At 33.8% G+C, this 144,179-nt stretch overlaps 6 protein-coding genes across 9 annotated transcripts; 5 read left to right on the top strand and 1 right to left on the bottom strand.

Annotated features, from left to right (window-relative positions):
* Positions 1 to 5,595: 5,595 nt before the first annotated feature.
* Positions 5,596 to 31,476, bottom strand: LOC133300048 (uncharacterized). Its single transcript, XM_061499535.1, has 17 exons — positions 31,191 to 31,476; positions 30,684 to 30,763; positions 30,117 to 30,587; positions 29,948 to 30,034; positions 29,738 to 29,863; positions 29,428 to 29,622; positions 29,260 to 29,349; positions 26,890 to 27,489; positions 23,321 to 23,359; positions 8,806 to 8,980; positions 7,945 to 8,024; positions 7,361 to 7,831; positions 7,192 to 7,278; positions 6,992 to 7,108; positions 6,678 to 6,872; positions 6,510 to 6,599; positions 5,596 to 6,249 (listed from the first exon to the last, which is right to left on the bottom strand). Exons 1-17 carry the CDS (start codon positions 31,474 to 31,476, stop codon positions 5,596 to 5,598), a joined length of 3,843 nt encoding a protein of 1,280 aa, XP_061355519.1.
* Positions 31,477 to 50,159: 18,683 nt separating this feature from the next.
* Positions 50,160 to 54,434, top strand: LOC133300049 (2-carboxy-1,4-naphthoquinone phytyltransferase, chloroplastic). Of its 3 annotated transcripts, XR_009750015.1 has the most exons (12): positions 50,160 to 50,374; positions 50,501 to 50,747; positions 51,302 to 51,405; positions 51,959 to 52,030; positions 52,141 to 52,279; positions 52,376 to 52,482; positions 52,562 to 52,661; positions 52,744 to 52,782; positions 52,874 to 52,984; positions 53,118 to 53,183; positions 53,269 to 53,604; positions 54,242 to 54,434. XR_009750015.1 is itself a non-coding variant. In XM_061499537.1 (11 exons), exons 1-11 carry the CDS (start codon positions 50,289 to 50,291, stop codon positions 53,401 to 53,403), a joined length of 1,185 nt encoding a protein of 394 aa, XP_061355521.1. In that variant the 5' UTR covers positions 50,160 to 50,288; the 3' UTR covers positions 53,404 to 54,060. The 3 variants fall into 3 exon arrangements, 2 of the variants coding, with proteins under 2 accessions (XP_061355521.1, XP_061355520.1); XM_061499537.1 differs by lacking the exon at positions 54,242 to 54,434 and having other exon boundaries at positions 52,874 to 52,963; positions 53,269 to 54,060; XM_061499536.1 differs by lacking the exon at positions 54,242 to 54,434 and having other exon boundaries at positions 53,269 to 54,059.
* Positions 54,435 to 55,177: 743 nt separating this feature from the next.
* LOC133300051 (uncharacterized) lies at positions 55,178 to 67,654 on the top strand. The gene is made up of 15 exons (XM_061499540.1): positions 55,178 to 55,385; positions 55,534 to 55,610; positions 56,011 to 56,172; positions 56,878 to 57,091; positions 57,562 to 57,648; positions 57,733 to 57,872; positions 58,544 to 58,624; positions 59,245 to 59,309; positions 63,185 to 63,193; positions 64,658 to 64,833; positions 65,261 to 65,391; positions 65,493 to 65,580; positions 66,047 to 66,260; positions 66,682 to 66,779; positions 67,232 to 67,654. Exons 1-15 carry the CDS (start codon positions 55,218 to 55,220, stop codon positions 67,652 to 67,654), a joined length of 2,133 nt encoding a protein of 710 aa, XP_061355524.1. The 5' UTR covers positions 55,178 to 55,217.
* Positions 67,655 to 74,908: 7,254 nt separating this feature from the next.
* On the top strand, positions 74,909 to 102,883 carry LOC133300052 (bifunctional riboflavin biosynthesis protein RIBA 1, chloroplastic-like). The gene is made up of 10 exons (XM_061499541.1): positions 74,909 to 75,050; positions 75,892 to 76,008; positions 76,090 to 76,270; positions 76,506 to 76,754; positions 97,351 to 97,747; positions 97,829 to 98,050; positions 98,653 to 98,975; positions 100,820 to 100,949; positions 101,922 to 102,218; positions 102,611 to 102,883. Exons 1-10 carry the CDS (start codon positions 74,909 to 74,911, stop codon positions 102,881 to 102,883), a joined length of 2,331 nt encoding a protein of 776 aa, XP_061355525.1.
* Positions 102,884 to 130,936: 28,053 nt separating this feature from the next.
* Positions 130,937 to 136,217, top strand: LOC133300050 (bifunctional riboflavin biosynthesis protein RIBA 1, chloroplastic-like). 2 transcript variants are annotated; one of them, XM_061499539.1, is made up of 7 exons: positions 130,937 to 130,983; positions 131,863 to 132,262; positions 132,340 to 132,561; positions 132,947 to 133,269; positions 133,888 to 134,017; positions 135,053 to 135,349; positions 135,554 to 136,217. In XM_061499539.1, the coding sequence occupies exons 1-7, from the start codon at positions 130,937 to 130,939 to the stop codon at positions 135,821 to 135,823; spliced, it is 1,689 nt and encodes a 562-aa protein (XP_061355523.1). In that variant the 3' UTR covers positions 135,824 to 136,217. The 2 variants fall into 2 exon arrangements, with proteins under 2 accessions (XP_061355523.1, XP_061355522.1); XM_061499538.1 differs by lacking the exon at positions 130,937 to 130,983 and having other exon boundaries at positions 131,326 to 132,262.
* A 5,203-nt stretch (positions 136,218 to 141,420) lies between these two features.
* On the top strand, positions 141,421 to 141,950 carry LOC133300059 (classical arabinogalactan protein 1-like). Its single transcript, XM_061499547.1, has one exon. The coding sequence runs from the start codon at positions 141,453 to 141,455 to the stop codon at positions 141,870 to 141,872; it is 420 nt and encodes a 139-aa protein (XP_061355531.1). The 5' UTR covers positions 141,421 to 141,452; the 3' UTR covers positions 141,873 to 141,950.
* The last annotated feature ends 2,229 nt before the right edge of the window (positions 141,951 to 144,179 follow it).

Raw genomic sequence — 144,179 nt, forward strand, 5'->3', positions numbered from 1 at the left:
CAGAGTCGCCAAAAGAGTTATTATGATGCAAAGCATCGACCCCTTGAATTTTCAGAAGGGGATCATGTATTTATCCGTTTGTCTCCGACTACGGGTGTTGGGCGTGCTCTAGGAGTGAAGAAGTTGAGTCTTAGGTTCATTGGGCCCTACCAGATTATGAAAAGGGTCGGACCTGTGGCTTATCAGCTTGCTTTACCTCCACATCTGTCAAATTTGCATAGTCTCTTTCACATCAGTCAACTTCGAAAATACGTGCCGGATGAATCCCACATTGTACAGCCGGACAATATCGAAGTAAGAAAAGACTTGAAGTTTGTTGTGGGACCATTTAAGGTTCTAGCACGTGATGAAAAAGTGTTGAGAAACAGGACTATTCCCATGATCAAGCTACAATGGGAAGGATTGACTCCTGAGGACGCCACTTGGGAGCGGGAGAATGAAATTCTCCAGCGATATCCTGAGTTTGATGTCAGGTATATGTATATTTGATATTTGATTTTGTGGGCAAAATCCTTAAAAGGTGGGGTGAATATAATGACCCTAACTGGTAAATCTTAGTTAGAGATTTAATTTAAGGATTTAAATGCCATAATTAGATTCAGTGAGCGATTTCGAGTATTTTGACTGTAATCATGACTATGTTATGAACAGTGCGTTCTGCCGGAGAATTTACAGTTTTGTGAATTAACCGGTAGAGCTTAAAATGAGCAAATTAATTTTAGGAACATAATTTGAAAATTCTGATGACGAATATGAGTTCAGAACGAAAAATTGTATAGTCTTGCACTTTCCGTGAATATCTCGTGAATAGTGTTTCTACCGGGTATTTTGTACTGCTGTTTAAGCAACCGGTAGAGTCCAGAAATAAATAATTGATGAAATAAGAATAAGAAAGTCCAATATATGCCAAGCAAGTCAATATAGGCCCAAGAAAATGATAAGTTTATAAGTGTTAAGTTTTAAAAGTAAATAAAGTACAATTAGTGATTCAGAGTGCATTTCGTCAAAAACGGTGCAGAAACCATACTGTGAATTATGAATATTGTTTTGTAATAGATAAAAATTAATGTAAATGATTTTAGAAAAATAAAAATATGTTCGTAGTTTTAAGTTAGTTCCGGGTCAATTTAAGTTAAAATACGCGATAGAAAAACATCTGTTAAAAAAGGCCACATGTGCTAGCCTTATAAGTGACTTAGTCTCATTATCCCAAATCAGTTTCTCTCTCCTCTCACCCTCTCAAAACCGAGCTGCACCATTGGAGAAGGGGGGTAGGGTTTTGAATTTCTTCTCCTTGATTCTCCATCATTTCTACTCCAAATTCAAAGACCCACCACATGAAATTGCTTGTAAAACACCCAATGAACCCATTCCAACCATCAATTTGAGGTTTTGTTGAGTGTGTGAAGAGTTATTCCTCCTCTCATTTTTGAGTTACTATTCATTGGAGGAGAAAAAGTGAGTTTTTGATGGAGCTTGGCTTGGAGATTGCTCTCTAGGCTTTGTACAAGTGTTTAGAGGTAAGAAACCTCTATTTCCATGATATAATTTTGATGATTTAAGTTATGAAATATATGAGCATGTTGTGAGTGGGGAATAATTGATGTTAGAATGTGAAATTTATGATAGATTATTGTTGTTTAGGAAGTTATAGTGTTGAGTAAGCATCCACATGTGATATAAAAATTTAAAAGCCCTATTGCATTTTCCTCCTAGGTTTCGGCCATCATGGAGTGAGTAGGAGTTATTGTGGAAAAATTATATTATGTATTGTGAAGGTATAGTGTGTTGGAAATGAGTGAAAATGGATGAGTTAGTAAGAATGCCTAAGTAAAAAGGACTTGGTGTCTAAACTCAAAATAGGAATTTAGTGGAAGCATTCCTAGGTGTTTGCAAGTTGTAATGAAGTAACGAAAATGTATTGTAAAAGAGAAGGATCTTTGGAAATTCCCCTTATAGGATTCGACCTATAGGGTATTTAGGGATATATTTTGTACATTTTATTTTAAATAAAATGTGTTGTAATAAATTGTATAAAAGTGATGAGTTTTGAAGAAAAGTAGCATGATTTATGTTGAAAATTCCTAAGGGAATGGTTGATTAAATTAAAGAACACCAACGGTTATAAAGAGGTCTAGACTTGTGTATTGGCATAGGATTGGCAAAAATGCAAAGAAAGGAAAATAAGCGATAAAATGTATGCTTATGAAATAATTATGGTATTGCATCATTTTATTGATGCATTGTAAATTATTCTCTAGGTGTGCCTAGGGATTGAGAAGGATCGGAAATCTCTTGAAGTGATAAAAGTAACTTGTTCCACAAGTAAGCGTATTGGTAAAGCTTCAAGAGGTAAGCTCTATGTTTAAGGAGTCTTTTCCTGCTTGAGTGCTCCACCATGGTTAGTGAACTATGGTTGGACTGTATGACTGTGATTTAGATGCTTTGTATAGATGCATTCATATAGAGTTATTTGATAACGTGATATGTTTTGCTCTGATATGACTTCTGTAATTTGATTTCTGTAACAATCTCTGGCCATTGATTGTATAGTACCCGGACGTCCGCTTTGGGGTCCTCCCTCGGGACTGATGGTGTACTCCTCTGATATGTCTGGTTCCGCTTTGGGGTCCTCCCTCGGGAACACGTGCGTTGATTTCCGCTTGGGGTCCTCCCTTGGGAATGACGGCGCACATCTCTGATATGATATGGATATATGCTCTGTTCTGTTATGATATCTGTTATATGTTGTATTCGTATACTTTGTATCTGGCTTTCATGCAGGAGTGAGCCAGGGGTATGGAGAATTCTCTATAAACCTGGAGCTTATTGAGATTTGTAATCTCACCCCTCTTTGGGGACACATTTTCAGGTGCCCAGATTTCCGGTGAGTCCTCACTAGGCAGGGACACGACACGTGGCTGAGGCAGTTGACAGACCGGATTTTGAGTGGCTGTAGGCTACTACCTTTTTGGAGTGTTTGATGTATTTTAGTATTTTCGCATTTGATGGATCATGATATTGATCCTTTATTTTGTATATGGCCTGTATATGTTTTGTACATGTCTGTCAGTTTGATGCATGTACATTTGAGTATTCAGGAACGTTATATGATGATGTAGTATTCAGATAGGTTTATGTTTTGATGGCATGCTGTTAGATTTAGTGGCACGGAGCCATGTTATGCATGCGCCCATGTATGGGTATTTGATTATATTTGGATATCTGGTATTTCTGAATTGATATGTTGTATAAACTGTTTATCAGGAAATGCTTCTGAGTGGGATTGGAAAATCCCCAGTTGTCCGATTTATAGAGGAAACTCTGCCCGATTTTCGTTTACGCCGAGTAAGAATTAAGTTAGAAAAAGAAAAAGTTAGCTCATATTTTCGTAAGTTAAGTCTTCCGTTGTTTCTGTTTATATCATGTGTATGTTAATTGAACCGGCTCGAGACGGGGATGTTACAGCTGTGATATTGTGAGAGATTATGGTTGTGAGCCCTTGGATACAAGGAGTGTATTGGAGAACAGTGCTTGACAGGTAAGCTTTGGGTCCTTGGGGTTAATCCCTCGTTTGTTTCGCCAACTTCGAGGGAGGGTGGTAGTTTGATAAGGTATGTTGAAAATGATTTGTTATATTGCATGTATATGTATTTATGTTTGAGTGCCACACAAGACGGTGTTTCCATGGGTGAGGCATAAGATGGTGTTTCCTTATGCATAGTATGAGACAATGTTTTCTCATATGGTATGTTGCAAGACGGTGTTTCTTTGTGTAATGCATACTTGTTATATTCTCTGGCCAGTAAGATTTATTATTTGCACACTACATTGTCATACATATTCTGATGCATGCATAGATTTTTTATGTGGTTATATCAGAAGTGAGCTTAGGGGCGGATGAGCCCTTTAAAGGTCCCTAGGTTACTGAGGTAATTATATTACCTCACCCCGCGTTATGGGGATTACCATTTCAGGTACATGAGCTGATAGTGCTAAGACATCGCGTGGCAAGAAGCCAAACGAGAGATATTACTTGACCTGATAGTCAAGAATTGCTTGTTATTTTAATATATACTTGACAGGGTTCTATTTTGGATATGTATATATATCGTGTTATTCTTTTGGAGAGCATAGGGAGTGTCTATGCCATGTCGATAGTTTGTATATGTTGTTAATGATGCATGCTCAGGTCTAATGTTACTAATTTAATTGCATCTCTTTTGTTTATTTGATGTAATTATATAAGTAACATCATGGACATTATTTTGACAGTATGATTATGAGATAGCCTAGGTCATGGATGACTTGACAATATGTTTTATCTATATTGTGGCATGCCTGGATTATATTAAACTGTCAATCAGATTGAGATTATCTCGGTGAAATATATTAGTGGTCCAAAATACAGACGAAATACTGTCCGTTTTATTTTGGCCATGGAAGTGAAAAAGTTTGCAATACATAAGAAAAAAGAGAAAATTTATTCAGTTAGCTTTCGCATTAATTAAGTTGAGTATATTATACTTACTATCATACGGATGTTAATTAACCTACTGCAGACCGAGCATTACATCTTTCCTTTTCAAATACCTGATTAGAGACAACAACAACAAAAAATGATTTAGTAAATTCACTAACTTATGCATTAAAGTGAGTTACTTTTTGTGCCAAAAAGTGCAATTGCAAATGTGAACTAATTCCTACGGGAAGAATTAACACATCTTACTTAACACCCAGTCCAAAATAAGGAAAATCTGATTAATCGTGTTAATTAACAAATTGTAGTAGTAAATTTTATACTTCCTCTTGAATAAAAATCTTAAAGTATATATATGAGTTTTTTTTAATTTATATGATTAACTAATGTAATTTTTTTTATTCTGTTGGAGTAACAAAAGTGTCTAGCCAAGCGCTAATAGGTCAATTTATGATCGAGTATTCTCTCTTGGTATCTATGAATTAGATACCCTGAGATAGCATATCACTGTACACAGCTATAACGGCGTTAGCCAAAGGGGTGATGTGTGTACCCAGTGACAACTTAATAGTTAAAGAGAAAGATCCTCATACTTATAAACTTTACCTTCTATTTATAAGATTTTACACGTGGATATATGAGTTCTGAGTCTTCTATTCATAAGCCCAATTGTTCTCTTGCGCAGTTGTCATATGATTTGCCTTTTGTTGGACTTTTACACATATAGACCTTATATTGGTCCATAACATTTTCATATTTATATTGGGACTCATACATAAAAAGATAAAATGTTGAAAATTCAAAGTGTGGGTGATGGAGTCGTGTTTATATTATTTGATAGAATAATTTAAATATATTTATTAAATATAAAAAATAAAATGAGGGACTAAATTAAAGAGAAAATTATTTGTTATTTTAAATGAAATAACTTTGTCTCATTTTACTTCAATTTTTTAAAAATATAAATATTTATTATACTAATCTTTAGACATTAAAAATATCAATATTAAAAGAAAAATAGTACTGCGAAAAACATTTGTAATTTCTTACATAGCGAGGTAAAAATTTTGCACTACTGAGAAATTTGTCCTGAGCAAATTTCGGTGTTTACTACACTATATAATGATCACTCTTTCTGGTAATTCAAGAGAAAATTTATGCTTGGGGACCACTGATGGCTTCAGCTTCTCCTTGCTCTTAGTGATGGCCAAGAACAGAACTCGATACAGAACAATCATTGCAAACATGATGGCAAGATCAACCCACTTAGAGTGACCCATTTCCACGTGCCATGCCTCAATGAGTACTTGTCTACCGCTGATGGTTTTGGTTCCTCCATCCTGTTCTATAGAAAATGTTAAACCTTCAAATTCATTCTTGAATGATCCTTGAAAGGCATACTTGAGGAAAGAAACATAGTATAAAGGGTATTTCCATAATGGTTTTGGAATATCGTTTGGCAGTCGATAGAATCCACCTGTTAAGATCATGAGTCCTGCAATTCCACCAGCAATGAACATGCCTATTACATAATTGGGAGAGACACTACCAACAACCAACATAAGGCTCTCAACCCACATCATGATGGCGAATAGCAAAGAAGTGAAGTACATAAAGTTTTCTAGTCCTTTGTGCAACCCACAAAGGTAGTAAGCTATTCCTCCAGGAATTAGAGAAATCATTAGCATGTAAGGAACAACAGAGAGTATGTTGCCTATGAGAAAAACTGTAATGCCATAGTGCCCATTCAATCTCTCTCGTTCAAATACCTGACACGAAGAAACAAAAATTCAAGTATGAATAATAAGTAATTAAGTTTCATATTGATTAAAAATGAACTACATAAAGAAAATGTAAGTGAAATAACCATAAACTAAGTGCATTTACAGTTTAGTCAAGATGGAGCGTTTAAGTACACTGTTTAGATTCCTCATGACATTCCCTTTTTTTGGGTTCACTAACACTCTGGCCCACTACAATGCAGTGAAACGTTATCCTAAAATATAACACAAAACGATTGAAATTTTACCTTCATTTCCTCCAACAGTGGAGAGAATCCACCAACAAGGTTCATGAAAGTCAGAACTGAAATAAAAAAAGTGAGCAGCGAACCTCTCCCCTGAAGCATGCATGAGGATATTGTATTATTCATCAACTTTGTTCATCGAAGCTAATCTTTATGCTTTATATATCTTACCTGAATAGATTCATTACTTGAGCCAATGTGATAGAAGATAGAGCCAATGCTTATAGCTATTACAATAAAGACAGATAAACGTAACCAGTAATTGCTTATGTCGCGAAACAATTGAAGGGAAGATCTTCTTATAAGAACAAGGCATTGAGTGAGGAATGCAGCGTGGATCCCCTTCTTCCCTATTGCGCCAGAATCCTATTTTCATGCAAAAAGTTAGTCTTTCATGTACATCATATATAAATCTTTGGGTTTTGGACATTCCTCTGTGATTTTGGAGTATTAGTGGGAGTAAGGAACGTAACGTGAAAACTTACACTTTCACTTATTTTTGCCACTTCCTTTTTAACTTTGTTTCCAATTTGAGACGATCCATAAGAATTTACAAGGATACCGATTGCTTCTTCCGTAGTTGCAAAGCCTTCTGTAGCGTCCTGTAGACAATAAGATTGCATTTTCATAGTTAGAAAATTGGCCCCCAAAAAAAACTAGCCAAAGTAGGAGAGAGTTTTCATACCTGTTCGAAATCTTTGTTTATGATCGTCAAGTAATGATCAGAGGGATTGTGGTGTGTCGGGCAAGGAAAACCTTTTGAAGAAAAAAACTGCACCAAATCAAAGTGTCAATGTGTGTTTTGTCAACTTCAAATCAATAAGTGCTTCTTTATAAGGATTTTATTTCCTAACCTGATTTGCATCAGGGGCTGGACCAAAATATACAGTTTCACCAGAAGAAAGAAGACAGAGGTCATGGAAAAGTTCAAAAACTTCACTACTAGGCTGATGGATGGATGTAACAATAGTCCTTAGAATGCCATCCCTTAGATTTAGACTTGCAATTCTTCTCATAACATAATATGAAGCTGCACTATCAAGTCCACTTGTTGGTTCATCAAGGAATAGAAGTCTCGGGCGTGTTAGGATCTCAATGCAAATGCTAAGTCTTCTCTTCTGTCCTCCACTGAGGCCTTTATCACCCCACCCTCCAACCTTGGTGTTAATGGCATCTTGCAGACCCATTTCTCTCAGTGTCATTTCTGCACGTTCCTTCTTCTCTGCTATGGACATGGAATCTGGAAATTGGAGCTGAGCTGAGTAGTACAAAGTTTCCCCAGCCGTTAAATTTGACAGCATAGCAGCATCTTGTGTTACATAGCCCTGATGTCACATGGTGGTTGCCAATTGTTAGTAAATCTAAAACAATTTCTTTTGTCTACCAAAAAATTGCTGCTTTTTAAAAGGAATTGTAGCTTTTGGGAATTTTCACTTACTGATGTTCCATAAGCCAGTACTTGTTTGTGGCCATTGATTAGAATATTCCCTGTACGTTTTATGTTTGAGCTCAATCTTCCTGCCACATTGTTTGAATCATGTGATAGTCATATTATATATTTATATAAATAGAAATTAATCATATCATCATAAAGAAATTTACCATTCCTAATTACACTATACTATCTTAGCATCAGGAAGAGTAATAGATACTGCAAGAAAAAAAAAACAAAAAATTTATGCTTCTACCACTTTCCTTATCGTCCCAATTTCTAATCTACTAATTGCTAGTGTAATTTCATATCTCCAAACATCTGTAAAATTTCTTATTTAAGTAGTAATTTGAAAACAATAATTTATAAAAGTATCCAAAACCTCACAAGCTTGTCTAAAATACTTCAACTTCCCTTTTAAAATCAATGATTGCAATAAAAAAAACAAGGGAAAACTTCAAAAAAAAATCTTATGAATTTTCTCAATTATCATTTATCTCCTCACAAATTTTTTGAATCATTTACATCCTTAATTAAAAAAAAAATTATTACTTACTACCCTGATTTAAATTTTTTTTATCATTTACCCTCTTCATTTAGGGGGGCAAATGATAAAAAAAAAACTTTAAGTAGGAGATAAATGATAAAAAAACTTTAAGTCGAGGGGTAAATAATTCAAAATTTTGGGGTGGGGAATAAATAATTATGAGAAAAGTTATAAGGTTTTTTTTTAAATTTTCTCAAAAAAAAATTAAAAAAAATGTTATCACGCAGCATAATAATATGTTGGTCACATACTATGAGACTCAAGCAAATGCCAATTGCACTACCGCAATCTAAATATATAAAGTGTCCGTTACTAATCACCTGCTAAAGCATCAAGAAAAGTGGATTTTCCACTGCCTGAAGGACCCATTATAGCCAGAAGCCTTCCTGGCAAGGCATAACCAGTAAGACCCTGAAGCATTGTTTTCCTTTTCTTTCCATTTGAAACAGTGACACATAAATCATCCCATGTCACTGTTATGCCCTCCTTCTCTCCCTGAATACTTTCGGTTGACTTGATGTCATCACCTCTAAATGAAACTTCTCGGTTATCTTCCAAAACAGTAGGTTGAGCACGTGGATATTGAAGGGTAGTCATGCTCAACTTTCAGTTGTGTACTTGTGTTTGAATAATATATGTGTTCTGTTTGTATACATATATAAGATCGTGGATCTGAAAAAGAGAGGACGAAGATAATGGAGAAGTTTGTTTTGGTGAAACTGTAAAGTCACATCATAAAATCTCTGCTCTCGTACGTCCTGCACAGTACACAGTACACACTACACATTGAACTAAGGTAGTGTTTGGTTCAGGAGAAATTTTATTTTACTAAGAAAATATAAATACTGGGGATCTGCGGGGAAAGTGAATTATACAGGAAAGTTTAAAAAAATGTTATTTGGTTGGACAAAATTTTACCAGGAAAATTGAGTTAAGTGTTTGGTTGAAGATAAAATATTGATGGAAAAATTTAATAAAATTACAAAAAAAACGCCAAAAGAAATAACCCTCTATTGTTTTAAAACCTATTGAATAAGTACTGAAATTACATTCAAGTAACCCAACGGCAATAGCACAACGTCTTTGTCTTTGTCTCCATTTCGGTCCATTATTACAGATCATATTGGTATATATTTAGGTTCAATTAAAGGAAGGGGCAATATTGTAGAGGTGTCAGAAGATAGCTTACTTAAGGCCTTCATGCCAGCAGGTAATGAGAATAAAGTAAATGGTCTTGAAGCATCTTCAGTTAAATCCATATCTAATCAGTCGAATGTGATAGGTAATCCCAAAGGTGATTCATTGATGGGTCTGCAAAGCCTTAACAAAAAGCTTGCTAGTTCCTCGGCAGATGAACAGGCTAAAGCGGAAGAAGAATTTAAAAAATCCATATATGGAGCTGCTGACGATGGTAGCAGTAGTGATGAAGAAGGAGGGTAAACTTGTCATGCTCTTCGTCCCATTTTTCAGTTACCCACTTTCTATGGGCAATACCACCTTCACAAGAGGCTTTCTAAATACTGTTCAAATCCGGATTTCTTTTGTTATTATTGATTGCTAGACAAACATCATTGATGGGCAACTGAGACCAAAATCTTCAACCAAACGTGGAGAAGGAACAATCCCGTTCTCACTTTGCCAGGAAAATATTGACTTATCCCCAACCAAACACTACCTAATTGAAATGTTAAAATATTTTAGGTACTAACAATTATTTAGTATATCCTTTTTAAATATGAAAACATAATATATTTATATTATCTTTATCTTTATAATTATTTTTTGTATATTCTTCTTACTTTTGGTTAAAATATATTATTATTCCAGTTGTATCAAAAATTCACTTGAAATGCTACGGTATTAGTCAACCATAGAATTAATGTGCAATATATATTGATATTAAAAAAAATAAAGTAAACACTCGGGCCCAGCATGTAACAGATTCCAACCTAAACAAGTGCAGAAAAATGGAACCATGTAGCTGTATACATACACACAGGTCATGTTTCGGGTAATTTATAACGTTTGATAATATAAGCTTATGACATTTTTAGTTATTTGGTGTGATCATCGTATAGTATAAGCTTATATAACAGAATCTTTTAATATATCAAAATAATGTATAACTTAATCAGGTTTAACGGAGTGGAATTATGTCTGATAAAGGTTGATGTATTAATATTGCTTACAAGTACAATTCTCAAACACTAATATATCATTTCAATATTAATATATTAAAATAATTTTTTTTAATATATTAATTTTTAAAATATTTTAGGATATTATCTTATACAATATCATACCAAACGCTGGATAGTATTAAAATTTAATCAGGTCTTATAGGCCTTATACTATCAGGTCTTATCCTATATTATATACCAAACATGCCCTTAGGGCCTGTTTGGTGTGATGTATGAGGCTTGATAGTATAAACTTATATTATACGTTATGATATTTTCAGTTGTTTGGTGTGACCATCGTGTAGTATAAGTTTATACAGCAGAACTTTTGAATACATCAAAATGATGTATAACTTAATGAGGCCTAAGGGGGGTGAGGTTAGGCCTGATAAGGGGTTGATGTATTGATATTACTTATAAGTACAATTCTCAAGAACTAATATATCATTTCAATATTAATATATTAAAATAATTTTTTTTATTATATTAAAATAATTTTTTAATATAGGATATTATCTTATACAATATCATACCAAACGCTGTATAATATTAAAATTTAATCAGGTCTTATACTATCAGATATTATACTATCAGACCTAGTCCTATACTATGCACCTATGTTGCACCGACACCGACACGGGATACGAGATTCGACACGACACGACACTTCGACACGTTATTTCAAAAAAATGTTAAATTTCGACACGCTATGACACATTTTGATATTATATAATATTTTTAATTTATGTAGTGTATATTATATTTAATATTCAATAATTTAACAAAAAAAATAAAGCTAAACTTCTAATACCCATCAATTTTGTAAAGAAACATAAGATATCCCAAATGTTTATATTAAACTCAATAAAATAGCAATCGTAAACTAATGAATCTAATAGTTGGAACTCAAAATGCAACGTAACGTAACCTTTGAACTTTATTTGAGTCTTTGCAACGAGTATTGGAGTGTCAGGAAGTGTCGAAGTATCGGTAAGTGTCGAGAAGTGTCGAACACGACACGTCAGAGATTTTGAAGTGCCGGTGCTTCATAGCTATGCACTAAACATGTCCTTATTCTCTTACACATATGAAGTACTAGCCCATGTTCCACCAACACCAACATACATAAGACATAGTCTAGCTAGCACATAAATTTTAAAAAATATTAGATTTTAATATATTAAAATATATTTTGATATTAAATAATATTTTAATATATATAATATAATTTATATTTATTACATATAGTAGTCTATAATAAGCCATTAAAGTAATCAGATATTCAAATTTCATAACATAAATATAAAGCAAAAATAATTTTTTATGTCAAATTTTATAATAGAAATTTTTTTATTTATAAATTAATTTTTTATGTTTAGTTAATAAAATAAATTTTAGATCTATATAAACGTTGACTTCATATCAAATGTGTGTCAAAATATATCGGCATCCAACATGTATGCAATATGCATTTTTCACAAAAATTAACGCACAGGTGGTTCTTAGGTACTAGGAAAGTAAATTTTGAGTATTATAGATATTTGAAAAATCATAATTTATGTTGGATAAGATTAATCTCTCATGTTACTCTCAGTTCGAAAAATGTGCCTTTTTTTTTCTAAAAATTGATGGAGACTTTATTTATCTCTTAACATGAGAGAATTTCTCTCATACTACATGAGAAGTAATCCTCTAAATATTTTATATTAAAAGTGTTTATTGTTTGCTTCGGTTATGTTATAAGAAAGAAACAAAATGGGATTCACAGGGTTGTCAATTAGAGGATTTGGGATTCACAGGGTCTAAATTCACTTGGCAAGGGCCAAAATGGGCTCACCTTGACAGAGTGTATAAAAGATTGGATAGGATTGTAACAAATATGCATTGGAGGCTCAAGTTTGATGATGCTAAAGTTACTCATCTTCCTCAGGTGAAATCTGATCATAACTCATTGCTGCTGAATCTGGATGCTAGGAAAGATACTAGAGGGAAAAAGCCCTTTAGGTATTTAGCAGCTTGGCATCAGCATCATACTTTTCCTGGTCTAATTAATGATAACTGGGATCAGGATTTTGATATCCCATATATGCTTCAAAGGCTAGTGCCTACACTCCAAAAGTGGAATAAGAGGGTGTTTGGTGATATTAATAGAAAAAAAAGAGAAGCTTCTGAAAGACCTGGACAACATTCAGCAGCAAAGTATTAGAAATGACAGTACCAGATTGAAGACTATGGAAGATAATTGTCATGAGAATCTGAAGAAGGTCCTGGAAGAAGAAGAGTTGTTGTGGTTTCAAAAGTCTAGGCAGCATTGGATTGTTGATGGTAATAGAAACACTAAATTCTATCACCTAAATACAATCATTAGGAGGAATGCCAATAGAATTGTGAGACATAAGGATGGGCCGAATCATTGGATTACTGATCTAGATGAGCTTAAAAATCATGCCTGCAATTTTTATCATGATCTGTATTCTGAGGAGATTCAAAATAGAAGCTGGCTTTCTTCTCCAAATCTTTGGCCTTCTTTATCTCTGGAGGAAAAGACCATGCTTAGTAAAACTCCATCAAAGGAGGAAGTTAAAAGAGCTTTGTTTAGTATGGGGTCCTATAAAGCACCAGGAGTAGATGGTTTTCCAGCTGCCTTTTTCCAAGTGAATTGGGAAAAAACTCAGAACCAGTTGTATCAGCATATTCTTAGCTTATGGGCAAATCCGGATCTAGTGGCAACCATTAATTCCACTTTACTTGTTCTTATTCCTAAAGAGAAAAATCCATCTCAGATGACTCAACTCCGACCCATTTCCTTGTGTCCAGTTATTTATAAAGTTTTGAGTAAGGTTGTGGTTCACATGGTGTTTGGTATTATGGATAAGATCATATCCCCTTTTCAGGATAGTTTTGTTCCAGGAAGACATATTCAGGATAATATAATCATAGTGCAGGAGCTGATTCATTCAATGCACTGGATGAAAGGTAGGAAGACCTTCATGGCCATTAAGGTGGACTCAGAAAAAGCTTATGACAGGTTAAGTTGGGAATTTATTAACAAAACTCTACATGAAGTGCAAATTCCGGAGAATTTAATTGGCATTATTATGGCTGCAATTTCTACTGCTAAATTCAATATCCTCTGGAATGGAGGGATGTCTGAGGAATTTCAGCCCTCAAGAGGTTTCCGGCAAGGTGACCCTCTCTCTCCTTATGTGTTTGTTATTGCAATGGAGAAACTTAGCCATATTATCAATACTGCAGTTCAAGGAAAGCTTTGGAAGCCAATTCATGCTGGAAAAGGAGGTCCTGATGTATCCCACTTGATGTTTGCTGATGACTTAATGCTTTTTGCTGAAGCTTCTGTAGATCAGATTAATATTATTCTCAAGTGTCTGAATCTGTTTGGTGATATTTTCGGTCAAAGAGTGAATCAACACAAGACTAGTATCTTCTTTTCCAGAAATACTCCAGATGATGTAGTAGCTGAAATCACGAATGTTTGTGGTTTTAAGAGAGTGCGTAACATAGGGAGACATTTGGGGGTGTGGATGAAGCATGGTAGAGCATCCAAGGAAGCCTATGCCAATATTGTTGAAAAAGTTCAAAATAAGTTGACTGGCTGGCATTCAAAGTGTCTTTCTCAAGCTGGAAGGATAACCCTGGCTCAGTCTGTTCTATCTACTATTCCTTTCTTTCAAATGCAATGTGATAGAATCCCAAATTCAATTTGTCATGAAGTTGAAAAGCTGTAGAGAGGTTTCATTTGGGGAGATACGGAGGAGAAAAAGAAGATGCATCTAGTGAGCTAGGAGGTTATGACAAAACCAAAAACAGAGGGCGGTTTGGGATTGAAGAAGTTACTTTACATGAATGATGCCTTTGTTGGGAAGCTGGCTTGGGATATCTTTGCTAATCCGGATAAATTCTGGGTTCATATTCTCAGGTCTAAATATAATGGTCAGAAAAGAGGGAATGCCTTATTTAGCTGCAGAAATGGTGATTCAAGACTTTGGAGGTATATCTGCTCTATCTGGAAAAAATTAGAGCATCATCTAATTTGGGAGATTGGTAATGGTAATGATATTTCCTTTTGGAAAGACAAGTGGATACATGAAGGAAAAAGGCTTATGGACTTGGCTGTAAATCCTATTCCTTGGGAGGAAAGTAACAAAAGAATAAAGGAGTATGTTGATGATCAAGGTAATTGGGACTTACAATTACTAGCTAGTTGGCTTCCTGCTGATGTTGTGTTACTAGTTAAAAGTATTTTACCCCCTAATGAAATTGATGGAGCTGATTACATGAGATGGAGCTTAAACAACTCAGATCAGATTTCAGTCAAGAGCATTTATCAAGCTCTTACAGGTATGATTTCTGACCTTACTGATAATTCAGGAATTTGGAAAAAGATTTGGAGTTGGGAAGGTCCTCAAGTGATTAGATTATTCTTATGGAAAATTCTTCATGATAAATTGCCAACAAAGGCTAGACTGAGTTCCTTTAATATAGGTAATCCTTTCTGCCCCATATGTTTGCATGAAACCGAGAACTCTATGCATTTGCTAAGGGATTGCTTGACTACTAAAAAGTTGTGGGAAGAGTTACTTCCTATTAATTTTGGTCATTCGTTTTTTACTGATGATATTCGTACTTGGACGGAAAAAAACTTAGCTTGCATGGACAGGTATACAAATAATACTCCTTGGTCCATTGTGTTTGGTAATACTGCTTGGATGGTTTGGAAATGGCGAAACGATGTAATATATGGCAATGTTGTTCCTTCCCACCTTTATAAGAGGAACTCGGTTCTTAAGGCTGCTGCAGAATCCCATATGGCGTTTAACTCTGTGTCTAATCATCACTTAGTGCAACACAAAGCTGAAATACTGGTTAGCTGGCATCCTCCCGAGGATAATTGGATAAAATTAAATACTGATGGTGCTGCTCGAAGGTCTCACGGTTTAGCTGCTTGTGGTGGAGTTGCTAGAGATAATATGGGTCACTGGCTCAAAGGTTTCTCATACAGAATAGGTAATTGTAATGCTCTCAATGCTGAGCTTCGGGGGATTCTCAAAGGTTTGGAGATGGCTTGGGAGGAAGGCTGAAAAAATCTAATTGTTGAGTCTGACTCTACAACTGCAATCACCATTCTGTTTGGAAAGGGTGTTGCAGCCCGTGAGCCCCATTTGGTGGCTCGAATACGGGCATGGTTTCATAAGAATTGGAGAGTTCGTCTTATCCACACATATAGAGAAGGAAATTATTGTGCTGATTGACTAGCAAACTATCCATTGGACTATCCTTCTGTCCCTGATATGTCTGTTTTCTTTTTCTCTTATTTTCAGATTCAGTCTATTTTTATGGCTGATTTAGCTTCTGTTTGTAGATCTCAAACAGTTTCTGTTTTGTAGTTTTTGCTGCTGGGTTGTTTTCCGCATCATCCCAAAAAAATAAAAGAAACAAAATTCTCACAATATCTTGAATTTTCCCCACTTCAAAATCTAAAGTAATATAATTTTGGGATTACAAAAGATAAAATCTGTTGTTGTGAGAGTAGAAACTTTTTTCCTTATTAAAATTTAAAATAAGTGATTCATATATGCAATTATTTGTTATATTTTTCTAATTTTTAGTAAGAGTAACAGTGAATGTCAGTTCTAGTAATGAAACTTATCGCTCACAAACAACTACCCTTCTGCACATATTCATTCCATACCCTAGGACCTAGGGATAACGTGCTACGTGCGCTATAAAACTGGACGGCTATAACTGTTACAAAGGACAAGTCCTTTGAAAGGGGCTTGCTACAGTACCATCACGTTATTTTCATGCGTACGGAATTAATGTGATATCAAACGTTTAATTTTTGTTAAATCTCTTTAAATGTTTATAGCCCATAAAATATAATAAGTAATAAATAAATATTTGACAACTTAGGGTACGAATGAAAATATTTGACAAGTCAGAGAGTTTGCATATGTGTACAATCGTTTGGTTATGATTCTTAATGAGTATTTCACTTATAATTTCATTGAGATATCAGGAATCTTAAAAAGAATATAAGGCTAGGATACATCGAGACATCGGGAGCTAGTCAAATTTAGAGAGCTGATTGTCATCTTTAGAAAGAATGGTAATTAAGAATTAACAACAAGAGATAGGTGAGAAATTGGGAAAAATCGAACTCTTGCTACATTTTTTTTGTTATTTATAAAACTCAATTGAAATCTTGTTTTTTTTGGTTTTAATTATTTTCTTTATTTTAGTAATTTCTTTTAATTGAACCTTTACACGATTTCACAATTATCTTCCACTCTAATTAAGTTGTTCAACTTAAGGGGCCGTTTGGTCGAGAAGAAATTTTTTGAATACTAGGGAAATAAAATTGATAGGAAAATGGTAAGAAAGTGAGATAAAGTGAAAAAGATAGGAAAATGTTAAAAAAAGTAGTTTGGTGGGAAAAAACTTTACTAGGAAAATTAAGTAACTTTTAGGAAATGTATGTTTGGTTGGAGGTAAGATATAGATGAGAAAACAATCTTAAATTACAAAAATAACTCTGATTTTAAATATTTTATTTTGGTGGCATGGTACCCCACAGCTGTTTTATTTCAGAGGGTATAATGGGTGTGAAAAATTTGAGTGAACAGTTGTTTACCCAGCTTTTAACAAAAACTCACCTCCCAAAACGCTTTCGAAACAGTAAAGAAAGCTGTCATTCCGTTCCAAAATTTAAAAACCAATGCAAATTAGATGATGGCTTTCTGAGTAAATCACCCTAAACCAAACAAGACATTTCAAGATTCCTTGTTACATTTGCATAGGAAAGTTGTAAAAAGCCGCGAGACAAACACCACCTAAAAGAAATAGTGAAAATAGTATTTGACCAAATAATGTTTTCCCCTGTATTTGCAGGAATCTTGTGTTCGGTTCTCAAGTGACTATATTTTTTCCAAGTCAAAAACAAGCATGCAAGTATACGAAGTCACGAGTAGTAAGGAGATTGAGTAGGGGATATCTTTCCCTCAGGGATAATTTGAAAACGAGTAATCTTTGAATTTTTAAATTACAAAAGCTGTATTTTTAATTTCTTGAATGGTTGATTGAATTGTTTTTAATTTTTCTTAATAGTGACAATAAAAAATGATATGTAACTGGTATTATAAACTTGCACTAAATACTGGTAAGACTAGAAATTTATGACATAACGTAAGAGATGATTAATTGTTTAAGTATACCCGTTAGAGTTTCTTTGTTTTTTGTCCGTTAGAAAATTTAATGGTCTTTTAAGTTTGATGTAACGGCCATGTGCTGCACTAAAGTTGTTTGACGAGTCTTAACGGTATCATAATGGGTCAGTTTTGAGTAGTATAATGAGTCATTAAGTTAGAGTTTATTTGGGTGTAATGTGTCTCTTAATGTTATGTTTTTCAGTTTTAGTTTATGGTTTATATTAAGTTTGAGTCAGTTTATGAAATTTGGATTCCCTCTTCAAACATTGTGAGTTATATTTCTGCATCTTAATTTTTCTCTATCACAGACGTGATTTCCCTCTTTCAACACTTTTATTACATAAGCCAATTAAACTTGTCACGGCAGCTTACCTAACCAGCTGAACCTGCTACAGCATATTCGTGCTTCCCAACACAATATATAGTTAAACTCAATGTTCCATATTCCTATATCTTCTCAATTCGAGCAGCCTTACAGAACAGAGGTTCTCAAGTTATGAGTTTAAAAGTATTCCTAGCCTTAATCCCATTGTCCATTAAGTTTTCTAGATTAGACAACGTTCCAATTATCAATCCTAATTAACTAATTAACAATGGCCAGATGTTAACTAGCATTAACATGCAATGCACAATGAATAAATTAAATGAGCTGCATATAGATCCAATTCACTCCATAACATTAAAGCAATCAGAGTTCTATCACGTCTTGGTCCGAAAATAGATTTAGCTCATGGCTAATTCGAAATACATGAGAAAGGTAAGGGAGGAGAAAAAACCCAAATTTTTCATTACACGATGTTTGGTAGAAGAAATTTTTTTTATGTCTGGGAATCAAATTATCAGAAATATGTTGAGAAAATAAATTTTTCGAAAATATGAAAAAAAAAAAAATAATATTTAATAGGACAAAATATTACTAGGAATGCTGAGAAAGTGAATTGCCCCAACTGCACTACGGGCACTAGTGGCACTATCACCGTGCCACTAGTGTGGGAAGAAGAAAGCAACAAAATAGATTTGGTGCTAGCCTCTCCACCACCGCCATAGAAGCGTGGGAAGAAGAATACATCAATATGGACTTGGTGTTAGTGGCGGTATCACCGCGCCAATAGTGCGGAGTTAAACAATACTGGGAATCAAAAAATAATACCTCTGCATGATATTCTTGAATGATATTTTGGCTTAAAAAATGTTTAGAAATTACAATTCTCAGAAAATCAGATTCTCAGTAAAAATTTTACAATCTTTGTATGGATAAATAAGATTATGATCAATATCAATTTTTTGATAATCCAAAAAAATTTCTTGTATTAAACGCCCCTTTATATAAACAAGCTTAACAGTGCATAAGCTTCGATATACAGATCTGATTAACTAAATGAAACAACTAATACTAGAAATTGCAAAATCATCAGCTTCAGAACATATTATCTTCTCCGAGATTTAAAGAATAACAGTACAAATTTGCAAATAGTGTCTTCAATTACAAATCCATATTCAAAAAAAAGTACAAGAGCAGAAAAGATGGAAAGAGGAGAAAGTAAAATCCTAATAACTACACAGCAACCCAGACACGTGAAATAGTGAAGAAATGACAAAAGTCTCATATGATGTGGCTTCCTCCTCTTTTATAAGATTTTAATTTCTCTGATCCAACCTTGACCACCCATGCCTCTTTAATTTCTCTGATCCAGTCTTTGAATAACAACTTGTTAAAGTGGTTGAGATGCCCTTTTGTCTGGTTCCACTTTTTGTTACTTTTTCTTTATCCAAATTACATCAAAAGATGCCAAATAAAATAACATCACAACAATACACAAAAAACAAAACTCGATAGTAAACGATCATTCCAAACATGATGGCAAGATCAATCCACTCAGGATGTGTTTGGTACAAGAAAAACTTTTTAGTGACCGGAAATTATGATTAATGAAAATACAGTAGAAATTGAGTTTATTTGAAATCTTACGAAAGAGGTGTTTGGTTCACCAAAATATTACCGGGAATATTGAATATTGGGTAAAAATTATTAAAAATTATTAAAAATTACCGATTCCATATTTGGTTTAGAACGAAATATGACTTGGAATATGAGGTTATTTTACAAAAATAACCCCAAACTATTTTTACTTTTGTAATTGATAGATTGGGTCTAGATTTTTATGTGTATTGGGGTATTTTTGTCTCAAAATTTATTGTTGTGCTTTCCCTTTACTTGTTATTCTGATTGGTATTCCGAATTACTATATTAATTTTGGTAAACTGAATAGTGACTTTTCTTTATAAATCAAATTACTGGTAATCCTTGGATATCCGAGAATCGTAATTTATTCCTTCTACCAAACGTGGTAATTACATTTACCAAAGAAGGATTACCGGTAATCCTCTTCAAAAACTTCAAACAAACCCCCCTTAGTGTATTCGTGTTAGTGCTCAAATGTGTTGACAACCGGGGTGAAGTGCAATAAGATGATAAACAAGTGCTCCGGGAATCAATGATATCAATAACAAGTATGGAATAGCTGATAAGGCTGTCCATGATATATGCAAGGACAACATATTATCCATTTAGGGGGCGTTTGGTTGAAGATAAATTTTAAGAATACTAGAGAAATGTAATTACTAGGTATCTATAGGGAAAGTTGAATAGATGAGAAAGTTAAAAAAAAGTAGTTTGGTTTGACAAAATTTTACCAGAGAAATATATGACAAAAAGTGTGTCAACAGTGCTTTACCCGGATTTTTTCAAAAAACCACCCTCAAATCGGGTTTCTAAACAGTGTAAATTACTATCTTTCTCAAAAAGCCAGGCATTTCACATAGATGAATTTTGGTCAAAACCCTGTTGAACCAAACATTGGTTTTCTAAAAATCAAACTTCATTTACTTAGGAAAATCTCAAAAACCCTTCAACTAAACGCCCCCTTAGTCTTTTACTTTCAAATACCTGATTAGAGACAAAAAAGAAGAGGATTTGGTAAATTCACTAACTTATGCATTAAAGTGAGTTACTTTTTGTGCCGAAAAGTGCAATTGTAAATGTGAACTAATTCCTACCGGAAGAATTAACACATCTTACTTAACACCCAGTCCAAAATAAGGGAAATTTGATAAATTGTGTTAAAGTATATATATGAGTTTTTTTTTTAATGTATATGATTAACTAATGTAATATTTTCATACTTATATTGGGACTCATACATAAAAAGAGAAAATGTTGAAAATTCAAAGTGTGGGCGATGGAATCGTGTTTACATTATTTGAAAGAATAATTTAAATATATTTAATAAATATTAAAAATAAAATGAGGGACTAAAATAAAGAGAAAACTATTTGTCATTTTAAATGACATAACTAACATAGCTTGATCCAATTCCAGGCCTAGTCTCAAGTTCAAATACTGAGTCTGGCCCAATCCATATCTCATAAGACAATAATAAGCCTCAATTATGTTGTATTCAATCTCAGCCACGTCAGATAAAAGCTTCATTCAACCAACCAATACAACAGATTAACGTAAGAAAGTTATTGCAGTTAATTTATTAGATAAGTTGGTTACTCTGATAGGCTTTTATTTAGATCAGTTTTGATCACTGAGCTTTAGATACATGTATATATTTTGGGTTTGCATTCTATCATTTAACATGACCACAAAAAGTTTCCTACACACACAATATTTTGTGGGACTCGCATGTTTTGAAGAAAAAAAACTATGGCACGCAAAACGAATCTCTATAACATAACACAATCATTTTTCCTACAACATAACTCTTATAAAACCCATATATTTTAGGTTTCCTTTGTTATCTGCTCATAACTTGTAATAATCATTTCTCAGTAATAGAATGAGGTATTTTTCTCTCGTTTTCTTCATGGTTATCTTGAGCTCCAATATGGTATCAAAGCTGAAATAGCTTTGATATCCGCATCTTCTCTTTTCTTTCACTTTGATCTTTGCTTCCAATGGCGAATCAAGAACAACTACCTCCTTTCCTCACCAATCCTTCACATCCTCTTTTTCTTCATCCAAGTGAAAATTATTCGTAGGTGCTTGTTTCTCCAATCTTGAATGGTCGTAACTACCATTCGTGGTCTCGAGGCATGTCAATGGCATTACTGTCAAAGAACAAAATAAGCTTCATTAATGGTAATGTAGTTGCTCCAGATGAAGATGATCCTACTTATCAAGCATGGGAACGATGTAATACAATGGTGTTAAGCTGGATACACCGATCAATTTCTCAAACCATTGCTCAATCCATACTGTGGATTGATAATGTTGCAGATGCATGGAGAGATCTACGTGATAGGTTCTCTCAGTCAGATATGTTCCGCATTTCAGATCTACAACTCTAAGCTACATCAAGGTGACAAGTCAGTTTCAGAGTACTTCACACAACTCAAGACCCTCTGTGATGAGTTAGACAATCTGATACCACTTCCTTCCCCTACTGTTCCTTGTGAATGTGGTGCGATAGTTCAGATGAGAACCTATCGTGAGCAAGATCACACAATTCGATTTCTCAAAGGCCTTAATGAGTAATGTGCAAGCTTTGGCAGTACTGAATGATCGAAGGAATGGATATGAAAATACACGTGGAGGATGCTCATTTAAAGGAAGAGGAGGATGTAGTTACGCTGGTAAAAGTACAGATAGATTGTGTATTCATTGCAAAATCATACGATTGAAACTTGTTACCAACTCCATGGTTTCCCGCCTGGATATAAAAGGAGTGTAGCAAATAATGTTTCTATGCAGCAAGAATCAGCTCCTCAAAATCAATCATTTCAAGATGTAAGTGTAATTCAAGATCAGTATCAACAGATCTTCAACCTGCTGCAGAAATCGAATAACACTGATGCAAGGTCTCCAGTGCACACTGCCAATGCAATTCTTGCTTCTAATTCCGTTACAACTAATACACAAATCACACAACCAGGTATCAATGATGTTGATTGGATCATCGATACAGGTGCAACAGATCACATCTCCTTTGTTGTTTCTTAATTTTCTTCTTTTCATCAAATTAAATCAACTTCAATAACTTTGCTTAATGGTTCCAGTGTTGTGACTTCAATATCTAGAGTTGTACATATCACTCCCCATCTTGTTCTCACAGATGTGTTATATGTCCTATAATTTCGTATTAACCTCATTTATGTTTCAAAACTCTTAAAATCCAATCCATACCTCATTATGTTTGACAAATCTTATTATCTTATTCAACAGAAAGTCTCCAATTACCTGAAGACGATTCGTTCTGCTGAGCAATGTGGCGAACTGTATGTGATCAGAAACCCAACAATAATGGTGATTCACTTGGTAATAAGACACTTTATGAGCTATTGTATAGTTGTCCTCCAACCTTATTACACCTCTGTATTTTTGGCTGTTTGTCTTATGCTACAACCCTCACATCAAACCGTACAAAATTTTCCCCAAGAGCTAGGAAAGCAGTATTCTTAGGCTACTGTGATGGAGTCAAATGCTACCTTTTATTTGACCTCTCATCTAGGGAAACCTTTCTATCTCGTAATGTCACTTTCCATAAATCTTATTTTCCTTTTGATTCCAAATATTTACCCCAAACACAAAAACATCTTGATAGCTATCCAATCTTACCTACATCAGAATCTTCACTCACTTCTGATTTTCATTTAATACCTACATTGCCTATTTACCCACTCCACCAACAACCCTGCAACTAGGGTTGGCAAAACGGGCCAACCCGGCCCAACCCCAAAAAAACGAGCCGAGTTAGGGTTGGCTAAAAAAAAAAAATGAGCCAGAAAACCTAACCCAACCCGACCCGAGTCGGGTTAGGGTTGGCTCGTTAGTTGCCTAAAAAATATGGCTCGTGGGTTGGCTTGAAACAATAGCTCGCGAGTTGGCTCTAAAATTGGCTCGTGGGTTGGCTCATTTTCAGCATATTTAAATGAACTCGTAGTATTAATGCACCAGCTATGTGACTTCCATCAACTTAAACAAAGGGTTACAAAATGAGAAATAAAAGTAAAATATTCTAGTTTCGAATTTTCTTCACAACAAATTTGCACCAACATCAAGAAACAATCAGAATCACTTGCTACCAAGTGGTAAGATATTTGAATCAAACAGAGCCAGCACTGCCTAACAATATAAAAATGGCAGGGGTGTGAGAAGATTAGGGACTTAGGTTTAAAGAAGGAAGAAAGACGGTGATAGCACGTGTGGGTCTTGTCCGTTTTTATATATTGTATTTTGTATTTTCTAAAAAAAAAAAACTCAACCCGCGAGCTGGCTCGTTTGACCTGCGGGTTGGCTCGCTTTTATTCGAGCTGGCTTGGGTTGGGTTGGCAGATCATTTTTGCCAACCCCACCCGACTCATTTTTGACGGGTAGGTTGGCTCGTTTTTGCCAACCCTACCTACAACCAACAATCCTCATCAAATAGTAACCCTACACCATCATCCTCTGAGACAACCACTGTCCCCAATGAACCTCCACCTAATCTCAAAAGATCAACACGCCTTCGTTCTTCTCCTATCAAAATTGTATGCCTTAACGTCACTACACACACCGAACCATGTACTTTTTCCCAAGCTGTCAAATTACAGCAATGGAGACATGCTATGAATAATGAACTTCTTGCACTAGCAAAGAATAATACTTGGACCATTGTGGATCTTCCCTCTGGCAAGACACTCATTGGATGCAAATGGGTGTATAAAGTCAAATATCGATCCAATGGTGAAGTTGAAAGTCACAAAGCTCGTCTTGTAGTTAAGGGCTTTACACATATGGAAGGTGTTGATTTTTTTGATATTTTCAGTCTAGTTGCTAAGATGATTTTTTTGATACGTGTGCTTCTAGTTGTTGCAGCTGCTAAAGGCTGGCTGCTTGAGCAATTAGATGTGGACAATGCTTTTCTTCATGGTGAACTATCTGAAGAGGTTTATATGACCATTCCTCATTGTCTGGAAGTGTCAAAGCCCAATCAGGCTTGCCATTTGAACAAGTCATTATATGACCTAAAACAAGCAGGTAGACAATGGTAAAGTAAACTCTCATCTGCACTAGTTTCCCTTGGTTATGTTTAAGGCTAAGCATATCACTCATTGTTTACTCGTCAGCAAGGATCGTCTTTCACAGTCCTTTTGATATATGTTCATGACATTGTTCTCTCTGGAATTTCTTCATCTGAAATTGGTAGGGTCAAGGCTTTCCTTCATGACAAATTTCGCATCAAGGACCTTGGTCCTCTTGTTATTTTTTGGGACATAAAGTGTCTCGATCATCATGTGGCATACATGTGAACCAACGCAAGTATGCACTTGAAATACGTGCTAACATGGGCATGCTAGTTGCTAAATTTTGTAATAGTCCAATGGAAGCTTTTTTTCTTTTGAGTTGTACCAATGGTACTCTACTTTAAGATGTCTCTATGTATCATCGTTTGGTTGGTCGTCTTTTGTATTTGACCACCACATGACCCGACTTGAGCTTCGCAGTACAGCAGCTTAGTCAATTTCTTTCATGTCCCCTTGATCTTCACCATCAAGTGCAGTTCGTGTTTTATGCTACATCAAGGGTTCACCAGCTTCAGGGTTATTCTTTTCTTCTCACTCTGGCCTCCATGTGCGCGCGTTCACTAGTTCTGATTGGGAATGTTGCCCAGATACACGCCGCTCCATCACTGGATTTTGTGTGTTTATTGGTTCATCACTTGTTGCATGGAAATCAAAGAAATAGTCCACTGTCTCTTGATCTTCTTTAGAAGTTGAATACAGAGCTATTGCCACTCTTACATGCGAGCTCCAATGGCTTCAGCATCTATTTAGTGATATTTTTCTCCCTTGGTCCAAGCCTGCCTCTGTCTTCTGTGATAATAAATCAGCCATTTACTTGGCTCACAACCCTGCTTTTCACGAACATTCTAAGCATATCGAGATCGATTGCATGTTACTTGTAAAAAGATCACATATGGTTTGTTACATATGCTCCCAGTCAAATCCTCCTCCCAACTAGCTGATACATTCACGAAACCACTTCCCTAAACTGCTTTTAAACTTACTCTTGCCAAGTTGGGCCTAGTTAATCTACATAGTCCTACTTGTGGGCGGGTATCACAGCTTGATCCAATTCCACGCCCAGTCTCAAGTTCAAATATTGAGTCTGGCCCAATCCATATCTCAGAAGACAACAATAAGCCTCAGTTGTATTCAATCTCAGCCACGTTAGACAAAAGCTTCATTCAACCAACCGATCACAACAGATTAACAGAAGAAAGTTATTGCAGTTAATTTGTTAGATAAGTTGGTTATTGTGATAGGCTTTCTGTTATATCAGGTTTGATCACTAAGCTTTGGATACATGTATATATATTTAGTTTCCTTTGTTATCTGCTCATAACTTGTAATAACCATTTCTTAGTAATAGAATGAGGTATTTTTCTCTCATTTTCTTCATGGTTATCTTGAGCTCCAATAATAAATTTAGAGTAAATACCCTTTTTAGTGCTCAGCAAATTTCACGAAGTCCGCTTTAGTCTCTAGCAAATAAAAATGTCCATCGTGGTCCCTAAAAAATTCAAAATGGACCCATTTTAGTCCTTTTGGGGACTAATATGGGTCTTTTTTGAATTTGTGAGGGACCTCGATTTCAACTAAATGGGTCTATTTTGAATTTTTTAGGGATCACGATGAGCCTTTTTTTTCTAGGGACTAAAGAGGGCATTATGAAATTTGCTGAGGACCAAAAAGGATATTTACTAATAACTTTATGTCATTTTACTTCAATTTTTTAAAAAATATAACTACTTATTATACTAATCTTTAGACACTAAAAATATTAATTTAAAAGAAAAATAGTACTGCGAAAAACATTTGTAATTTCTTACATAGCGAGGTAAAATTTTTGCACGACTGAGAAATTTGTCCTGAGCAAATTTCGGTGTTTACAACACTATGTAATGATCACTCTTTCTGGTAATTCAAGAGAAAATTTGTGCTTGGGGACCACTGATGGCTTCAGCTTCTCCTTGCTCTTAGTGATGGCCAAGAACAGAACTCGATACAGAACAATCATTGCAAACATGATGGCAAGATCAACCCACTTAGAGTGACCCATTTCGACGTGCCATGACTCAATGAGTACTTGTCTACCACTGATGGTTTTGGTGCCTCCATCTTGTTCTATAGAAAATGTTAAACCTTCAAATTCATTCTTGAATGATCCTTGAAAGGCATACTTGAGGAAAGAAACATAGTATAAAGGGTATTTCCATAATGGTTTTGGAATATCGTTTGGCAGTCGATAGAATCCACCTGTTAAGATCATGAGTCCTGCAATTCCACCAGCAATGAACATGCCTATTACATAATTGGGAGAGACACTACCAACAACCAACATAAGGCTCTCAACCCACATCATGATGGCGAATAGCAAAGAAGTGAAGTACATAAAGTTTTCTAGTCCTTTGTGCAACCCACAAAGGTAGTAAGCTATTCCTCCAGGAATTAGAGAAATCATTAGCATGTAAGGAACAACAGAGAGTATGTTGCCTATGAGAAAAGCTGTAATGCCATAGTGCCCATTCAATCTCTCTCGTTCAAATACCTGACACGAAGAAACAAAAATTCAACTATGAGTAATAAGTAATTAAGTTTCATATTGATTAAAAATGAACTACATAAAGAAAATGTAAGTGAAATAACCATAAACTATGTTACTGATAAGATTACCTGTATGTTAAAATGTTTTAAGCTGAGTATAATGTGCAAAGTTATGTTCATAAAATGAATATGTACTTTTAATCTATCTAATTTGTGTATGTTAGAAGTTAAATAGTTGCTGAATAAAGTAGTGTAATGAGTCATTTATAAGAGAGGGAATATTGGAAATTATTTATCTATCCTTAAAATTAAAATCAAAATCCTATCTCTCTTCCTCTCTCCTCCTCACTCACCAACACACTTCCATCACAAGGTATGGCGCCGGTGAGTTCAGCGCTGGAGATTTCACCGGATGAGGCTGGTGGCAACTTGGGAGCAGGTTTCAAATTCGGGGCACTAGTTATTTTGTGCAGTCTGCTTTGACCATTTTATGGAAATCTGACTCGATTATATAAAGTTTGATAAAAATTTTGTATTATAAAATGTTTAGGGTGACATCTTATAAATTTTTTTTATCATTTGAAGTAATATTATAAAGTTTTAACATGCATGTTAAAACTTTATGTTGATAGTTATTTTGATAATTAAATGATAAAATAACACAAAAATCATTATAGTATTTATTTTCTGTGTGGGGGATTGTATTGTTTTTCTCAAAATAAATAGTAGATGATGAATGGATTGAAACTATTAGTTTTTCCTTTTTTTTATTGACGAGATTTTCTAACTTATTTAGTGAATAATAAGTATAAATATAAAAATTATTCATCAAAATTAGTGAATAATTTTTAGAGGGAGAATATAGAAATTACATAAATAAATTTTTTTAGAAAAATTTAATTTAATTTATAAAGTATAATAATTATATTAATTTTAAAGAAAGGGTAAAATGGTAAAAATATATCATTAATCCTCCATTTTTCTCCCCTTATCATTTTTTAACTCCCAAATAAAGAAAAGAAATGTCTTTCATTTCCCTTCCTCTTAGATTCCCTTTCTTCCTTCCCCATCCAAACTCCCAAACAAAACCTGGAAATTAGGAGGAGGATATTTAAGAAAGAAGAAAACTTAAAAGACTTTGATGGAATAAACTAGTTTTAGTTGTACTCAATGATCTTCTTTTGTGTTTTATACAAGATGATGGATAACACACCTGATTATACCTGTGTCACCTCCCTAACAATTGGCTAGGATTATGCCAATATATTCATGATCTAAAAGGGTACAAGTGTTTCTCTAGAATTTTTCACAATATCTTAATCTAAATATTAATTATGATATGTGCAACTAATCTCTAGAATTCTTATGGAGTAATCTGGAGTAATTATTATAGATTTTGGGTTAAACAACTCCAAAAGATAATTTTAGGAGTTAGGCCAAATAACGATTAAGCACATAAAGTGAAATCAAGAATATTATTCAAAACTAGCATATTATTGATGTTGGGTCTCATACTTGCAGCAGAGATTGTTGAAAATTCAATTATTAATAATAAAAGTAATTAAGTTTCATATTGATTAAAAATCAACTACATAAAGAAAATGTAAGTGAAATAACCTAAGTGCATTTACAGTTTAGTTAAGATGGAGCGTTTAAGTACACTGTTTAGATTCATTATGACATTCCCTTTTTTTGGGTTCACTAACACTCTGGCCCACTACAATGCAGTGAAACGTTATCTTAAAATATAACACAAAAACGATTGAAATTTTACCTTCATTTCCTCCAGAAGTGGAGAGAATCCACCAATAAGGTTCATGAAACTCAGAACTGAAATAAAAAAAGTGAGCAGCGAACCTCTCCCCTGAAACATGCATGATGATATTGTATTATTCATCAACTTTGTTCATTGAAGCTAATCTTTATGCTTTATATATCTTACCTGAATAGATTCATTACTTGAGCCAATGTGATAGAAGATAGAGCCAATGCTTATAGCTATTACAATAAAGACAGATAAACGTAACCAGTAATTGCTTATGTCGCGAAACAATTGAAGGGAAGATCTTCTTATAAGAACAAGGCATTGAGTGAGGAATGCAGCGTGTATCCCCTTCTTCCCTATTGCACCAGAATCCTATTTTCATGCAAAAAGTTAGTCTTTCATGTACATCATAAATCTTTGGGTTTTGGAAATTCCTCTGTGATTTTGGAGTATTAGTGGGAGTAAGGACCGTAACGTGAAAACTTACACTTTCACTGATTTTTACCACTTCCATTTTAACTTTGTTTCTAATTTGAGATGATCCATAAGATTTTACAAGTATACTGATTGCTTCTTCTGTAGTTGCTCCCTTGCCAAAGCCTTCTTCAGCGTCCTGGAGACAATAAGATTGCAATTTTCTTAATTAGAAAACAGGCCCTCAAATAAAACTAGCCAAAATAGGAGAGAGTATGCATACCTGTTCGAAATCTTTGTTTATGATCCTCAAGTAATGATCAGAAGGATTGTGGTGTGTTGGGCAAGGAAAACCATTTAAAGCAAAAAACTGCACCAAATCAAAGTGTCAATGTGTATTTTGTAAACTTCAAATCAATATTTGCTTCTTTATAACGATTTTAGTTCCTAACCTGATTTGCATCTGAGGCTGGACCAAAATATACAGTTTCACCAGAAGACAGAAGACAGAGGTCATGGAAAAGTTCAAAAACTTCACTACTAGGCTGATGGATGGATGTAACAATAGTCCTTAGAATTCCATCCCTTAGATTTAGACTTGCAATTCTTCTCATAACATAATATGAAGCTGCACTATCAAGTCCACTTGTTGGTTCATCAAGGAATAGAAGTCTCGGGCGTGTTAGGATCTCAATGCAAATGCTAAGTCTCCTCTTTTGTCCTCCACTGAGGCCTTTAGCACCCCACCCTCCAACCTTTGTGTTAATGGCATCTTGCAGACCCATTTCTCTCAGTGTCATTTCTGCTCGTTCCTTCTTCTCTGCTATGGACATGGAATCTGGAAATTGGAGCTGAGCTGAGTAGTACAAAGTTTCCCCAGCCGTTAAATTTGACAGCATAGCATCATCTTGTGTTACATAACCCTGATGTCACATGATGGTTGCCTAATTGTTAATAAATCTAAAACAATTACTTTTGTCTACCAAAAAATTGCTGCTTTTTTGGGAATTTTCACTTACTGATGTTCCATAAGCCAGTGCTTGTTTGTGGCCATTGATTAGAATATTCCCTGTACGTTTTAAGTTTGAGCTCAATCTTCCTGCCACATTGTTTGAATCACGTGATAGTCATTATATTTATATAATATAGAAATCATATCATTTTAAAGAAATTTACCTCTCCTAATTATACTGTACTATTTTAGCATCAAGAAGAGGTAATAGATACTGACCCAGAAAACAAGAAACATATGCTTCAAACACTTTCCTTAGCGTCCAACTTATAAACTACAAATCGCTAGTGTAATTTCATATCACCAAACATCTGTAAAATTCCTTATTTAACTTCACACGTACGCTTGTCTAAAATACTTCAACTTCCCTTTTAAAAGCAATGGTTACAATAAAAAAAAAGGTTGTCACACAGCATAAGAATGAGTTGGTGACATACTACGAGACTCAAGCATATGCAAATTGAATTACCGCAATTAAAATATATAAATTGGAGTAGAATCGGTTACTATTCACCTGCTAAAGCATCAAGAAATGTGGATTTTCCACAACCTGAAGGGCCCATTATAGCTAGAAGCCTTCCGGGTTGGGCTTGACCAGTAAGACCCTGAAGAATTGGTTTCCTTTTCTTTCCATTTGAAACAGTGACCCACAAATCTTCCCATGTTACTGTTATGCCTTCCTTCTCTCCCTGAATACTTCCACTACTTTCGGTTGACTTGATGGCATCACCTCTAAATGAAACTTCTCCGTTATCTTCCAAAACAATAGGTTGAATACGTGGGTAAAGAAGGGTACTCATGTTCAATTTTCAGTTGTGTTTGAATAATATGTGTTCTGTATGTCTACATATATAAGATCATGGAACTGAACTGTCAAGTCACATCTTTAAAATCTCTGCTCTCGTACGTCCTACTCACTCATTTATGTGTAATGTTATGGGCTTACACAACTATAGAATTAATGTGCATAATATATATCAATATTAAAGAAAAATATAGTAAACCCTCGGCCAGCAGTCCAACCATCATTATTAATGGGCCACGTTAGGTCAACCACATTAAGTGAATTCGATATCATGTTACAACTCAAAGTCTTGGGTACATGGATTTATTTATTTATATCTACTTCACTTAGTCTATTACCAACCAATATAAGACTTATCACACTTGAATATTACAACAATCTCCCCCTCAATTGTGAAGCTCATCATTGATATGCTCCCCCTCAACTGAGTACTCAGGCTTAAAGTACTCAACCCGCCTCCTAGCTAAATACCTGGCTAGCCGAGCCCAACCTGACTCTGATACCACTGTCAGGCGGATCCCGGGGGAGCCCGTAGCGTTGGACAACCATCAATGAGCTAAGGTTACATCAATCGTGGCAAGTGGATCTGACACTATGTCTCAACCCAAAATCTTAAGGCATTGGGTTCATAGATCCCCACTTATATCCAATTTACTTAGCCGATTACCAACCAATTTGTGACTCATCACATTTGAATAACCCAACTTATGTAACAAATTCCAACTTAATAAAAAAGTGTAGAAAATAGGGACCATGTTTGTTGTATACATTTATTCTCTTTGTTGACGAACTCGGCAAGTGCACCGGTCGTACAAGTAATAAAGTGATAAAGTAGAGTTGTCGATCCCACGAGGACTGATGACCAAGCAATAATCTATTTATTTAATTAAAGTTGGATCGATCATTAAAGGTTTTCTTGAGAATATTGTGATTAAAGTAAAAACAGAATTTATAAACTTATTTTTGGTTTTTAATATTTTAGAAATTTAATTCAGAATTAATTAAAGCTAAAAGAAATTGATTTAAGTTTTCAATAAAAAGGCGTAGTTAGGATTCAACTTCCCCAATGGTTTCTTAACGTGTTTGTCTATTCTCACGATTACATGCAAGATTGAATTATTAACAATTCTTTCTATGATTGATCCCAATCCCTTGGTAATCCAATCCTTTACTCTAATCCAAAGCCTAATCCCTTAGTACTTTCTCATAGAATAAGCATTAACGCAAGAACTCAAGTTATAAAATTCACAAGTCTATCCCTAGATCATGCAAATTCCAGCAATCAACCAATCGGAATCACATATCAACATCCCTATTGTCATATGTGACTCGTATGTTTATCTATGAGTGATCAAGTCATAAATAAAACTAATCATATATATCCGATTGATTGCATAATTCAGAAACAAGAATGTAATTCATAAGAATAAACAAACATCAACTAAGAATCCATTGGTTCTGTATCTTCCTAACTACTAAAAGTAATTTAGCCTAACATACTCATAAAGACAGAATTAAAATCTACTGTAAAAGAAACTGAGTTCATGGTAAACTTGTCTAAAAGTGATGATCAATGGTGCAGAGTTGACTCCTTCCTTCTCCTCTGCCACGATCCAGTGCTACGCTTATGCTCCTTCCTTCGCTTCGCTCCTTCCTTCGCTTCGTCTCAAGTGCCTTCTTTCTCCGCGTTCCAGAATGAATTTTTACGGCTTCCTTCGCGTTGTATTTAAAGGGAAAACATTGGCTATAATTTCCTGAATCCGCTCGCTGAGGAGCTCGCTGAAGCGAGAAACTCAGCGAGCACTTGTTACTGGTCGCTCCCTTACTCGCTGGTGCGAGGACTTTTTCGAGATACTCGCCCATTCGCTCGCTTTAGCTAAGAACTTTGCGAGCTGCTCGCCCACTTGCTCGCTTTAGCGAGCAGTGGAGCGAGCGTTACCAATTTTATTTTATTTATTACTTAATCTCTGATTTCCCCGTTGCTCCGCGTATTCGTTGCCTCATTTTGTTACTTTGTTATTCCAGTATTCCAATCTTAACAACCTGAAACAACAACAAATATTTAGAATTTGTTTATTTGTTGGCAATTCATTCTGTTTTACTGTTTTATTGTTTTAACACTATATTTTTAACTATTTTAATAATTATTTGAACTCTTTTTATCCATAAAAACATAGTGTCTTGAACACTTATCACTCTTACATTCCCAACCTCTAGCAAATTAAATTTTGAGTATTATGTAAGGGAAATGTTATATTTAAATTTTTTTTCATTTACAAACTTTTACAACTAAATCTTAATTGTTGATTTTCGTTAATCTAACAGTTTAATTTATTGAAAATTAATAATTAATTAATAAGTGTGATCCAATAAATTATAAACATCAGATTGACAAAAATCAACGGTTAAAATTTAGTTGTGAGAGTTTGTCAACAAAAAAAAATTGTAAATATAACTTTTCTCATTATGTAATAAATATCTTATACTAAAAGGGTTTATTGTTTGGGTTTAAAAAAATACAATTTCTTTGTAAAAATTTATTATAAAAAAGTAAAATTTTCAAAATATATTTTATTTTTTTCCTCAAAATCCAAAATAATATCATTTTGAGATTACGAAATATAAAATCTGTTGTGACATTAGTGTTGAGTCTGTGGCTTATGATGGACCTAGCCAAAATTAATGGATGCCTTAATCTATTTTTTATGAGAGATGTTTAGATGCAAAGTCGTCAGTTCGTACGAAGAGAGAGAAAAAGAAGAAAATGCGAAGAAATGGAAACGCACAGAAAAAACACAAGCCAGAGACGAAGATTCTTTGAGGAAGAAACTCAGTGCCTTTGCTGAAGAAAAAGAATAGCATGTAGAGTAGGATTTCTATCCCCCTTACAGAGAGAAACACTTGTGTGAGACACTTGTGAGTAGATCTATCCTTTAGAGGGTGAAATCCTCTAGTTAGTGAGCCAATGAGAACTTTTTGTAAATCTCATTATTCATAATGAAAGTTTTATGGGCTTGGTCCCGTGATTTTTACTCTTCGCATCAAAGAGGTTTTCCACGTCAAAATTCTTGGTGTTTTCTATTCCTCCCTTATCTCTTGTTTGACTTTTCAATTTATTGTTCACTAATGCTTTCGCAAGTCGACCTGAAGAAGGTCGAGCTAATTAGACATAAAGGTCGGACTCATAACTGCCAGGCTCTGAGGCAAAACTATGGTATCATAGCTCTTAGATCAAGAGCTCTGTGAGGTCAGACATGAAGGGTGTCGTAGTGCATAATGGTGATATGTTCAAACTTACCGCAGAGAATTATTCATACTGGAAACGCATGATGCAGGATCTTTTTTATTGCAAGGATATATATGAACCCATTCTAAGCGCGAACAAGGCAGAAGGGAAGAGCGATAAAGAGTGAGATCTCCTCAATCCGAAGGCAGTCGCTATGATCCCAAGTATATTGACAAGTGCTTGTTCAAGCATGTGTCGACCTACACAAGCCAGAGACGAAGATCTTTATGGAAGAAACCCAACGCCATTAATTGTTGAAGAAGAAAAATAGCCTGTAGAGTAGGATTCATATCCCCTTTACAGAGATAAACACTTGTGAGTAGATTCATCATTTAGAGGGTGAAGTCCTCTGGTTAGTGAGCCAGAGAGAACCTTTTATAAATCACATTATTCATAGTGAAAGTTTTTTGGAGTTGTTCTCGTGGTTTTTACTCTTCACATCACATAGGTTTTTGATTTTAAAATTTTTGACATTCTCTGTTCCTCCCTTTTCTCTTGTTTGACTTTTCAATTTACTATTCACGGACGCTTCAGGAAGCCGACATGAAAAAAGTCGGGCTAATTTGACATAGAGGTCAGGCTCAGAATTGGCGGGCTCTGAGACACATGTAAAAACATTTCCTCTTACTAAAATTTGAAAGGAATGGTAACTAAAATGTCACTATTCATCAAATTTTTTATCCAAATGTCACGCGAACAATGTTATTTCTTAATATTATTGTGGTTGCAATATCGCAACCACAACAATCACACTGACCAATATTGCAACCAAGTTCGCTAACCCAGGTAGCGAACTTGGTGTTCACCAGAAAAGTGACACGTCAGCAAGCTGAGTTCGCTATAGTGCCCAGCGAACTTGCCCACGTGACATATTGGAAAATAACATTATTCGCGTAATATTTAGTTAAAAATTTTTGATAAACAGTGACATTTTGATCACCGTTCCAATTTAAAATTAGTCAATTCACTTGACTTTAAAATTAAAAAATAATTATAATATATGCAATTATGTGTTATATTTTTCTATTTTTTAATAAGCGTAGCTGCGAATCCTCAGTTCTAATAATGAAACCTTATCCCTCACAACTACCCTACTGCTATAAAAGTGGACGGCTATAACTGTTATCAATGACAACAAGTTCTGACTTGCTACAGTGTCATGTTATTTTCATGGGTACCCATACCCATGTTGTCAAACGTTTAATTATTGTCAAATCTCTTTAAATGTTTATAGTCCATAAAATATAATTAATAATAAAAATTAATAATAAATAAATATTTGACAACTCAGGTCTCAGTGTGTAAATTTCTCAGAAACTTTTTTTTTCTTTATTTTAGTATGGAAAACATAATGGGTTAGAAATAACATTTGATAAAATAAATTTATTTTTCGGTTTAAAAAAATGGAACAGGTTATATTTATAAATTTTTTTTTTTTACAAACTACACTAAGTATGACCGATCATACTTTAATCATGCAATGTACGACCGATCGTTCTTAGTGTAATTTACAAAAAAAATTTGTAAACGAATCTTATTCCTCAAAAAAAAATAAACGGATCACTGGATACATGAATTGACAAAAGTAAAAGACTTTATTTTTTCTTGTTCCTTGTCACACTATTTATTAAATACAAACATTGCAAAATGTGCTCTTAACATTATATACACATTATTTATTAAAATTATTATTTATTAAATACACACTTTTTCATTTTCTTTTTTGAAAAACAAGGGAAAAACTGAACACTAAATAATATAAGGAAAAAGTATGAGTAATTTTAAAGTATGTAAAATTGTGTCATTTTAAGTGAGAGAAAGAGATAGACTATGAAAAGAGAGAATGGACAAAAAAAAAAATGTGAATCTCACCTCTTTGTGAGAATGAAATGACATGAGTTGTGTCATAATGAAATGACATAAGTTATGTCATTTAAAAGGATAAACATTTTTGCCATAATATAAATCAATTCGCGGGACTCTAAAAAGAAGGGAGGAGAGAAATCCTTATGGACTTTAAAGTATTATACTTAAATTTTTATAGAGTTTAATTAACTGCCTTATGATGTAAAAATTATTTAGAGATCACTGATGCTGGTCCTGCTGAAAATTTTTGCTCGGGGACAATTAATGGCAGCAACAACAGGTTTCAACTTCTCCTTGATTTTTGGTGATAGCCAAAAACAGAAAAGTTGTAATACCATAGTGTCCTCTCGTTCAAATACCTGACTCAGTGAAAGGAAACATTTTTCAGTGAAAGATAGAGACAATGTATTGTCATCATTTTGGGGATTGAAGGATGAGTGAAATGTAATAAAGTGTTACATGGGTTACGAATGGATTAAATAAGGTCGATTAGGAATAGACCAAGTAAGGAATAAAATACAAAAAAAATGACCAGTAACTTTTAAGGTTTTGGGCTGAGAAAAACCTAATTATTATATATAATTGGTTTTATAATTCTCATTTAACATGAGAATTACAATTTTCTTACACACCCTTTGATTTTCATGCTGACTCCTACATATAATTTTTTCTAACACATAAGTCTCACATGTTTTTTATCTATACAACATAAAATTTCAATTCTCACCCTATTATAATTTGGTTCCCCGACTGGTGAGAGAAAAATATAGCACAAAAAGACAAAAAAAATTACCTTCATTTCCTCCAACAGTGGAGAGAATCTACCAACAAGTAGGGTTGTGCATGGGTCAAGTCGGGTCAGGTTTTTGTCTGACTCGACCCAACTTGGTTTTTATAGGTTAGGTATTTTGACCCGACCCACTTTAATTTGATCCAAGTCAGGTCTGACTTGGATTGGATTTTGTTGAACTAGTTCAGAACCAGTTTGGATCTGACCTGACTTTGTTTCTGAAGTGGGTCTGACTTGGTTTCTGAACTGGGTCAAATCTGACCTGATCCGTTTTTGACTTGGTTTTCTCACAAAATTTTGTCGAAATTTTTACGTTGCCAAAGACAAAAATTTTGTCACAAAATTATTTTTTCGTCGAAATTTTTACAAAAAAAAAAATTTCTATTGAAATTTAGTTTCCGTCAACAGTTTTGACGAAAATGATTTCTTCCATCAAATGTTTTAAACGAAAAAAGAATTTTGTCAAAAAATTTGACGGAATGTTTTTCGTTCAAAATTTTGATGGGAATGTGTTCTGACGAAAATTATTTCGAGGGAAATGTTTCATTTGAAACTTTCGACGAAATTTAGATTCTCTAAAGAATTATGACAGAATATTTTTTTCGTCAAAATGTTTTTTTTGTCAAAAAAATTTACGGAATTTTTTTTTATAGAAATGTGTTTCGTTGAAAATTTTGATGGAAATTTTTTATCAAAAAACTTGACGAAAGTATTTAGTTGAAAATTTTCGATGGAAATGTGTTTCGCTAAAAATTTTGACGAAAATTTTTTTTTGTCAAAAAATTTAACGAGAATTTTTTCGTCGAAAACTTTCGCCGAAATTTGAAATCTGTAAAGAATTTTGATGAAATTTTTTGCCGTCAAAATTTTTTGATGACGAAAATATTTCCGGCGAAAACTTTCGCCAAAATTTGAAATCTGTAAAGAATTTTAATGAAATTTTTTGATGGAAATGTGTTTCGTCGAAATTTTCAATGGAAATTATTTTGAGGAAAATGTTTCATTTGAAACTTTCGACGAAATTTAGATTCTCTAAAGAATTTAGACAAAATATTTTTTCTGTCAAAATTTCTTATCGAAATATTTTTGTCAAAGAATTTTACGAATTTTTTATACAGAAATGTGTTCCGTTGAAAATTTTGATGGATATATTCTTTATCAAAAAACTTGACAAAAATATTTAGTCGAAAAATTTTGATAGAAATGTGTTTCGCTAAAAATTTCGACGAATTTTTTTTTTGTCAAAAAGTTTAACGAAAATGTTTCCGTCGAAAACTTTCGCCGAAATTTGAAATCTGTAAAGAATTTTGATGAAATTTTTTTCCGTCAAAGAATTTCGATGAAAATGTGTTTCGTCGAAAGTTTTTATGAATATATTTTTTTGTAAAATATTTTGACGAAATTTAGATTCCGGAAAAAAATTTGACAAAAAAAATATTCCGTCAAATTTTTTTACCGATATATTTTTAGTCACAAATTTTGATGAAAATATTTTTCGTCAAAAATTTTTGCGAAAATATTTATGAAAATATTTTCCATAAAAAATTTTGATTAATTGTTTTACATTAAAACTTTTCTTTTAATGTAATTGTGATTTTTTTTCACATAATGGGTATGGGTCAAGTTTTAGGTCAGAGGGTCAATATTAAAATGAGTCAGGTCTAAAACTGACCCAAATAAAAGTGAGTCAGGTCTAAAACTGACCCAAATAAAAGTGGGTCAGTATTTAAACCAGTTCAAAAAATATGGGTATTTATGGGTCGGGTCAAGGTCGGATCAAGGGCAGGCCAAGTGAACCAGTTTTTTTGCACACCCCTACCAACAAGGGTCATGAAAGTCAGAACTGAAATAAAAAAAGTGAGCAGCGAACCTCTCCCCTGAAGCATGCATGAGGATATTGTATTACTCATCAACTTTGTTCATTAAAGCTAATCTTTATGCTTATTTACCTTACCTGAATAGATTCATTAATACTTGAGCCAACCTCATAGAAGATAGAGCCAATGCTTATAGCTATTACAATAAAGACACAGAAACGTAACCAGTAATTGCCTATGTCGCGAAACAATTGAAGGGAAGATCTTGTTATAAGAACAAGGCATTGAGTGAGGAATGCAGCGTGGATCCTCTTCTTCCCTATTGCACCAGAATCTTCAAGCAAAAAATTAGTCTTTCATGTCAATAATAAGTCTTTGGGTTTGGGAAATTCCCCTTTGTGATTTTGGTGTCTTAGTGGGAGTAAGGAACGTAACGTGAAACTTACACTTCCACTTATTTTTGCCACTTTCATTTTAACTTTGTTTCTAATTTGAGACGATCCGTAAGACTTTACAAGCTACTATGATATATAGACACTTCAAAAAATCTGACGTGTCGTGTCCGACACTCTTTGATGTCCCGATACTCCAACATGGTTTGCAGAGACTTAGAAAAGGGTTCAAAGATTGTATTGCGTTGCATTTTTAGTTCCAACTATTAGATTTGTTGGATTATGATTACCATTTTATTGAGTTTAATATAAATATTTATGAGTTTAGTATAAATATTCATGATATCTTATATTTCTTTGTAAAATTGATGGGTATTAGAAGTTTAGATTTATTTTTTTTATTAAATTATTGAATAGTAAATATAATATACATTACATAAATTAAAAATATTATTTAATATCAAAATGTATTCTAACACTTTTTAAAATTAACGTCTTGAGTCTTGGAGTGTAGTGTCTGATGTCAATGTCCTTGCAACATATAGTTTACAAGGATACCTATTGCTTCTTCCGTAGTTGCTCCCTTGCCAAAGCCTTCTTCAGCGTCCTGAAGACAATAAGATTGCATTTTCTTAATTAGAAAACAGGCCTTGTTGCAACACCAATTAGGTTGCCAATTCAGGACCCAGCCCACCTAAATAGTAATACTCATCGGACCATCAGGATTAGTTCCAGGCCCAAACGTTTTAATGACTTTATCATGGGCTGATAGCCTTTTTGTAATAGGACAGTTATGATTGTAAATCCATTGTTCCTCAGAATATATACAGAAAAGACAAACAGAAGAAAATATAGAAAATTGTTGGACAATTCTCACTCTCTCTTATTTTCTCTCTCTTCTAACTACCTTCTTCTCAATTTCATCATCTACTTCCTTACAATCGGGTGCTTTCATTGTTGCATCTCCTCCTATGGCTGACAATACCAGGATGAGAGATCTTCAAAATCAACTCACTGAACTCCATCAGCAACTTCAGGCTACGGAGACTCGCCTCCAAACGAATGAGGCTACCACTACCCAGCAATTTACTGCTTGGGAGGTGGCCCATTACCGTCGTTTTAATGCCATTGAAAATCAACAGACCGAACGTTTTGAAGATATGCGAACTGACTTAGAGAGACACCTTCAGCAACAACCCAACAATGGCTTAGCTCATCACCATGGCAGACAACAGGGTATCTTGGGACCAGGTTTTGGTGGCTGCTCCCCACGCTTAGACCTTCCTCGGTTTTCCAATGGTGACCCAAATTGGTGGCTCTTTTCAGTGGAACGCTATTTTCTCTATTATCAAACCCTTGAACCGGACAAGCTTTTATTGGCTTCCTTCCATTTGGATGATCCTGCTGCCAGTTGGTTTCAGGGTATGTCTCGTGATGGTCTTATCCCAACGTTGAATGCATTCGTATTGGCCATCCATCAACGCTTTGGCCCTACGGAATTTGAAGACCCAGCTTCCATCCTTGCCAAGTTACAACAAACAGCCACCGTCCAAGACTACCAGACTTCCTTTGGACGGTATCCAGTCGTGTACCAGGGTTATCCCCTGCTCTCACCAAGAGCATGTTCATTTATGGCCTTAAACCCAAAATTCACAGCTCCATTATCCCTCATCGACCTGTTGATGTCCATCATGCTTTTGCCCTTGCACGTGTATATGAGGACCAACTCAATTTGGAACGTTCTTCCAAACCATGGATTCCCAGATCTACCACACCATCACAGAGCCTTTCTATACCGGTTCCCTCTCAGGTTCCCCATGCTTCCCCTATTGCGGCCATCCCTATCAAAAGATTATCACCTACAGAAATTCAAGCAAAACGAGACAAAAATATTTGTTTCATTTGTGAGGAGAAATATCATTTTGGTCATAATGCAAAAATAAACCAGCTCTATTATACATGGATGGAAATGATATCGAGATGGTGGAGACTGAAAACTGTGATGATAGTGACAATCTACAACCCACTGTTGAATCATCAGACACACCACCAGAAATTAGCTATCATGCTCTATTCGGACGTTTTAATGACTTTATCATGGGCTGATAGCCTTTTTGTAATAGGACAGTTATGATTGAAAATTCATTGTTCCTCAGAATATATACAGAAAAGACAAACAGAAGAAAATATAGAAAATTGTTAGACAATTCTCACTCTCTCTTATTTTCTCTCTCTTCTAACTACCTTCTTCTCAATTTCATCATCTTCTTCCTTACAGACCCCCAAATAAAAACTAGCCGAAAAAGGAGAGAGTTTGCATACCTGTTCGAAATCTTTGTTTATGATCCTCAAGTAATGATCAGAAGGATTGTGGTCTGTTGGGCAAGGAAAACCATTTGAAGCAAAAAACTGCACCAAATCAAAGTGTCAATGTGTATTTTGTCACCTTCAAATCAATAAGTGCTTCTTTATAAGGATTTTATTTCCTAACCTGATTTTCCTTTTCTTTCCATATTTGAAACAGTGACCCACAAATCATCCCACGTTACTGTTATGCCCTCCTTCTCTCCCTGAATACTTCCACTACTTTCTGTCAACATGATGGTATCACCTTTAAATGTGGTATCAACTTGTGGATTATTGTTAGCACTAAATTATTTATATAATTATTGCATTATTTTATATTATTTTAAATCTTTTTGGGTTGACAATTTCAAAAAAAATGATCTGAAAGAATATGAAATAAGGCCCAATTCGAAAAAGGAAATAACCAAGCCCAAGTTAATTTATTTTTTGCTAATACTTGTAATTATTCATTTTTTTAGGTATTTTTGAAGCAGTCACGTGGATCAACTTCATGGAAGTGAGAACATATTTTTACCATTGGATGAACAAGAAGATGGACGGCTACTAGCTTTTAGAATTTTTAGTTTTTAGTTATTTTTGTGGGTTGTAAAAAAAGAGACCAGATTTTAGATTTAGAATTTCAATCTTCGTTATTATTTTGTTTTTGAAAGACTCTGAGTGTTGAGAGATTGTGTTGAAAGGTGAATGCGTTGTTCTTCAATTCTTGAACTCGAAGTGCACTAACAACACATCTTCGCGGGAAGGGATCAAGGATATGCATGTAAGATTGTTCTTCTATATTTCCGCAAGTTACTCTTAGATCTAGTTTAGGATCTTAAAATTCTCAAGACACTGGTTTGTAATTTTTTTACTTTCAGACTTCTTTTCTTGATATTTCTGAATGCATGTTTCTTTTTCTGATATCTCTGAATTGTTGTTTTTAAAAATGGGTTTCTAATTCCTTTCTTTTTCTGGGTATTCAAAATGATTGGGTGAAATTTCTTGATGTGCATTGTTTCTTTCATCTTCATTCATTTGATACTTTTATCTTTTTAACTCAAGAACTCCTTAAAAATGGGATTTGAGTATTTCAACAAAAGGAAATTGGGAAATTGACTTTTGTTAAGTGTTAAATGAACCTTTTTGGTTAGAAATAATCGAAGGTGTTTTCTGATAAAAATTTCTATAAAGAATCAAGAAACTTTGGGAAAAGTCTTTCTTGAATCTTATTGTTGAACCTCGAAAGCTTCGGCTAAACTTGCCGTAGTAACTTAGAAATTGAGATAAAGATGCTATAGCAATGTGCTATTTTGCATGAATGCAAATATTTTCGGTCACCCATGATTTGAGATATACTCAGAAGTAGGGGTGTGCAAAAAAACTGGTTCACTTGCCCTGCCCTTGATCTGACCTTGACCCGACCCATAAATACCCATATTTTTTGAACTGGTTTAAATACTGACCCACTTTTATTTGGGTCAGTTTTAGACCTGACTCGTTTTAATATTGACCCACTGACCCAAAACTTGACCCATACCCATTATGTGAAAAAAATCACAATTACATTAAAAGAAAAGTTTTAATGTAAAACAATTACGTCAAAAATTTTTATGGAAAATAATTTCATAAAAATTTTCGCAAAAATTTTTGACGAAAAATATTTTCATCAAAATTTGTGACTAAAAATATATCGGTAAAAAAATTTGACAGAATATTTTTTTTGTCAAATTTTTTTACGGAATCTAAATTTCGTCAAAATATTTCACAAAAAGATATATTCATAAAAACTTTCGGCGAAACACATTTTCATCGAAATTCTTTGACGGAAAAAAATTTCATCAAAATTCTTTACAGATTTCAAATTTCGGCGAAAGTTTTCGACGGAAACATTTTCGTTAAACTTTTTGACAAAAAAAAATTTCGTCGAAATTTTTAGCGAAACACATTTCTATCAAAAAATTTTGACTAAATATTTTCGTCAAGTTTTTTGATAAAGAATATATCCATCAAAATTTTCAACGGAACACATTTCTGTATAAAAAATTCGTAAAATTTTTTGACAAAAATATTTCGATAAGAAATTTTGACAGAAAAAATATTTTGTCTAAATTCTTTAGAGAATCTAAATTTCGTCGAAAGTCTCAAATGAAACATTTTCCTCAAAATAATTTCCATTGAAAATTTCGACGAAACACATTTCCATAAAAAAATTTCATTAAAATTCTTTACAGATTACAAATTGTGGCGAAAGTTTTCGCCAGAAATATTTTCGTCATCAAAAAATTTTGATGGCTAAAAATTTCATCAAAATTCTTTACAGATTTCAAATTTCGGTGAAAGTTTTCGACGAAAAAAATTCTCGTTAAATTTTTTGACAAAAAAAAATTTTCGTCGAAATTTTTAGCGAAACACATTTCCATCGAAAATTTTCAACTAAATATTTTCGTCAAGTTTTTTGATAAAAATTTTTCAACGAAACACATTTCTATAAAAAAATTCCGTAAATTTTTTTGACAAAGAAAATATTTTGACGAAAAAAATATTCTGTCAAAATTCTTTAGAGAATCTAAATTTCGTTGAAAGTTTCAAATGAAACATTTCCCTCGAAATAATTTTCGTCAGAACACATTCCCATCAAAATTTTGAACGAAAAACATTCCGTCAAATTTTTTGACAAAATTCTTTTTTCGTTTAAAACATTTGATGAAAGAAATCATTTTCGTCAAAACTGTTGACGGAAACTAAATTTCAATAGAAATTTTTTTTTTTGTAAAAATTTCGACGAAAAAATAATTGTGACGAAATTTTTGTCTTTTGCAACGTAAAAATTTCGACAAAATTTTGTGAGAAAACCAAGTCAAAAACGGATCAGGTCAGATTTGACCCAGTTCAGAAACCAAGTCAGACCCACTTCAGAAACAAAGTCAGGTCAGATCCAAACTGGTTCTGAACTAATTCAACAAAATTCAATCCAAGTCAGACCTGACTTGGAGCAAATTAAAGTGGGCCGGGTCAAAATACCTGACCTATAAAAACCAAGTTGGGTCGAGTCGGACAAAAACCGGACCCGACCTGACCCATGCACAACCCTACTCAGAAGCCCCCGACCTGACCCATGCACAACCCTACTCAGAAGCCTTTAATATTGATAAATCATTTCTTTACTTTTTAGATCAGTTTTAATAATTGATAAAAACTATAAAAACTTTTCTTGTTATAAAAACAATTAAGTTTCAATTCAAGAATCCTTATTTCAGAAAAATACAAAGAAAAATCATTCAACCTCTGTTCCCTGAGAACGATAAATTTATCTTCGAAAATTTACTACCAACAATTATCTTGCAAAGCCTTAGGTTTAACACCTGGACAGAGAAGGGTAGTCATGCTCAATTTTGAGTTCTATGTGAATAATATTTTTGTGCTCTATGTATATGTATGATCTCTCCAAGCTTTTCCTATGGGCAATATATAGAGCTTTTTATTTATTTATTCTATAATGCATGACAAGAAGGTGTGGCGATTTAAACAACGATAACTTCTTTCGGGGAAGAGATGCTTCTGTCTTTTTTAGATTTTATCATTTCCTTCAGTTTATAGAGGCACGACAAGAGTAAAGACTTGAGCTTGGAATGGTACAAAATACATATTCATTGGATGCACAACGGCTAAAGATGTACATGGCACGTCCCAGACACTCAACATTGTGCAAAATAGATTCCAACTCAAACAACACTGACAATAGAGAAAAGGGATACTACTGTTAGCGGCAAGAAAGCACAGACACTTGTAAAAACAGGGAGAGTCGTGTCCGACACGGTCCGACACGCCGACACACTCCGACACGTGGTCAACTTTACCGACACGTTGACCATTTCGACACGCGAATTTGACTGTGTTTGACACGGTCAAATGACATTTTCATAAAAAACATAATATTTTTTAAAAATAAAATATATTAATAAAATTAAACATTATTAAAAAAGAAATAACATTTAATAAAAACGGAAACTAACCTAAAGTGCAGATCGTTTGTCTCTCTCTGCCATCCATCCGTTTCGCTTGCATCTTTATCGCCTACCTCTTTCTCCTTTCCTTATTATCGCCTCTCTCGCTCGCGTCTCACTGGTTTGGGCATTTATTGGTGTTTTCCTGTTTCGTTTCGCCATTTACTGGTTGTTTTTTTTTGTCATTTACTATTTTTTTAATAAACTAATAATGGCAGACAACTTTTTGTTTTGAAAACTAATGGCAGACGACTAGACTCAAAGTTTTGGCATCAATAGCACAGCTTTTTAACTTGAAATGACCAAGTTGACAATGACATGATATTAATTAATTTTATTTTAGTACACTTAATCAGTAGACTAATAGGATGAAATTGAATAATACATTACGATATTGTTTCTTTATTTGATGTATAAAGGAAACAATGCAAAATGTTTCTTTTTTATTAGTTTAGTTTTATTTTTTTATTAAATTATATTATTTAATATTAAAACGTGTTTCAACGTGTCGAAATTCATATTTTTTTAGAATTGACGTATCGAAGTATCGTGTGGTATCGTGTCACGTGTCGCGTGTCAAGTCGATGCTACATAGGTTACCCGCACACATTTATTCTTTACACGGAGTCATCCGTTACCTATAAAAATGGACAGTTACAAATGAGAACTTGTTCATCTAGTTATTTCAAATGAACTTGCTACATTACCATGTTGATTTGCTCGGTATAGCCACTCCCTTGTTGACTTATCAAACGTTTAATTATTGTTGATTCTCACAATATATAAATGTTTAAAGTCCATGAAATATAATTAATAGTGAATAAATATTTGACAACTTCTTAAACTATAATTCCTAGAAGAAGAAAAAAAAAAAGACTACCTAATTTTAGTATAGAAATTGGCTTGTGTACCAATCATATTCCCTTAATATTATGGCAAAAGCACTGGATCACTAGTTTATTAGGATATTTATTCTGTGGTTGGTTATGGTTGGAGGCACATGTTAGCGCAATGTTAATGATGACGTTTTTCTGATGTGTAATGCTTTTATTAGTGGAATGGACTGAATCTTGATACAACAGTAGCACCAAAAATTTATTGCCTTCGTAGGCATTCTTGTGGATGAAAATATAATATAAAGCGTATCTCCAATCTTCAAAAGGCTTTGGGAAGATTTGTGGGCTGCCAATAAAATCTAGAGTTGTCAAAATGGAATAACTCACCCCATTATGGGCCAGAGCTAAGAAACTCATAGGGTTAAAAAGTCCTAAACAACAAAAGTTCACATGGGCTAAAATTCTCGTACAACCCTTTCCGCTAGTGTCAATCAATGGGCCATTAGAATTTTAAAATTTATTTTATTTAAAAAAAATAAAGTACATTTTGTGTTCTTAACAAAAATCACAGGATCCATTATAATTTCTTAGGAAAAAAAATTGACCCGTGATCCATATGAAATTTAAAATAGACTCAGTTAATCGAAATTGTAGTATCTCTGAAATTCAAATAAAACTCACGTTAATCTCTCAAAAAGACTAATATAGGTTTATGTTGAATTTTAGAGAGACCACGAGTCGACTTTCTAAGGGATTAAATTGGACCCGTGATACTTGTTAAGGACCAAAGTATACTTTACTCAAAAAAAAAAAAAAAAAAAACTCGTCCTTGCACAAAGTTATATAGAAAACATGGTGTTGATTATATTTTATCCAATTCAATATATTATATTTTGATCTATTAAATTTTTTTTGGTAGACATATTTTGATCTATTAATTTTGATCTTAAAACAATAATATCAAATCATATAATATAAAGTTGATTACATACAATTATTTTTCACATAACTTTATAATAAACAAATAAAATTCTGAACTATTAGTTTAAATTTTCACTTAGATTACCAAGAAAAAAATATACAATTTACTTTTGTTATAATAAAATTTAATGATTTAATCATAAAAGTGTATATATATATATGTGTGTATGTGTGTATTATATTTCACTCGCAGTGGCCATTTCAAACGCTTCTTATCTTGATCAAATGGGGATGATCCGCTGACATAACACGAAAAATTCGTATTTGAGTTAATCTATTTTTAAATTTGTGTTATGTTTGTGTTGATGAAAATTGACATAAAAAAATTATTGTCATGTCGTGTTATGTCAATCCATATAAAAACGACATACTTTAAGTTTGACAGGTTATTCGTGTTGTGTAGTATCTACTCACAAAATAAGTCGATCATGTTCGTGTTGAAATTTTTGACCCATTTTTAAATTTGTCTCCTGTTAATTGTTAATGTTAAGTGTATTCATAGTAATATTAAATTTGTGTTGTATGTGTTCTGTTATATCAACCCAAATTGTCACCTCCTTTAGCCTTTCAAATACCATATATAAACCTTTGAAAGTAGGAGAATAATAAAATTTGTTTGAATATGATTGGATTTAAAATTATAATGAAATTGTAAATATTTACAAAAATATCATTAATAAATTTTCATAATTACAAGATTACTATCGTGAAGTTATTTAAAATTAAAAAACTGAATTAATTTAAAAAAATACCATTGACAAATCTTCATAATTATAAAATTACCACCGCAAAAACATTATAATTAAAAAATTATAATTTTTGAAAACATCCCTAAATTATTCTTAACTTTTAATTTTAAAAATTAGAGAAAATTAATATTTAAAAAATTATTTTTCAAAACAATGCTTTACAAACAATCATCTACCAACATTACAGAAACAAAAAGCACAAAAGTAAAGTACAGAAAGTGTTGACAACCGGGTTGAAGTGCAATAACATGATAGACAACTGCTCAGGGAATCCGTGATATCAATAACAAGTATGGAATAACAGATAAGGCTGTCCAATGATAATATGATATATGCAATGACAACATAATGTCCATTTAGTCTTTCCCTTTCAAATTTACTTGATTAGAGACAAAAAAAGAAGATTAAATTGACTAACTTATGCATTAAAGCGAGTTACTTTTTGTGCCAAAAAGTGCAATTGCAAGTGTGAACTAATTCCTACCGGAAGAATTAACACATCTAACTTAACACCCACTTCAAAAGTAAGGGAGATTTGATTAAGGAAAATAGTTTTCTTATGTTGTAGGAAAAAATTTCTCTCATGTACTAAAAACAAAATTATAAGTAGGACTCACATATAAGAGGGGAGAGAAAAAATAAAGGTGAGATCCACCTCTCTTTTGTGTATGTAGAAAATTGGTTTCTCTTATGTAACATGGGATAATATAACCTTTTGTTTAAATGTGTTAATTACCAAATTGTAGTAGTAAATTTTATACTTCCTCTTGAATAAAAATCCTAAAGTGTATATATGAGCTTTTTTTATTTATATGATTAATTAAGGGATATGATCTATTTACAATTTTTTTTTACAAATTACACTAAGTACGACCGGTGGTACACTGCATGATTAAAGTATGACCGGTCGTACTTAGTGTAGTTTGTAAGAGTTTGTAAACAAAAAAATTTGTAAATATAACATGCCCCGATTAACTAATGTGATATTTTTATATTTTATACTGGGACTCATACTTAAAAAGAGAAAATGTTGAAAATTCAAAGTGTGAGCGATGGAGTCGTGTTTGCATTATTTGATAAAATAGTTTATATTTATTAAATACAAAAAATAAAACGAGGGTCTAAAATAAATGTATTAAAAAATAAAACAATATAATGATCAGTTAAACAAAGTACTTATGTAAACAATAAATTAATATCAAATTACTGAGTTGAATTTAATTTTGATTCAGGTTTACCATTTTTTTTTCTATATAATTTCAAATATATAGTTAGCTACATGCTAGTCCTGTTGCAATTCTTTTCTCTTGCAATCAGACAACGAAAGCATTTAACTTTTATGATATTAATACTTCTTAAACTTCATGTTAATAAAATATCAAGAGAGTTATTAAGTTTTTTAATATATTCACTTCAGGGGCTTATGAGAAATAAAGTTTGGGGAACCAAAGTTTTACTACTATATAATGACTTGCTTGTTATTTATCAGAGTGGGGCCACACTAAGTAATCTTAGATGGCAGTGTTCTAGTGGTCCATGTATGGATTGTGATGAGATAGGATTTCTCCATTCAAGGATATGGAAAGTGAATTTATGGAAATGGAAGTGTTACATCTTCAACTTTGATTCTTCAGACTTCTCTTGTTCCTTCAGTTTCAGTTATTTATCACTTTTCTATTCACTCATAGAGGTACAAAAGGTGATGAAGAAGAGTTTGGGACTGGGAGTGCAATAATCTCAATGGCTGCCATGTGCTGTAACCTGACCCAAGCTTCTGGTTTCAAGAAACTCAATGAGTACCTACAGATGCAGAGCTACTTCAAAAGGCAAGTTCCCTCTTCCATTTTCATCAAAAGGCAGAGACAAAAATGGAAAAATGAAAAGTTGAATAAATGAATGAGAGTTGTTTATGTAAAACTGTGTTTGAAGAGAACATGTTGGTTAATTTTCAGGTGCCATCAAGGTTCCAAAAGGTCAACATGTAGCGTTGAAAAAGTCTTCCATAGGAGATATAGAGGACAGTTGCAAGTTAAAAGAAGGAACCAATACCTGCATGTGCCTTGTGCAAGAGGAGAGAAGTTATCCTCTTCTAGCTTTGAAGATGTTGGAGAGGAAATTCAGGAGCATATTTCAATGAAAACATTGATTTGGAGGGCAATAAAGTTGCCAATTTACTCTGTTGCTTTCGTTCCTCTCACTGTGAGCATCTAAAACTTTATATCATTATGGTAGTTTGTTAAGTTGGGCATAACTAACTAGGTTTCTGTGATGCTTGAGTATGAGATAATATGTTACTGCCAACTCAAATTGTGTACAATATGTGGATGCGTTGAGAATAATGTTAGAGATATAATATATAAAACTATTAACGTGTCATTCACTTAATAACTTAAACTTTTGAGTTGAAACGACCGCATTACAAATAATATCAGCACAAATGAGGGCTAACTCAAAGTTTTTCCCTAGTGACATAATAACCTGAGGTTTCTGATTACCTCCGGAAGAAGCCTAACAAGAGATATATGGAAGGAAGGCACTATATTTTGAAGCATATTTTCTTGAGAGGATTTTCCTCAAGTGGTCATCCCTTCCATTCCTATCTTAATGTTGAACTCATTGCCATAGCTATTAGTATTTTTCCATTGGGGAATTCGTGTCATTTAGTCAATGCACCAGTCTCATGGTTTTGTTTTTATATCATTACCAACATGTGTGAGAGCATCTCTAAATTATTCCTTGGTTTCCACAAGTAGGTAGGCAGTGCAGCAGCTTATTTGCAGACAGGCATCTTCTCAGCTAGATGTTATTTTGTCCTCTTGGCTTCTTCAGTTCTTGTTATTACCTGGCTCAATTTAAGGTTAGTGTTAATACTGCTTGAGGGATTGAGTGAGTGAACATAAAATAGAAGTTAATGATTGTTCAACACCACAAGAGCTCTCTATTTATAAATTATTTTCTCAAATATATTGAAAATGCATTCTAGTAGTAACTCCTTTATCACTAGAACTATTGGTAACCATAACTTTCTGTCAAGCATAAACTTCATCCTTCAAATCACAGGTTTGGTACCCGTTTAAACTTGTAATAACCTGGACATTATCCAAAAGTCTTCCATAATTCTTTAACCATTTAATGAAATTCTTATCCTTGAAACACTAATTCTAAAGCTATCAATGATCAGAAAATAATATCTAACTCATTGTTTGCTAGGTATTATTTTCATTTTTGTGATCAACGTTACCAACCCACGCAAGGAAAAAGATTCAAGCTCTTAATTACATGCATCACCAATTTTCACTCCACCTCCCCTTTCATTCCTCTCATGCATCACTCTTATCAAGCATACCCAATGTTCTTAAAAGGATTATATTAATTTTTCTTAAGTAATTTCTTGTATGTTGCTGTGGCAGCAATGATGTTTATGATTTTGACACTGGAGTTGACAAGAACAAAAAGGAATCAGTTGTAAACCTGGTTGGTAGGTGAGTTTCTCTCAAACTTGTCTTTGGTGTTTGTGCATTTTCTTTTGCTTCTGTGCTTGATATGAAAGAATAACTCGGCTTGTATATTCATTTATGTTGAATGTGGAAAGTCGTACTGGAACCTTCATTGCGGCCTACTTATGCCTTGCTCTTGGCTTCGGTGGGCTTTCTTGGACTGCTTTTGTGGCAGGAAATCTGCGTTCAATATTGTTTCTTGCTTGTGCAATTATTTGTGGCTATATATATCAGGTAGAATAGAACTTTCTGCTCACGTCAGAATCGTGTTGGACATTTATTTAGAGTTATAAGTTAACTTTCAAATTCTCTTCTTGAATGCTTTTTCAGTGTCCACCATTTCGGTTAAGCTACCGGGGGCTGGGAGAGCCCTTGTGCTTTGCAGCATTTGGTCCTTTTGCCACAAGTGCCTTTTATTTATTACAGGGCAGTGCAAGGTTGGTTATCTCAGTTACCTGATTACAATGTCACTTATTTTTTTATGGCTTGATTGCTGTTTCTGAATTATTTTGATAGTGTGATGAACAATTTACCCTTAGGTGGAACAGTTCTTTCAGCATCAATTCTTGTTGGCTTCACAACTTCCCTCATCCTGTTTTGCAGTCATTTCCATCAGGTAGTTTCATTTCTGAATTTTAAATTCTAAATTCTGATTATGAGTAACTTCAAGTAGGTGACTTTTTTATGCATATCAACAGGTTGAAGGAGACAAGGAAGTTGGGAAAATGTCACCTTTGGTAGATGCACTTTGTTTTATTGAACATTTTTTGTTAACTATGTCAATGATGTGAATCTACCTATGCTATTTATTTCCCATTTCTCTTTCAGGTTAGGCTTGGCACTCAAAGAGGTGCAGAGGTAGTGAAAGTGGCAGTCTTGATGCTCTATACTCTTTTGGTTGCTTTTGGTCTAAGCAAGGCACTTCCTCTCACTTGTATTGTATGCAATTCTAGACACAACCAACTTTATGCATCTTATTTCTGATTTCTTCCCTTCTTTACGGGTATAGTTGCTGTTCTGGACCACACACTTATGATTTATTCTTTTTTGTTTATAAATATGTTCGTACTAGTTCCTTTCTGCATTGACCTTGCCGATGGGAAACCTGGTAATTAGATTTGTCCAAGACAATCACAAGGCAAGTGAAAGATTGTTGATGAGTCTTTGTTACCCTAGTATATTACCTCAAGTTTTCTATTAAACCTTTAGTTATATTCTGACAGGACAAAAACAAAATTTTCATGGCTAAGTACTTCTGTGTGAGGTTGCATGCTTTGTTTGGAGTTGCACTGGCTTCTGGACTTGTACTGGCTAGAATGGTTAATACAACATTTACATCAAGACCAATATTCAGTTGAAGATTGGCTTTAGAGGATCAAGGATGCAAGCCTGTGTGGTGCAAGAGTAATGTTTTGGGTCATGAACACTTTTTGTGCATAGTTTTGAAACAGTTTTCATTATCTTCCCCTTCGCTTGGCCAAATGAGCTTGAAGAAACTGTATGATACTGATACCAATCTAGAGTTTTGAGGAGCAAGTTTACCACATCAATCAGAACAGGTCAGGAGCTGGTTCCAATACCTAGGGGACCCACTCTAACTTTATTGTTAGCATTAATAGAAAGGCAGCATTTGCTGCTAGGAATTTTGTTTGAAATCAGAACACTTGCTAATGATGAGACAATTGCATTCTCGGAAAACTAAATCTCTGCTGGTGATTCTTTTACATTCCCGAAGAAATTTTACAAATTAGTACAATGAAAATTGGATTTACCATTTTTTTTTTGGAAATATTCCAATCGGTTCATTGCTTCGCAACTAATCGATTCAGAGCGGGTCCAGGATTAAGGCTTTAAACCCCTCCCAAAGGCGGTACTAGGGAGATTCAAACACATGCTCTCATTCCCACCTGCTTAGCTTTTATGCGCCAACTGAGCTACCACCGTTTGGTTGGATTTACCATATTAGGTGTAAAATTTTGCAGCTATCCTTGTAATGGAGTTAAAGAGCGAAATGCTTTTTTATTTACTAATTAAATGAACTCCGGCCAGTAGCTATGTGTAAATTATAAAATAAAAATTCTCAAATGTATAAGCTTCTACTTTTCTTGCTTACGGTAAACATTATAAAAAGTTGGATATAATAACTAACTCTATCGTATTCAATATTATCTGATATTCCAAACTGTTTTTTTACAGTGATGAGCTTGAATGAACTTGTTCTAGAGGAGTGCATTCGACTTGCTATCGGGATCAGTGTCTCAGCGAAACTAACCAAAATTAGGGTGAATTTTTCTATTGATTTTTTTTTTTTTAAGATATTTCAATCATTGTATCGCTTTGCGACTATTTTAATTTGAGACGAGTCCCAAAATTAAGACTTTAAACTTACGGTATCGAGGAGGATCGTTCTTTTGATTTTTTAACTAAGATGTATTGTACAAACGCTGATTTATCCATGTCAAGGGGAAAAAAATATCAAAGAAAAACTTTATACTAAAGCTTTCTACCAAGGCCCAAGTGATTTTATCATTCCCGGATTGGATTTTCTCAAGTTTAATATCACATGATGAATTTTAGCCATTAATTTGAAAATTCCATATGCCGGTTGGTTTTATACTAGGGAAGTTATATAATAACTGATTCATTAGTAACATCTTTTTTTTTTCTTAGCTAGACTCCAGGTTGAATTGAACAAAATTATTGGCCATGAAATTTTGATTAATATAACTAAGAAAAATAAACGTATATATTTTGTTAGAGTTGTTAATTTATCGTGAATATGATATGATAAGTCAATGCTAATAAAATGCAGCAATTGAATTATAGATTTGGTTTTATATATTTAAAATTAAGTTAGTATATATTTATTAACTTGCAATTTAAAAACATGAATTATTCGGCAAGACCCGTATATCATTTACAAATGAGATGACACCTGGGTGAACTATATGCTAAATGAGGTAGTAAAGAGCCAAAAAAAGGGTACTGTTGACCGGTTCTCCTTGTTCTTCAAGTTAAACGCTAACATAAAATTCTCTTTTTCAGTTTTTCAGACATCTACTTCACCCTTGTCTTGTTTTTCAGATAGGGAAAAGAGAGGAGAGAAAATTGTATAAGAAAAAAGTACATACATATATAACGTGACACATAAGAAAGTGTAACACACAAAAAAATGTGGGTGTTCTATCTGTTCTCATTACCTCTGACTATTGGCATGGTGATTATTACCTTGAGTTATTTCTCTGGACCTGATGTGCCCAAATATGTGTTCTCCACCGTTGCATATACCTGGTTCTGCTCCCTCTCCATCATCATCCTTGTCCCTGCTGACATATGGACGGTATTTCCATAACTAGTTCCCCAGTTCACAACTTTTTTTGTGTTTATTTGCATGTTTCTGGTTTTGTCTGTTGGTTCTTTATGGAAAATAAATAGTTATACATTCGTGAGTTAATGAATAACATATGTCATTTCCCTTCATTGACTAGACATTAAATGGTCACGAAAATGGAGCGATTTCCTTCTTATGGAGTTTGTCATACTGGAGTACCTTCTTACTTACATGGTAAGCTGCTTCCCTTTAATAAAAATATGTATGATGTTTGGAATATATGCTTCCATCAAGTCCTCTTCACATATTCAAATTGTTTTTTATGCTACCCCACGTTAATTATCCCTTATTATTTGTAACATGTTAAATAAACACAAACAGAGAAAGAAGCAGCAGCAGCTACAAGACTCTAAGCATTTAGAATATTTCAACTACTTTTGCAATTGACAATATTTCAATTTTTTTATAAGTTGTCCTAATTGATATGAAGTTGTGTAGGATATTGGTGTGATCTTTTATTTGCTTCCCTTTAATTATGCTATACCTCTGGTGGGAATCAACTAGGATATTTGTGGAAGCTAGGTCAATAGAAATACACACTCATAGCTTTGTATTAAATTATTTCTCTAAGCAGGGCTGTGGTTCCCACTATTCAGGGTTATGAAGATGCTGGAGACTTCACAGTGAAAGCGAGATTGAGGACCAGCTTACATGGAAACCTTGTTTTCTATCTGTCTCTTGGTTCTGTAGCACTCTTTGGATTGATATTACTAGTTGTTTTACACAAAGATTATTGGTATGTTTTTTTCTTACTCTTAGATTTTGTATTACTTTTCATTTATTTACTTGCATCATTACATGTAATTCTTATTCTGGACCAGCCTTCACAATCCAATGTATATGCGCCGGCATATTAAGGGGTCATTCCCCTGCCTCCCTACAATAAGCACTTAGACCTCTCTGTAAAGGATTTATTATTCTTATGCACAGCTCACCACACGTACGTGTAGTGGTGCGCGTCCTCACTCACAGCAGTGAGATAATAGGCAAAAACGGTTAGACTCTCTCTCTCGTATCATCAGGTAATATCTCTCACGTATATAAACCTTCTCTCTCTCGTATCATTAGGTAATATCTCCCACGTATATAAATCTTTCTTCTCTCATTGGAGAGGCATTTTGCATCTATTACTTCCATGAGCTATTTGGATTTTAGAGCCACCGTGCCCTTACACTTCCGTCTCTCTCAGCCCTACTTGAGAGAGCCTTCACAATGACTCTTTCGGTCCATACCATTGTTTCTTTGAATACCTATACATCAAGATACTTCAACCCTTCAGGGATACAAACTAGTTCTAACTCCACAACAACTCAATTCCTTCTTTTGTTATGTGCTAATTGATTTTGCAATCAATTTCGCAGCTAAGTTGCACACTTTCAGTATACTACTAATTATTGCAAGATAACCCACCCTATCTAATTATATGCTTAATAATTTGCAGGAGTGGTAATATTATGGGTTTTGCCATGGCTTGCTCTAATACATTTGGACTGGTTACCGGTGCATTTCTACTTGGATTTGGTTTGAGTGAAATTCCAAAGGGAATTTGGTTAAATGCAGATTGGACCATTCAGCAAAAATTTCTTTCCCACAAAGTTGCAAAAATGGCCGTCAAATTAGATGATGCTCATCAAGATTTTTCAAATGCTATTGTTGTAAGTTATTCATACCATTGGCTTATCATGATCTTCTAACAGTTGAATTTGCATTTTTGAGAAGTTTTTTTTTTTCTCTTTCTTTCAACTCTTGGTGTATCTTGCTCTGGAAGTGGATGCACATGTAATCCTTAAGCATAATGAAGTTGTTATGTAATTTCAAGTATTTCTCTCTGCTGGAATGAAATAAAACAAAAATTAAAAACAAAATAAATAAATAAAAAGTAACATGTAATGATATAAGACAAACAATTCTCACTATTCTTCCATCTTGATAAATTACATTTACTTTTCCAATATTCTAATGGGTATCTCATCCATGTACTGAGATTTTATGAATCATTTTATTCTGAAATTGGTGTACGTATTAGTGGATCAGATAAAATCTGCATTGTAATGATAAAAAGACATGCTTTCTTTTTATCCTTTATTCCTTGCAGATATGATTTTTGATGGTGTGCCATTGTCAGATCACACAAGCAACATCAAAGCAGATGTCCAAGCGGGATTCTTTGAGACCCTACATGAATATAATTGACAAAATGTTGCTTCATATGGTAAAGTCTATAATTGCATACATATAGGTGTTTTGAATCTAAATGTTCTATTGGTAGGTGTTTAAATAACATTGGTTTTTCTAGTTGAAAGAAGACCCATCCTTCAAACCACAGGGTGGGAGACTAGGAGAAAGTGACATGGATTATGATACAGATTTGAAATCTATGGCAGCACTAAGACGTCGTCTTAAAAGAGCTCAGGAGCAATATTATCGATATAGAAGGTAGACACTGATGTAATCTGTAAGAAGTTGGTGATTTAAGTTGTTAGATGAAGAAACATGAATGATTTTTATATTATATTTTTAACACGTCCCTTATGCAAGAGCCTTTGACATTAATCATAAAATCTATCAAAATCAAGGATTCATTGGATGATCAGCTTCTGCCTGGTTGGCTATATGCAAAAGGTTCTTAAAGGAGTAATTGTTTCTTTGATAAAATGCTTTTCCCTGCTCTGCCTTTTTTATTGTACTACTTAAAACAGCATGACATTTTGATATTTAAATTCAATATGGTTTGGAAAATATTGGTTAATCAGTTAGCCTTGTGTATATATATATGTGCCTGTGGTGTATGCATGTGTAGGTTGTTTCCGTAAACTATAAATCTTATGGAGTTGATTTTAAACTTCTTTTTCTTTTTCCAGATCCTTTCTTTCTTACTTTTTCTGCTCTTGTTTTATACATTCATCACCTTACATGATAGACTGCCTTGCTATTTCATCACAGAGCTGCACATCTTTTACTAGAAAAGAATTGAATAGCTTCATTTCTATCATGACATTGTTTCATAACATACCATAAAAGTTAGCAGAGTTACTCTTGTTTTTAGTATATACAAATTCTCTTCAAGTGCTAAATACATTTCTTATTATTATATTATTATTTTGCAGTGAATATACCAAATTTGTCCTAGAAGCCCTTGAGCTGGAGGACACCATAAAGAACTATGAGCGTCGTGATTCTACAGGATGGTTTGCTCTTAACCTACACTTCTTTTTCTAATTGTTGTGTCTGTTTATGCTCTCATCATCTTTGTTTGTGGGGGTGAAGGAAGGGTCCAATATTCCTGCTTGCTGTAGCACCAATTATATATGGATTTTAGTCGAAAAACAACAAATTGAAATGGTGAAATTTAACTTTCTCTTAAAAGAAACCATTGGTTTAGAAAAAGTGCCCATATATAACATTCATTTTATTATCATCTACAATCTAGAGAAAAATGGCTTGGTTTATCTAGAAAGGTAAACACATCTAAAATGAAGTTAATGCTCAACAAATTATGGGAGGTATACGATTCCAGTAGTTTATTCTTTGACTTACATGAAAAAACAGACAAATATATGAGACAAAAGGGTTTCCTGTTATCATGAAAGAAATATTTTCAATAAAACCATAATATTTCATGGTTCTAATAACCAACAAACTTGAAAGTGATATAGAACCAACAAGCTGATTATTTTGGGATATATTGTTGGCTTAAAATACTAATTAGAGTCTATCTTTAGGCTGCCAGTGTTCAGGTGTCATATTTATGAAGTAATATGCAATAGCACTATATAAATCTTATTTACATTTTATTCTATTCTTGCAGGAAATATGTTTCCTGCTTGAGGCCTGAACGCATAGGCAAAGTAGGTGCACTTTTGGATACAATTGGTACTTACTACTTATTAAAGTTATGTGCTCTTATATATTTTTTTTTTTTGATAACAATGTGCTCTTATATTTTACTGGTACATTTATGTGTTATTTTCTCAATAGAAAACAAAGTAGGATGTCACCCAACACACTATCATATCAGCCTACAAGTTAAAGTTGACTTACCAATGACCTTTTGCTTTATGGTATTAGCTCTACCCTTTATGTGGAGCGAGTAAGAAATTAAATCTCTCTCCAAAGATTATTGCAAAGGCTATCTAGATGAGTACACTTCATGAGTGGCAATTTGAGTATGATAATATTAAAATTATAAATCATTACCATGAATCATCCGTAGTAAGTCATTTACTTTTCTCTTACAAAATTAATTGTGATTAGTGTAGCATTCTCGTCTCGAGCCGGATAATTAACATACATATGGTACTAAAGCGCATCATAATTTAAATGCATAAGCGGAAGTCTTACTTTTAAGTTTCACTGTTAACCTATGTGACTTAGTGAATTAACTTTTTCCTTTTCTTTTTCCTGATGTATTGCTTAACAGGTAAACTTTTTCCATAATTAATCTGATTGTATATCCCATACCAATACAACAATCCTCTTATTAACTTATCAATCCTATAACCATAAGCAATGGTCAAAGACCATTAGGGTACGATCACAAGTACCAACCCTGACAGAGTCACACAAACAACATTTCCGCTGTAAACTAGACAATCCAGGGAATTAAATCCCACTTTTTAATCACATCCTGCCAATCAGAAAAGTCCAGGACAGTCTCATGTAACAAATAATCCTTTCAAAGTGTTTAGAACCCATCCATGGATTCATTCATCTATTGGCTCTGTGCCACTACACATTTTATCAGTTTGACAGTACATATCATATACATATTACTAATAAATGCATCTAACTGCATAAATACATACACATATGCCTGAGATACAAAATATACATACATCTTGTATGAATAAATATATCAAAATGATATAGGCCATATACAAATCGTGGTCATACATCATGTCCCAAAAATAAATATATACAATCCCCAAAAGGAAAGTACTAAAATACTAAATCCAGTTGCTCCTCTAACCCTAGGCAGGTTTCTTTGCCCGTGAGGGCTCTCCAGCTGACGACCTATGTAGCACCGATACCGACACAGGACACGATACGACACGATACTCCGACACGTTAATTCTAAAAAAAGTTAGATTTCGACACGTTAGGACCTAGGTTCAGTAGCGACCCGTAGTGCCGCTAAACCGCTACCGTGGCGGGTAGCGGCGGTCGGCCGCTACAAACCGCGACGCTACGCGACATTGGCCGTAGCGGAAGGTAGCGGCGTAGCGTAGCAGCAATACCTCTACCCGCTACACCCGCTACCCCGCTACACCACTCCCATGTTGGAATTTGATGGAGAATCCGAAGATGATGATGATTTTCTTTATTAGTTCACTTCTTGTACTTGGCTATTTGACAATTTTATTGTTCAGTTGTGTTTAATTTTGGATACTTCCTTTATGTTCTTTGTATTTGACATTGATTGTGGAATTATGTGTTTAATTTTGTGTGACTTCTTATGTTTGAGCATTAATACTAAAAGCGATATTGCCTTGTTTCTTGACTGTTAGTATAATATATGTGGAATTAATACTTCACCGTAGCGGTAATACCGCTACCCGCTACACCGCTATACCATTTCGGGGTCGGCCGTTACTGGCTGCTAACTGCTATTGACAACTATGGTTAGGACACATTTTGATATTAAATGATATTTTTAATTTATGTTGTGTATATTATATTTAATATTCAATAATTTAACAAAAAAATTAAAGCTAAACTTATAATACCCATTAATTTTGCAAAGAAACATAAGATATCACAAATATTTATATTAAATTCAATAAAATGGTAATAGTAATCCAACGAATCTAATAGTTAGAACTAAAAATGCAACGCAACCCAACCTTTGAACCTCTTTTTGAGTTTCTACAACGCGCGTTGAAGTGTCGGGGAGTGTCAGAGTGTCTAAGAGTGTTGGACACGACACGTCGAGGTTTTTGAAGTGTCGGTGCTTCATAGCTGACGGCACACCTGAAACATGTCCCGAAAAGGGGGGTTAGATTACTATCTCAATAAACTCAGGGTTTATGAAATAATCTCCACCCATAAGTCCACTTTCCTGCATGAAATGTCAGAACAAAGTACAGATAACATAATACAGAAATAACCATCAGAAAACATCCGGGAGCTTAAATTCTCCCTCGGATTGTCCCAACAGAGTCTTTCAAGAACATGTGTCCTCACAGAGGAAAAAAAATCTTCCGAGGACCGAAGCCCTCCCGGAAGGTAATAGAGACTTCCGAGAACCAAAGTCCTCAAGAAGTTAATAGAGCCTCCGAGAGCAGTTCTCACGGAAGGTAACAAAATATGTTCATTGGCCAAAAACCAAAATCCATACATAACTGATCATATCATATACACATCATGTATCAGAGGTATATTTCTATATGAATACAACTATACTAAATTCTAATATTCATCTTAGCAGAGCATATCAGAGCCCACAATCCCAATGGATCATGGTGGAACAAGCAAAGAGAAGAAAAATCCTAAACCGGAAGCTTACCTCTTGAAGCTCCCAAAAAGCGCTTACTTGTATTACAAGAAAGCTAGATACTTCCCTCCAAGACTTGATCCTCCAACTCAGTATCTCTAGGCACAAACCTAGATTAGGAATTGTTAGAGATTAATATAAATTATTAAAAAGACCCTCACATAACACCTTAAGGTTTTGGGTTGAAGTGGTTATTTACATCAGAGCTTGAATGACCATAAGGTCACGAGTTCGATCCTCACCGCCCCCCACTTTCTAGTGGAATTAAATCAAAGCACAAAAAAGGTAAACCAAAAATTGAGCCTGTGCAATATCCACGCTTCAAGCCCAAAGGACTCTTGTTGAGGGGGTGTGTTAGAGATTAATATAAATCTTTAAAAGGCTCATCACCTAACACCTTAAGATTTTGGGTTGAAGTGGTTATTTACAGGAATCAAAACCAATTAATCATCATATAGGTTATATGTCAAGCATTACATACAAGACATCAACACTTTGATGATTCCTTAATCTTCACATGTGACATTCCAATTGGTTAAATGCCATTTCAATCTTGTCATAATTTTATTTCCTATATTTTCATGCCAATACATATGCCAAACCACAAGTCATTATTAATTATTTTACAATTAACATATAGGACCATATAAGGTAATTTCTTGTTGGCCTTGGCCAAGCAACCAACTTGGTTCTACACACTTACTTACACTTGAAATGATACAATATACTTCCTAGGTATCAATTACCATTTATTTAAGCTTTCAAGCCTAATAAGCCCCATATGGCCGAACCATGCTCTTAAGGGTACCATAATCCTTTCAAACTTCAATTAACCAATAACTTGACTTATTAATCTAGGCAATGTGCGATAGGCAACCCATCACATTCAAAGTATCAAACCTACAATTTCAACATAATTTCCCTAGGTATTGTCGAATCATACACCTAGGTTTCCATCAATTTCTAATGTCTTCAATTGGTTGCAAACTAACTCATTTGACATCGAATTACACAAGGACCAATCATTAGCCCCTATGCCAAGTATACAAATTCAATTACTTGTTCCACAAGTTATTGTCCAAAATGATGACCTAAAGGTCCATTAAGGGTTCACATTGTTCAAATACCTCATTAGCTAGTTCAATTACTTCAAACTAGCCAACTTGTCATAATTATCATTTAAATAACCCTAAAACACAACCACATCTTGTTTCTGCCCTTTGAAGGCCGAGGCATACATACAAGGGTTCATTAGGTTCACATGGTTCAATTGATTAGTTCACAAGGTTCACATTTATCAAATGACAATTAAAAACACCTCCTCACCTTCTTTTCCTCACAAGGCCAAGGCACACACACACAAGTAGGCCCAATGCATTTTCATGTTTTCCAAGGTTTTTATCACTTCTAAGTCAACACCTCAACATATAATAAGTCTAAGACATCTTCAATATGCATTTAACATATTTAGCCCCCCAATTTCCCCTTGAATGCCGAAAATCTCATGGAAGGATTCAAGAGGATTTTTAAACTTCTAACAACATTTAATTACTTTTATATAATCTACAATCTTAGATGAACATATTCCATCAACATACACCCTACCATTCATACTCCCGCAACATAAAAAATTCCATAATAATTTTCATGAAAACCCTAAGTTCATACTCAAGTATTCAACAATAGGAAGTAGGATTCCTTACCTCAAACAAGTCCTACACCAAGAGGAAACCAATCTTCATGCTTGGAATCCATCAAAACTCAATATTTTTGCCTCCCATTAACAGTACCACGAGCTTGAAGGAGGGGAGGATCTCACTCTAAAGTGCTTCCCAGCATGAATGGGCTTATGGGTTTTACTCCCTGCAACCTAAGCTACAAGTTCCATGACAAGTGTTTAAGCTAGAAATGGAAGAGGAAAGCTTGAGCACTCCTTCAATGGAGGAAAAGGGCGCTGCTGGTCAGTTTGAGAGGGAGGGGTCGATGCTTGTTGAGAGAAAGTGAGGGAAATGTTAACACAGTTAAACCCTGACAAATTAACTTTGACCCAAAATTTTAAAAATTGCACATTAATTAATTAAGCTTAACTCACTTAATTCCACATAATCAATTTTATTTTCATGTCATCAAATCTCTTAGTTAATTATAGAGTTTTAATAATCTCATGTTAAAGGAGATAAGTTATCTCATGTTGTAGAGATAAATTTGTGGGCTCCACCATCTGAAAATAAAAAGAAAAGAAAAAAAAAATGATACACTTATCGAAGAGTGTGTAGGAAAGAAAGTTATCGTATGTAATTTTTCCTTAGTTATATTGCGGTAACAAAATTGAGTTGAGGTCAATTTTTGCGCAAATGCAATTTGATCTCTGAACTTTTTCAAAATTATAATTCGACTCCAAATAATTCTTATAATTGTTTTCTTGGTGCTAAATAACTTGTTTGGCATATTTTTAATTTCTACAATAATAATCTTATTTCTAAGCTTTTCCGGTAAAATTACACGGTAGGATTTTTACCCGATAAGATTTACTATTCACACTTTTTCCCAAAAATGTCTATATTCTCAAAATTTTATTATTAATTCAATTTTACTATTTTTATCACCAAAATAATCCTTAATTATTTATTTTACTGGTTAGGGCTATTATAATTAGCTTTTCACAAATTTTTCTTATTAGATACTAAATACACCAATTATATCTGCCTGAAATGTTGATTTATCACAGAGCTTCTATGGCGATGTATATTAAGGAAACAGCTTCAGAAATCATTGGCTATTATATTGGGCTGCATGTCATTTGCAATTCTATTAGCAGAGGCTACCATACTACCCAGTGGTGTTGATTTATCTCTCTTCTCTATCCTAATACATGCTGCAGGAAACCAAGAGATGCTTGTGCAGGTAATATTTGTAAACCAGTTCCAATGCAGTCATTTTCTTTGAAATAAGTTTTCCTTTTTCTTAATTTATTTATATTAAGGCTATATTTTTTTTTAATTAAATCTCATAATCAAGATTGATTCATTTCTTAGTAATTAAACACCATTAACAACTAACTTCATAGAAGTGAGGTTATCTAGAAGTTCAAATTATTGATATTCATTGTAGAAGGGAACTATTCTGATTTGTACAAGCCTATTTAGTAATAATTAGCCAGCAAAACCACTTGCAGAGCTATTAGGCAGGAAAACTCCAATGGAAAAGAAGAAACATGCATTAAAAGTTACAGTTTAGGCAACTAGCTGCAATTTATTTTTACTCATGCATAAAATTATTATATTTCTCTTTGTTCAACTTGTTCAAAACTGATTGTTGGATTTTTTGCCAGTTAGCTGCTTCCATCCCCTTGATGTATATGTGTATTTGTACATATTATTCCTTGTTTAAAATGGGAATGATGATGTTTTACTCACTGACACCTAGACAAACAAGCTCAGTAAGCTTGCTCATGATATGCTCGTAAGTTTTTCACTCTTTTTTTTTAATATATATTTTTGGTCATTTGTGTGTATTATAATTATTCTTAATTATTTGCCTTTGCATCTCACTTCTTTTTATAGGATGGTTGCAAGATATGCAGCACCAATTTCGTACAACTTTCTCAATCTCATTAATCTTGGTGGGGATGCGAGAACCATTTTTGAAAAAGTATTTTGCTACTGTTTGGTTCTTAATTTGTTGTGCTGCAATTATGATGTTGTAGTTAATCACTGGTGTTCCTAGCTAGTCCATATGACTGACATTATTATATAAAATAATGTGCATAATAATAGGATAAAACCTTGCTGATGGAGATAGTAAAGTATGTCATAATTGATGCAAGCTATTTCTCTGTAACCTTATGGTTTGACTAACTTGTGTGCCTGTTGGAGTAATAAATCAACATAAGGTCACAGCAGAAAGAATTCTTAAGGTGTCTTTCCATCAAACAACCACAACAATGATAACATCAGATTTTATTTTGTGTATATCTATAATGAACACTGCATAGTGTTTGGAGGCCCCGGTTGTGATAGATTTACCCTGAACTCAGCTAAACATTGCAAATTAGATTCCTTGCCTCTTCCCAAGGATTGATATTTACTCGTGTCTTAAACTCAAATTTTTCGTGCAGAGGATGGGAAACATTGATGATGCTGTTCCTTTTTTTGGGAATGGATTCAACAAAATTTACCCCCTCATAATGGTTATATACACTTCACTAATAGCAGGCAATTTTTTTAACCGGGTCATCAAGTATTGTGGAAATTGGAAATTATTCAAGTTTAATGATGATGCAGAAGATATGGATGGATTTGACTCATCTGGAGTAATAATCTTGCAGAAAGGTGAGTTACTCTAGTTAATGTTATTTTATTTTTTTTGGCGTAAAACTAATTGACCTTTTATAATGTTCAAGTAGTCTCATAGCCTGCAGTATGTTTAAAGACAATCTCTTTTGGATAGAAAAAGAAGAAATTTATTGAAAAGTTAATATATATATCACAAATGAAAAAGCTTTCCACCTTTCAGTGGAATCTCCTTAGAAAACAATAAGGATTAGTGACTAAAGGAAACCATACAAACAATTTTTGTCAAAAATAAAGTAATGGTTCTTATTCTTGTAAATTCTGGCAATGTTCTGTGGTTAAAACATTAAATGATATTGTTTTTTCTTTAATAAAAAAAAAATCCTAAATGATACAAATGTAACACATGTCTGTGTTACATCCATAACATCCCAATTTTTACCTTATTTTTTCTCCTCAGAGCGTTCTCTTCTCCAGCAAGGGCACAAAGTTGGTGAACTTGTTTTCCCTTTAGCAAGGAGTTTCAGCATGGACGTTGAGTCCACCAGCAATACTACGGTACGTATATAAAACAACTGGTTTTGATAATTTTTCTTTTTTAAAATCTTTGAAACCGTGCCAATTTTAAAATTCTTTGGCATTTTGGTCTCACTCAATTTTTCATCTTTTATTTATGGGAAAAGTGTGTGCCTTTTAAAAGATACAAACTTAGATCCTTTTAAGAGAGAGATAGACACAAAGAAGTGAGACTCACGCCTTTATTTTTTTTAGTGGGCCCCACACCTCTTTATATCTATCTCTCTTTTAAACGGACCTAAGTTTGTATCTTTTAAGAAGAATATATACTTTTATCTTTATTTATATTGGTCACTAAATATTTTTCAATGTGAAGTTAAGATTACTTTCACCACTGAACCAAGAATAGCCACCCAATAACTCTTGTGAACAAAGATTTGTAGAAGTAGCCTGACACTATCACAAGGCTAGTTTTCCCTCTCTTCCTTGTTCAGGTTCTGGATGAGAGTGCCAGGGAACTTAACACTACCAATATAGTGGAGGCCAAAAATGAAGGCACTAATAGTGACATTAGTAGAAAAATCGGCAGCAAAAAGTATGCAGCCTTAAGGACAGACCTGAATGAACGAGTGTCCAGCAAAGATTCTTCCCTGGAAAGAGTTTCTTCCTCTTTGACAAATGATGTTAATGATTCTGAGGACATTAATTCAGCACCATCATCTGCATTAGCCTCAAAATGGGAATCAATGATGCATGGATTTAGAAGTTTAAGATCTAACATTGACTCCAAGAGATTCTTTCCTCTTGATAATGTTCAGGAATCCACTCTAAAATCACACTCTTCATTTGAATCCCTTGATGAAATATTTGAGAGATTGAAACATCCACCTTCAGATTATAGAGATTCTGGTAACTAAAATGACCATGGAGTGAACTTTAATGAAAGGGTGTTTGCAAGATAAGTTGTATCTCTTACCAATTAAGTGGAGTTTTGGGAAGAACTAACTAGTAAGTTTCCTCCTCAGAAAGAAGTGTGCTCTGAGGATAGGTAAACTATGTGAACAGATCTTATATTGTGATGATCATCAAGTGGCATTTCGTATTTTTTGGTTCTGCAAAATAAAACGCGTAGAATGTGGAGACATAGTTAAAAGAAGTGCTATATGAATACTCCAAGCATGTAATAGTAGTAACTCTATTTAAGCAGCCATTCTGCTTAATTACAAGTTTTGTTCATTATGAAAAAGAGTGTAAAGCTAAAGTAATTTCTTTTTCTTGTTGATAAAATAAATTTAGGGAGAAAGGAGGTTATCCCATTCTATAGTCACAACTGACCTACTTATTGCTGTGAATTACTATTTAATCATATCAATTGAGCTAGCATTCGTTGGCACTTAATATATACTAGTCCAAATACTCAATAAATACTAACCCCATTGGACGCATGATTTCATTCCAACAAAAAGGACGTTTTGATATGAACCTTTCATTCCAACATATTCCATTGAAACTCATATTTCTTCCTTTCCAAATTTGCCAAAGGATAAACGTTAAGGGTTTGTTTGGTGGACATGATAGGATAAGGGTGGGATATGATATGGGGTGATAAGGGTAGGATATGATATGGAGCTGATAAGCCTATATCATGTCCTGTGTTTGATGAGCACCTGATTAGCAATATGATAAGATTATGTAGAAAGAGAAAGGAGAAAGAAGGAAAAATAAAATATAATGCAATAAAACAAATATATTAGGTAGCGAGAGGATATATTAGATAGCGTGGGGATATATTGGGTATCCAATATTAGTATCATATCCTGTTGAATCATAACTCAGCTCGCCTCATAGGATAATAAATCATGTATTAAATAGGATAAAATGAAACAATAGGATAAGCTAATCATATCCTATTAATCCACCAAACAAGAGATAAAAATAGGATATGATAAATTATCTTATCCTATCTTCTTTATCAAGTGCTCCAAACAGGCTCTAAAAGTTAAAACTTCCCTATGGTCATCTGGGCAATAACATCAACTCTAAGCATCGGAGGAATGTGAACCATAACGCTGGAGTTAAGGCACTCAATGAATAGATGCATTTCCGTTTCTAAACTGTTTTGTCAAAGGCGGCAAATGATATAATCATTTCACCCCATAAGATTAAGTTATTAAATGAAGTTATATTAATATTTTTATATTTCCCTAACGTTCCCTCACATATAAGTCTATTGGGCTTGAAGAATGGATGAAGAAACTCTTCAATATTTAATTATTTTTTATAATAGAATAGGGGTGGTAATAATCGAATTTTTGACCAGTGGTCACGGAGGTCTGATACCATATAAAGAAGGGTTAATGTTAATGTTTCTCATGTTATAGGAGATAATTTTATTTCCTACACACACATAAAAGTGTATGGGACCCAACTTTTCTTTTTTTCTCTCTTCTCCACACACGGCCCCACATGGGTCTCACACTTTTATGTACGTGAAGGAAATAAATTTTGTTTCCTATAACATGAGAAATGTTAATCCCTATAAAGGATTAATCTATTAGGTTAGGCTACATTAATATTTTTATATTTCTTTAACATAGATGTTATAATGACCCTAGCTTGTAAATAATGAATTTACAAATTTATTAAGGAATAATAGTAATTAGTGAAGAATTAATTAGAGGATAAGTCTAATTAGATAAATTAGTCACCTTGTGAAAACGAGTTAAAAATGACAGTTTAAAGGTAAAAATGCGAATAGACAAAGTTATCCGAAAGTTAAAAACAATATAATGAATATTACCGCAAAAATAATATAAGTCAATGTGTAAAGTTTGAAGAAGAGTTAAGTGAATAGGATAAATAAGTTTATACCCACTTGGATAATACAACTCACTTAACTGACTTTCATTCAGCCACAAAATCACACTTCCATCGACCTCTCTTCCCCAATAAGCCGTGAAAAGCCATTTTCATAGAGAAAGAAAACTTGAAATTCATAGGTGGAGCTACACTTGACGAAATCACTTGGTTCCAAAAGCAAAATTGCTTAGAATCCTCTCCTTAACAAAGCTCAAACCTCATCCCTTTGTAAGAAGCATTGGTGAGTAAGATATTTCTCCTTAAAAGCTTAGGTCAAAAAGGGTGTTTGAGGATTTTGAGAGAGTTTGAGCTCATTGGTACTTGGGAAAACTTCATCCAAGGATCCTTGTAGGATTTGTGGTCAGTTTTCACCACTCAAATCAAGTTTTCATGAAATTTTGAGAAATCTATGTTGAATGAATAGTAAAATTCAAAAATTCATGGTATGGATAGTTAGAGAGTGATTTGGATATAGCTTTATTTGTTAAATATCCTTAGGATTGCTTCTTGATGAAAGACAACAAAAGAAATCACCATTTAGCTCACCATAGAAAATCATGGTTTTTGGCTATATGTCAATTTCAAAAATTTGATGGCTTGAGTAGTTAGAGGGTGATTTGTATGTGAGTCCTTTTGTTAAACATGCTTGGGATTAGTTCCCGTAAAAGGAAAAATTATGAAATCATCATTTAGAACACTTTGATAAATTGGACTCAAAATCAAGTGTAGGTGTCTTGTATGTGTAGTCTTGGAAATTGAATGTGGTAGACTAGTATATATGTATTGATTGTCTTCACATATTTGGAATATGTTGTGATATTTTGAGAGATTGTGGTTGTGACCCCTTGAATATAAGGAGTGCATTGGAGGACAGTGCTTGACAGGTAATCTTTCGGTCCTTATCGTTAATCCCCTATTTGTTCCACCAGACTCTGAGAGATGATGGTTCTTTGATATAGTATGTTGTAAATAAATTGATATAATGATGCATGTATATGTATGTATGTCTGTGTCCCACACAAGACGGTGTTTTCTTGCGTAACACATACATGTTGTATTCTCTGGCCAGTATGATTCATTATTGCACACATTCATTGATATACATATTCTGATCCATACATAATTTTTATATTGTTTTTTGCCTTAAGTGAACTCGGGGGTGGAGGAGCCCTCCAAAGACTCCTAGTTTGCTGAGATGATTATCTCACTCTGCGTTATGGGAATTACCATTTCAGATACAGTAGCTGATGGTGCTGAGGCATCTCACGACAAGATGCCGGAGGAGAGATACTATTTGACATGATAGTCATCGCTTGACTGTTATTTTGATATTTATATGACATGTTATTATTTTGAGTTATATATGCCATGTTGATAATCTGTATATGTTATTATTGATGATTGCACATATCTATGTTACTTATTTAATTACATCTTTTTTGTGTAGTTGATATGTAATCATATAAGTAATATTATGGACATTGCTTTGGAGAGGATGGCTAGGTAATATGATGTATGCTTAAATTATATTAAACTGTTAATCAGGTTGGAATTGTCATGGTGGGAATTATCCCTAGTGGTCTAAAATACAGACGAAATATCGTTCATTTTATTTTGACTAAAGAGACGATAAGGAATTTGCAATACATGAGGAAAAAGAAAAATTAATCACGTTTTTACATTAGACTGGGTAGTGAATTAGCAAAAGAGAGCTTCCGCGTTTAATTACTTAAACTTATCATGTTTAATATCATATGTATATTAATATTTTGGGTTCGCAGGGGGTGTTACAGATGTTGCCATAGAAAATTGGGATAACTTGAGTTGATTGGCAATTATTAGCAAACAAAAGAATTTTGTTTCAGTTTAATTCTTATGTAAAAATTTTAAACACACTATTATTTATGGTTAATTGTTTTAACAACAATTAATATGAATTGGTTGATTAATTGTAAGCTTGGCACAAATGAGCCAACCCATCGGGTTGGCTCGTAACCCGGCAAAAATGAGCCAGGTTGGGTTAGGAAAAATGAGTTAGTAACTCGAGTCAGCTTAACTCGTTTCAGCTCGAAAAAAACTGAGCCAACCCACGGGTCAAACGGGTTGGCTAACGGGTTATGGTTTTTTTTTTAATATAAAAGTATACAAATTAATGAAGGTAAAGTGGAACCTAAAATCCCAATTCCAAAGACCCAAACAAAAATACCCTACAGCTGCCAATAAGTCCAAAATCGTGCATTGATAAACCTTTGGTTTACCATATTTTTAGGCTTAATTATATGAGAATTATATGGTAGATTGCATGGAATTCAAGTTTTTACAACACATAAATCATAAGATAGGAAATTGAGCTGACGTTTTGATTTTCTTTGCAATTTGAGGGTAAAACCACACTTGTTGGTGCTAAGAAGTGATGAAGAAATCATGACAAAGAGTTGCAGCTCAATATGAACCAAAGGAGGCCAAAATACTACAAGTCAAGGGCCAGATTAGCACGCTCGAGCGCAAAGAATGGACGCTCGAGCGCGTCTAGGCAGGGAAACCAGCTAATTTGAGCAATCCAGGACGCTCAAGCGCCCACTAGCACGCTCAAGCGCCCAAGATTACAAGAACTTACCATCGAGGAGCACGCTCGAGTGCACAGTTGGATGCTCGAGCGCGTGTGGGCAGGCAGAATTCCTAAGTTTGTGCACAAGAGGACACTCAAGTGCCCTGTAGCGCGCTTGAACGCCCAAATACGAACCCAATCAGGCCAAGATTTGAATTGATTTGCTAATTGATACAGATTTGTAATATTCTGAATAAAAGCGGAAAGAAATCAATCTTGATTTATTAATTGATAGAGATTCATGGGGATATTGGATGGAGAATTAAAAAGATATGGCTTCAATGGTTATAAATAGGAAGCTGAGGGTCAAGGAAAGAGACCAATTCGCCAATCCAGAGAATTACACAGAAACCTGAAGGAGGAATCCTGTTGCGGAGCGTTGGAGCACTGAGGAACCAAGTCAACATCACACCAATGGAGACTTGGGGTTCTCTTTTCTTATTTATTGTTTTTCAATTCAATATATTAAGCTAAGTTTTTATGTAGTTAAGGGTAGATGGAACCCAATTGAATCTTTATGTTTATGAATTAAATTGTCTCTGAATTCTTCTATTTCTATATTTGAATGAATTTATCTGTTTTTTAATGCTTTCTATGAGTTTGCTCCTTATAAATTGATTTAAGGGAATTGTATGACAATAGGGATGCTGGTGCATGAACCCTGATTTGATAAATTCATCATAATCCTTGTGATCTAGGGATAGACATAGGGCAATTGTGCAATCTTTAAATTCTTGATCTTAATGCATGTTTTCTTGGGGAATAATCGGGGAACCAGAGTTCTTTCAAGATCACATATATTTAAGGTAACAAGGAATTGAGCCCTAATTAACTTAGAAAGAATTGATTGGCAATATATTAAGAGTAGATTCTTGACCGTTTAATTCATAGCATAACAAGGATATTGGGGGAAGCCGAAACTCTAACTACGCTTGTTTTAAATCTTTAATCAATCATATTTTCAATTGCTTTTTAATTCTGAATTTTAAATTGCATGTTATTAATTCTTTTCAATTCCAATTCTTTTCATCTAAACTTTGATTGTCCAACTAAACCGCAATTAGCGAATTAGTGTTTGAAAATCCGATCCTCATGGGAATGATCTCGTACTCCGGTACACTTTATTACTTAACGACTGGTGCACTTGCCAAGTCGCAACATGCATTAAGGACCTTTTTTATAGTATGTGTGACAGTGTGAATGTGGTGCCAACTGCCAATAAGTCCAAGTCCAAATGCAAAAGGAATTTTCTCTGGTTTATCTGTATAATGTCTTTCTATTGAATGAATTAATAATTTAGGAAAAAATGTAGAAGTTATAGCATCAATGGAATTTTATTTTATTTTTCTATTTTTTCGAGCCAACCCTAACCCGGCTCAAGTTGGATTGGGTTGAGTTTTCTGGCTCGTTTATTTTTCGAGTCAACCCTAACCCAGCTCATTTTTTTCGGGTTGAACGCGGGTTGGGTCGGGTTGGCCCGTTTTGCCAACCCTAATTAATTGTAGGGTTGTTCTAATTTATGTACTTTTTCTTTGCTGGATATATATTTGATTTATATGGATACTTTTCTTTTCACAGATTTAAAATGAATGTTTTGCTTACTATGTTTATCAAAGATTGATATTATATAATTTAAAATGAATATAGATTTAAATCAATGCTTTGGGGTCACATGTCAGTATCTTTGGTAGTGGAGGAATTTGGCCAATCATGATGATAATTATATGAGATCTATCTACTCAACCATGCATTATTATTGCTAATTATATATCCTTCATTCGGTTTGAAAGGGTGAAAATACAAAATTCTAATCATCAGGAACCCCTTTAGCACGTTGTCCAAATAATTTGGCAAGAACCCTAAGCATCATGGGTTGAATTAAACTTTGATGAGGCAATGCATACCACTTCAATGAAGGTTGGTTGTGGTGGCATTTTGCGGAATAATAAAGGCTAGTGGTTAGGTGAATTTTTAGGTGGAATAGGAATATGCAAATCTTTAATGGTTGAAGTAAAAGGTGTCTTGATAGGGCTAGAGTATGCTTAGGCCTTAGGCAATAGACATATCATTGTATAGGGAGACACTTTAGCTATTGTTGGGGTGTGTTCTTCCATTAATGATTGGTGGCTGAGCATGCATTGCATTTATTGGTGCATGGCTCAATGTTTGAAAAATCATTCCAATAAATAGTACATACCTCATTATTAAGGAAGATTCTAGAATGAGGTGCAGGGTTTCATCTCACCTCTATATATAGATAAGAAAAACCCTTTGAAAGGGTTAGCTTAGAGCCTGTGAGTATCCTCTGAAGACAAGTTTGATTGAGTGACCTATTTAGAGAAGAACTTTGTAACCACCATTGTTGGTGAAGTTTGAGAAAGAACTTTAGTGCTACTAAGGAAGTTTGACAATTGTAGTCCCATTACTTTCGTAGTGGAAAATTTTCTAGACTAGGTCCCATGGTTTTAACTCCTCTGCATTAGGGGAGATATTCCACGTTAAAACTTATTGTATGTTTTTCTCTCCATCTCTACTTTTACATTTTTATTATTGTGTTTGGTCCGATCTGACAACTATAGACTGACTTCCAAGTACCAAGCAGGTGCTTCACTTGATGACCTGTGTTTTGCCTCCGCTTTGATTGAGGGACCCCGTCCCAATAATGGTATCAGAGCTCGAGCTCTAAGGGTTTTGACTAGACAAGATGGAGACTAGCAAAATATCCCATGACAAAGACATGTTCAAATTAACAGCCAATAACTTCACTTACTGGAGTCCAATGATAGAAGATCATCTCTTTTACAAAGACTTGTATGAGTCCATCCTCAATGCTAAGATGCCTGAAGGTAAGAATGAAAAAGAATGGGATATCTTGAACAAAAATGTTGTGGCCATGATTAGAAAGTATATTGAAAAAAGCCTCTTTGAACACGTATCACATTTGACCAATGCACACAAGCTATATATGGAGGAAGTTATAGTCCATGCTTTAGAAGAAGATTCCCAGGAACAAAGCGCACCTGGTACGCCGACTTGTGAAGCTTGAATACAAGGACGACTAAGCATGATAGAACACCTCAACACATACAAAGGTATTGTGGCTCAACTGTCAAAAGCCAAAATGAAAATAGATTATGAGCTCTAAGCTCTGCTACTCCTCAGTTTGCTACCAGAAAGTTGGGATACCTTGTGTAACGTCCGATAAATTTCAGGAACAATGATTGTCACCACAAACTAACACAAGAATTTTTAGCGTGCTTTGTCCCCACTCACACATTTTCTGATAAACTTCCCAAAAGGTTACCCATCCAATAATTGCTCCAAATCAAACATGCTTAACTATGGAGTTCTTTCGTTGTGGGCTACTGAAAAGTAGATGCATCTTGTTAGTATAGGTAGTACCTATTAATTCTTACAGTGATCCTAAATTGTACAGTCTCATACCTGCATAATCTCTAGATCCCTCTTGTTCGGGTGTTGATTCGATTCATTCATGTACCCCTTCCGTTGAAACATTGTACATTAAGTACTCTTCCACTAACCATACATTTGATTGCACATTAGCTCTTCCACTAACCGTGCAATCATTAGTATCCGAGATGTTACACGTGGGGAGTGACTTTGAGCAACTCAACTCCCGATGGGCACCTTATAATGAACTCTATGACTGACAACCTTTGGAGTTAGGAGTCCAGAAGAAAGAAAGAGGTGTATCTAGCACGTCCGATGCCAATATTGTTGAGAATAGAGGAATGTCTCACTTTTGGGCCAGAAGCAAAAGCCAAGGTCATGACAAATCAAGAGGTAGGTCTAGGCCAAAGGATGAATTAATTTGCTTTATTATGGGAATCTCAGTTATAAGAAGCCTGACTGCCGAACTCTAAGGAAATACTAGAGAATGGAAATTCAAGCCAGACCAGATACAGTCTAAGAAGAAAGAAGACAAGAGCACTACTGTGATGGCTGCCAACACTGATGTCGAGGTCTTCCTCCTAGGTGAGAAAAAACATTTAAATGTTGTTTATGATGATTATGCCTGGATTATTATTCAAGTAAATCCTTCCATGTAACTCCACACAAATATTTCTTATCTTCCTACAAAAATGATGACTTTGGTATTGTTAAGATGGGAAATCACGTCACAAGCAAGATCATTGGGGTTGGTGATGTGACCCTGACCACGGATGTCGGCTATCAACTTCTGTTGAAGGAGGTTAGACATGTGCCATACATACGCCTCAACTAATCTCGGTGGAAAAATTAGACAATGTTGTGTCAGTGAATTATTTTGGTGCTTGAAGGCATAAGCCAGCCAAGGGTAAATTGGTGATTGCTCGAGACAAGAAAGAAGGATTCTTATACGTGATGCAAGGAAGACAAATAAACATTGGAGAAGCCAATGTTGTCTGGAACAGACTAACAATGGAGTTGTGGCATAAGCACCTCAGCCACATGAGCAAGAAATTACTTCAAATCCTAAACAAGAAAGGTGTGTTATCTGGGTTGAAAGGGCAAATGCTAGAGAGTTGCATGCACTTCCTGGCTAGAAAGTAGCTATGGGTTTCCTTTGTAAGACCATATCAGCCCAGACGACGTAGGTACATTCTTGATCTCATCCACGCTGACATTTTTTCCTTGTCAGAATGATCGCTCGGTGGGGCTTAATATTTTATTTTTATTAATGATGACCATTCTCGAAAGGTGTGGTATATTTGTTGCATTCTAAAGACCAAGTTATCCAAGCCTTTATGGAATTTCATGCTATGGTAGAAAGGAAGACTGGCAAGAAGCTGAAAGCAGTCCAATCTGATAAGATGGTGAGTATTGTGGCCATTTTGATGCCTATTGTAGAGCGGCTGGAATAAGATTTGAGAAGACGCTCACAAAACATCTTCATTGAATGGAGTTGCTGAGAGAATGAATTGGACTATTGAAGAAAGGTTTTGAAGCATATTATCTCATGTCGGGTTGTCGAAATCATTATGGGGAGAGGTCGTAAGAACTACAATCGATCTGATAAACCTATCAACATCAAAGCCTTTAGGAGTATGGAATTACCTCATTCACTAAAGGTTCTATACTAAGTAATTATTAAGAATGAAGTTGCCATAGGAATATGGACATTTTAGCCCAAAAATTTGAAAGATCAGCGTTGGCAATGAAAGAGACTTGAACAAATCCATTTGACACGGTCTTGAGCCTAGATTACAACTGGTTTAACAGTGGATCCATGCATCTATTTCTTTTCTTTTAATTGTTGTTCCTCTTATCATTTCACTAGTCTTGCTCCTTGTTATTACTCAAATTGCTTTTTGCATTTATTGTTAATGTTTCACACTATACAACAACTATCTTTTCCAATGATTTATCGTTTCTTCTTAAATTAGGAAGGACTATAAATATATAACGATGTGATGAATTGCTTAAGTTAATTTGAACCTTTTCTCATACTGGGAACACCACTATGATATTTGGGAACGAGTACCTAGAACGGTTCAATAATATTAGTCCATTCTTTTTATTCTTCAATATACCTTAAAATACTATTTACCAATACTTTCTAAGTGGGAATGATAATCTAGGCAATAAAATTCTCATTTATTACTTGATGCGTGCATTTACATAATGAGTCATTAGCTTAGGAATGAATAAGTTTTCCTTGATTGATTGCTAAGAGACCACACACCCAACAAGTATCATATTTTTTAATGATATAAAATACCAATTTAGCTATTTTTCTCTTCTCTCAAATTCAAACAAGATCGTATTTACTGGTCCACCTTACGTCTTTCCTCTTAAAACAATAATATGAAAATGACGCAATTCCTCAAAGGCTGCTACACGTTATTCAAGCCCTATACCAATTTAGCTGTTTTGCTTCTTTTTCAAATTCAAACTAGACTGTTTTTGTTGGTCCACCAAATGCCCCTCCTTTTAAATAAATAAAAAAATAAAAAAATGATACAATTCCTCAAAGGTTCATGTTATCATGCCCTAAATATAGTAATTAATTACTAACAAATTGAAAAAAGGTTATTAAAGTTACCTTAGTAAGCTTAAACCACTAGATTGTATAATTTATTCTCATTGACAAAAAGCATCCCTTTTAGATAATGTTAAATACTAATTTATCCTCATTTTGTTCCTTTTTCAAATTCAAAATGGACAAAATTTTACTAGTCCAACTAACGCCTCTCCTCTAAAAAAATAAAATAAAAAAATGACACAATTCCCAAAAGACTACCAAATGTTATATTAGTTCTGATGTTTTGCTCTTTTTTCAAATTCAAATTAGACTCTATTTTCTAGTCAACCTAATGTCTTTCCTTTTAAAATAAAGAATAAAAAATGACATATTCCTCAAAGGATGCTTGTAACAACTTGAAATTATTTTTTAATAAAAAGAAGTAACATGAAGTCGCCACCATTTTTATTTAATTTGGAAAAAAATGAAAAATCTTTTATTTTAGCAAACTGGTCTTTAAAATTTTATATCAAGATTCTTGAGTCTAATTATGCGTAGGGAATGGTGAAAAATTAATCTTACTTCGCCCTTGACACATCCATTTAAAAAAATGGTTACCTATAATTAATTATGCAAATTATTATTAATTTTAAAAATATTTGTTTTATCCCTTAAAAGATAAATAGAATTATTTATGAAGAAAGAAAACTAAATTATTAAACTTTTATTTTAGCTTGATGGAAAAAATCTCACTCCGACATACTATTGGTGCAGTGAGAAATTCAAAGCTACATCATTCTTAAGAAAATATATATGTGTTAATTAATTTTAATTTTTAGAACGTTTTGAAACAATCTTACTTTTTAATTTACCGTCACGACCAAGTCATTCTTATAGAGAGATTTTTTTTTTTGATATTATTATAGAGTGATTTTAATATTATGTTTTATTATTATCAAATTTATGGTAAATTAAAAATAAGTTTTGGACCATCAAACTGTCACAGTTTAAAATATCCTAAACAAAATAGGAGTTGACTAACCATCATGGCTAAATCATCCACAAAATAAAATGATTTTAATGTCATTACTGGTATCATTACGATTTATGATAGATTTACATAAATTTTAGATCATCAAGCTGTTACGGCTGCATTACCCATTTATACATAAATTAATTTTAATGTCATTATATTAATATAAAATTTATAATAAATTAAAATATGCTTTGAATCATCAAACTGTCAGAGCTAAAATAACTCTAAACAAGATATATAGGATAAACAAGCCGTCAGCTATGAAACATCGACACTTTAAAATTTTTGACGTGGGGTGTCCGACACTTTTTGACACTTACCGAAACTCCGATACTTCCCGACACTCCAATACTTGTTGCAAAGACTCAAAAAAGGTTTAAAGGTTAAGTTGCGTTGCATTTTGAGTTCCAACTATTAGATTCGTTGGATTACAATTACTATTTTATTGAGTTTAATATAATCATTTGAGATATCTTATGTTTCTTTGCAAAATTGATGGATATTATAAGTTTCTTTATTTTTTTGTTAAATTATTGAATATTAAATATAATATACACTACATAATATAATATCAAAATGTGTCTTAATGTGTCAAAATTTAATATTTTTAGAATTAACGTGTCAGAGTATCGTGTCGTGTCATATCTCATATTCCTTATCGGTGTTGGTGCAACATAGGCTGTCAGAATTAAGTATCCTTTTTATTAAAGAAATCTAATTCTTCCTTTTCTGTTTCATTTGAGCATTAACATTATATCTTCGGCCAATGAAATAATAAACGAGGGTCCAGCCAAACTTTTAGACCAAAAGACGTTGGGTCATATTTATTAAATAGTAACAGTGGAGTATGTTTTCCAATCTAGTGAGCTAAAACAACTCGATGGGACCATAACAATTCACTTTAATCTTTCTCCCTGATTGATCTTTGGGCTTTGTAGTTCTTAATTTCTTTCGGAAGAAAAATAAATTTAAAATTATTTAGTCCTTTTAGTTTTTATAATTATTAATGGTTAAGTTTTTTTTTTTTTTTTAAATGAAATAAAATAACACAACAAGTGTCATAAACTTTCGGCCCAAATTTAGAGTCTTGGGCAACATATACAACTTAACTAAAAATATCATGAAAAAAGAAGAAGGGCCAAGGTTATTCTACGGCGCAAATGAAAACCAATTAATATATGTAATTGTGATCAAAATGTCACTGTTCATCAAATTCTTCTTTACCCAAATAGCACGTGAACAATATTATTTTTCAATATGTCACGTGAGCAAGTTCATTGGGCACTGTAGCGAACTTATTTTGCTGACATGTCACATTTCTGGTGGACACCAAGTTCACTAACTGGGATAGCGAACTTGGTTGCAATAAATAAAAATTATGCATTGCAACCAACTTCGCTACCTCAGGTAGCGAATTTGGTACCTGGTGTCCACTAGAAACGTTACACGTCAGCAAACTGAGTTCGCTACAATGTCCAGTGAACTTGCTCACGTGACATATTAAAAAATAACACGGCTCGCGTGATATTTGGATAAAAAATTTGATGAACAGTGACATTTTGGTCAGTGTTCCTTAATATATTCACTAAGAGGACAAAGCTTACATCCATAGATAAATAAAACAAAAGCCAAATGCTTTAAACAATGGTTCTTGGTGTTGCACTATAAATTTTAAGGGAAATAGTTATATCATGTCAAAAAATGTTTAAGTCATGTTATAGACATATTCAATGTGAATCCCACCATTGTTTTTTTTTTTTAAAAAAAAAAAAAAAAAGTGATGGACTCTACATTTGTTGTATCTACAACATAACTTAAGCATTTTCTTACCACATGACGTAAAAGTATTTCCCAAATTTTAAATAGTGGAGATGTGCAGCGACTTTGTCATCGAAAGGTAGGAGGCTTTCGATTTCAAAAAGAATAAAAGAAAAGCATTGGATTCTTTTTTCCTTTCTTATTTTATTTTAAATACTAACTTAATAAAGTATTTGGTGACAAGCTACCTTCAGCCTATGAATGAAAAAAAAAAAACTAATAACGAAAGAATGATATAAAATTTCCATCTCAATGAAGTAAAGCTACCTAATGCGGACAGCGAACCCACAACCACAATAATTACTTGAAGTTATTCTTCTTAGCACTAAGAAACAAGAGCAAATAACAAATAAGAAAATAATATTCATAGACCAAAAACCGTGACCAATGAACTGATTACCGCAAAATGGAAAGGCTGAGCTTGATGGCAGTCACCGGTAGAAGGTGGCCAATGGCGTGGCTTTGGTTGGCGGAGGTTTACTTACATGGTGGCGGCGATTGGTTGAGACCTTATAGCTCCAAAATAATAGGAACCCTTCACTTTTTCCTCTTCTATATTTTGAGCCTCCAAATTAGTTTCTCTCCTCCCATTTTTCTGTTTGTGGTTCTTCACCCACTTTCTCACCATCAGTGCCATCCTTTTAAGACCAAAATCTCTCCCTCTTTTCTCTTTCCTCACGGACAGTGCAATCATGAATCATCCCGTGAGTCCTCATTCCCGCCAAACCATCATGCTGTACCCATCCTCTCTATTTTCTCAACCGGCCAAAAGAGCAGGTAAAGCGATTGAGAACAAAAATCAAATACGACAACGTATGTGATTTTTTCGTGATTTTTTGGTTAGCAAGAAAGCATAGAAAGATTAAAAAATATCGGATCCAAATAGGGTGGTTACAATGCGACATGTAACTCATGTCCTAAATAAAGTATTTAAGTAATGTGGTAGGATATTGTAATAACCAATTAGTGTTACTACTAATATTATTACCAATCAATTTCACTTTAGATCGATCATATTCATCCAACGGTTATATTTATTTCCATCTTTGTATGGTAATTATTTCTCATATTTAATGTGAAAGCATTAAATATGAGAAATCATAACCATACAAAGGTAGAAATAAATATAAAGTCTTAAATATGGAAAATCATAACCATACAAAGATGAAAATAAATATAACCGTTTGATTAACATAATCGATCTAACGATAAAATTAATTGGTAATAACATTGATAGTAACACTAATTGGTTGTTACAATATCCTTTCCTTAAGTAATAATCAAATTGGAAAAATTATTTAAAGTTACATAAGTAAGCTTTTTTTTTAATAATATTAAATATTAACTTACCCACATTTTTTACTATTTCGAAATTGAATTTTGGTGATACACCTAACCATTTCCTCTAAAAACATAAAATAAAAAATTGACACATTCTTGAGAGACCGCCACATGTTATTCATGACTTGAATAAATTAATTATTTAATAAGTAAATTGAAAAAAAATTAAAGCTACCTTTGTAAAGTGAGATCACAAGATTGAATAATTTTTTCTGATTGACAAAAACACTCCCTTTTAAATAATTTTAAATACCAATTTATTCTCATTTTGCTGCTATTTCAAATTCAAATTGGACACAATTTTATTGGTCCACCTAATGCCTCTCCTCTAAAAAAATAAAATAAAATAAAAAATGACACAATTCCTTAAAGGCTAACACATTTTATTCGTACCCTAAATAAAGTAATTAATCAATAAAAATATTTAAAGTTAACATAATAAGTCGAAATCACTAGATTGAATAATTTATGATTATTAATAAAAGAATAATGTTCTTTAATGATATGAAATACCAGTTTAACTATTTCGCTCCTTTTTCAAATTTAAATTGGACAAAATTTACATTTCATGTAACACCCTGTTCTAGAACCGGTTTCTTAATATTACGTATGATATTAAGCGCAGTTACAATCACAACAATTGAATTAAAATACGGATAAACTTTTTCATTTTCGTTAAGAAACGCTTCTGTTTAAAATCAATTCCGTAATTAAAATAATTTCAAAAACGGTAATCATAACCTAAACTATAAGCGGAACACTTAATGTAATTTTATTTAGACCATATATAGCTACCAAGTGTGCCAAGTAGTCATTTTAAACCAACAAGGCTCAAAAACTCATTTTTTATTGATATTCAACACTAAACATCTTTACTTTTTATTTACTCAAGGAATTTTATATTTCCTCTATGGTCCTTATCTCCCACTATATTATAGATCTCTTCATTAGCTACGTGTAGGTTCAAACCACGCTCAATTTGAAGCACCGTAGCTCAAGTTATGAATTTTTAAAGAAAAGATTATTGAATTTCGCATGGTCTGGCGCTGATAGCGCTAGTAAACGATTTATCACTGTCTTATGGCGCCATCAGCGCCAACAACGCCACGAGTCTGGATATTACACTTTACTTTAGTATTTCACCCATAACTTAAGTTATACTTATTTGATTGACGCAATCTTGGCCTCGTTGGAAAGTTAAGAAAAAGATCTATAACTTTCAAGATGAAAAAAGGATCCAAATCTATCATATACGATATGAAAAATGGATAACAAGATAAGGTATTCTTATATTTAGATTGATTCTCAACCCCAAATATTTTATTTCACCTAATGGACATTGTACAACAACTTCAATACATGATTCTTTGTCATTTCAAGGCTCACATGATATCCAAATAGGCTTGAAAGCCCTTTCATCATACATTAGCCTATAATTACATCATATTCACTATACTAGTTACAATCATCCGAATGAAGAACTTAGCTATTACATCACATGATCAAAGTCATTGTCAATATACATCACTCTACATTCAACATCACCATGATCATGGGCTAAGTTCCAAAATATACATCATATGGCCTCAAATATACATCTCACTAGGATGTTACAAATGACATATACATTCAACATTATCAACTATGTGCATCTTATACATAAATTTCTACCAAAATATGAGATGTAATCAAATATAAATACATGTGAGGCACTTCAAAACAATCATATCACATGCTATCATATGGCAATCTACTCAAGTCTCTTGCCTTGTGCCTAACCTGCATCATCCATGCTAATACCTGAAATAGCAGTCACCAAACGGGGTGAGATAACTCCAAACGGGGTGAGATAAAACTCAATAAACTCAGAGTTCTTGGAGAATTCCTCCAACCCCAGAGTTCACTTCCTGCATGAAAAGTTAGTATACACATGGCATGAACTACACCATATATCCAGAGGCAATAACAGTAACGATTTAACTGCAGCATACTCATGCATTCAAATGGCCAAAGAATTAAACAATCAAATCATCACACAAGCTTCAGCTGTATTTTAGTCATTTTCACTAAGCATACAACCTTGCCCCTAGTGCTTGTCCATTGACCCTTTCTCCAATGACACATCAATACTATATGAATGCAAACATATCATAATACTAACATTACTACTCAATCATCCAATCATTAACCATTACTTCCATAAAAACAACGGTGGAATAACAAGAAGGATGAACCTCCAAGATCCAAAGGTTTACCTTAATTGCTTCCAATATACCCTTGTCCACCACTAACTCAACAATCAAGCTTTGTATTCAATCTACAATCTTACCAAAATATACACACCTACACAAAGGTGCCACACCATCAATCAACACAGGTCAATGAATATCACTATATTCATCCACTAAACAACCACATTCACACCACAAGTTAGGCATGAACTTACCAATTCAAGTGGCTACTCAAGCTTCATAGCTTCCACCAATGGTTGTGCCAGGCAGGTAGGTTTTGAGTTGAGACATAGTGTCGGATCCACATGCTATAGTTGGTGTAGCCTTAGCCCATTGGTGGTTGTCTCCCGCCACGGGCTTCCCTTGGACCCTCCTATCAGGTTGGTCACTTAATGTTGGTTCACTTGCCTTAATCCTAGCAATAGAAGGGACACAATCAATCACTCAATCAATCAATGGCTTGGAATGCAAGAAATCTCACCAAACAAAGCATGATTTTTTTGAAAATTTGAAAATATGCCTAAATGACTATCTAAACTCATTTCTGCCGGTTATTCATCATTCTAAGCAACTTTTCCAAAGGAGTTGAGCCTTAATCACTCTTTAAGCTACCCCTCCATTCATGCATTTTTTCAAAGAAAACCCTAACATACCCAATATCATAAAACTTAATGAAAGTGGGATTTCTTACCATGGGTAGTCTTATAATCACCTATGGAGTGGACTCCAAGCCTTGAATCAACCAATGAGCCGCTCTAAGCTTCCTTCTCTAAGTTAGGGCGCCACTTTCCTCTCACTTTTTCTCACTACACACTTGATTTCAAGAGAATATAAGCTATGGGTTGTGTTTGGCTTGAGATTCAATGCAATTTTCGTTTAAGAACCAAGTGATTTGATCAAGCAATGGAGAAGTTATGTTTTTTTAGTGCTTTCCAACAATGGCTTCCCTCTCTCTCACTCCTTCGACGGTGGCAGATGGAAAGGAGAAGAAATGTGTTGATTTCTTCTAAGTTTTTACACTTAATTAGGAAATTGAATTTCAACGGGGTAAATACTTATCTATCTAATGACTTCAATTCACTTTCAAACTTTATCCATTGGTCTGAGATATTTTTTCAGTAATATTTCTAGCTTTACTTTTATATTCCGCGTAATTTTTCCTACACACTTTTTTACCCCAAAAATCTCACTAATTTCACCTTTTTAACCCAAAAATAACTTTAATTCTTTTCTTTAGGCCTTTTAGTTAACTCAATCCAATAGTGCATTATTAATTACTTAATTACATGCAATTTTCTAAATACTTAGGTTAGGGATGTTATAGTCCACCTAACACCTCTACTTTTTATTTTAAAAAAAAGTTATAATAAATGATACAATTCCTTAAAGCAGTGTTATTAAAACCGGACCGGCCCGGCCGGTCCGACCGGTTGACCCGGAAACCGGTCCATCAACCGGTCCGGTTATAACATTGGACCGCTTAAGTAATCGACCCGGCATTGACCCAGTGACCCGGTCATAAACCGCGGTCCGACCGGTTTGCCCTTCAAACCGGTTTTTCAAAATTAGTTACAAAATCTTTTTTTGCAGCAAGTGAGATTCGAACACACTACCTTGGAGTAAAGAGAGCCGTTTCCTACCACTACGCCACCATCACTTGTTTAATAATTTATACCATTTAATATATTTATCATATAACTTTTAAGTTAAGAGAATTATTTCAAAAACTGCATGTAATGGGGTTCGAACCCCTTGCATTAAGGATAAACAACATAGCAAATACCACTAAACTACAGCAGGTTATTGTGTAGATGGCACCATTTAATATATTTATTATATAATTAAGTATAAAATATAAATTTATATATATATATATCTGGTTCATGCGGTTCAACCAGTGACCCACCGGTTGAACCATTGACCCAGTGACCCGGTACCTAGACCGGGTCAATGACCGGTCCGGTTCTAATAACATTGCCTTAAAGGCTAAGATCACATGTTATTCAAGCCCTATACCAATTTGGTTGTTTTGCTCTTTTTTTCAAATTCAAACTAGACTATATTTGTTGGACCACCAAATGCCCCTCTTTTTAAATAAAAGAATTATATAATTTCTCAAAGGTTGCCACGTGTTATCATGCCCTAAATAAAGTAATTAATTACCAAGCAAATTGCAAAAGTTATTAAAGCTACGTTGTTAAGCTAAAATAACTATATTGATAATTTATTCTCATTGGCCAAACTATCCCATTTAAATAATATTAAATACTAATTTACCCTCATTTTGCTTTATTTCTAATTCAAATGGATAAAATTTTACCGTCCAACTATCGCCTTTCCTCCAAAAATAAAAAATAAAAAATGATACAATTCCTGAAAGCCTACCACATGTTATTCGTGCCCTATATTAATTCAGAAGTTTTACTCATTTTTCAAATTCAAATTGGACTCCCTTTTCTAGTCCACCTAATGCCTCTCCTATTAAAATAAAGAATAAAAAAAGACATATTCCTCAAAGGATTGGATAACAATAAGGGTGTGTGTGTATGCGCACAGTGACAACATAACAATAAGGGAGAGAGCGTAACGTACCTTTAAGATTTACCTCTTATTTATAAGAGTTACCTGTGGGTAGTAAGATATGGACCTTTAATACCTCTAATGAGGGCCCAGGCCTGTCTGCCATGCTGTCGTATTAGGATTAATATCCTTGATGAATATATATCCATGATTATACTTGATTTTGATCTTAGGTTGCCCCTTGTTGGGCCTATCATTCAATGGGCCCTTATACGGGTCCATAACACTATTTTTCTCCTTTTTCAAATTCAGATCGAACGAAATTTGCAGTCCACTTAACACCTTTCCTTTTTTTTTTCAAAAAATATTATAATAACTGATACAATCATACAATTCCTTAAAGGCTAAGATCACCACATGTTATTCAAGCCCAATACCAATTTGATTATTTTTCTCTTTTTTCAAATTCAAACTAGACTGTATTTGTTGGTCCATCAAATGCCCCTCCTTTTAAATAAAAGAATGACATAAATTCTCAAAGGTTGCCATGTGTTATCATGCCCTAAATAAAGTAATTAATCACAAAGCAAATTGAAAAAGTTACTAAAGCTACCTTGTTAAGCTGAAATCACTAGATTAATAATTTATTCTCATTGACAAAAGTATCTCGTTTAAATAATATTAAATACTAATTTACCCTTATTTTGCTTTTTTCTAATTCAAAATGGATAAAATTTTATTGGTCCAACTAACGCCTTTCCTCCAAAAATAAAAAATACAAAATGATACAATTCCTAACAGGCTACCACATGTTATTCATGCCTTATATTAATTCAGATGTTTTGCTCATTTTTCAAATTCAAATTGGACTCTCTTTTCTAGTCCTCTTGATGCTCTCCTTTTAAAATAAAGAATAAAAAATGACATATTCCTTAAATGATGCCACATGTTATTCATGTCCTAAATAAAGTAATTAATTAATAATTAAATTGGAAAAAGAATTTAAAGCTACATTGGTAAGCTAAAGTCAATAGACTGAATAATTTATTATCATTAACAAATATTAAATATTAAATTACCCTTATTTTTCTTTTTTAACAAAAGCGAATTTTCGTGGTCCACATGCATTTCTTTTAAAAAAAAATTTACTCGTCCAACTAACGTCTTTCCTCAAAAAATAAAAAATGATACAATTCCTAAAAGGCTACCACATGTTATTCATGCCTTATATCAATTCAGATGTTTTTCTCTTTTTTCAAATTCAAATTGGACTCTCTTTTCTTGTCCTCTTGATGCTATCCTTTTAAAATAAAGAATAAAAAATGACATATTCCTTAAAGGATGCCACATGTTATTCATGCCCTAAATAGAGTAATTAATTAATAATCAAATTGGAAAAAGAATTTAAAGCTACATTGGTAAGCTAAAGTCATTAATAGACTGAATAATTTATTAACATTAACAAATATTAAATTACCCTTATTTTTCTTTTTTTACAATAGCGAATTTTCGTGGTCCACATGCATTTCTTCTAAAAAAAAAATTTACTCGTCCATCTAACGTCTTTCCTCCAAAAATAAAAAATAAAAAATGATAGAATTCCTAAAAGGATACCACATGTTATTCATGCCTTATATTAATTCAGATATTTTACTCATTTTTCAAATTCAAATTGGACTCTCTTTTCTAGTCCTCTTGATGCTCTCCTTTTAAAATAAAGAATAAAAATGACATATTCCTTAAAGGATGCCACATGTTATTCATGCCCTAAATAGAGTAATTAATTAATAATTAAATTGGAAAAAGAATTTAAAGCTACATTGGTAAGCTAAAGTCAATAGACTGAATAATTTATTATCATTAACAAATATTAAATATTAAATAACACTTATTTTTCTTTTTTTACAAAAGCGAATTTTCGTGGTCCACATGCATTTCTTCTAAAAAAAAATTTACTGGTCCAACTAACGCATTTCCTCCAAAAATTAAAAATACAAAATGATACAATTCCTAAAAGGCTACCACATGTTATTCATGCCTTATATTAATTCAGATGTTTTGCTCATTTTTCAAATTCAAATTGGACTCTCTTTTCTAGTCCTTTTGATGCTCTCCTTTTAAAATAAAGAATAAAAAATGGCATATTCCTTAAAGGATGCCACATGTTATTCATGCCCTAAATGAAGTAATTAATTAATAATTAAATTGAAAAAAGAATTTAAAGCTACATTGGTAAGCAAAAGTCAATAGACTGAATAATTTATTATCATTAACACATATTTAATATTAAATTACCCTTATTTTTCTTTTTTTACAAAAGTGAATTTTCGTGGTCCACGTGTGTTTCTTCTAAAATATAATTTATTGGTCCAACTAACGCCTTTCCTCCAAAAATAAAAAATAAAAAATGAAACCCCCAAGGGTAGCTCAGTTGGCAGCTGAGCTCCCAAGAGATTGCTTGGTGCAGGGATCAAACCCTGCCTCAAGCAGTTTCTTGGAAAATATTTGGGGGACAGAGGATAAGCTAAAAATCTTCGATTGGGGGATTAGTCTCGTCCTTTCTCCGGTTATGAAGCTTAGTGCACCCACTGTTACATGAGGGGCTAGCCCAAACGGGCCGTACCCCGAGGGCATGGTGCCCGGAGAAGGTTGAATGGGGATACCTCCTGGCAATGTACCAAAAACCAAAAATAAAAAATAAAAAATAAAAAAATGATACAATTCCTAAAAGGCTACCACATGTTATTCATCCCTTATATTAATTCAGATGTTTTGTTCTTTTTTCAAATTCAAATTGGACTCTCTTTTCTAGTCCTCTTGAATCTTGATGCTCTCCTTTTAAAATAAAGAATAAAAAATAACATATTCCTTAAAGGATGCCACATGTTATTCAAGCCCTAAATAGAGTAATTAATTAATAATCAAATTGGAAAAGGAATTTAAAGCTACATTGGTAAGCTAAAGTCAATAGACTGAATAATTTATTATCTTTAACAAATATTAAATATTAAATTATCCTTATTTTTCTTTTTTTTACAAAAACGAATTTTGGTGATCCACATGCATTTCTTCTCAAAAAAAATTTACTGGTCCAACTCACGCCTTTCCTCCAAAAATAAAAAATACAAAATGATACAATTCCTAACAGGCTACCACATGTTATTCATGCCTTATATTAATTCAGATGTTTTGCTCATTTTTCAAATTCCAATTGGACTCTCTTTTCTAGTCCTCTTGATGCTCTCCTTTTAAAATAAAGAATAAAAAATGACATATTCCTTAAAGGATGCCACATGTTATTCATGCCCTAAATAGAGTAATTAATTAATAATTAAATTGGAAAAAGAATTTAAAGCTACATTGGTAAGCTAAAGTCAATAGACTGAATAATTTATTATCATTAACAAATATTAAATATTAAATTACCCTTATTTTTCTTTTTTTACAAAAGCGAATTTTCGTAGTCCACATGCATTTCTTCTAAAAAAAAATTTACTGGTCCAACTGACGCCTTTCCTCCAAAAATAAAAATTACAAAATGATACAACTCCTAAAAGGCTACCACATGTAATTCATGCCTTATATTAGTTCAGATGTTTTGCTCATTTTTCAAATTCAAATTGGACTCTCTTTTCTAGTCCTCTTGATGCTCTCCTTTTAAAATAAAGAATAAAAAATGACATATTTCTTAAAGGATGCCACATGTTATTCATGCCCTAAATAAAGTAATTAATTAATAATTAAATTGGAAAAAAAATTTAAAGCTACATTGGAAAGCTAAAGTTAATAGACTGAATAATTTATTATCGTTAACAAATATTAAATATTAAATTACCCTCTCTTTTTTTTTACAAAAGCGAATTTCCGTGTTCCACATGCATTTCTTCAAAAAAAAAAAAATTTACTCGTTCAACTAACGCCTTTGCTACAAAAATAAAAAATAAAAAATGATACAATTCCTAAAAGGCTACCACATGCTATTCATGTCTTATATTAATTCAGATGTTTTGCTCTTTTTTCAAATTCAAATTGGACTCTATTTTCTAGTCCTCTTGATGCTCTCCTTTTAAAATAAAGAATAAAAAATGACATATTCCTTAAAGGATGCCACATGTTATTCATGCCCTAAATAGAGTAATTAATTAATAATTAAATTGAAAAAAGAATTTAAAGCTACATTGGTAAGCAAAAGTCAATAGACTGAATAATTTATTATCATTAACACATATTTAATATTAAATTACCCTTATTTTTCTTTTTTTACAAAAGCGAATTTTCGTGGTCCACATGCGTTTCTTCTAAAAAATAATTTATTGGTCCAACTAACGCCTTTCCTCCAAAAATAAAAAATAAAAAATGAAACCCCCAAGGGTAGCTCAGTTGGCAGCTGAGCTCCCAAGGGATTGCTTGGTGCAGGGATCAAACCCTGCCTCAAGCAGTTTCTTGGAAAATATTTGGGGGCTAGAGGATAAGCCAAAAATCTTCGATTGGGGGATTAGTCTCGTCCTTTCTCCGGTTGTGAAGCTTAGTGCACCCACTGTTACAATGAGGGGCTAGCCCAAACGGGCCGTACCCCGAGGGCATGGTGCCCGGAAAAGGTTAAATGGGGATACCTCCTGGCAATGTACCAAAAACCAAAAATAAAAAATAAAAAATAAAAAAATGATACAATTCCTAAAAGGCTACCACATGTTATTCATCCCTTATATTAATTCAGATGTTTTGTTCTTTTTTCAAATTCAAATTGGACTTCTTTTCTAGTCCTCTTGAATCTTGATGCTCTCCTTTTAAAATAAAGAATAAAAAATAACATATTCCTTAAAGGATGCCACATGTTATTCATGCCCTAAATAGAGTAATTAATTAATAATCAAATTGGAAAAGGAATTTAAAGCTACATTGGTAAGCTAAAGTCAATAGACTGAATAATTTATTATCTTTAACAAATATTAAATATTAAATTATCCTTATTTTTCTTTTTTTTACAAAAACAAATTTTGGTGATCCACATGCATTTCTTCTCAAAAAAAATTTACTGGTCCAACTAACGCCTTTCCTCCAAAAATAAAAAATACAAAATGATACAATTCCTAACAGGCTACCACATGTTATTCATGCCTTATATTAGTTCAGATGTTTTGCTCATTTTTCAAATTCAAATTGGACTCTCTTTTCTAGTCCTCTTGATGCTCTCCTTTTAAAATAAAGAATAAAAAATGACATATTCCTTAAAGGATGCCACATGTTATTCATGCCCTAAATAGCGTAATTAATTAATAATTAAATTGGAAAAAGAATTTAAAGCTACATTGGTAAGCTAAAGTCAATAGACTGAATAATTTATTATCATTAACAAATATTAAATATTAAATTACCCTTATTTTTCTTTTTTTACAAAAGCGAATTTTCGTAGTCCACATGCATTTCTTCTAAAAAAAAATTTACTGGTCCAACTGACGCCTTTCCTCCAAAAATAAAAAATACAAAATGATACAACTCCTAAAAGGCTACCACATGTTATTCATGCCTTATATTAGTTCAGATGTTTTGCTCATTTTTCAAATTCAAATTGGACTCTCTTTTCTAGTCCTCTTGATGCTCTCCTTTTAAAACAAAGAATAAAAAATGACATATTTCTTAAAGGATGCCACATGTTATTCATGCTTTAAATAAAGTAATTAATTAATAATTAAATTGGAAAAAAAATTTAAAGCTACATTGATAAGCTAAAGTTAATAGACTGAATAATTTATTATCGTTAACAAATATTAAATATTAAATTACCCTCTCTCTTTTTTTACAAAAGCGAATTTCCGTGGTCCACATGCATTTCTTCAAAAAAAAAAAAATTTACTGGTCCAACTAACGCCTTTCCTCCAAAAATAAAAAATACAAAATGATACAATTCCTAACAGGCTACCACATGTTATTCATGCCTTATATTAATTCAGATGTTTTGCTCATTTTTCAAATTCAAATTGGACTCTATTTTCTAGTCCTCTTGATGCTCTCCTTTTAAAATAAAGAATAAAAAATGACATATTCCTTAAAGGATGTCACATGTTATTCATGCCCTAAATAGAGTAATTAATTAATAATCAATTGGAAAAAGAATTTAAAGCTACATTGGTACGCTAAAGTCAATAGACTGAATAATTTATTATCATTAACAAATATTAAATATTAAATTACCCTTTTTTTTTTACAAAAGCGAATTTGGGTGGTCCACATCTATGTAGCACCGATATCGACACGAGACACTCCGACACGTTAATTCTATAAAATGTTAGATTTCGACACGTTAGGACACATTTTGATATTAAATATTATTTTTAATTTATGTAATGTATATTATATTTAATACTCAATAATTTAACAAAAGAATGAAGTTAAACTTATAATATCCATCAATTTTACAAAGAAACATAAGATATCTCAAATATTTATATTAAACTCGAAAAAATGGTAATTGTAATCCAACGAATCTAATAGTTGGAACTAAAAATTCAACACAACGCAATCTTTGAACTTTTTTTGAGTCTCTACAACGCGTGTTGGAGTGTTGTGGAGTGTCGGAGAGTATCGGGAAGTGTCGGACACGACACGTCAGGGTTTTGAAGTGTCGGTGCTTCATAGGACCACATGCATTTCTTCTAAAAAAAAATTTACTGGTCCAACTAACGCCTTTCCTCCAAAAATAAAAAATAAAAAATGATACAATTCCTAAAAGGCTACCACATGTTATTCATGCCTTATATTATTTCAGATGTTTTGCTCATTTTTCAAATTTAAATTCGAATCTCTTTTCTAGTCCTCTTTAAGGGTGCTAAACGAACCAGGGACCTTTGGCTCGGCTCGTGAAGGCCTGAGCTTACATGTCTAAAATTGGTTGTTGGCACAAGGCTTGAACTTGTATAAAAGTTCGTTTAATAAAAAGGCCTCAGGCTCCAATTCAAAAGCTCGGCCTTAGAGCCTCTTAGGCTGGCCTAGTATATTATTTTTTTTATTTTATATTTTTTGTACTACTTGTAATGGCTTTCTCTTTCTCTTCAATCTATTTGACCCTATTTTACTGGTTAAATAGACTTTTTGAATGATTTTATTCTATATTATATTGTTTGGATACACATTAAATTTATGAATATTTATGAAATTACTAGTGTTATTGATTGTATATTCTGTTTTGATAAATTTTTGCTATCTTATTTTTTTAAATAGGTCAACAGGCTAAATCAGGCTTTTATCTTTTGTAAATAAGCCATGCCACAGGTCGATAATTATATTTATAACAGGTAACATGTTTGATCAGACTGACACATTTAAACACAGGCTTAGCCTTTTAAGACCAAAGTTCGGCTCGGCTCGTTAAGGCCCCTAGTCCTCTTGATGCTCTCCTCTTAAAATAAAGAATAAAGAATGACATATTCCTAAAAGGATACCACGTGTTATTCATCCCTTAAATAAAGTAATCAATTAGTAATCAAATTGGAAAAAATATTTAAAGCTACATTGGTAAGCTAAAATCAATAGATTGGATAATTTATTATCATTAACAAGCGTATCCTTTTTAATAATATTAAATATTATATTACCCTCATTTTTCTTCTTTTCCAAAAGAGAATTTTACCCAAGTGTGGTGACTCAGTTGGTAGCATGGGGACTGAGTGGTGAGAGAGGATCTCGGTTCGAATCCCACCAACACCATCTGGGGAGGGGCATAAGTACCGTAATCCTTGGACTCGTACACCCAGGGGATATCGGGGGTTCTGATTCGCCTCAAAGAGATAATTAGGATCAATTTCAAAAAAAAAAAAAAGAATTTTGGAGGTCGACATGCATTTCTTCTAAAATAATAAAAAATATTTAAAAAATAAAGTAAAAAATTGACACATTCTTCAAAGACCGCCACATGTTATTCATGTCCTGAATAAAATAATTATTTACTAAGAAATTTAAAAAATATTAATTAAAGCTACCGTTGTAAGATGAAATCAGAAAATTGGATAATTTTTTCTCAATGACAAAAGTACCCATTTTTAAATAATTTTAAATAGTGATTTACCCTCATTTTGCTCCTTTTTCAAGTTCAAATTGGACACAATTTTGTTGGTCCACCTAACGCCTCTCATCTAAAAAAATAAAATAAAAAATGACACAATTCCTCAAAGACTGACACATTTTATTCGTACTCTAAATAAAATAATTAATTAATAAGAAAATTGGAAAAATATTTAGGCAACCATGCATAATAAGTTGAAATCACTAGATTGGATAATTTATGATTATTAACAAAAGTATAACGTTCTTTAACGATATGAAATATCAATTTAGCTATTTTGGGGACCGTAATAATAAATTATTACAATTTCTTAAAGGCTAATACTACCACATTTATACCAATTTAGTTATTTTTCTCTTTTTTCAAATTCAAATTAGACTATATTTGTTGGTCCACAAAATGACCCTCCTTTTAAATAAAAAAATAAATAGAAAATGACACAATTCTTCAAATGTTGCCACGTGTTGTCATGCCTTAAATAAATAAATTAATCACTAAGCAAATTGTAAAAAATAATTATAGCTATCTTGGTAAGTTGAAATCACTAAGATGGATAATATATGATCATTCACAAAAGTATCAGTGTTTTAATAATATCAAACACTAACTTGCCTTTATTTTGTTCTTTTTTTAAATTCATTTGTTGGTCCACGTCCACCTGAAGCCTCTATCTTGATTTTTTTTTTTTTAAATAACACAAAATCTCAATGATTGCTACGTGTTATCCATGCCCTAAGTAAAGTAATTAATTCTTAAGGAAATTGGAAAGTAATGAAAGCTACCTTAATAAGCTGAAATTAATAAATTGGATAATTTATTATAATTATTGACAATCATTTTGATCTTTTTCAAATTCAAAATGGATATATATCTGGTTCAACCAATATCTCATTATCACATTTTCTTGGTCAAATCAATTTTAACCGGTATGAATTTAATAACTTGCCATATTCGTACTTTAAAAAAATTAAGGTAACTTGGTTTTTAAAATGGTTCAGGTTATATTTACAAACTTTTTTGTTTACAAACTACACTATGTAAGACCGGTCCTACATTAATCACACAGTGTACATCGGTCCTACATTAATGTAATTGCAAAAAAAGTTTGTAAACGGATCATGTCCATCTTAAAATATATATTTCCCCACTCTCATACAACTCCCCTTCACTTATAAATTGTAAAGCATTTGATAGCACTTCCCATATATCAAACGTAACACCAAGCAATGGCTTCTCTCATTCTCTCTTATTCTTCCATGACTCGCCCTCTGTCAGTTTCACTATCTCTCTGATTTGCCCTTTCTTTCATTCTAACCTCAATTTCAGTTTTCTTTGTTTTGCTTCTTTCGTTAATGTGATAGCACAACATTTGCACTTTCTGTGACCAACCATTTTCACCATGCGCTATTTTTTTTTTTTTTTGTGTTCCAATATTGAGCCTCACATTCAGATACTGCTTGCTGAAAAGACAGTATGATGTTGAAGCTTGAAGCTAACTCAACAACATATCACTTAAAAACAAATTAACATTACTACAATTTTCATTTCTGATTGATGGCATTTCCTTGTTTTTTGAACATGTTTTCATAGTACATTATCTTGTTTCTGGGCTTGCACACGAGCGTTTTGTGAACAAAGCTCTACATTTTTTCATGCAATTGATCATATACTTGGATTCAAGCATGTTATTATCTTTTATTGAGCTTTTCCAACCCCTATCAAATTCTAGACCACCACTTTGTTCGTGTAACATGCTCTGCCTCATTGCAGTAAAGATGTTTAGCTTTAATTTCTTGCTAAGCTATATGTAATCTCTCCCTCTCCATTTCAACTTGCTGAAGGTTTTAGCTGAAGTAATAGCTGCACATTGTGTCCGTCTGTGATAATAAATTTTGATTTTTCCAGTATTTATTTTATTTTTTTGTTCTACTTATGTTTGGATGTAAAAGGAGCGAACCTGAGCTGTGATAAAACTGTTTCTTCATAACTGAAAAGTTATGAATTCGAATCTCGGAAACAGCCTCTTTGCAATTATGTAATGATTAGGCTGCGTATAAGAATTTCCTCCGCCCACACTCATTAGTCGGGTTTAACGGGAAGCGGTTTTTTTTTTTTTTAATGTTTGAATGTCACAATTACTAGGAGTACCTTTGATCTGCTCTTCTGTTCAATGTAGGACATGCAAACATTTCAAATTGTTCAATGGACTGCACAGCATAAATTCTACTATCATAAATGGACACGTGGCGGATTTTCCATTTGTCCAACTGAACTCTAAATTCCTCTTAAGTCGCAAAGCTGTTAGCAGAATCAATGCTACATTGATATCTGGAGGAGGAGACCTATATGCTTATCCAAAGAGGTCTGATGTGAAAAATGAAGATCTAGTTGGTGTTGAATCAGTTGGAACTGAGGTACAACCTGATGCAATATCAGTAATTGGAACACTGGGAGCAGACACAGCGGTAACAATCAATGTTTTTTCTGATGAGAATGATGAATTTGATTTGGACAGTCCAACAGAAGGTTTTGCTTCCATATCAGAGGCCATTGAAGACATTCGGAATGGAAAGGTTGTTACTCTCTCTCTCTCTCTTTTGTTTTGCATCACCATAGACTTAGCTATCTGTTACTAACTGATGTTAGTGATTCAGATGGTAGTGGTTGTAGATGATGAGGACAGAGAAAATGAAGGAGATTTAATAATGGCAGCACGGTTGGCTACACCTGAGGCCATGGCTTTTATTGTGAAGCATGGAACTGGGATAGTTTGTGTAAGCATGAAAGAGGAAGATCTGGAGAGATTGGAACTTCCTTTGATGGTAAACAGTCGGGATAATGATGAGAAACTCCGTACAGCATTCACTGTGACACTGGTATGTACAATTTGGTGCTTGCATCTTTATACATGGAGTTAGTTGTGTACCTCTAATATAGCCTCATCCAATAGTTTAAGTTTTTGGGTTGAATTGGTTCTTTACTGGTATCAGAGCCTCGGTGTACCGAGTTCGATCTTCATCGCTCTCCACTTTCTTTCTAGTGGAATTTCTTTTTTCGCACAGGTAGTTGGACCTGTGCATTATCCACCCTTCAAGCAAGTGGGCTCTCGTGTGAGGGGACGTGTTGAGATATATAAAACTATTAATATAACCTCACCCAGTACCTTAAGCTAAAAACACTCCATTTCCTCATCCTTTGAGATAATGAAATTAAAGTGAAGAATTTGTTTCATCTAAGCTCATTTGGAAACGGCACTTAGTTTGTTACTAATTCAGAGCATTTACTTTGTTGCATTTAATCTATTGTCTCCAAGTATTTAAGGGACATGTGATTATGATTTAGCAGAATGGCATCATGTCAACAAAGATGATTGAAATTTAATCATCTGTTATGTTGTGCTAGAAATTGTTTCTTTGATGTAGTTCAAGAACTATTATTGTATTTTGCTACATTTCAACACTTTACATTGCATTTGTAGGATGCTAAACATGGCACTACCACAGGGGTTTCAGCTAATGATAGGGCAACAACAGTCTTGGCCCTTGCATCAAAAGATTCAAAACCAAGTGATTTCAACCGCCCAGGCCATATTTTCCCCCTAAAATACAGGGAAGGTGGTGTCTTGAAGAGAGCTGGACATACAGAAGCTTCAGTTGATATTACCATACTTGCTGGTTTGGATCCTGTGGCAGTTCTGTGTGAGATTGTGGACGATGATGGTTCCATGGCTAGATTACCTAAGCTTCGCCAGTTTGCAGAGCGTGAAAATTTGAAAATTGTATGCATTGCTGACTTAATAAGGTATGTGGTTGCATTTCATGAAAGATGTAATAAAATTCATTGTATTCATGTTTATTGAATATTTTATTGTTGAGATATTCAAGTGTGATGAGTCCCACATTGGTTGGTAATGAGTTAAGTGAAAAGTATATAAGTGGAAGGACGCATGAACCCAATGCCTTAAAGTTTTGGTTTGAGATGTGGTGTTGGACCCACTTAATATACTTGGAGTAGCTTGTTTCATTGGTGGTGGTCCTCCGTCACTTAAATATCCCAACATTTATGTTTAGATTTCGCTTTCAGGTTGAGATATTATAATTTACATCCCGTGTTGTCGCCACTTAAATATCCCAACATTTATGTTTAGATTTCGCTTTCAGGTTGAGATATTATAATTTACCTCCCCTGTGTTGTCCGATATCATAATTCACCTTTCTAAAATCCTAACTAATTAATTAGAAATTTAGCCAATTTGTATTTTGTGGTACTTGCTTTTGACTTAGGTTACTATCACGCCATTATATGTTTCTGGATTAGAGTCTTCAAACCAAAAAAAAATTCCTACAGTTATAATTTTCAAAGTGGTTAAGAGGGCTAGCCTGAAGTAGGGAAAAATCTAATTTTTTATGACTAAAATGTCATGAGTTCTAATCCGGGAAACAACATTTTTACATATATGCAAGAGTAAATTTATGTATAAAATTATCCTCACCCCATCCTTGTTAGTCAGGGTTTAATAAGAAGTGATTTTTGATTTTTTTTTTATAATTTTCTCAATGGTTATTTTGATTGTTTTCGTTTTTTTATTTCTTTTGTTGCTTACCCAAGTCTCCTTTGTCTATGTTTTTTCTGCCTGGATACTTTTTGAATCTTTTTTGGTTGGCTTTTTGACCATTATAGCCTTTTTTTAATAATTAATTACCACCTTGACCCTATTTATAAACTATTTCAAAAATTTAACCTCTCCAGAAAACATAACACAAATCTGCCCCTGTTTGACCGTTGACCATGAAACCTACCCGGGTACACCCCTACCTACCCGGGTATATTTTGAAATTTTTTACCTACCCGGATACACCCCTTCCTACCCGGGTATATTTCTTGAATCTGAAAAAATATTTGAATTATTTACCCGGGTAAGAAAGAGTGTACCCGGGTAAATAACCTGGCACTGTTTGTAAATAATCTGGCTTTCTGCAAAGGGTCTTTTCTTTTTGTAAATAACAAGGGCTGCTATGTGTTTAAATGACTAGATTGTCCATTCGCCACTGATGGACCTGCCATTGTTGAACCTACTGTTAGTGGACCCGATGGCCTTGCTGAGTGAGAAAGGATATTTCATTAGAATCGGTTATCTTGGTGCTGTCATTGTAATTGCTGAATTATCTCTGCAGATTGAGGATTATATTGTCCTCATCTAGCTAGCCACTAATATCATTTGTTTTGGTGCATTTCTTATAACTGTGATCTGTTTGCTGTTGTTCATTTTATCTTGCTGAGATTCTGGTGCCAACAGCTACCCTATGTTGACCCTGATTATTTACCCGGGTACACCCCTTCCTACCCGGGTAAATAATTCAAATATTTTTCCAGATTCAAGAAATATACCCGGGTAGGGAGGGGTGTACCCGGGTAGGTAAAAAATTTCAAAATATACCCGGGTAGGTAGGGGTGTACCCGGGTAGGCTTCATGGTGAACGGTCAAACATGGGCAGATTGGTGTTATGTTTTCTGGAGAGGTTAAATTTTTGAAATAATTTATAAATAGGGTCAATTTGGTAATTAATTATTAAAAAAAGGCTATAGTGATCAAAAAGCCTTTTTTGGTTAGATAATTGAAAGATTAACGCTTATTTTTATGTCAGGTATAGAAGGAAGAGAGATAAACTAGTAGAACGTGTTGGTGCTGCCCTAATACCAACAATGTGGGGGCCATTCACAGCTAATTGTTATAGGTCACTTTTAGACGGGATTGAGCATATTGCAATGGTTAAGGTGATCAATGTTTGTGTATATGTTGCACTATATATATGTATCAATGTGTGTGAATTTTATTGATAGTAGGACTTAATATTTTTTTAACTACATAGATAAGAAAAAATGTGAAAATGTGAATATGGTAGAGCAATATGATTTAGCTCAATCAGTAGCTTCTTGTATGTTAATCATATGGTATTTCAATATAGCCTATTATTCTATCCAACCGTTTTTTTTTTTCTTTCAAAGGGGAGATTGATATTGTCAAATTTCTTTATGGCTATTAAAATTAAACTACAAGAGATAGAGGGTGGAATTAGTTTTTAATTTTTCGACGAGGCGTTTGGTAGAGGAGATATTTTTTTTATGAGTCAAAAAAAAATTTCGAGAACGTGGCGGGAAAAATTTATAGCCGATAAGATAAGAAAAGATGTTTGGCAGGCCAAAATTTATTGTTTGGTAAGATAAAAAAAGGTGTGTTGACTTTGGGCAAATTGTTTTATCATATCTTGGATGGTAAAGTTTTCTATTGATATCATGTGTAAAATTGTTACCCATCAAAAAAAATTTGCCAATCACTTTTTTTACTTTACTCCTACCAAACATACCTAAATTATTTTACTCACCCCACTCAGCAATTTTTTTTCTCTTCTTACCAAACACCTTCTGATAGTACACAAACTATTATTGGGATGTGATATCTTAAGATATTGAATTGAACAACTTCCAGACTGGGATGGGATCCAGTCATACTAGCAGTATCAGAGTGTTTTGTTTTCTGTGTTGATAAATTGATGTTTACCCATTTTTTTTTTATCATTTTGCCTTCAAGGTGTTTGTTGGTAAGTAAGTGTATAAGCCTGCAGGACATGCAAAATTGGCAAGCTCTTCAAATTGTCTTCAAATTTTCCATTTTAGATTTTTAGATTGCTTGATTCAGTAGTAAACTGTTGGCCATTTTTGTGGATTTGACTTTTCTTTGTTTAACAGGGTGACATTGGGGATGGAATAGATGTTCTTGTGAGGGTACACTCAGAGTGTCTTACAGGAGACATATATGGATCTGCCAGATGTGACTGTGGAAATCAGCTTGCTCTTGCAATGCAACAGATTGAGGCTGCTGGTAGAGGTATATTGGTATATCTTCGTGGACATGAAGGAAGGGGCATTGGATTGGGCCACAAGCTTCTTGCTTATAACCTACAGGATGCTGGAAGGGATACCGTAGAAGCCAATGAGGAGTTGGGATTACCTGTTGACTCTAGGGAGTACGGAATTGGTGCTCAGGTAATTATAGTAGAAATACTTAAGTGATTGGAATATTGAACATGTTATCCTCACTTAAGTATAAAAAAAGGCCGGCCCAGTTCAAGACCCACTCCGTGCGTGTCTGGAGAAGGGAAATTTGGAGAAGGGAAATTTGAGTTAAGCCTTACCCCTGCTTTGCAGGAGAGCCGAGTCGAACTCCTGACCTGGAACACCACGGTAAGCAAGCTTACCGCTGAGCCAGGCCGGCCCTTCATCCTCACTTAAGTATATTTTACATATTTTAATCCATGGTGATTTACAATGATTATGGAAGTTTTATTGCCTGCTATTGTCTGGTGCAAGACACAATTCCTGATGTTTTACTTTATTGCATTGAGTCAAGAAGTTAAAATTTGAAATTGTACTTGCAGATATTGATGGACTTGGGTGTTTGTTCCATGAAGCTGATGACAAACAATCCGGCAAAATATGTTGGGCTCAGAGGTTATGGCTTGACAATTTCGGGTAGGATCCCATTGTTATCACTTATCACAAAGGAGAACAAGAGATACTTGGAGACCAAACGTGCGAAAATGGGCCACACCTATGGCTTGGAATTTGACAGCAAATTGAACAATGATGACAAGGGCAATGGTAAAGCCAGTAGTGTTTGTGATTCTAATGCTGCTCCTGGCTTATTGTAATAACCGAGGAAAAATAATAGTGATAAATTAATGATGATAATAATAATAAGAATAATAATAGTATATACTCTTATGTGTGTAATTATATTATGTTACATATATTGGGTTTAATATAAAGTAATGTTCTGGGTATTGATATATCTATTGGTTGTCATTGAATCTTATTAGTGTTGGTTTTTATTTAATTGATAATGTAAAGAGTTATTTTCATTTAATTTTGTAATCTTTAAGATATATTAATGATAATTTAATTAATTATGATGACTATTGATATTACCTGCTATTTTAATGATAATTAAAGTAATTATAATTACCATTGATATTACCTATAATTAATGCCTCAGTTACAAAACTCCAGTTATAAATAGGAGTTTAATCTAACCAAACTAAATCACATTCACATTCTCTCAAACTTCTCGCATATCTCCATTTTCCTTCTCCTCTTCTCTTATTTCTTCTTATTCCCAACCCTTTCAGTTCTGTTGTTATAATCTTCCCTTAGCTATGAATTGCCCTTCCCCTCACAAATTGCCTTTCTCCTAAGAAAGCCTTCACACACAGAGTTCAGATAATCCCGATCCTTAGGGCATCTTAGGTTAGTTTTAGATGAAATTTGATATATGTAATCTTAATTTCTAGAGAGTTATAATAGCCCATCTTAATTAATTAGTAAATCAAGTGTAATTAATTAATGGGATAGGTTATTGTGCCTACTCCTATTTTACCTACTTTTGCCTACCCCTTTCGTTACCGTTCGATTATCATCTCATCCAACAATCCATATTTGTGATATAAAATAAACATTTTTTCTCTTTCTTTCTTCTCACTTTCTCCCAAACCCTTTCTCTCTTCCTCTGCCATATACCTATTTTTTTCCCTTTATCGTTAATCTCTGCCCAGGTGAACGGCGCGGAAGCATTTGAAATCAATTACCACAGCATTTGAAATCATCGTCAATATACATTAGTCTCTGTTTTGATTATTGTAATATAAATTTTCTCCTTCTGAATCAGTTTCTATCAAATTACCAGTGTCAATGGATTGAAAAATCACAACAAATTTTTAGATCTGAAGAACAACATAAATTTTATAAATTAATAAGATTGAATCGATGACTAACAAAGAAGTTTTAATGTGATTCAAAAGATCTGTGCAGAGTTGGAAAAGATTCAAAATAAATAAAAAAATTAAAGAATAAAAAAAATTGATATTGGAAAAATCCGGAAAGAGGGTTAATTGGTGCCATTCCAGCAATTATGTTGACAGATAGCCAATTAATTATTAGAAATTAAGAGTATCTATCATGTGGAAGAACAGATCGACATATTGAAGCAGAAACAAGGAGGATTCTGTGAACAGACCTTGTGGCACCACCGCTTTGAATCACATCAAAACTTCTTTGTTAGTCATCGATTCAATCGTATTAATTTATAAAGATTAAAAATATCATTAGAATCGAACAGTTTGTCAGGAGATTGAGGTCCACGGCGGCAGAAGGGAAAAAAAAAATAGGTATGGCGTAGAGGAAGAGAGAAAGGAGAGGAGAGAGAAAGGGTATGAGAAAAAGTGAGAAGAAAGAAAGGAAAAAAAAGGTTTATTTTATATCACAAATATGAATCGTTGGATGAGATGGTAATCGAACGGTAACGAAAGGGGTAGACAAAAGTAGGTAAAATAGGAGTAGGCACAATAACCTATCCCTTAATTAATTAAACATGTTTTAGTGAGTGAAATTAAGTATAAGGCTTAATTAAATGAATCTGAGTCACTTTGGAGTTAAAAAGTGTACTCAGTGAAAATTAAGGGGTATAAATGGGTACTGGCAAAAGTACCCAAAATATAAAAATAAAAATAGTAATATTCCTAGAATAATATTCCAGACTTTTGGGTAAAGTTTGGTAATTATTGGAGTTGAATAGATAGACGAACCAATACCCGCTTAAAGCCACTTAACCTATGTTAAGTGACTAAAAGCCAAAATGACCCCCATTTCCCCCCAAGTCCCGTCACCAGAAAACAAAGAGAAGGAGAAGAAGAAGGAGAAAGAAGAGGAAGGAAGGGAGGAAGAGAGAGAGAGAGAGATCAAACCTTGATGGTTTTGGATGATTCGAAAGCCTAAATCGCTTAGAATCTCGCCCTCTTTCATAATCCTAGCTTTGTTTTGAGTGGGGAGCATTGTGGAGAGGGATATTGCCTCTCAAAAATTCGGCCCTTTGGAGAAATTTGGGGTTTTGAGGGTTTCAACCTCCATTGAAGCTTGAGGAGCCATCAATCCTTGGTTGTGTGACCATTGGTGGTAAGATTCTAACCCTTGAACCTTGTTTTCTTGGAAAATTTCATGGTTAGGGTTTAATGAATAGTGTTTTAGGGTTTTTATGAAATGTTGAGTAGATTGGCTATGTTCAAGGAAAAATGAGGCTTAGAGTATGTTGTGAAAAATGCTAGGAATGACATTTAATCGGTAGAAATGAGTTTATAGTGTTATTTTAGTATGCTTTGATGTTTGGAGAAATCTAGGCTCGGAACTATGGATTTCCTTGCATTGTTAGCATTGTTTGATTGTATTCCTTGTGTTGATAGGATTGAGGCAAGAGGACCAAGTGGAGTGACCAACCCTTGGGGTTGTGTGCAATTGAGGAAAGCTCAAGAGCAAGGTAAACCTTTGGACCTTGTGGTTGATCCCATTGAGTGTTCCACCATACTCCGTTGAGGAGAAATGGTTTATGAGATGTGATATGTAATTATGATAGTAATTGTATGCTCATGCATTGATTCATGCATTGATACATGTTATGATTGATTGATGATTATTGGTTGATGTTTAATTGTTTAGGAGTAATTGAGGAATGGTTATAGAAGTAGCAATAATGAATGAGGTAATGGTTGAGGATTGTGATTGAGGTTATGAGTGATAGTATTATGATGAGGATGATTGGTAGGAACTTCCCTTGGAAACAGCCCTATGTGGATCTCCATGTGGTTAGAGCCTAAGAGGAACAGCCCTATGTGGATCCCTCTTGGAGGTTCCTAGATTGAGGAAAGGACTTCCCTTGGAAACAGCCCTAAGTGGATCTCCATGTGGTAAGAGCCTAAGAGAAACAGCCCTTTGAGGATCTCTCTTGGAATAGATTGAGGAAAGGACTTCCCTTGGAAACAGCCCTATGTGGATCTCCATGTGGTAAGAGCCTAAGAGAAACAGCCCTTAGTGGATCTCTCTTGGAAGTCCATGTGATGCTTGTGGATAAGAATGTGTTAAGCTATTATGATTATGTGTACATCAAAGTGAACCTTAGGGTGGAGTGATCTCCAAGGACCTCTGGTTTACTGTGATATATTCGTATATCTCACCCCGTGTTGTGGGGCATCATTTCAGGTACTGATAGAGGTGAGGTTGATCGAGGCAAGAAGCGTGAGTAGACTGTACCTGATAGCTGGACATGTTGAGTTGCATGCCATTTAGCATTGCTATATGTATATTTTGATGTCATATGATGTATTTTGGAGGACTTAGTGCATGATCATTGTAGTAGTAATGGGTATCTGATACATGGTTACTTGCTTTGATCATGTTCATTTTGTAGCTAAGTCCTTTGGCATGTATATGAGATTTGTAATTAAGACATGATGTAATATTGTAAGTAATGAAGATATTTGTGTATGATGATTATTGTAAGTTAAATGCATGAATGTATTTTTATGTATTGGATATGTTGAGCTGGAAAGTCAATTAGGTACCTTGTGCTAAGTTGGGAAACGTTGAGAAAACAAAGGCTATGCTGCCCAATTTCCGTTAAATCAATGATGAGAGGATGAGAGTTAAGCAATGATATAGGGATATCACAAGCTTGTTAAATAGGTTGTAAAATGTGTAGGATTGATTCCCCAAGAAAGATGCATGAAAAATATGAGTATAGGAAATTGCCCAGAAGAGGGGGCTTAAGCCTGCAAATGGAGGCTTAAGCCTGCTCAGGGGGCTTAAGCGCCCAGGAGGGGGCTTAAGCGCCCTGATGCACCTGTGAAGACCAAAACTTTCTGCCGCCTGGGGCTTTAGCGCCCAAAATGGGGGCTTAAGCGCCCAGGTAGCGCGCTTAAGCGCCCTGGAGCGAGCTTAAGCGCCCTTGGTGGCTAAAAATGTAAATTCCCTCTGTCTGTGGGCGCTTAAGCGCCCTGGAGTGCGCTTAAGCGCCTTGCCCGCGTAGTTTTTCAGCATACACCTGAGTTAGTAAAATTGTCATAACTTGAGCTACAGAGCTCCAAATGAGGAGCGGTTTGAAACCACGCGTAGCTAACGAAGAGATCTACAATATAGTAGAAGTTGGGAAATAAATAAGAAGTAAATTAATGGTTTAAAAATGGAATAAGAACACGATGTTAAGCTTGGTTTATCTGATTCCGCAAGGTAATATGGTTATGATCACGCAATTGGCTATTTTAAATTCGGCGTCGTTTTAAAAAGAAAAACTTATCTGGATTTTAATTGAGCCAATGTGATTGTAACTGCGCTTAATATCATAATGCGATGTTAACAAACCGGTTCTAGAACGGGGCGTTACAAGAGTCATAGGTTAGCTTTATATGAATCTTGATAGCACAACCTAACTCTTATGTGATTGTAGGTTAGTTTTATTTGATATTTGTTATATGTAATCTTTTTTTTTTTTTTATAAACCTGTTATAGGTAATCCTAATCCTTAGGGAATCATAGGATAGTTTTATTTAAAATTTATTATAGGTAAACCTATTGCTTAGGGTGTCATAGGTTAGTTTTATTTTAGATTTGTTATATGGAATCCTGATCTTTAGGATATCATAGGGTAGTTTTATATTCAATTTTTTATATCTAATCTCGATTCTTAGGGTATTTTAGTTTAGTTTTATATGTAATTTGTTATATATAATCCTAATCGTAGTGTAATTTTATAAGAATATTGTTGGGAATCTTATTAGGTTTAATTTTAACCTCTAAAGAATCATAGGTTAATTATATATGAATATTATTGGGAATTTTGTTGGGCTTAATCTTAACCTCTAGGGAATCACAAGATTAATTATACAATTGTTTTTGGGTAAATCCTAATTCCATAGTGATAATACGTGGACATGAAGGATAATTGATTATGTGTGGTATATGAATTTTACCTTCGATGAGATGATATATAATTGATTATTTGTGATGTGAATTTTACCTTTGACAAATGTTGGGTAATGCATGTGAAAATTATGATACTCATGAATAATTGATTTGAAAATTATGATGCTCAAGGATAATTGATGTGAAAATAGTGATATCTTTGGATAATTGATGTGGAAATTATGATATTCTTGAGTAATTAATGTGACAATTATGATACTCTTTGAGAAATTTTTTCCAAATATGTGATTTGTGACAAGGTTGAATTTCCCTAATTATGTGTGATTGTGATAAGATAATAGTGGGAAGATAACTTCTGGGATGATACATCTTGAAAATGATGAACACAACCTTTGGGCTTTATATGCATTCGATGTTATATGATATGAAAATGATGTTATACGTTCTTTCCAAAGTGGTACCTAACTCCTTGGTCCAATGTTGTGAAAACCAGACCAGACCGACCAAGTTGACCCAGAACCCGGTGAAATGGTCATCTGACCAGTCCGGTTATTACATTGGATCATCCAAGTACCAGACCCGGTGCGACCCGGCCGATTTTGGTGAAAATCGGTGACCCAGCCCGAGTTTTTTAAAAAAAATATTTTCAAAAAATAAAAAAGAATTTTGAAAATAATAATAATCATAATTCATATATTTAAGTGATCTGTTACTTATTGACTTACATAAGTTATGTAAGTTATGCACTATTGAGGAAATTTTGATTTGATTTATAGTTAGAGATGTCATTTACTAAACCTGAAACACCAATATTATAAGCATTATATGTTTTTTGATCCTTTATTCGACAATAATGTATAATTTATTATTTTTTATATTAAAATATTTAGAATTTATATTATTTTTTCCAGTTAGTTGAGTATGTTTATAATTTTTTAATATAAATTATAGATTTATATATAATCACCGGGTTATGCGGTTCAACCAGTGACCCACTGGTTGAACCAGTGTCCCAATGACTCAGTATCTCGACCGAGTCATTGACCGAGCTGGTTTTAATAACATTGCCTGGGTCACGTGGGTAGGTTGACAACAAGTACTCCTTGGTCTACCATAGTTCTCTTCCCACTGAATGAACTAAATTAACTTAATGAAACTAAATAAGATTAATAATGGAAATTGCAGCATACTTGGATTGATGCTTGAATTGATTATGATGATTGATTGAGTTATGATTATTTGATAATTGATTTGATTATGATGCTTGAATGAGTTATTATTATTCTTAATGAAATGTCTTGATTGATGCTTGGCTTGATTATGATTATTTATTGAGTTATGACTATTCTTGTTGTGTTTTGGATTAGAATTACCAGCTTTTGCTGGGTGTTTGTGTTTGTGTTTATATGATGCAATGATCCTTTTGGAGAGCAGAGACCCTCAGTGAAGCAGGTATCAGAGGTTGGTAATAGCAATAAGAAGTGAGGATAACGTCTCAGAATTTTAAGTTAGGCTTGAATATTATAAATTCTATGATCAGGATTTAATAATTGTACAAGACATATTTAAGTTAAACCTTATACTCTGGATTTATATTTTGAAGTTTTAAATATTTACATTGACTGTATTTTGAAATAAGAGTATGATAAAATTAGCTTTGCACTTATCCTTATTACAGGTGCGGCAACAACATTTCTCCAAATTAGTTTTAGATTAGCTTCCACAATATTTATGAGATCTTAATAGATAATCAAATGTGAATTTTGGTCAATTTTGCTATTATAAAAATATTTTAAAATTATTAAAAAATTGGAGGTGTTACACTCATAAAACCTGTTTTTCTCCTACCGTTTTATGATTAACACTGCAGAAGAGGAAGGGAAGTGTAGATTTCCATACTACAAATGGATATAGAAAGAAAAAGGATCATGATTCTACTTGTGATTTAATTTTTCAAATTCATTTGCCTGATTTTTCTTCTGGCAACCTTTATAAATTTTGTTTCCTCAAATATTCTTCACTATGAAACTTGAGGAGAGATATTCTCACTACCAAAATTTTTCACTACACTTGAAAAAGGGTATTCTAATATATTATAGAATTGTAAATAATCTGTACAAAGGGTTCTCTATTTATAGAGAATATTTGACCTAATTTTAACCTAATGGGCTTGGCCCAATACAACAAATAAATGACTAAATAATAACTAAATAATTATTATTTACAACACTCCCCCTCAAGCTGAGGAATAGATATTTATCATTCCCAGCTTGCTAGTAAGTTCTTGAAATCTGTCTGAAGGAAGCCCCTTTGTTAATAGATCAGCTAATTGACGCCCAGTGGGAATGTATGGAGTGGTAATCAACCCGCTATCAAGTTTCTCTTTGATGAAATGGCGGTCAACCTCAATATGTTTAGTCCGATCATGTTGGACTGGATTATGAGCTATACAAATAGCGGACTTATTATCACATAGCAGCTTCATAGGTCCCTCACATTTTATTTTGAGATCATCAAGTACAATTTTCAGCCACAGTAACTCACAAATGCCTTGAGCCATAGCTCGAAATTCAGCTTCTGCACTTGATCTGGCAACCACATCTTGTTTCTTACTTCTCCATGCCACCAAGTTACCGCAAAGAAACATGCAATAACCAGTGGTAGAACGACGGTCAGTCACGGATCCAGCATAATCAGCATCTGTGTAGACTTCTAAAGATAGATTGCCATCACGTCGGAATAACAATCCTTTACCAGGAGTACCTTTAAGATACTGAAGAATTCTCTCTACTGCCTGCATGTGTTTTTCTTTTGGATCGTGCATAAACTGACTGACAACACTAACAACATAAGCTAGGTCTGGTCTAGTATGGGCCAGATATATCAATTTCCCAACTAGCCGTTGATATTATCCTTTATCAACTGGAGGACTCTCTTCTTCATAGCCCATCTTGTGATTCTGCTCAATAGGAGTATTAGAGGGTTTACACCCGAGCTTTCCTGCTACTTTGAGAAGATCAAGAACATATTTCCTCTGGCTGATAAAAATTCCTTTGCTTGAATGAGCTACTTCTATCCCTAGGAAATATCTCAGTTTCCCAAGGTCTTTGATTTCAAACTCAGAGGCAAGCCGTGTTTGCAGAATCTGTCTCTCCATAAAATCATCACCTGTGATAATAATATCATAAACATATACAAGGAGCACAGTAAGCTTCCCATTTTGGGAGTGCTTGAAGAAAAGAGTGTGATCTCCTTGGCTCTGTCTGTATCCTAAGGTCATCATAACCTTAGTAAATCTTCCAAACCAAGCACGAGGTGACTGCTTCAATCCATACAAGGCCTTTTTTAATCTACAAACTTTATTTTCCCCCTTCACAGAATCAAAACCAGGCGGGATTTCCATGTAGACTTCTTCTTCTAACTCACCATTGAGGAAAGCATTTTTCACATCAAATTGATTTATATCCCAATTGTAATGGGCAGCAAGGGATAACAAGATTCTCACTGTATTCATCTTTGCAACTAGAGCAAAGGTTTCTTCATAATCAATGCCATAGGTTTGAGTGTAACCTTTGGCCACTAATCGAGCCTTATATCTCTCAAGAGTGCCATCAGAATTATATTTCAGGGCATAAACCCATCTGCACCCTACTGTTTTCTTTCCGTTGGGTCTATCAATAACCTCCCATGTTTTATTTTTCTCCAAAGCATTCATCTCCTCTTGCATGGCTTGAGCCCAATTCCTATCTTTCAAGGCTTCATGTACTGATTTTGGGATTGCAATAGAATCTAGTGCTGAAACAAAGCTTTTGTGCTGCATAGAAAGATTAGCAGAGGAAACAAAGTGGGAGATAGGGTATTGAGTACAAGAGGGACAAGAGGAACAAGTTTTCTTGTGACAAGATCTTTTTCCTTTTCTAAGAGCAATAGGTAAGTCATCAGAAGTAGAAGCAATGGGTAAGTCATTAGAGATATCAGAAGAAATAGACAAATCATGAGAGGAAATAATATTAGAATCAGAAACAGGAGATTCAGGAGACTCAGAAGAAATAGGAGATTCAGGACTTACCAGTGGTTCAGACGATTGAGGTTGCTGGTGAGACAGTATGGGTTGTATCTCAGGTGTATTTGAAGGTTCTGACACACCAGGAGCAGACACACTAGGAAGAGAGAAGATTGATCCAGACTCAAAGAAGGAAGGGGACGAGTCTTCTGAAGAACTATTCTCCCCCTGACGATGAGGACCCAGGAAATAAGATTCAGATTCTTGAAAGGTGACATCCATAGAAACAAAAAATTTCCGACTTGGTGGATGATAACACTTGTACCCTTTTTTATAAGGGTTATAACCAAGGAAGACACACTTAAGAGCCCTAGGATCCAACTTACTCCGATGTTGTTTATGAACATGGACAAAGGCAACACATCCAAAAACTCTTGGTGGAAGGCTCTGCAATATGGGAACAGAAGGAAAGAAGGAAGTCATGGAATGAATAGGACTGATATTGTTAAGGACTCGTGAAGGTAAACGGTTGATCAAAAAAGTTGCAGCTAATACTGCTTCTCCCCAATAAGAACTAGGAACAGATGTCTGAAAAAGTAGTGCTCTAGCAACTTCAAGAAGGTGACGATTTTTCCTTTCAGCAACCCCGTTTTGTTGAGGGGTATCAACACATGTGAGCTCATGAATCATACCTCTGTCTGAAATGAATTGTGACAGGCGTTGATTGACGTACTCAGTACCATTATCAGATCTGAGTCTTTTAATACCCTTACCAAACTGAGTCTCAACCATGTGATGAAACCGAATAAATATCTCTGGTACTTCAGACTTGTCTTTCATCAAGTATATCCATGTTATCCGAGTACAATCGTCAATAAAAGAAACAAACCACCTTGCACCTGAAACACTGTGCACTTTAGAAGGGCCCCAAACATCAGAATGGATAAGAGAAAAAGGTTCCCTGCTTTTAATAGTGCTAGAAGGAAATGACACTCGATGGTGTTTTGCAAATTCACAAACATCACAATGAAAGGTCTCAACCGACTTATTGAGAAACAGAGAGGGGAACATAGACTTCAAAAGACTAAATGGTGGATGCCCGAGACGCTTGTGATGGAGCCAAATCATAGACTCTGCAGTAGAAGGATGACGTGTCATTAATAACTGATTTTTGCTAGCATGGTCTGGAAGGAGATGATACAACCCATCCTGTTCATTAGCAACTCCAATTGTCTTCTTCGTGGTAAGATCCTGAATAAGACAATGAGAAGGAAAAAATGTGATAGAACAATTCAAATCAGTTGTAAGTTTTTGAGTGGAGATAAGATTAGTAGAAAGCTGAGGAACATAAAGAACATTTTTAAGAAACAAGGAAGGTTGAATTTGAATGTTACCAGAACCAATAACTGATTTATGGGATCCATCAGCTACGGATATAGTATGACTACCAACAGTAGGATGATAAGAACAAAACAACTCAGTACGACAAGCCATATGATCAGTTGCACCAGAATCCAAAATCCATGAGGTTTTAAAATCAGTGCAAGAAGCAAGAAGAGATATAGAACGTGTGCTCTTACCAGATAAGATCGAAGAACTATCATGCTCGGCCATTCTTTAACAAAAAAAGTTAACAACCAGCGATAAAATCAACCAAACAGAATATCAAATGACCTCTGATCAGAAAAATAATTACAGATCCAGACAGAAGACAAGAAGACGAGAAGAATGGTGGTGGTCCGGTCCAAAAACACGGCCGCACGCGCCTCCACGCTCCGGAGAAAGGAGCTGCGCGTGGGATTCACTCGCCGAGAAAGGGGCGGCGCGTGAGAGCGCGTGGATGGGCTTCGCCGGCTGAGATTTTTCTGGTGTGGTCGTCCGGTGAGCGCGCACCTGTCTGTGGGTGGTCGCGGTTGAAAAGTCGCCGGAAAGTGGTCCAAACGGTGAAGACAGATCTGATTGGAGGCGGTCGGAGGTGTTTCGGTCATTTGTGGCGGAGGAACAATGCGTAGAATGATAGATCGGAGGAAAAATAAGGTCAACAATGGTCCCCTTGGTCCAAAAGGTCCCCGGAAAAATTTTTCGGTGGCGGCTGATGGCAGCAAGAGGCAAAGAAATTAGGGTTTTGTTAAAAAAGAAGATAATATGTGCGGAAGCAAAGCCCTCAGATCGAGAGCTCTAATACCAACTTGAAAAAGGGTATTCTAATATATTATATAATTGTAAATAATCTGTACAAATGGTTCTCTATTTATAGAGATTATTTGACCTAATTTTAACCTAATGGGCTTGGCCCAATACAACAAATAAATGACTAAATAATAACTAAATAATTATTATTTACAACAACTACTAACTTACTACTTATCTAATCATTATTAGATTAACATTTTCTCTTTTTTCAAAAACTTTTTAACATTCTTTTTTTTTTTTTTGGTAACAACATTCTCTCTCTTTGATCCAATAATAATGTGATGAATAATAAGTTAGTAGTAAAAATTTTTGGTAATTAAAATATTCTTAAGGAATTTATCTAGTGCCATGTAATGTTATAATAGACGAGGACATTGCCCAGACAAAACTAAGGTTGACTTTTCTTGCTTTCTTTTGTGGTTTTTGCAGAGTCCTGTATATAAAGGTACTTCTGTATAGGAATGGGTGCTCTTGTAAAGTTTGATTATATAAAGGTACTTTTTTTTTTTTTTTGGTACATTATAAAGTTACTTTTTTAAAGGTACTTTTTTATCAAGGTGGTTTATGGATTATAAATTTCTGGCCAATTAATTACTTTGATTAACTGCATCGTGATAGTAAAATCATTTTCTTAATTGAGGATAAATGTTGATTGTGAATTTGTAATAACAAATTAGATATTATAAAGGAAAATTGAGCTTCATAAACTTTTTTTATGCAATAATAAAAATGTATAATGGAAGCATATCATTCGTTTATCCAAAAATAAATAAAGGTTAATCGACCACGCTTATACGCACTCTGTTAATTATATGTATTATTCTATTGTTATTAAGAACAAAAACAAAGAAGAAACAAAATTATGATAATAATTACTAGTTTTAAACAAGTAATAACTTGAAAAAAAAATTCATTAATCATTAAATATTGGTGGCATATTGATTTTTCGAGGCATTAATTTTGATATATTGTCATTGTAAAATTTTGTTAGTGCTATTATTCAATCTCGTATTAACACTTCATTTAATGAGATAAGTATATTAATAACTACATATATCAAATTTATAAAACGTGGCAACACATTATTGGATACAAGTATAAAAACTCTTTTATAATGACAATACATTAAAATTTAAAATTAATTTTTTTAAATGCTTTGATTGAATTTCTATTTTTTCTTGACTTTAATATGTTAAAATAACACTCTGGTTTTGTTTTATATATTTTAGATAAGCTAATAAGTGCATTGAATAAACAAACGTTGAGAATCTGGTCTTTTAGCTAGTAAGATTTTCAATTTTATTTTTTAAAGGAAGGTTATACTTACAATATTTTTTTTAACAACTTCTTATAACCATATCTTAATACCGTTGATTTCTGTCAATCAACGGTTATTATTTTCGCAAATTAAACTCATTAATTAATTATTAATTCACAATAAATGATAACTGTTGATTGGCGAAAATCAACGATGTTAAAATATAATTATAAGAGATTGTAAAAAAAGGAAGTTGTAAGTATAATCTTCCTCTATTTTTTTAAGCAAACTTTTATTAATTATTCAGGACTCGGTCTTTTAGCCTAGAAACATTTTAAGGACTCAACCTGTTCTACTATTGAGAATCTGGTCTTTTAGCCTAGTAAGATTTTCAATTTTATTTTTTAAATCACTTTTTTATTAATTATTCAGGACTCAGTCTTTTAGCCTAGTAAGATTTTCAGGACTCATCCTGTTCTACTGTTGAGAATCTTATCTTTTAGCCTAGTAAGATTTTCAATTTTATTTTTAAAATCATTTTTTTATTAATTAACAAATTAATTACCAAACTAATGGTAATTAATTATAAGTTAATCTAACTAATTATAATGTTGGGATTATGAGTTGGTAAAAAAGAAGAAAAAAACGAGAGAAATAAGACTTAGAATAATATTGTATTAAATTGATTAAGAATGGTGTTCAATGATATATTCTAACACGTTTACTTAAGTTGAAGTTACTTTAACTTAGTTTAAGTAAAAACACCAAAAAAAAAAAAAAAAAAAAAAACTTAGAGATCCCAGAGAAGCATAATAGGAGAGGCTTGTTAACGGAGGCACGAAGCGAAGGATGTGGCATTATGAGGTTGCAGCATGGAGACACCGTTGAAAGGGGACATAGCAAGAGGCCAAATTGCATCTAGGAAGAGAAGAAGCCAATATGCCAAAAAGTTAGTCTCGAACAGGTGTGATGGAAAAAAGAACGTTTTGTACCCAAAAAAAAAAAAACGTTAAAAAGACATTGAAGTTGAGTCATGTCCGAGAGAAGAAAAAGAGGATTCCTCCGACGCTCTGTTTGGAAGTCAATATTAATAGGGAAATGGAAGAAAAGGTAAAGTTTTGCTTATCTCTTATTCTTGTATGTGAATTTAAAAAAATGGGAGAAGGGAATAGGATAGTGGCAGATTCAAAAAAATTTATTTATGTCCGGACACTTAGTGGTGAGAGATAAAAGGCAATGTGCTCCCAAATTTATTTATGAAAGAAGGGAATGCGCCTCTTCTATCATGGTTTATTATTTCCTTGTTTCTCGGAGACAAACAAAGCAAGCAAACTTAGAAGGTAGAAAGAGAAACAAAACAACAATGAAAATGAAAATGGAAAGAAATTAATGCACAAAAAAAAAAAACAAAGCCATGATTCATTTAGGAAGAAGAGTCCAATGTTTTAGTTCAAGTTCTAATAAATATTTTTTGACAACAAAATGAGAAAGTTCACCATGTAGACAAAGAGAGAGAGAGATAGTGGTAACTTTCACGGGGGTTAGGTGTTGCGGTAGTGTCATCTTCTGCCTATGTCTTCATTGCTTTGGTTCTGTTGGTGAAGTTGAGTAGAGTATCAGCGATTCATATCTCTGATGATTAATTGAGAACAATAATGGAACAGAAGAATGTGCAACTTTTCTCAAATCAGGATGAGTGAAAATGAAAAAAGATAAATTATTTTATATAAAAAAAGTGAGGTTGGGTGTCTTTGGCGAGAAAGAGAATAATGACAAATGCACAATTTTTTTTTTGGTTTGTGATAGTGTAGGTCCGCTAGCGGAATATAGAATTTTTGTAAAACCTTTCAATATCCTTCTCATCCTTAAAATCATAGTTCCCCCAATTTGGAAGTCTAAGTGAAAAAATATAGTAAATTATTTATGTGTCCTTACTAATGATTTTAATTTAGTTATAATGTGAAAAAGATAATTTTAGAGAGAAAAATAATTTTTTAAAGGGAACATATAATAATTATATTAGTTTTTAAGAAAGGGTAAAATTATAAAAATATCTCGTTAAAACAAAGGAAAGGTAATACTAATACCATTCATTTTCTTTCTCTTCCTTCCCTTTGGATCTCCTTCCTTCCCCTCCCCTCCAAACTCCTAAACACACCCTTAGAGGAAGAGGACATGCTAGCAAGGAGCATCAAGAAACCCAAAGGAACAGTGATGTCATACCAGATAAAATCTTGAGCAAGGAAAACAGAGAGAATGTAAACCTATCTACAAAGGTTGTAAAGCCGATGCTGGAAGGAGATGCAAGAAGAAAAGTAATGTCTTATAAGGACAAACTTCAACTTAATGTGAATGGGAATATCTTAGATAACGAGGATGAGGACTGGATTCAACGCCAGAAAAGAAAGGAAGAGGAGGAAGAGTATGATGATGAGGTTCCTAGTGAAGAGGAAAGTCCCTTATGCCCATCCTATTGTCGGGCCGAGAGGTGCTCTAGAATATTTCAGGAACAAAAGCATGTAGGGAGCAAAAATCACTACGAGGAGAAATTAATCAAATGAGGAGCAACTCTTTTCGAAACGCGCAAGCACATGCGTCAAGCGATACAGGGTTTTCAAAGATCCCCAGATTATCGTCCTCAGGGAACAAATGTAAAAGTTGCGTTTGAAAGAAGTGTAAATAAGAAAATAAAAACTGAGAGCAAATAGTAAGTAAGGAGCAATTCGCTTTAAGGAGCAGATTCGTTCTCAAACCAAGGTTAGCCAACAAGCACTTGTCACTAGCTAGTTGAACAAAGTCAAAGAATCTGTGTGACTAAGAGCTAGGTTTTTCCCTTAAGTTTTATTGAGCTTTGCCTTGAAGGAAATTGGAAAACATTGGAATTAGGAGCAATGAACAGAAAATAAAGAGATCAGGAGCGACCGTGACAAAAACAGAGAGCAAAACAATGATTCTTTTGGGATTTTTATATTTTCCAAACAAGTAACAAAAAAAAAAAATATAAAATCAAGATAAAAAAATGTAGGCTTAGGTTTGTATTTTCACCCTCTTGATCGTTCCTACAATGTCATAAGTTTTCAGAAACAGAATATGCTCCCAGCAACCTTTAAGGCTTTGAAGACAAATTGCTCTATCACTAAGTTTTAACACCCAAGCAGTCTGGAGCACATGCCTTTTACACCAAACTACTTTAAGAATCCTATGGATTAAAGCTCAAGGGAGATTATGTTTTCCTTCTCAAAAGAGCATGGCTGAAGGGATCACTAGCAAAAGTGATTTACACATAACAGTGCTCCTCCTTCCGGATATTCCTCTGACTCAGAGCAAAATACCCTAAGAATTCTAACGTTGCTCCACACTGCCTTGTGAGGGTCTCATCGACAGAGTGGTCCCGGGATGAAGTTGCAAACCAAGGGGCATCACAATATTAGAACATTAAACCAAGAAACAACACACATTTTATTAAAAAAATATATTTTAATTACAAGTTCAACCTAAGACAAAGAGGGATACTTCTACTTCACCTTTGCCTACTAAAAATAACTAGCTCATACTAAGGAACATAATGAAATCCTAAATACAAAAAAAAATAAAAAAAATAAAAGAAGAAGAGAAGAAACTCCTAAGGAGGACGTTGAGTCCTCTCCAAGAGTGCTAAGAACTTTTCCAACCCCCTCTAACATTGTGAATCGCCCTCTTTTATAAGTGAAAGGTTCCTTAAAGGTGCTGTCTTGGCCATTGATTTAATCAATGATGCAGATTTCGTCAGTGCTCCCACCAATCAGTGACGTTGCTCCTGACAGATCAGCCCTAAAACCTTATTCTTTTGCTGAATTTAGATGATATGATGCTGCAATCTGTTGTGCCATTCCCTCATCTCTGCTTCGCTGACGTGTTCGCACCCAATTGGTTGCTTTTCTGCTCCAAGGACATTGGTACAATGCTTTTTTTGGTTGTTTTTTTTGCTTTTTCTGCTTTTTCTGCTTTTTCTTGCTTTATTGTCTTCCTTTTCTCTTTCTTTCCAAGTTTGCTTTATCTATGAGATTGGCCTCTTTTAAATGGACATTCGGCTCCCTGAAAATGCAAAATAATTCCTTAAGCCCAAAAGTAATAAAAAAAATCATTTTACATTCAGTTGCTCCCTAATTTCCAGAACTGCGAATTGCTCCAGCCCTATTCACAAAAAATGCTCCTGGCTGAAAAATTTAGAATAAAACACAAAATTAATAGAATAACAAGGGAATTAAAGAGCATATAAATAATTAATGGACCTCAATTTATGAGGCCCATCACCTATCATTTCATTAAGTCTAAACACAAGGAAGAGTGCAAGAGGTGCATATCTACCCTGATTATCAAACTCTTAGGAAAGAGGCTAGGAATGAAATTTCTGATGACAAGGCTTCTCAAACTACAGAACTTATTAGGAGCTTATGACCTTATTAGCCTAGACAATGGGTACCTGATAATCAAGTTTCTCGATCAACATGATTATAACCATGTCCTCCATGAGGGCCCATGGGTAGTTGCGGACCACTATATTATTGTTCAAAGGTGAAGACCTTTCTTTGATCCAAACGATGATTTTGTCAATCGCCTTGTTGTTTGGTTGAGGACTCCTAGCCTACCTATCAAATTTTACTCTTCTCATAACCTTGGAGGATTGGGAACCTTTTTGCTAGAAATCTAAAGGTAGACATCAATTTCATCTGAAAGTTTGAAGGGGGGAGGAAGAGACAATAGACAAAAAGAGATTTGTGGACATTTATGTTGAGATTGATCTAAGGTAAAATCTAATCTCAAATTTTACGATTGGATGGAGGACTATTCAAGTAGCGTATGAAAGGCCACACCTTGTGTGTTTTTCTTGCGGCCAATATGGTCACATATAGATCAATGCACTGGTGGTATAGTTAAAACCCCACCTCAAGAAGTTGTTCTTAGTGACCCCAGTTCTCCCACCAATTCCCCATCTAGTGTTCAAAAACCAGAGGAGGACAAGGATGATGCCTTTGGGGTGTGGATGGTGGTCCAACACCCTGCCAGGGGAAGAAGAATAAAAGAAATTTCGGCAAACCAAACCAGCCATTGTGGCGATGCTCAAACAAAAACACCCAACACAGAGGTCAGAGTCAACATGTGGTCAAAGTAGCTGACATAACCAAGGAGGGATCCTGTACGAGCATGCTGAAAGAGTCTGAAAGGCTTGAAGGGGAAAATGTGCCTAGAGAGAATACTAAGATACATCTGTGGCTAAAGCCAATTCAAATGAAAAGAATTTAACTTTAAAGAATCAATTTTTCTTCCACCAAAGAATTCGAGTTGAAGTTAAATTTCTCCACATCCTATCTAGAGACTTATGGATGCTTGTAGAAATTCATGGAAGCTTGTAGAAACTTAGAGAAACTTGAAAACTCTAGAAGAATTTAAAATCCAAATCTTTCTTGAATTCTATCCATTGACAACCAATGATGAGTTGGAAATCTTATCCTATCACTATGAGTTGTACTTAGTTTGTGGCTATTATAAGATATCAAACTCAATTTGAAGACTACAAAGTTGGAATAGTCAATGAAGATGAAAACTAGTGGTTGTAATAGGCTGTCAAGTTCAAGTTGAACTCTTCCATGTGTAGCTATATATGTGTTATATGTTAGCCATTTAGTTGTAATGAGTGAGAAAAAAGAAAGGGTGTAAAAGTGTGAAGAAAGTGTTGAAACATCTTGTGAACCCAGTAGAGTCTTCATGTGAGTGCTCCAGTTTCCATTATACTTGTTCTGTTAGTTTATTCCATCTCCAACAAGTGGTATCAGAGCCAAGTTCGATCGTGTCTCAACAAAGATGGCGGAGATGATTTAACCTCAAATTTCAAAATTAACAAAGACAAATTATGGAAACTGGAGCACTCACATGAAGACTCTATTGTGTTCACAATATGTTTGGTATCTTGTTGAAACTGGATACTCGGAGCCTGTAGATGCAGTTGCTGAAGCAGCCATAACAGATGCACAAAGAAGAACGCTAAAAGAATCATACATGAAAGACAAGAAAGCTCTTTTCTATATTTTTCAAGGTGTTGATGATTCAACCTTTGAAAAAATATCATATGTGAAGTCTTCCAAAGAAGTATGGGAGATTTTGCAAAAGTTATGCCAAGGAGCTGACAAAGCCAAAAAAGTGCGACTCCAATCACTTAGAATCGAGTTTGAAAACCTGAAGATGCAAAGTGGAGATCCAATCACAGATTATGTCTCACGAATGCAAAAGTGTCCAAGGAGATGAAAACGAATGGAGAAACTTTGGAAGAAGTCAGAATCATGGAGAAGGTGTTAAGATCGATAACAAAGAAGTTCGATTATATTGTCTTCGTTATTGAAGAAGAAAAAGACTTGTCAGCTATGTCTATTAATGAACTTGTGGGTTCTTTTCAAGCTCAAGAGCAAAGAATGAATCTGAATGAAGGCTCTAGTAATTTGGAGCAATCTTTGCAAAGCAAGTTATCATTTAATGAAAATAAAGCTAGCAGCAGCTTTGGACGTGGTAGAGGAAATCGTGGGGGATATAGAAAAGACTTAAACACCCGAGGTAGATTCAACACTTGAGGCGATCGTTGCGGACGCGATGGACGTGATCAACCTAGTAGAGGATTTGAAGTTGGTGCAATAGCATATGGACGTGGTTAAGGTACTTACAATCTGGACGAGGTTGAAGTAGAGGTTGAGATCGAGGATATGTGACCAGAGGAAGAATCAAAATTCAACAAAGAAGTGACAAATCTCAGTTGCAATGTTATAATTGTAACAAGTTTGGTCATCTCAATTACGAATGCAAAGAATCCCCTAAAGTTGAGGAAAGAAGTCATTACACTGCAAATGAAGAGAAAATTGATGAACCGACCATGTTGTTCACTTACAAAGGAGAGGAAGATAGTAGCAAATGTGTATGGTACCTTAATACTGGAGCAAGCAACCATATGAGCGGAAATAAGGAGTTATTCACAGAGTTGAATGAGAACATTCAAGGAAAAGTTACTTTTGGAGATCTATCAAAGGTTCCAGTCAAAGGCAAAGGAAAGATTATGATTTTCACAAAGAATGGGGATAGAAAATATATTTCTAATGTTTTCTACATCCCATCTTTGAAAAGCCTATCTCTACACCAACAGAAGAAGGAATGAAGTTGAAAGCTGACTCAGATAGAAAACCAGTTAATCAAACACTATTCAAGAGCCTGGTAAGAAGCTTGAGGTATTTAACTTTCACTCAACCAGATATCATGTTTGCAGTTGGCCTAGTTAGCAGATATATGGAGTAACCAAAGCAAGATCACTTCAGTGCAGCAAAAAGAATTTTGAGATGCATTAAAGGTACCGTTGATCATGGTTTATTCTATACGCATTCTGAAGAATCAAAGTTAATTGGCTACTCAGATAGTGATTATGGTGGAAACATAGATGATCGAAAAAGCACTTCAGGATATGCATTTCATATTTTCAAAGAAACAACAAATTCTTGCTTTCTCATCATATGAAGCAGAATATATAGTTGCAGCAGCATGCATGTGTCAAGCAATTTGGTTGAAGAATATTTTGAATGAGTTGTATCAGAACCAAGAAGATACGATCACTATACACGTGGACAATAAGTCTACTATTTCACTTGCAATGATACCAGTCTCCCATAGGCGAAGCAAGCATATCAACATGAAGTATCGTTTTATTTGGGAGCAATAAGTTGTAGAGTTAGTCTACGGTAGAACAGAAGAACAACTTGCAGATATTTTTACAAAACCATTGAAGGCAGAGGTATTCCACAAACTCAAAGATATGATTGATATGCAAAATCAAGTTTGAGGAAGAGTGTTAGAATTCAAACTCAATTTTGCTTCCACCAAAGAATTCAAGTTAGAGATTTATGGATGCTTGTAGAAACTTAGGAAGCTTGAAGACTCTAGAAGAATTTAGAATCCAAATCTTTCTTGAATTCTATCCATAACCCATGATGAGTTGGAAATATTATCCTATCACTATGAGTTGTACTTAGTGTGCGGCTATTATAAGTTGTCAAATTCAATTTGAAGGCTACAAAGTTGGAATAGTCAAAGGAGGTGGAAACTAGTGAATGTAATAGGTTGTCAACTTCAAGTTGAACTCTTCCATGTGTAGCTATATATATGTGTGTGTTATATGTTAGGCATGTAGTTGTAATGAGTGAGGAAAAAAAAGGGTGTAAAAGTGTGAAGAAAGTGTTGAAACACTTGTGAGAAAAATAGAGGAGAGATTTGTGAGAAATACAAATAGAGATTAGTAATTGTAATATTTTGCTTTTGTGTGAAATATTATATAGTAAAAGTTCATCTTCTATTATACTTGTTCTGTTAGTTTATTCCATCTCCAACAGGCCTAATGCCATGCAAAGTACTCAGGTACGTAACAACAAAGGATAAAGTAGCAAAAAGGCCAATGCTTCTCAACCTACTAACCACCAAGAATGTGTGCAGACACAAGCAGAGACTAGTACAACTATGAAGACTGATGCCTCAACTCTCGACAAGAAACGAAAAACGGTCAGAGATAGGGAGGCAGACATGCTAGCCATGATTCAATATGCTTCTCAAGAGAAAAAGGATGAATGCGATGAACCAGGTGATGTTAGTTATGGGGGTGGCTTGAACCCCATATTCTTCACGAGTTGATTCACCTCTTGGGTGCTGTGAGCTTGGTTGCTCCCATTGACTTTCCGTTTTCTTTGCGTTAGTTCCACGAGATGGTCCTTTCGACTATGTTTTTACTGGTCACCTTTTGTCTTTTAATTTATCCTATGAATGTGTGTTCTTGGAAATGCCATAGGGCTAGTAAACACGATCTTTCTTTGCTAGTGAGAGATCTTACGAACGATTATAGAATTGAAATTCTAGCGCTTCTTGAGACCCACATCAGTGGAAGGAAAGCAATTAATACAATCAAGAACTTTGGTTTGATAGTTACTTCAAGCAAGACCTGATGGGTTCTAAAACAGTTAAACATTTACCATTTTTTAGCTCTGATCATCACCCTATTCTATTGGGGGAAAATCCAATACATGGAAATGTGATCGATAGGAAGCCCTTTTGATTCCTTTCCTCCTAGCTTATATGTGTGAGTTTTAGTGATGTGGTAAATAAATGTTGGAATAAAGCCCCCAAGTGGAGTACAACTTGTGTTGCTTTTAAAGAAGCGACAACTGAATGGCACTGCAATTCTTTCAGGGCTCATTTAAAAAATAAACATAGAATTCATGTAGGGTCAAAGGTATGGAGGAGAAGCTAAGCCATAAGCCCAATTATGACATGAAAGGCTACGTAACAAACTTTGGGAAGATTTGAATTTAATCTACCTTCAGGAGGAGCTCAACTGGTATCAAAGATCCAGGTGTAACTGGTTGACATTTGACGATAAGAACACGAGATTTTACCATGCTGCTACTGCCATTAGGCACAGAGCAAATAAGGTTCTATCTCTTCAAGATGATGATGGTAAATGGGAATCTGATCCCGAGAAGGTTAAGACTATGGCTGTGAATTTCTTCAAAAAGCTTTACTCTAGTAGGAGCGTTCCATGCGTTTCATTCTCGTCGATCATTGACCAAAGTATCACATTTGTTAGTGATATCAAGTACCTATTTAGTTGTTTTGCTCCTTTTTTCAAAATTAATTTTGACCATATTTGCTTGTCCACCTAATGCCACTACTTCAAAAAAAAAAAATTAATTATTCATGCACAAAATAAAGTAATTAATTACTAAGAAAATTAGAAAAAGTATTAAAAACTACCTTGGTAAACTGAAATCAATAGACCGTATAATTTATGATCATTGGCTAAAGTGTCAATTTTTATAATAATATTAAACACTAACTTACCCTCATTTACTTCTTCTTCAAAAGCGTATTTTGTTGGTCCACCTAACACATCTCCTCTTAAAAAAAATGACACATTTCAAAAGGCTGTCACATGTTATTTATGCCGTAAAAAAATAATTAATTACTAAGAAAATAGAAAAAGTAACTAATGCCACCTTGGTAAGCTGAAACCACTAGATTGGATAATTTATGATCAATAACAAAAGTATCATATTTTTAATAATATAAAATACCAATTTAGCTAATTTTCTCCTTTCTTAAATTCAGACGGACCGTATTTATTGATCCACCTTATGTCTTTCCTCTTAAATCAATAATATGAAAATGACGTAATTACTCAAAGGCTGACACATGTTATTCAAGCCCTACTCCAATTTAGTTGGTTTGCTCTTTTTTGAATTCAAACTAGATTGTATTTGTTGGTCTACCAAATGCCCGTCCTTTTAAATAAATAAAAAATAAAAAATGACACGATTCCTCAAAGGTTGCTACATGTTATCATGCCCTGAATAAAGCAATTAATTACTAAAAAATTCAAAAAAGTTATGAAAGCTACCTTGGAAAGCTGATATCACTAGATTGGATAATTTATTCTCATTGACAAAAGCATCCCTTTTTTTCTTTTGGTAAATACAAAAGCATCCTTTTTACTTGTTTTCTAGAGTAGCTCGTTAGTATGGTATATTTCATACCATCCACATGTTCTCGGTTTGAAACTAACAAAAAGCATCCATTTCAAATAATGTTAAATACTAATTTACCCACATTTTGCTCCTTTTTCAAATTCAATGGACAAAATTTTATTGATCTAACTAAAGCCTTTCCACCGAAAAAATAAAACAAAATATAAATGACACATTTCCTAAAAGGCTATCATATGCTATTCATGCCCTATATTCGTTTAGATGTTTTGCTCATTTTTCAAATTCAAATTGGACTCTATTTTTTTTTTTTTTTGGAGGTTACAAGAAATTGAACACAACACCCTACACTACACACACTCCTAACACACACACCTCACACCACTAGGCTAACCCTAGTGGTTCTGGTCTCTATTTTCTAGTCCACTAAAAGTCTTTCCTTTTAAAATAAAGATTAAAAAAGACATATTCCTCAAAGGATGTCGCATGCTATTTATGCCTTAAATAAAATAATTAATCAATAATCAAATTGGAAAAAGTATTTAAAACTACATAAGCTGAAATTAATAGATTAGATTATGTATGATCATTAACAAATGTATCCTTTTTTAATAATCTTAAATATTAACTTACCCTCATTTTTCTTTTTTTTCAAAAATGAATTTCGATGGTCAACTTAACCAATTCCTCTAAAAAAATCAAGTAAAAAATTGACACATTCTTCAAAGATCACCACATGTTATTGAATAAAGTAATTATTTACTAAGCAAATTGGAAAAATAATTAAAGCTACCTAGGTAAGGTGAGATATTGATTATAATAATTTTATTATTTGACATGACCGGTTAGACCATCCGGATCAAATATGATACGAAAAATTATTGAAAATTCATTTGATCATGCATTGAAAACCAAAAGATTCTTCAATTTACTGAATTTTCTTGTACTGCTAGTTCTCAAGAGAAATTATCTCCAACTAAAGTTGAGATTCAACTCCTGCATTTTTAAAATGCATATTGGGTGAAATTATGGTCCTATTCACCCATCATGTGGACCTTTAAAATATTATATGAATTTAATATATGCATCTACAAATGGCCACATGTGTGTTATTATCAACTCACAACTTGACATTTGTGAGATTGTTGTCTCAAATGATAATATTAAGAGAACAATTCTTTCATCATATAATAAACACAATTCGTCTTTATATAGCTTGTGAGTTTATGCATTAGGCTTTTAATAATTATTATATCACAATCAAAAGTCTATTTTTCGTGATCATATCTGAACAGGTAGTTAAAATTGAGATTTTAAGTAAAAGCGGAAGTGGGATAAAGAAAATCATAAAACGAAAATCGTAACATAAAAAAAATCGTAAAAACGTTAAAATGTTTGAAATATTGGTATTCATTTTGATGGAAAAAATCGTAAGAATGTAAAATTATAGTGATAAATCGAGATTGTAACTACTAACTACCATGTTTGAAATGGTTTAGCAGAATTATTTATTAAATATCTCCATTTAATAGCTAGACCATTGCTTATGAGAACAAATCTCTCTATTCTGTCGTGGGTATATGCTATTTTTACGAAGCATCAATTGTACGCATCAAGCTAACAAGTTATCATAAATTCTCTCAATTACAATTTGCTTATGATCATGAGACAAATATTTTCAATCTTATAATTTTCGAATATGCAATTGCTGTTTCAATTACTCCACCAGAACGCACAAAGATGAGTCCCCAATGAAAGTTGAAAATATATGTTGGAATAAATCTCCTATAATATCTTGAAATAGTGACTGGAGATTCTGTTAAATTATTATTTGCTTATTGTTATCAGTCTTTCCAACATGAAGGGGGATGATAAATAGTTGGAAAATAATAATTAAAATGCATTATTATTATTTTATATAGATCCCCACACAAATCAATTATGAGAAAAATATATTATACATCGACTGCCAGATGATTTGACTGACCAACAAGTCCAACATTCCAACTGTAAATGCACCTATGCAGATTGATGTCCCAGCAAAACAATCTATAAGTGCAAATGAAACTAAAACATGGAAAAATGATCGGTTCCAAGGATAAACATTCTTGAAAAAAGGAAAGGAGCAAATGATCAATATGGTCATAATGTGGAGACATTTGTTAATCCTAAAGACATAACTTTTATTAAACCTCGAGAGAGGTTCATGTACCTGAAAATAATAAAAATGAAGAGATCTCTATTAGTTATGTCATTACATGAAAAAGTTGGAATAATAAAGATAAAGTTGTCGGCAACATTTTCGCTTATAATGAAATAATGAAACAAGACAAGAATCTAGAAGCTGAATTTGTTGATGAATGTAAATGGTAAAATAAATTGGCCAAAATGTAAAGACGCAATTCAAATTTAAAGTTTTTGGACCTATAATCCAAACATATGAAGGTGTAAAGTCAGTAGGGTACTAATGTACAAAAATGTAATGAGAAAAATGAAGTCGTAAGATATAAAATTTGACTTCTAGCAAAATGATTTTCACAAAATTTTGGCATTTATTATATGAAATATATTCTCTTGTGGTGGATGTAATCGCCTTCAAATGTCTTATTAGTCTGGCAATACATGAAAAATTGACATGCGTCTAATGGATGTTATTATAGCCTATTTATATGGCTTATTCGTTTGATAGTGAAATTTATATGAAAATCCTAGAAGGATTCAAAATGCATGAAGCATATAAAAATTTCCAAAAAATTGTTGTTGAATAAAGCTTAAAAATCATTAAATAGATTAAAAAAATAAAGGCATATGTGGTATAATCGCCTTAATAAAATAATTATCTATCAGTTGACTTATAATTTAAAGAGATTTTACATGGATAAAGCAAATCCATTGAGTACCCCAATGATTATGAGATCACTTGACATAAATAAGATATCCATTTCAATCCATTAAAATTTTGTCTTGGAGTGCCATATCTCAATTCAATCAAGCATAATATATAGCATGATAAAAAGATTAATTAGCTTCAATTGTTGTTATATGGCTCAATTAAGGGGGAGATATTATGAAGATGATATGTACTCATAATGCATTTTTATAATATGTTAACTACACTATATATTTAGAGGGATAATTATAAAAATTGCACTCTTTTTCCAAAGACCAAGTTTTTATCTCATTGGATTTTTCTTGAGAAGGTTTTTAATAAGGCAATCTTATTAGCGTATAATAAAGAAGAACATCCAAGGGGGAGTCATGAAAATATTAATAAAGCGAATGTTCAACTTTCTAATCCCACATCTTCTCCATTTTATTCTCACATTTTTTCTTTCTTGATTGTAAATATATTAGCAGGATCATACTCTTCTCTAACACGAAGATACTAAAATAATAATAATACAGGTTATTTATCTGAACCACACAAAGGCAACTCCCAAACAAGATTTCCATCACAAGTGAAATCACTACTATTTCATGGCGTTCAACAAATTTATTCAAGAGATAATTTGGCAGACATCGCTTACCTCACGTTTTGAGAAACTGATATATGAGACTATAATTTGTAGACTCAGAGACATAAAATGATGTCATAACCAGGAGTAATAAAATATGTGTTGCACTCTTTTTTCTTATACCAAAGTTTTCTCCCATTAGGATTTTCTTAGTATGATTTTTAATGAGGCAGCTTGCGATACATATTAATAGAGAAGTATATTCTTTTTCATTCATTAAGATTTTTTTCCCATCAAGTTTTTTCTAGTAAGATTTTAACAAGTTACATTATTTGAATAGATATCTAAGGGAGAATGTTATAAATAATATATTTGTTTGTATGTCCATAACCCCTAAAGATATTATTCCAAATAGTAACTCTTCAAAATTATTAATTCTTTTTCGTTATAACTTACAATGTATTGAGAACTTATAAATCAAGTCATGTATAAGAAACAAGATAATACAATGAAAATAATACAATGAAAATTATCCTATTTCTTCTTGTCCTAATTTTCTCTTTCTATTGTCTTTAGTATGTTCTCGTTGTAGGGGTGTTAACGGGCCGAATCGAGCTGAACTTTGGTATTAAAAGGCTAAGCCTGTGTTCAAATGTGTCAGCCAGCTTGTTTTCAGTTATGAATATAATTATTGGCATATGTCTGGCTTATTTACAAAAAATGAAAGCCTAGTTTAGCCTATTTAAAAAAAAAATAAGACAACAAAAATTTATCCAAACAGAATGTACAATCAACAACATTAGTAATTCCATAAATAGTCATAAATTCAATGTATATATCCAAACAACAAATATAGAACAAAATCATTCAAAAAGTCTGTTTAACTAATAAAATGAGGTGAAATAGATTGAGGAGAGAGAGAAGATTATTACAAGTATTATAAAAAATATAAAATAAAAATTAATATACTAAGTTAGTTTGAGAGGCTTTAAGACCAAACTTTTGAATTGAAGCCTGAGGCCTTTTTATTAAACGAACTTTTATATAAGTTCAAGTATGATCCCAACAATTAATTGTAGACATATAAGCTCATACCTTTACCAGCGAGCCAAAGTTCTTAATTGGTCTACCACCCTTATCTCGTTGTCCTTTAGTTTCATAACAATAACTTGTTTTATACAAATATTTGGAATAGGTTATTCTATCTATCATTTTTTTTGTTTACTTTGTTTACCACTTTAAAATACCGTTAGATCGGAATCTCAATAGAAGAGAGAAAGATGAAGATTAGTTAAGATTCTGACCTAACGATATTTTAAAGTGATGTGAAGGTAGACAGAAAAAAAATGGCAAGAGAATATCCTAGACCAAGATATTTTTAAAATATATTTTTCCCTTCACTCGTATATCTCCCCTTCACTTATAAAATGTGAAGCATTTGATAGCACATTTCAGTATCACACGTAACACCAACCAATTTCACTGAAATCCCTAGAACTGAACTACACCAAGCAATGGCTTCTTCTCTCATTCTCTCTTATTCTTCCATGACTCGCCCTCTGTCAGTTTCACTATCTCTCTGATTTTCCCTTTCTTTCATTCTATCCTCACTTTCAGTTTTCTTTGTTTTGCTTCTTTCGTTAATGTGATAGCACAATATTTGCATTTCTTGATCAACCATTTTCACCATTCGCTATTTTTTTTTGTTCCACAATTGAGCCTCACATTCAGATATTGCTTGCTGAAATGACAGTATGATGTTGAAAAGAAAAAAAAATGGGAGGAATTTTTTGAGTTTATAACTTCGCAACCCGGCTTGTTGGGTTTAAATTCAATCTCAACTTGGGAACATCAATTATTCATGTTTGATTCTCATTTGAAAAGATTATGTGCAAGATTCTTAGTTCAGTTTAACTGGACTAGTCAACTTCAACATGGGATAATTTGATGCTTGAAGCTAACTCAACTGCATATCACTTAAAGCAAATTAGCATTACTACAATTTTCATTTCTGATTGACGGCATTTTCTTAATTATTGAACATGTTTATCTTGTTTCTGGGCTTGCTGACGAGCGTTTTGTGAACAAAGCTCTACATTTTTTCAAGCAATTGATCATATAATTGGATTCAAGCATGTTATTATATTTTTATTGAGCTTTTCCTACCTCTGTCAAATTGTAGACCACCACTTTGTTCATGTAACATGCTCTGCCTCATTACAGTAAATATGTTTAGCTTTATGTCGTGCTAAGCTATATGTAAACTCTCCCTCCCCATTTCAACTTGCTGAGGATTTTCGCTGAATTAATAGCTGCACATTGTGTCCGTCTGTGATAATAACTTTTGATATTCCAGGATTTTTTGTTGTTGTTGTTGTGCTTATGTTTGGATGTCACAATTACTAGAAGTACGTTTGATCTGCTCTTCTGTTCAATGTAGGACATGCAAACATTTCAAATTGGTCAATGGACTGCACAGCATAAATTCATCTATCATAAATGGACATGTCGCGAATTTTCCATTTGTCCAACTGAACTCTAAATTCCTCTTAAGTCGCAAAGCTGTTAGTAGAATCAATGCTACATTGACATCTGGAGGAGGAGACCTATATGCTTATCCAAACAGGTCTGATGTTGTGAAAAATGAAGATCTAGTTGGTGTTGAATCTGTTGGAACTGAGGTACAACCTGATGCAATAGCAGTAATTCAAGCACTGGGAGCATACACAGAGCTAACAAGTAATGGTTTTTCTGATGAGAATGATGAATTTCATTTCGACAGTCCAACAGAAGGTTTTGCTTCCATACCAGAGGCCATTGAAGACATTCGGAATGGAAAGGTTGTTACTCTCTGTCTCTTTGGTTTTGCATCACCATAGACTTAGCTTTCTGTTACTAACTGATATTAGTGATTCAGATGGTAGTGGTTGTAGATGATGAGGACAGAGAAAATGAAGGAGACTTAATAATGGCAGCACAGTTGGCTACACCTGAGGCCATGGCTTTTATTGTGAAGCATGGAACTGGGATAGTTTGTGTAAGCATGAAAGAGGAAGATCTGGAGAGATTGGAACTTCCTTTGATGGTAAACAGTCGGGATAATGATGAGAAACTCCGTACAGCATTCACTGTGACAGTGGTATGTACAATTTGGTGCTTTCATCTTTATATATGGAGTTAGTTCTGTACCTCTCTGATCAAGGTCTTCCATTGTTACATAAGCTAAAAACACTACATTTCCTCATCCTATGAGATAATCAGCTTTAGTGAATAATTTTTTTAAGCTCATTTGGATAAGGCACTTAGTTTGTTACTAATTCGGAGCATTTACTTTGTTGCATTTAATCTATTATCTCCAAGTATTCAAGGTACATTTGATTATGATTTAGCAGAACTGCATCATGTCAACAAAGATGATTGAAATTTAATCATCTGTTATGTTGTGCTAGAAATTGTTTTTTGATGTAGTTCAAGAATTATTATTGTATTTTGCTATATTTCAACACTGTACATTGCATTTGTAGGATGCTAAACATGGTACTACCACAGGGGTTTCAGCTCATGATAGGGCAACAACAGTCTTGGCCCTTGCATCAAAAGATTCAAAACCAAGTGATTTCAACCGCCCAGGCCATATTTTCCCCCTAAAATACAGGGAAGGTGGTGTCTTGAAGAGAGCTGGACATACAGAAGCTTCAGTTGATATTGCCATACTTGCTGGTTTGGATCCTGTGGCAGTTCTGTGTGAGATTGTGGACGATGATGGTTCCATGGCTAGATTACCTAAGCTTCGCCAGTTTGCAGAACGTGAAAATTTGAAAATTGTATCCATTGCTGACTTAATAAGGTATGTGGTTGCATTTCATGAAAGATGTAATAAAATTATTGTATTCATGTTTATTGAATCTTTTATGTTTAGATGTCGCTTTCAGGTTGAGATATTACAATTTACATCCCCTGTGTTGTCTGATACCATACTTCACCTTTCTAATATCCTAACTAATTAATTAGAAATTGAACCAATTTGGATATTGTGGTACTTGCTTTTGACTTGAGGTTACTATCATTCCATTATATGTTTCTGCATTAGAGTCTTTAAACCAAAAAAATTTCCTATAGTTATAATTTTCTCAGTGGTTAAAAGGGCGAGTTTGGAGTAGTGGAAAAGCTACTCCTTTGTGACTGAAATGTCACGGGTTCGAATCCGGAAAACAGCCTCTTTGCATATATGCAAGGGTAAGCCTGCGTACAAGGATTGCCTTGACCCCATCCTCGCTAGTCAGTATTTTATGGGGTGTGTTTTTTGGTTTTTTATAATTTTCTTAGTGGTTATTTTTATTTTTTTAGTCTTTTATTTCTCTTGTGTCTTACCCAAGTCTCCTTTGCCTATGTTTTTGCTGCCTGGATACTTTTTGTTTCTTTTTTGGTTAGATAATTGGGAGATTAACGCTTATTTTTATGTCAGGTATAGAAGGAAGAGAGATAAACTAGTAGAACGTGCTGGTGCTTCCCTAATACCAACAATGTGGGGGCCATTCACAGCTAATTGTTATAGGTCACTTTTAGACGGGATTGAGCATATTGCAATGGTTAAGGTGAGCAATGTTTGTGTATATGTTGAACTATATATATGTATCAATGTGTGTGAACTTTCTTGATAGTAGGACTGAATTATTTTTTTAACTAAATAGATAAGAAAAAATGTGAATATGGGAAGGATATTATATGGTATAGCAATATGATTTAGCTCAATCAGTAGCTTCTTGTATGTTAATCATATGGTACTTCAATATAGCCTATTATTCTATCCAAACGTTTTTTTTTTCTTTCAAAGGGGAGATTGATATTGTCAAATTACTTTATGGCTATAAAAATTAAAGTACAAGATATACAGAGGGTGGAATTAGTTTTTAATTTTCTGAGTCTGATCCATGTTGCGGTTTTCCAAACTAGAGATAAGCTAAAGCTATAACCATAAAGGAATATGTCTTCCCTAAGAGTACAGAAACTATTGTTGGGATGGGATATCTTAAGATATTGAATTGAACTACTTCCAAACTATCAAGTCTACTAGTCAAAAAAACCTCAAATAGCTGCCTTGTTCTATGCTAGTGAGATAGCTTAAAATTCTGCAGAGTGGTCCTAATGTAGTAGTAGAATTTTGATCCACAAATGTCCTGGCTTCAACAAACAAATCTGACTTATAACTTAGAAGCCTGAGCAGGCAATGAATATTAATTGTTTTTTCAAAATGGAATAAAGAAAGGTAAAGAACACCTTCTCCTATCCATGATCCACAAATAGGATCCACCAATGGGTTAACCGTAAGCTGAGGCCACTGTAATGCCCCTACAAGAGATTGAATGAAGTCCTGGGCAGTCACAGGGATCCAGTCATACTAGCATTGTCACAGTGTTTTTTGTTTTCTGTGGGGATAAATTGATGTTTACCCATTTTTTATCATTTTTCCTTCAAGGTGTTTGTTGGTAAGTGTAAAAGCCTGCAGGATATGCAAAATTGGCAAGCTCTTCCAATTGTCTTGAAATATTCCATTTTAGATTTTTAGATTGCTTGATTCAGTAGTAAACTGTTGGCCATTTTTGTGGTTTTGACTTTTCTTTGTTTAACAGGGTGACATTGGAGATGGAATAGATGTTCTGGTGAGGGTACACTCAGAGTGTCTTACAGGAGACGTATTTGGTTCTGCCAGATGTGACTGTGGAAATCAGCTTGCTCTTGCAATGCAACAGATTGAGGCTGCTGGTAGAGGCATATTGGTATATCTTCGGGGACATGAAGGAAGGGGCATTGGATTGGGCCACAAGCTTCGTGCTTATAACCTACAGGATGCTGGACGGGATACCGTAGAAGCCAATGAGGAGTTGGGATTACCTGTTGACTCTAGGGAGTACGGAATTGGTGCACAGGTAATTGTAGTAGAAATACTTAAATGATTGGAATATTGAACATGTTATCCTCACTTAATTATTTTACGTTTTTTAATCCATGGTGATTTACAATGATTATGGAAGTTTTACTGCCTGCTATTGTCTGGTGTGCAACACAGAATTCGTGATGTTTTACTTTATTGCATTGAATCAAAAAGTTAAAATTTGAAATTATACTTGCAGATATTGAGGGACTTGGGTGTTCGTTCTATGAAGCTGATGACAAACAATCCAGCAAAATATGTTGGGCTCAAAGGTTATGGCTTGACAATTTCGGGTAGGATCCCATTGTTATCACTTATCACAAAGGAGAACAAGAGATACTTGGAGACCAAACGTGTGAAAATGGGCCACATCTATGGCTTGGAATTTGACAGCAAATTGAACTATAGTGACAGGGGTAATGGTAAAGCCAGTAGTGTTGGTGATTCTAATGCTGCTCCTGGCTTATAAATCTGCTTTTTTTTTTTTTTTTCTAAACTTTATGTTGCACACTGCAGAAGAGGAAGGGCAGTGTAGATTTCCATACTGCAAATTGATATTAGAAGAAAAAGGATCATGATTCTACTTGTGATTTAATTTTTCTAATTCATTTGCCTGATTTTTCTTCTGGCAGCCTTTATAAATTTGGTTTCCTCAGACATTCTTCACTATGAAACTTTATCTAGTGCCATGTAATGTTATATTAGATGAGGGTATTGCCTAGACAAAATTAAGGTTGACTTTTCTTGCTTTATTTTGTGGTTTTTGTAGAGGCCTAGTGGTTCTTTATACTTATATAAAGGTGCTTCTGTATAAGAATGGGTGCTCTTGTAGAGGTTCATTATGTAAAGGTACCTTTTTTTCAATGTGGTTTGTGGATTATAATTGCTGGCCAATTAATTACTCTGATTCACTGCATCGCGATAGTAATATTATTTTCTTAGTTGAGGATAAATGATGATTGTGAATTTGATATCATAAAGGAAATTTGAGCTTCATAAACTTTTTTTATGCAATATTGAAAATGTATTATATATTTTTTCTTGACTTTAATATGTTAAAATAAACATTATGGTTTTGTTTATATATTTTAGATAAGCAAATACGTAAAGTGGATTGAATAAACAAATGTTGAGAATCTGGTGTTTTAGCCCAATAAGACATAACAAATGTTGAATAAACAAATGTGCAGTCTTATATTACATAACCCCTTAATACTAATTAACAAACTAATTACCTAACTAATGTTAATTAATTCTATATAATTATATTGTTGGAATTATGAGTTTTGGTTATAAAGAAAAAAACGAGAGAAATAAGACTTATAATAAAATTCTATTAAATTGATTAAGAATGGTGCTGTACAATGATATATTCGAACACGTCTACTTAAGTTGGAAGTTACTTTAACTGATTACAAGTAAACACACTAGGAGAAAAAAAAAAAAGAACTTAGGGGATGTTTGGTATGATGGAAAAAAATATTTAGCCAGGAGAATGGGGTGGGGAAAAAAGTTGGCTGTGTTTGGTACGTGGAAAAATTAAAAATTGATTTGGAAACATTTTTAGCTGTCAAACACGTTTGCACTTGTTTTCTTTATTAAAGTTTCCGTCCAAAGGTATGGTAAGTATTCTTTCCCATGCGGTGGGAACAAAAACTGAAATTTACAAGACAAAAATACCCCATGCTTTATTCTTCCATTTTGTGTGCTCTCTGATGTGGCTACGACTGAGTACTGCATGTTGTATCCGTTCCCAACTCCTATCCTTTTTTTCTGTATGACTTGCGGCTTTGGCAAAGGAGATAGTTGTCAATAGTTGCATTTAATCAGAAAAGAACAACTGAGACATCTTTTGTTACGGTTCTATACCAACCTGGTGAAATTGAAATAATGTATCTAGCAGATGCTTTTGTTTTATGCTTTACATTATATGAAGGATATGTAACCATGACTTACAAGTCCATTGACTTTTGTAATTATGGTTTATTTGTATACTTCAATTATGCAGAATATGCAAGTTTCAACCAGTTTTAGTTTCAGTTTCTGAGATCAACGTTTTTCATACGGGTAGTGCCATATAATGCCATGTAATGACCTTTTTCATACTGTTAATTAGTAAAGGGGTTATGTAATATAAGACTGCACATTTATTTATTCAACATTTGTTATGTCTTATTGGGCAAAAATGTATACAAAGAAAGATACGTGTAAAAGAGAGACACACAATCCAGTTGTCAAAATAATAACGTTTTTATGACAAACACATTCAATTTTCAAATTGGGGGTTATTAGGTAATTTTGGTATTCTTTCCCATCAATATTTTACAATCATCCAAACATAACATCGATAAAATTCATCTAACTTTTCCGGTGAAATGTTGACCTACCAAACACTTTTTTTAACTTATCCGGTAAAAAAAACTTTCCACTTTTTTTCTAACAAATATTTGTTCCCAGCAAAAAAAAATTTCTCCTGTACCAAACGCACCCTTAGAAGGTGTTTGATAGCAAGATTCTTTTGGGGATGCATGGAAAAGTAAGAATGGGTATTCCAAAATACTATGTTTGGTAGCATTTTTTAAAAAAAAAATTCTGGGATAAGTGGATAACTAGGATTCAATTTCATGTGTAAAAATTTGAAACAAAAATACCACTTAGAAGATGGTATTGTGACTTCCCTAGGTAAATGAAAAAGGAGATTTGAATTTTGTGTCAAAAATAGCTTTGAGTAAATTTGTAATTTAACTCCATTTTCCCTACAATATTAAACTCTTACCAAAGATGGGGTTATATTTGTAATTTAACTTCATTTTCTCAACAATATTTTACTTTCAACCAAACACAGAATCAAGAAACTTAAATCAATTTTTTCGATAATATTTCGACCCACCAAACAACTTTTTTTTAACTTTTCTAGAAAATTCACATTCTCACCATTTTTCTAGTAATTGTATTTCCCTGATGAAAAATATTTTCTCCTCCCTTAGAGATCCCATAGAAGCATAATATGAGAGGCTTATTAATGGAGGCACGAAGCGAAGGAGGTGGCATTATGAGGACCTGAGGGGACCTAGCAATTGGCCAAATTGCATCTAGGAAGAGAAGAAGCCAACCCGTATAAAGAGAAGCTAGAATGTGGCCATTGGAGCCAATAGGCCAAAAAAAGAGTCTTGAACAAGTGTGATTAAAAAGTGAACGTTAACTACAAGAAATGTGCCTATAAAATAATGCACCGCGAAAGACACAACTCAATCAATAATTCAGCCTAAGAGAGAACATAACAAAACTCACAAGTAGAGATGGGAAGGGAAACATAGTAAGGAAAACAACAGAGCTAGATTTGAGTTTGGTAGTGGTGAATAGAAATTGTAACAAGTTTCATAAACTCGAGGCCTTAAAAGGGAAAAAAAAAAACCATTTCAAGGTAAAATTATGGGATTTTGGTATGAAGGGGGGTAAAAGAAAAAATTAAGACTCTCAATGATAGTTTATTAAATTAATTGATGCGGTGTGATATGATATATTCTAACAGTAAGTCATCAGCTTTCTTTTCTATATATATAAGCTTTTTTTTGTGAGAAAATATATAACTTTTTTTTTTTTTATGGTAAGCTGAAAATATATAACCTTTTAATTGATAAAAAGTTGCATATCTAATGAACACTGGTCAATAGACTTAGGGACCATATAAGCGAGGCGTGAAAAGTTAAGGCTGTAGATGTAATATCGGGAAGGAAATAAGGGTGCAGATTTCTTAGCCATGCATGAGATTTCCTCACCAGCCCCCACATGATTGTGTTGGAAGCTTCCCCCTTTGGAGATACATCAATTGTTGATGGCTAATTTAATGCTGTCATTTTTTGTATTTTATTTTATTTTATTTCCAAGCTGTAAAGGATGCAAATCTACTACTATTTATGGAATTTTTGTAGAAGAATTCCCCTGTTTGGTACCCTTAGTTATATTGTTACTGGTTATGCACAATTATAATCGAAAGATATCAAATCCTCGGTACCTAATGAACTTTGTTTTTTTTTTTTTTTTTTTTATGCATTGATCAATTTCATTTAGCATTAAAAATATCAAAAAAAAAAATGTTGAAGCTATAATATTTGAGTTACCAATTGAACTGTCTCCATAAATTATGACAGCATCATTTCATGACAGCAGTTTTCCCGATTTCATAATAATCTATCAGTACTCGCTTCATTCTGTGCTGTGAACCATAGCATTGTCGTTAAAGGAAATGTTGCTGTTCATATGGTTTCAGCAATTGGGACCAACATAGAATATACTAATATAAGCCTCCATATGTTTCACTTCCCTTTCAGCTGGCAAGGTATAACATAAGATATTATTAAGAATAACGCTAAATTCGCAACATTGAAGTTTAATTTTCTACCGGATTCTAAAGTTTAGTTTTAAATCGTTGAGTAAAAAATAAATCTGATTAGCAAAAATATCAATTAACCGATTTAATTTGCTTTAAGTAGTTCAATTTTGTTTAATCCTAAGGGATCAAGATGTCTAATTAGAGACTGGTGAATTAATATTAGATTTCTGTGCATAGTAATAGAGAGAGTAAGTATACATACTTATAAATTTTACCTTTAATTTATATAATTTATTTGTGGGTAATAAAATTTTAGACATCTTGTGAATTTTGGAAATCAAATAGTTGATTTGATACACTAATAACCAGCAAAATTGATATATTTTTGAAATTATTTTCTTATTTCTCTTATTTATTCATCATTTAAAATATGGCCTTTGAGTTGAGTTGGGCCGTAACAAATTTATTCTTCCTTTTTTTTTTTTGTATAAAATTTATTCTTCCTTTTGTTCAACGGTTAACAGAAGATACTAGAGACGCTTTATCAACGAGGTGGTCCCTCCCCGTTTGGTACGGGCAATTTGGTACCGACTCCGACTGTCTCGCCGAAATTATATCACAAAACTCACATTCAACCAAGATACTCTTTTCTTTCTTAAATAACTTAACTTATATCATTTTATTCTCACAAAAAAAAAAAACTCATATTTTTATCTTTTTTTATCCTCTCTTTTTATTTATTTCTTTTTTTCACTTAAAATAACAAGAATGGATCCTCTTATATGCTAATTAACATGATCATATCATGTGTGGCAATTATAACCATATATGAGTAAGTTAACGGTGATAAGAGATGAGAGAAAAAATATAAAAATAAGAAATTATACAATCATCACCGTTGATTTAATTATTAATAATTAAAATCCTAGTACATAATATGGTCATGTTAAATTATATATTAAAGGATCCATATCTTAAAATAACGTAACTTTACCATCTTTTAAATCATATTTTTTCTTACTTTAAAACGTTACATGTTTCTTTTATTTATTTCCGACCGTTACGACTTTCCATAACAAGCATCCATCCAACGGTCATGAATTCATCCATTACTTGAAACTTACGACTACCTGTACGGTCATGATTCAAAAAACAGCTGTACCAGCTTGGACTCGCACTTCACTATCCGCGTGTCGTGTGCTACCTTCGCCGCAACTCAATCGTCATTTTTTTTAGTACATTCATTTATTTTATTTTAATTTATAAAAAGATTATATTTATACTCTATTTTCACTTATAATTTTTTTACAACTAAACTTAAATTGTTGATTTTTTATTAATTTTGATTTAATTGTTATAATTTATTAATATTTAATAAATTATAAATACTAGATTCACAAAAACTTATAATTAAGATTTGATCATAAGGAATTGTAAAAAAAAAATTATAAATATAACTTCATTCTAACTTTTAATTCTTAATTCTCAATTTTTTTCTCTCTACTAATTCTTCTTCTTTTTTTCCTCCGATCAGACTCACGAAACAAATCTCCACCGTGCGATTCGTTTCTTATAATCATTTAACGCATCAACGGTTAATAACCATTCGCACAAAAATCCTCGTCTCCACGCGGTTACGCTTGTATAAATACCCTGCCAAGTCTGTGTTATTCTTCACCACCTTCACATTCTGAATTGTTGAATTTTCTCTCTCTGCTTCTTCACTCTCTAGAATCTCTCTATTTTCCCGCTTTCTCTTTCTACAATGGCTACTTCTACCGTCGTGTTGATGCTCGTGGCTGCATTGTTGGTGAGCTCCACCGTGGCTCAATCTCCGGCTTCTTCGCCGGCTTCGTCTCCGACGAAGTCGAGAGTGGCAACTTCGCCCAAGTCTTCATCATCGCCGTCACCGGCGGTTTCTCCTTCCTCTAATTCACCGGTGTCCTCTCCTCCTACTCCGGTGGAGAGCGGTCCTTCTCCTTCACCGGCCGCCGTCAACTCTCCTCCATCTCCTCCTCCGGCTTCCTCTGAGTCTCCAGCTGGTGCTCCTGCCGTCACTCCCTCGTCGATCTCCGCTCCGCCATCCGAAGCACCAGCACCGGCCACAAACGGTGCCGCTTTGAACAGATTCGCCGTCGCCGGATCTGCTGCCGTCGTTGTTTTCGCTGCGGCGTTGCTGATGTAGTGAGAGAGAGAGTTGCGTTTGAGTTTATGAATTATTATTATTTTTTCATTCTTTCTTTTAGTTTCTGTTATCACGAATTTACATGGATCGTGAACTCTTTGTACTTCATTTTTGGTTGCTCTTCTCTGCTGTGTGATGATTCATTTATTTGATTATTTTGTGTATTCTATTTATTATTTTTATGAATGATACGTCTTTATTCTTCTTAATTTCTGTCATTACTACTCGATTATGAAAATGTGAAGGATTATGAAAGTTCAGAAGAAGAATATTTGATGTGAGTGGGAATAAGTTTTAACATTGTACCCTCGATCCAAAAATAGGAGGGAGTATTGAATGGCAACGGTGAGTGCAAAATCAGCGAAAAATAAGAAGTTAACGGTGTGAATCAATGGGGGAGAGACCACACTTAATCAAATTATTTAGCAGACTGTGATACTAACATTAAAATGTTCACTGTGCAGCCTGACATGGCATATCTGGCTACTGTCTGCTTGACACGTGTCATTTTTGTTGACTGTGCAACCTGACATGACATATTTTGCTACACTGTGTAACGAATTATTTGCAAGCATAATTCACTGCAAAGTGTAGCGAATTACCGCGAGACATTCCGAGAGTGTAGCGAATGATGCCGCGTGACATTCTGAAAAAAGCGAATGATGCCGCGTGACATTTTGAAAAAAAATTCTATTAACGTGACAGTCTGATAAATAATTTAGTGAAGTGTGGCAAAATAGTCACTGTTCTACCAAAGGAGATTGGTTTGGTACATGCTTCTTAATAAAGGTCTTGGATAAATGATAAAAAAAAATTGTGAATATAAAGTCCCCCTAACAGAATAAATGATACCTATGATTTATAAAAAAAAAAAAAAAATTGGTGTGAATAACATGCAATGAATCTACATTGTATGCTTTTTTTTCCTTTTTAAAGTTGGTGGGAAATTAAATGAGACAAATTATACTTTGGACGGTTAGTTCTTGACTTTTCTTTCTTTCTTGGTGTAAATTTAACCTTACTTTCACTTTTTGTACGATGAAAATATATGCATTATTGAGGCTAGGTTACGTTACATAACCCAACCGAGCTAAGCTCACATGTCTAAAGCGAACTACGAAGTACGAGGCACGACATGTGGGACCATCGGAAAGAAGGACAATGTTTGTGACCTTACGTCCCCACCCACATGGGAGAACAAATAATGATTTGGGAGCACAAAAATAAAAAATGAGAAGAATTGAAAGGGAATTATATATAAAAAAAGGATTTAAATGAAATTATTTTTTTCATTTTGAGAAAAGAATCACGAATATATTTTTTTCCCACATGAAGAGATTTAACAATTCATTTTGATTAGATTAGACACAATCAGACACACAGGCACATCTATTGAATAAATTTGGATTAAGTGTAAAAAAATAATGGCATATAAAAATAGGGAAATACCCTTCAAAAATCAAACTTTTTTTTCCCATTGATGGTGGATCTCATTTGATTTTTCTTTATAGTATGAGAGAACTACTAAAATGAGAATAATATTTTTCATAAAAATAATGTGAAACGTATTTTTCTCCCAATTAAACCCCCAATTTTTTTTTTCTAAACTTACCTACTTTTAAAATTGGTAGTAGAGTAAAGGGAAGTTAGAATAAAACATATAACTTTTCCATAATAATAAAAAAAATGAACAAAACAAAAAGCTAATATTCTAGTAAGCTAAACCATCAAATTGAATTAGCTTGCCGGATATCAAAATCTTTTATGAACATAGTGAGGAATGTGATGAATCAAATGCACCTCAAATTGGGGGGGGGGGGGGGGGGGGGGGGGGGGGGGGGGGGGGGGGGGGGGGGGGGGAATTTGGATTAACCAAAGTTAGAGGAAATACAGCAGAAAATAATAATGGGAACAAGAGGAAGTTGTCCATTGAGTGTGGCTTTGACATTCTAGCTTATTAGATCTTTCCTAGGCGGCAATCTAGGTACTAATCAACAATCATTTTTGTTTGCTAACTTCAAGAAAACAAAACATGGTACCATCAATCCAATAGTTTCTTCTCAATCACTTTCTTATTTTATTGACCCTTAAAATCATTAAGCTATCCATTTTTTTTAAACAAATACTCTTTTTGGTCCTCAGCAAATTTCACGATACCCGCTTTAGTTTTTAACAAATAAAGAAGCCTATTGTGGTTCTTAAAAAATTCAAAATGAATCTATTTAGTTAAAATCGTGGTCCTCACAAATTCAAAAAAGACCCAATAATCCCTAAAATGACTAAAATGAATCTATATTAAATTTCTTA

Source organism: Gastrolobium bilobum, unplaced genomic scaffold, assembly GCF_033153095.1.
Source record: "Gastrolobium bilobum isolate Gb01-03AN ecotype WA unplaced genomic scaffold, APGP_CSIRO_Gbil_v1 utg4369, whole genome shotgun sequence".
NCBI classification, from domain to species: Eukaryota; Viridiplantae; Streptophyta; class Magnoliopsida; order Fabales; family Fabaceae; genus Gastrolobium; species Gastrolobium bilobum.

Bases quoted from the DNA above. Each gene is read 5' to 3' on its own strand.
- LOC133300048 (XM_061499535.1), bottom strand. From the start codon at position 31,476: ATGAGTACCCTTCTTTACCCACGTATTCAACCTATTGTTTTGGAAGAT. The intron at 29,350-29,427 runs GTAAGATATATA...TGCATGTTTCAG, and splicing joins CAAGTAATGAATCTATTCAG to GGGAGAGGTTCGCTGCTCAC. The intron at 7,832-7,944 runs GTAAGTGAAAAT...ATGTGACATCAG, and splicing joins TACTGGCTTATGGAACATCA to GGCTATGTAACACAAGATGC.
- LOC133300049 (XM_061499536.1), top strand. From the start codon at position 50,289: ATGGCTGCCATGTGCTGTAACCTGACCCAAGCTTCTGGTTTCAAGAAA. The intron at 51,406-51,958 runs GTTAGTGTTAAT...TTGCTGTGGCAG, and splicing joins ATTACCTGGCTCAATTTAAG to CAATGATGTTTATGATTTTG. The intron at 52,985-53,117 runs GTATGCAATTCT...TGTTCGTACTAG, and splicing joins CACTTCCTCTCACTTGTATT to TTCCTTTCTGCATTGACCTT.
- LOC133300051 (XM_061499540.1), top strand. From the start codon at position 55,218: ATGTGGGTGTTCTATCTGTTCTCATTACCTCTGACTATTGGCATGGTG. The intron at 57,873-58,543 runs GTAGACACTGAT...ATTATTTTGCAG, and splicing joins CAATATTATCGATATAGAAG to TGAATATACCAAATTTGTCC. The intron at 58,625-59,244 runs GTTTGCTCTTAA...CTATTCTTGCAG, and splicing joins CGTCGTGATTCTACAGGATG to GAAATATGTTTCCTGCTTGA.
- LOC133300052 (XM_061499541.1), top strand. From the start codon at position 74,909: ATGGAGACTAGCAAAATATCCCATGACAAAGACATGTTCAAATTAACA. The intron at 98,051-98,652 runs GTATGTACAATT...TTGCATTTGTAG, and splicing joins CAGCATTCACTGTGACACTG to GATGCTAAACATGGCACTAC. The intron at 100,950-101,921 runs GTGATCAATGTT...TTTGTTTAACAG, and splicing joins AGCATATTGCAATGGTTAAG to GGTGACATTGGGGATGGAAT.
- LOC133300050 (XM_061499538.1), top strand. From the start codon at position 131,813: ATGTCACAATTACTAGAAGTACGTTTGATCTGCTCTTCTGTTCAATGT. The intron at 133,270-133,887 runs GTATGTGGTTGC...TTTTTATGTCAG, and splicing joins TCCATTGCTGACTTAATAAG to GTATAGAAGGAAGAGAGATA. The intron at 135,350-135,553 runs GTAATTGTAGTA...TTATACTTGCAG, and splicing joins AGTACGGAATTGGTGCACAG to ATATTGAGGGACTTGGGTGT.
- LOC133300059 (XM_061499547.1), top strand. From the start codon at position 141,453: ATGGCTACTTCTACCGTCGTGTTGATGCTCGTGGCTGCATTGTTGGTG.